General features: G+C 43.2%; 3 protein-coding genes across 5 annotated transcripts; 1 reads left to right on the top strand and 2 right to left on the bottom strand.

Annotated features, from left to right (window-relative positions):
- The first annotated feature begins 5279 nt into the window (after window positions 1–5279).
- On the top strand, window positions 5280–43719 carry atxn7l3a (ataxin 7 like 3a). Of its 3 annotated transcripts, XM_078223880.1 has the most exons (14): window positions 5282–5686; window positions 8570–8679; window positions 10565–10763; window positions 12573–12705; window positions 14528–14699; window positions 20581–20678; window positions 20937–20959; window positions 21076–21121; window positions 25570–25601; window positions 33685–33753; window positions 34004–34047; window positions 37732–37803; window positions 38679–38812; window positions 43539–43719. In XM_078223880.1, exons 3-14 carry the CDS (start codon window positions 10623–10625, stop codon window positions 43682–43684), a joined length of 1110 nt encoding a protein of 369 aa, XP_078080006.1. In that variant the 5' UTR covers window positions 5282–5686; window positions 8570–8679; window positions 10565–10622; the 3' UTR covers window positions 43685–43719. The 3 variants fall into 3 exon arrangements, with proteins under 3 accessions (XP_078080008.1, XP_078080006.1, XP_078080007.1); XM_078223882.1 differs by lacking the exon at window positions 10565–10763 and having other exon boundaries at window positions 5280–5686; XM_078223881.1 differs by lacking the exons at window positions 5282–5686; window positions 8570–8679 and adding an exon at window positions 10235–10361.
- Window positions 43720–52169: 8450 nt separating this feature from the next.
- Window positions 52170–69766, bottom strand: tmub2 (transmembrane and ubiquitin-like domain containing 2). The gene is made up of 4 exons (XM_078223883.1): window positions 69546–69766; window positions 64074–64694; window positions 54289–54586; window positions 52170–52310 (listed from the first exon to the last, which is right to left on the bottom strand). Exons 2-4 carry the CDS (start codon window positions 64670–64672, stop codon window positions 52200–52202), a joined length of 1008 nt encoding a protein of 335 aa, XP_078080009.1. The 5' UTR covers window positions 64673–64694; window positions 69546–69766; the 3' UTR covers window positions 52170–52199.
- Window positions 69767–71596: 1830 nt separating this feature from the next.
- asb16 (ankyrin repeat and SOCS box containing 16) lies at window positions 71597–88564 on the bottom strand. Its single transcript, XM_078223865.1, has 5 exons — window positions 88033–88564; window positions 81290–81557; window positions 77848–78340; window positions 75845–75958; window positions 71597–74474 (listed from the first exon to the last, which is right to left on the bottom strand). The coding sequence occupies exons 1-5, from the start codon at window positions 88331–88333 to the stop codon at window positions 74289–74291; spliced, it is 1362 nt and encodes a 453-aa protein (XP_078079991.1). The 5' UTR covers window positions 88334–88564; the 3' UTR covers window positions 71597–74288.
- Window positions 88565–112422: the final 23858 nt, after the last annotated feature.

The following is a 112422-nucleotide window of genomic DNA, read 5'->3' on the forward strand; positions in this document are numbered from 1 at the left end:
TTTAAGTTGTCCGTCCAAGAGAGCAATTGAGACCTCAACATCTCATTTGAAAGACGAATGTCAGTACAGCCTAAATAATCCAACGTCAAGTGGAACTTCAATCCTGACCTCTGACTCTGAGATGAGAATGCTACTTAAGTGCCGGGGCTGACATCTGGTCGTTCATTATAAATTAAAGTGCTATCCACTGTGCTGCTGCTGTTTAAATTAGAATATGCTGACCTCTTTACAACCTGCTGTGAGAAAGCAGGGACTCCTATCCTTATTAATAATTCAGACAGCAAAGAAAGAACATCAAGGATCTAAGTATGTCAAACCCGTTTTTCTCCCGGAAAGAAATCTATATCAATGCCGGTTGCACTGCAGAGTCAATGGATTAGCGATTGGAATTCAAGTCACGATGAATCTAATTACCGTTGGAGGAGAGACATGGAGGGAGAGAATGAAACCTGGTCATAGAAGAGCATGATAGGTGTACAGTCTATTTACACACTAAAAGAATTGAGAAATAGAATCCCTACAGTGAGAAAGGCCATTTGGCCCATCGGGCCTGCACTGAAATTCCAAACAGCATCTTACCCAGGCCCACAATCCTGTGCATTCACTATAGCTAATCCTAACCTACACATTTTTGGACGTGAAGGGGCAATTAAGCATGGTCAATCCACCAACATGCACATCTTTGGACTGGGAGGAAACCGGAGCACCCGGATGAAACCCATGCAGACAGTGGGGAGAACGTGAGAACTACACAGTCACCCAAGGCCAGAATCAAACCTGGGTCCCTGGCACTGTGAGGCAGCAGTGCTAACCACTGTGCCACCCTAAAGGACAGCATAGGAAATTCCCCCCCCCCCCCCCCCCCCCCAATTCAGAAAGCTGGAAATAAGCAGTCTTGAGCTGTATTCTCAATTTAGAAGCTTCAACATGTGCTTTGGCCTCCTTTTGGATCTGGTTGCTGAATCAGTTTGTGTCACCACAAGCAATTTAGAAAATCAGGCAATTATCTTAATATTTTGTGCATAGCAATGTGAAGAATGACTAATAAGTGAAACAGTTATCAACATCAAACTGATGCCCTAGCACAACATAATTTGATGTAAAGCAAATTTATCTTGCCCCAACTTCAGAAGAGCATTATTACTGCGCTGTAATAGTTTATTGGACTATTTCCTGCAGCCTCCCTATTCCATAGAATCCCTACAGTGCAGAAGGCGACCATTCGGCCCATTGAGTCTGCACCAACTCTCCAAAAGAGCATCTTAGCTAGATGCTAATCATTGTGCCACCCCAATTGCTTTTCTGATTGTAATTTGATTGCTGTGCATAGATTTGCAGCACCTATGTGGGTTTCCTTGTCATGAAACCACCTGTCTTTATTGTATCTAGCAGATTTGTGTTCTGGATTATTGTGAGCAGAGCATTAGCTTGTTTTTCAACTTCCCACTGGGATGACTTGGCTAGACATGATGGAGGTTTGTCACCATTTAAACCCCATCACGCTCATCAGATGCAAGTAAGTACCCTTTTTCCTGTCACCCCAGTATTTGGAGATCAGAGTACACAATGCTCAGAGGCTTTTGCAGTGGGTTGCAAACCCATAACAACTCGAGGTGGAAATATTACTCCAATTTGGATTTATCTACCAAGCTGTATGTCGTCATACGCGTTTGGAATCTGATTGAAGCAATAAAGAGTTGAGCTTTCACTATCAGGGTTTAACAATTGGATCACATCAGTAATATTCCATACGTTTGACTGCAGCTTGGAGGAGGTTATTATTCTGTTTAAATGTTCATTACCACAATGGGCCAGAGGGTTAAGATGAGGATGTATTGATAAACCTGGCTTGTCACCTTGAGTATAAGATCATTTAAAGGGGTGATGTAATTTGCACTAGTTGAAAGAGAAACTTTGCTCTGGAAGGGAGAATCAAAAATGAGGGGATCATAAAGCCATGGTATTTAGAAGGGAAATCACAAGTAGGCTTACATACATAAAGGATAGTAGAAACCCCCCCTTCCCAAAAATAAGCTTGAGGATGTTCCAACAATTAGAGCTTTCAAAACTGAGAGACTTTAGTTGGATAAACTGGAGATGTATTATCCACTATTTAATTGAATGGTGGAGTAAGTTAGTATTGCTCCAGTTCCTTTAACTAGATTGTACTTATTGAGGGAGGCAGTGATGGATGTTTTCTGCAACTTGCCAAGTAGGCCACAATATTAGACCAGTGGACAATAAAGCAACATATTAAAACAGTCAGTAAACTCAACACAAACTCAACTGTTTTTGAGACATTTGAATAACCGAATGCAATGTGAATACAATTATTTTTCCTTTTTAAAATTATGTTGCTAAATGCAAAGAGCTTCCCACTTTTCCAGCCACATTCCCTTGTAGTGTAATCCGGGTCCAAGCAATGAGCTTTCTGTATATGATAGTCATGCCTTAACATTGTTTTTGATTTGGCTTTCTTTAGACCTGAGATAATCAGGCAACATCTTTCAGTTGAGATGACCATCCTATGCAGGGCAATGACATCAAAAAGAAAAATCTAACAATGATGTGCATTAAAACTGTTATTGAAGAGAAAATATTTTTAGGAAATGACGCACAAGGTATGAATCCAGTCTCAATTTAATGTGCATGTAAATAGTCTTGTGATTTAAGCAATGGGATCCTCTAAATTTGACTTCAATGGTTTGTATCTTGTTCAAGTTGCAAGTCAGCAAATGAACGGATAGTTTGGCACAGTGGTTAGCACTGCTACCTCAGTCAATTCCTTGGGTGACTGCATGGAGTTTGCACATTCTTCCCTTGTCGGTGTGGGATTCCTCTGGGTGCTCCGGTTTTCTCCCACCATCCAAAAACGTGCAGATTATGTGGATTATGGTAAATGTACAGTTTACAGCGATAGGGTGAGGGGAGTGGGCCTGGGTGAAATGCTCTCAAGATTTGGTGCAGAGTTGGTGGCACATTGGTTAACACTGATGCCTCATGGTTCAATTCCAGGCTTGGGTCACTGTCTGTGTGGAGTTTGTACATTCTCTCTGTGTCTGCATGGGTTTCCTCCAAGTGCTCTGGTTTCCTCCCACAGTCCAAAGATGTGCAGGTTAGGTGAATTGGCCATGATAAATTGCCCCTTAGTGTCCCGGGTTGCGTAGGTTAGAGGGATTAGCAAGGTAACTGTGGGATTATGGGGATGGGGCCTGGGTGGGACTGTTGTCGGTGCAGACTCGATGAGCCGAATCGCCGCCTCCTGCATATAGGTTTTCTTGAAGACTCGATGGTGAATGAGTAACTCCGTACGCCAGGATACAATAAAAATGTTGCATTTGTGACATCTAGAACCCCACTAGATTTTTTGCTCTATAATCGTACTGGAGTAGAATCATAACCACTGTGCAGCCCATAAAATATGGCATATTGAGTCATCCCGTGATGTTTCTCAGCTTTTAGTGAAGGATCATCTGAATAAACTTCCCTTAGCACCAATTCACAGGATCTTGGATTTTTCAACAGGTGGCCAGTTACAAACTTTGCTCTCAGTATCTTTCTGCAAGCTCCTCTGTTGGACTTTAACCTGGTGTTGTGAAACTTCTTACTGTGCTTACCCCAGTCTAACGCTGGCACCCCCACATCATGCTCACTTTCTACTCATCTCAACACAGAATGTGCCCTATTTCATACACAACACACACACAAAATGCTGACCAAGGGTCAGCCTGACTCGAAATGTTGGTTCTAATCTCTCTCCACAGATGCTGTCAGACCTGTTGAGATTTTCCATCAGTTTCTGTTATTTCAGATTCCAGCACTCGCAGTAATTTGCTTTTATTTTGGTCTGTTTCACTGTGTTTCCATATAGCAAGAGCCAGTTGCAGATAACTGGTGAAATCTCCCTTAAAAGATCGGGCGTGATATTTGATTTTTTTTTTCAGATGTGCAGGGATTTCCTTCTTTGTATCCAACAGTCCTGCGCAGTAATCACTCTTCTTGCCGTTTTTCTAATTTCTCTGCTAAATTTAACTAAAGGATTATTTGTGCTGTACTTTCTGGCATTCCTTCAGCAAGAAATTCAGCTTCAGATTACAGGTTTATTTGACATACTTGTGTACAATCTTACATTTAGGACATTTGAATAAAATGTTTTGTATGATCACCTTTTTTGGATTAAAAAACGCATTTTACTTGCACCAGTAAGTTTAAATGCAAAGAGCGAAGTTACGTTGTACAGCAGTCACTATCATAAATGCCAAGAGTTGCATATTGAATCGCACGACCAGAATATTTCACTTCCCTTTCGGCACTGATGGTTCGGTTCTGTTCTGTTCTCTTGCCCTGTGTTCAGATGTTAATTAAACTTAGTAAGACCTCTTTCCCTTCTGTCCCTGTCTGGCCAGCGAGGTCACTGTGCACCAAAGGAGAGGTTTGAGTGAGATGCTATTTAGCTGAAACAATTCAGCGATCAGGATTGTGCAGTGAGTCTAACTCTGGGATTTGGATGCTAATCCAATTTTGTAGCTCAAAAGAATTAAGTTAGCGAAGTGAGGATTAATGGAGCCATGATGGAGCCCAAGGAATGCTTAGATTCAGACCTCTTAAAATTTTTTAAAAATGCAGTGGGAATTTCTTCTATTACCCTGGGGGAAACAGTTGGATTTGCTCCTCATTCTCCCGGGGGGGGGGGGGGGGGCAATTGGATTTGCTCCTCATTTCCCTGGTGGAGGCAGTGGGATTTACCCCCATTCCCCTTCCTGGGAGAAGCAGTGGGATTTGCCCCCATTCCCCTGTTTGGGGGGGGGGGGGGGGCAGTGGGGTTTGCCCCCATTCCCCTAGGGGGGCAGTGGGATTTTCCCCTATTCCCCGGGGGGGCAGTGGGGTTTGCCCCCATTCCCCTAGGGGGGCCAGTGGGGTTTGCCCCCATTTCCCTGGGGGGGGGGGCAGTGGGGTTTGCCCCCATTTCCCTGGGGGGGGGGCAGTGGGGTTTGCCCCCATTTCCCTGGGGGGGGACAGTGGGGTTTGCCCCCATTTCCCTGAGGGGGTGGCAGTGGGGTTTGCCCCCATTTCCCTGACCTGGGGGAGGTTTCCCAGCCTGGCGCTCTGCATCCAAACTTGAACTGAGCTCTCTCTCAGGTCTGCACCGGGTGCACCGCCCCCCTCTCCAGCTGATTGGCTGACCGAACAGGGAGGCGGCCTGCTATTGGTAGATGCCGCTGTCAATCGGAAACTGCGGGGGCGGGGATAGTGACGCGCTTCCGCTTTCACGTTTGGCTGCACGCGGCCTGGGGCCGAGCGAGAGAAGCGGCGGCGGCGGCGGGGAGAGAGACAGAGCGCGCGCGGCCCCTGGCTAGGCTCGGCCCGGGGCAGGAGGGAGAGAGCGAGAGGGACGGCGAACCAGAACCCGAGCGGCTGCCGCCATCGCGACGCCTCCAGCACCGTCAGGGCTCGGTGTGGGGGAAGGGGAGCCGCCGCCGCCGCTCTGCAAAATGGCAGCCGGGTTCTGAGGTGCCATTGCGGCCGGAGGGAGTGAGAGTGAAGGAGCCGCGCCGGCAGCGACTCAGTGCGGGCACGGAGCGAGATGCAGCACGGCCCTGGGCTCGGGGGCGCTGCCGGCCTGCAGAGCTGCACCCTCCACGGGTGAGCGCTCCGGAAGGAGCGGCGCTAGAGAGGCCATCCGCAGGTAAGAGTCCCGAGGGGAGGCCTGGCACCCGGGGGGGGAGGGGGGGTTTGGACCAAAGAGAGAGGAGCAGAGGGACCCCTCCTGACTGAGCCAGGGAGCGAGGAGGGGATTTCCAGACACAACCTGGAATGGGGGAGGGGAGGGGAGAACCCTCCGGACACAGCCCCTGGGTAAGGGGGAGGGGGGAACCCTCCAGACACAGCCCTTGGTTAAGGGGGAGGGGGGAACCCTCCAGACACAGCCCCTGGGTAAGGGGGGGGGGGGAACCTTCCAGACACAGCCCCTGGGGAAGGGGGGGGGAACCTTCCAGACACAGCCCCTGGGTAAGGGGGAGGGGGGAACCCTCCAGACACAGCCCCTGGGTAAGGGGGAGGGGGGAACCCTCCAGACACAGCCCCTGGGTAAGGGGGAGGGGGGGAACCCTCCAGACACAGCCCCTGGGGGGGGGGGGGGGGAACCTTCCAGACACAGCCCCTGGGTAAGGGGGGGGGGGGGGGGAACCTTCCAGACACAGCCCCTGGGTAAGGGGGGGGGAACCTTCCAGACACAGCCCCTGGGGAAGGGGGGGGGAACCTTCCAGACACAGCCCCTGGGTAAGGGGGAGGGGGGAACCCTCCAGACACAGCCCCTGGGTAAGGGGGAGGGGGGAACCCTCCAGACACAGCCCCTGGGTAAGGGGGAGGGGGGGAACCCTCCAGACACAGCCCCTGGGGGGGGGGGGGGAACCTTCCAGACACAGCCCCTGGGTAAGGGGGGGGGGGGGGGACCTTCCAGACACAGCCCCTGGGTAAGGGGGGGGGAACCTTCCAGACACAGCCCCTGGGTAAGGGGGGGGGGAACCTTCCAGACACAGCCCCTGGGTAAGGGGGAGGGGGGAACCCTCCAGACACAGCCCCTGGGTAAGGGGGAGGGGGGAACCCTCCAGACACAGCCCCTGGGGGAGGGGGGGAACCCTCCAGACACAGCCCCTGGGTAAGGGGGAGGGGGGAACCCTCCAGACACAGCCCCTGGGTAAGGGGGGGGGGAACCTTCCAGACACAGCCCCTGGGTAAGCGGTGGGGGAACCTTCCAGACACAGCCCCTGGGTAAGGGGGGGGGGAACCTTCCAGACACAGCCCCTGGGTAAGGGGGGGGGGAACCTTCCAGACACAGCCCCTGGGTAGGGGGGAGGGGGGAATCCTCCAGACACAGCCCCTGCATAAGGGGGAGGGGGGAACCCTCCAGACACAGCCCCTGGGTAAGGGGGAGGGGGGGAAATCCTCCAGACACAGCCCCTGGGTAAGGGGGAGGGGGGAACCCTCCAGACACAGCCCCTGGGTAAGGGGGGGGGGAACCTTCCAGACACAGCCCCTGGGTAAGGGGGGGGGAACCTTCCAGACACAGCCCCTGGGTAAGGGGGGAGCACCCTCCAGACACAGCCCCTGGGTAAGAGGGGAGCACCCTCCAGACACAGCCCCTGGGTAAGGGGGGGGGGGGGGGGGCGGAATCCTCCAGACACAGCCCCTGGGTAAGGGGGGGGAACCTTCCAGACACAGCCCCTGGGTAAGAGGGGAGCACCCTCCAGACACAGCCCCTGGGTAAGGGGGGAGCACCCTCCAGACACAGCCCCTGGGTAAGGGGGGGAACCTTCCAGACACAGCCCCTGGGTAAGGGGGTGCGGGGGGAACCCTCCAGACACAGCCCCTGGGTAAGGGGGGGGGGGGGACCCTCCAGACACAGCCCCTGGGTAAGGGGGGGAGCACCCTCCAGACACAGCCCCTGGGTAAGGGGGGGAGCACCCTCCAGACACAGCCCCTGGGTAAGAGGGGAGCACCCTCCAGACACAGCCCCTGGGTAAGGGGGGGAACTTTCCAGACACAGCCCCTGGGTAAGGGGGGAAGCACCCTCCAGACACAGCCTGTGGGGGGGGGGGGGGGGGAGGGGAGGGAGAGAAACGTTCAGACGGAGACCGGGGTGGAATGACTGCCAGGCAGAGCCCGGGCGAACAGAACCACTGGTACAGTCCGAGTCTGATGCAGGAGAGTATCTGGAGGTCTACTGTTTGAGTAGACATCTTTGAATGTACATGGTCCGAGGAGGGCTGTGTCTGGAATCTGGGAAAGCAGGACAAGTTTGGAAAATGAATCTGCTTGTCCTGCTTGAAGCAAGGAGGCTGCAGATTGAGGAATAGATTCTGCCTGGGAAAGAGGATGTTGCAGTTATTGCGTGAGAGGAGAAACCATTAATCCTGAACGAAAATCTCTGAATCAATGAAAAGGCATCTCCGCCTAATCACAGTAAGCAGGGCACGCCGGATCTTTCTTAAATAATTTTTTTATGAATGGTACAATATAAATGAGGGGAGGAATGTCCTGGACAGGACATTCTTTACATTGTAAACAAATGGCCTGATTGTTTTCCAGATTTGCAACAGAGGTTTGTCATGATTTTATTCCACAAAGCAATATTGCTAGACATCATGCTTAATTGTGATTCAATTCTCTTGTGATCAATGTGTCATCACAAGCACATCTTGCAGATCAATGCAACATACAAAACACTAATCTAATGGAAAGTCTGCCAAGTTAAGCCTTACAGATATCCCAGATTGGCCCAGTCCTGATTTGTTCCTTTATAGATTGCAGATGTTTCAATATATTTAGAGACAAATTTTGTCAGCCTCGGTTACGTTGTGAACTCTGCAACAATGTATTGTGTAGATATAAGTAATAGTAATGGAGGGCCAATGAGGTTAATAGGGCAGCGAGTATTTTAACTTTCTGTGTTTGTTATTTTACTGTGTACACTATGTAGAGTGGAACATAAACTCCACCCCAAGTGGTTTTAGTGTAGCTTTCAAGTCTCTTTGTTCGTTTTTAACAGATTATCTTTCCGTTTTCTCAGTATTCTCCGTGACCACCCTGTTACTATGTAGAAAGAAAATAGTAGAGTACCAAGTGCCAATGAAAATGGAGGAAATGTCGATATCTGGTCCGGAGAACAGCAAATCTGAGGTAAGGAGCAGAAGACTTGGGAGTTGGCCTTATCTCAGTGAATATGTTACATTATGATTGTGCATGCTTGCTTTAATGGGTGCATGGACGTTTATATGCAGTGAATGATGACGCCTGTGTTGAATGGAAGGAATTTGCACTTGCTCGGGTTGGATGCTATGAAAGGATGCACAAATGTGCTCCATGAGGGGAAAGATGTGATGTGTGTTTGTGTATGGTCAAACAGAGTACTAAATTCAAAACACTGAATGTGTGAGTTACTTCAGGATTCCTTAAGCCGTAACCATGGGTTTGCATCACCTATGGAATTGAGTTTCATAGTTTACCAGTTTCCATGTGTGTGTGGGTGTGTTTTATTCCTGTTGTGGTTTGGGGTGTGTTTCAAGCTTTTCTTATGACTGTAAACTTCTCTCAACTTCTTGTCGTTGATGACCTCTTCAATATCCCTTAGTTTCATTACAGTCTGAACACACTTCCAGCCATCTCTTCTCTTCCCGTCTGTCTATATTTTTCTCGGTGTGAGTCGGTCTGCCACTCTGACCCCATTTTTTCCCTGTGCTTGTCCTGCACTCATAGATGACCTTCCTTTACTTGGACCACGTTTCTTTAAGGATTTGTTTAAGGTACTGGTTTTGTGGCTGAGGCAATAGATAAAATTGTATAGGCAGATGTAGCTGAACTATCTGCTGGGAAGCTGAGCTTCACCAGGGCACCAATTTTACAGGTTCCGCTGGCACCTATAAACTTGGTGTTCCTGCTGTTGGCCAACTTCTATAGTGAAATAACCATTTTCTCCTACTACAGAATCAATTTTATTCCCTGAATATGTTAACGCTGTAATTCTGGTACCTGACGTGGAACATACAGCGGGAATGCACTTCGCTCATATTCATCCTCATGACAGACCAGCTCTTGGATATTCCTCTTGAGTTTCTTCTTATTCCCCAATCTTGACACTAGCTTCTTCATGTGGGAGATCCTTTATTTGCTGTGGTCTTTGCCTGTTGCTTTTCACTTCTGACCCATACTGCCAAAAGTAAGACTTGCATTGATACTGTGACTGCCATGATGTGGAGTAGAAGCCAGCACGGTGTCCACTTACCTCGTTTAAGGAGCCCTTTTTACTCATCTTTTAAGCTTTGGTATTCTGAGATACAGGCAAGGATACCGGTTTGGATTTGGTCTGCGAGATGCAATGCGAATTCATCTTTCCGATTGATTAGTAACATTCTATGCATGAAAACTCAACCACAGATTTGACCAAAGATTTAATCGTGCAACGATGCCATTTTCTGCAATTAATTGAGGGGATACATTGAACTCCCTTACCTGGCCAGTCATCTTTGTTCAGTCCCAGGCATTTGGTATTCTGCTGTGAAGCTCGTTCACAGATGTCTGCTGTTATCTGTAACTGAGTGTACAGATTCTTGATCTGCGAGTTGCATATGGTCTCCAATGATGATGGATAATTTCAAAGTCAGCTTGTCACTCTGACAATCCCCTGGCGGATGATCAATGGGACAGCGCCTTCTTTTTACATTTTAGAGCATTCTGGGGTCAGAGGAAAGAGAACTTTGAGCAAATCTTGAACTTTGAAGGAGATTTTTCTTTGGCCACAAAGATCCGGAGACCTGACTGCTCCTCAGATATGGAAAATGAATAGAGTGGCTCCAGATTGGCTGGTGAGTACGCTAACTGATTACATCTCTTACTTTTACTTTTAGTCAGTCTTTCTAAAGTGCGTGCCAGTCACCGGGTGTGTGCCAGTCACTGGGAATTGAATCTGCCCAGGTCGACCACCCGCACTGACTAAGCTTGGAATAATTTTGCTCAGCTTCTTGGCATAATTTAGATTGGCCTAAATTTCTGTTCTCTAACCTAACAGAACAGATGACGTGAGAAGTCAGTTCTTAAGAAGGTCCTTGTGTGCGAACTCTGCAGCCATGCCCAAGCTGAAGCGGGTATCTTCGGAGAAGAAGCAGAAATACTGGCGGCAGCTGAAACGAGATCAGAGGCAGATGAGCAGAGAGCACAGTGACCAGGCCATGGAGTTTGACGCTACCCCTGAAAGTTCTGCAGAGCAGGCCAGTACCACAACACCCTCTTCTGTTCTCTATCCCTGCATTTCATTGCTCATTGTTCCAGCGTTGAATTCTTTTGATGTTTATCTCACGCTTCTTTATGTTGAGGATGCACTTTTGGTTCATTGAATGAATAAAGGTTCTGTCTTCAACATTTGGATATCTGTGTATTCTGTTGCTTCATCTTTTGCAGTTTTATTTTAAACAATTCCTGCTTATTCACTGAGAGACTGCCACAAGACAAGGCTCGTCCCCTTAAAGAGGCATGGCCACCATTGTGACTGGGGGACATAGTCTCAGGTTAAGGGGTCGACCTTTTAGGACTGAAATAGGGTGAAATTTCTTCACTTAGCTGGTTGCGAATCTTTTGAATTCTCTACTCCAGATATCTGTGGATCCTCAGTCATTGAGTCTATTCCAGACTGAGATCGATAGCTTCTAGGGCATTAAGGGAATCAAGGGATATGGGGATATGTCAAGAAAGTGGACTTGATGTAGCAGTTCAGCCATGATTTTGTCAAGGTGGTGCAGGCTCGAGGGACCGTTTCGCCCTCTCCTATTTCGTATGTTCTTCCTTCTCAGTTGTGGCTACCAGCTTCCAGATGTTGTGAACTTGAGACTCATCATGTGTCCTGCCCGGGCATTGCCTGTGTGTTTATTGTGCATTGCCTCTGCTTGTGGCATTTCCATGTGGTCTCAAAATTGTTCTGCTGAATAATGAGAAATAAACCACAGTTTGTTTCACAGAAAATTACTCTGTTCTGTTTCCCCATTTACTTGACTTTATTGTTGAAATGGGAAAGGTGGTGGGTAAGAAGTGGCTGATGTCACCCAGGCATTTTAAAAGCATGAGCTGGAGTGTTGAGATGTTATTGACAGGACTTCAAAATGGTGTAATCATGATCTATAGAGTTTAAATAGAAGGATGACTGGCTGGCAGATTGTTTGAGCCTTTTGGTCGTGCAAGCAAGTCGCCTGACTGCCATCCATTGTTATGCTGATACAGTAGCAACTTCAATAGAAAAACGGTAAACCTGTATTTCCTGTGTGCCGTCAACTTTCAGCTCATTGTGTACGCTTGTGTGACATTATGGCATTATTTCTGTGTCCAGCTTGTGGTTTCCTGCTCTTTTCTGCAGAAAACTCATTGGAACATGCTGCAACTTGGTGCTGGGTCCAGTAGAAGATGTGGAGATGCCGGCGTTGGACTGGGGTAAACACAGTAAGAAGTTTAACAACACCAGATTAAAGTCCAACAGGTTTATTTGGTAGCAAAAGCCACAAGCTTTCTTCACCTGAGGAAGGGGCTTAAGGCTCTGAAAGCTTGTGGCTTTTGCTACCAAATAAACCTGTTGGACTTTAACCTGGTGTTGTTAAACTTCTTACTCCAGTAGAAGATGCCAGTAGTGTGACGGTTGGACCAATTTATTTTGGGATTAAGAGCGAAGCACAATGTGCAAGTGGTTAAATGTCCAGGCGAACCCCACTAAAGGCTGTTGGTGTGGTGCATTCTACTGGTAGCAAATCAGCATTCCAGTGCTTCACTGGAGACCATTACACAAGGACTAAAAACTAGGAATTCTTTTGATTTAAACAGCTTGTTATGTTTCTGAAAGTTGCTTCTCGTTTTGTGATGACTGTTGATAAAAATTTAGGAACTGATTAGGAACCAGCTTCCTCAGTAAGGAAGCATATGTGAAGAGAGGCTGGTAGGGCTTCCTTTGGCCTGTCTGAGGCAGCATCTGTTAGCCTCCCTAATAAGTGTTTTCCTTGTGAATCTCTTTCCATTTACCTGTGAGCTTTGTGTTTCAGGCCGTAGCTCATGAGATCTATTCTGATCTCGTAGATGATGCGTGTCTGGGACTTTGTTTTGAGGTGCACCGAGCTGTAAAGTGTGGTTATTTCTTTTTGGATGAAACGGACCCAGACAGCATGAAGGATTTTGGTAAGTGTGTTTGGTATGACTGGATGGATGCTTGCCTTGAATAATTAATGAGGAATTATTTTGTGTTCACGGTTCTATGGCAAGAATTGGGAACAGGGGTGTAGAACAGTTTATAGATGGGTTTAGTGAACAAAGAAACTACACCATTGTGGTGCTGAGCAATTCCGATAAGGAGCATCCCAGGTTCAAGTCTTGCTCAATGCTGAGTTCGTTCATCTTGCTCTAGGTGGCAGATGGGATAGCATAATTGACTGCAGAGCTCTGAGAGCAGGAGGAAGGAAAATGAACGAAGGTTCCCACATGCCAAAAGAAATTGTTTAGGTGTTGAGCTAAAATCCAATGGCAGGCTCGCACTCGTTAACCAAACCTACACATAAAGGGTGGCTGAGAGCTCGCTAGTGGTTACTTTCAGAAGAAGGGAGTAAACTTGGTAGGTGGAATTGTTCAAAGCATTTCAGAGAATCATTGAGCAAAGACTACATTCTGCTCATCTTGTTCTGTGGTTCCTTATAATATCTGCCGTTTTAACTGAGCAATAACTGGTGTTTAAATCCAGCATTCAGTACAGGTATTATCTTACAATTTTTCTCAATAGCTGCAGTATCTTAAATCAAGATAATTTTATGTCCTTCATTCAATTATTCTCCTTGTACAATGTTAATCATGTATTATCAATAAGGAGAGATTTGCAAGAACTCTGGCCCTATCAAGTGTGCCTGCCCCTCCTTGCACTGTATATTTCATCATCATAGTTTCATTCGGAAAAATTACAATGTTAACTTTGTTTAGGGCCCTATGAAAGGGTTGGTGGTCTGTCTCTGCATCCAACCAAAATCGTAATCTAAGGTGCAGCCTCTGATCTGCAATGCTGCAAAAACTTGCCCACTAATCCAAAGATATAACGGTTTTGTCAGAAAATCCTTGCTTCCTCTGAGCACTGTACTTCATAAGTTTTATGTTTTTCTTACACATTGCATACAGAATGAAATCCTCTTGCTGGAATTGTCACCGATTCTGCCTTGATGAGGATCTCATAGTTGAGTGCCCCTGGAACTATGAGCATGATTTGGTGTTTTCAGAAGAGTAGGTGAAAATTAGTGGGAGGAACCTTTATGGAGTTTCAAGGCTTCCTTGAACGAAGAATGCATTCCATTCACAGGTTATCTGGCACTGTGATACAGCCTTTCAGTAAATTCCAAATGAATTCTAGGTATGTCAGGGATAGCTCAGAAACCCAAGAGATTTACCCTAGGCTTCCTTTTTGAGCCAGAGGTGTTCCAGCATATCATTTCATAAGAGGAGAAAACATATCTATGTGCTTGACAATTCTTGGACCAAATCCAAGATTCATTTTGTCTATCCCAGGAGAGACCATTTTAATCCACCCACCATTTCTTTGATAGTGGATTGTATAGATTTTTAAATCTTTTTGTTGCTATAGAAACGCTTAAGAAATCAAGCAGTCAATGCATCACATAGGGGGAATGTGAAACTTACCTGAAAAGGAAATGGCACAGATCTCCTTTGGTCTCAATTAGTGTCTGGAGACTTAGACTGGGTAGGATGGTTAGAAATAGTCTTTGAGGGTAAAGAAACCAAACGTTTCCAAGGATTTGAAGGTAGGGATTGGGAGAGCGAGAGAGAGCTCTTGCGTGTTGGGACTTAGACTGCTGTTGGGATTGCAGCTGAAGATTTACTGTTGACACAAGAATACAACACTGGTTTTGAGCTTGTTGCAAACTGCAGTAGAGAGAGGGAAGGATAATCACATTGGCAGTGTCTTTCAATCCACTAGTTGGTGATGTTTGCTTATGTGTTTCAGAAATTGTGGACCAGCCGGGTGTGGACATTTTTGGTCAAGTCTACAACCAGTGGAAGAACAAGGAATGTGAATGTCCAAATTGTAGTCGCAGTATTGCTGCCTCCCGCTTTGCTCCTCACCTGGAAAAGTGTTTGGGAATGGGTCGCAATAGCAGTCGGATTGCAAACAGGAGGTTAGCTAACTGCTTGAACTAAGATTATCTTGGGTTTGAGCGGTGAATCTAAAAGACAACTGCAATCTAAAATGTAAACTTGCTAAGCTTATAAATTTATTTATTAGTGTCACAAGTAGGCTTACATTAACACTGCAATTAAGTTACTGTGAAAATCCCCTAGTCACCACACTCCGGCGCCTGTTCGAGGGAGAATTTAGCATGGCCAATGCACCTAACCAGCACGTCTTTCGGACTGTGGGAAGAAACCGGAACACCCACAGGAAACCCACACAGACATGGGGAGAACATGCAGACTCCATACAAAGTGACAGAAACCGGAATCGAACCCGGGTCCCTAGCACTGTGTGGCAGCAGTGCCTGACACCGTGCCGCTCTCAGAACAATGTATTTTCTGTTCTGGTTCTTAACTTATCCTCATGCTTTGCAAGACGCCGACTAATTCCAGTCTCGAAGTTCATTGTCTGACCTAGTTCCAGGGTTTAGTTCAGCTTTTCAAATCATGTTTAATTTGATCTGTGGTGAAGCCTACCGTCCGATGTGGTTCTGGCCTGCGTGATTAAGGTGTACAATGCGAAATTGAAGAAGTTTGTACATTTATGTGGGCTAATTTCTTCGGTCGTCTTGATTTGTCACATCTTGGCTAACTTGCTTAATCCACTTTCAGAGTGATACAAAATAGAAATGGGCCATTTTAAACCACTGGCTCATGCTCGTGTTTTCCATCATGATACATATAACCTAGTCAATAAGAATAAGGCACAGGGTCAATAATATTAAGGAGGTAAATGCGTGGCTCAAAGATTGGTGTGGGAGGAATGGGTTTGAATTCATGGGACATTGGCACCAGTATTGGGGAAGAGGGGACCTCTTCCGATGGGATGGTATTCATCTGAATTGTGCTGGGACCAGAGTCCTGGCGAATCGTATAACTAGGGCTGTAGATAGGGCTTTAAACTAAATAGTGGGGGGGAGGGTTCAGTTGTATGGAGAATTAGAAAATCAAAGGTAAAGAGAGGGTAGGCGTGCAGGTTAATGATGAGGACTTTCAACTAGTTAAAGGAGCCGAGGGTTCAGGAGAGGTTAGTAAAGTTTCCAGACCACGTAATAGAACAGAGAGTATAGAAGGTGGCAGGAATCTAACCTCAGGCAGAGTAAAAAAGGTGACAAGCATGAGAAGGGAGGTGGTCTGGGGAAGAATAACCAGTCTGTGACAGGAAGGGACAGAGCATGCAAACAAAGGAATGCACTGACAAATCGTGTCCAGGTAAGAAAGACTAACATAAAGACACTTTACCTGAATGCATGTAGCATTTGAAACAAAGTGAATGAGTTGACGGTACAAATGGGTATGATCTAGTGGCCATTACAGAAACGTGGTTGCAGGGTGACCAGGACTGGGAACGAAATATCCAGGGGTATCAGACAATTCGGAAGGATAGATGGGAAGGAAAAAGAGGTGGGGTAACACCAGGGTAACATGAGAGATGATATAGGCTCCAAGGAGCAAAATGTGGAATCAATGTGGTTGGAGATAAGGAATAGTAAGGGGAAACGGTCACTGGTGGGCGCAGTCTATAGGCTCCCAAATAACTTCAAGGTGGGGCGGGCTATAAACAAACAAATAACAGATGCATGTAAAAATGGAACAGCAATAACCATGGGGGATTTTAACCTCCATATTGATTGATCAACTCAAGTCGGACGTGGTGGACTTGAGGAAGAGTTCTTAGAATGCTGTCGCGATAGTTTCCTCGAACAGTATGTTACAGAACCTACGAGGGAGCGAGCTATCTTGGATCAGGTCCTGTGTAATGAGACAGGTAAAATTAATGATCTCCTTGTGAGGGATCCTCTTTGAATGAGTGATCACAATATGGTTGAATTTCTAACACAGATGGAGGGTGGGAAAGTAGGGTCCCAAACCAGTGTCCTCTGCTTGAACAAGGGGGATTACAATAGAATGAGGGCAGGGCTGGCTAATGTAGACTGGGAACACAGACTAATTGGTGGGACAGTTGAGGAACAGTAGAGGATTTTTAAGGAGATTTTTCTCAGTTCTCAGCAAAAATATATTCCAGTGAAAAAGAAGGTATGTAAGAAAAGGGATAACCAGCCATGGATAACTAAGGAAATAAAGGAGAGTATCAAATTAAAAACCAATGCATACAGAGTGGCCAAAATTAGTAGGCAACTAGAAGATTGGGAAGGCTTTAAAAAACAACAAAGAACTACTAAGAAAGCAATAAAGAAAGGAAAGATAGATTATGAAAGTAAACTAGCACAAAATATAAAAACTGATAAGAATGTTTACAAATATATAAAACGGAAAAGAGTGGCTAAAGTAAATGTTGGTCCCTTAGAAGATGAGAAGGGGGATTTAATAATAGGAAACGAGGAAATGGCCGAGGCCGTAAACAAGTTTTTTGTGTCGGTCTTCACAGTGGAGGACACAAATAGCATACCAATAATTGACGGTCATGGGACTGTAGGGGGTGAGGACCTTAAAACGATCACTATTACTAAAGAGGTAGTGCTGGGTAGGCTAATGGGACTAAAGGTAGACAAGTCCCCTGGTCCTGATGGAATGCATCCCAGGGTACTGAAAGAAACGGCAGAAGTAATAGCAAATACATTAGTTGTAATTTATCAAAATTCACTGGACTCTGGGGAGGTGCCAGCTGATTGGAAAACAGCTAATGTAAAGCCTTTTAAAAAAGGAGGTAGACAAAAGGCAGGCCGGTTAGCTTAACACCCGTAGTTGGGAAAATCCTGGAATCTATCATTAAGGAAGAAATAGCAGGACACCTGGAAAAGAATGGTTCAATCAAGCAGACACAGCATGGATTCATGAAGGGAAAGTCATGTTTGACTAATTTACTGGAATTTTTTGAGGATGACAGAGGGGAACCGGTGGATGTGGTGTATTTAGATTTCCAGAAGGCATTCGATAAAGTGCCTCACAAAAGGTTGCTGCATAAGATAAAGGTACACGGAGTTGGGGGTAAAGTGTTAGCGTGGATTGAGGATTGGCTATCTAACAGAAAGCAGAGAGTCGGAATAAATGGGTGCTTTTCCGGTTGGCAATCAGTGACTAGTGGCGTGCCGCAGGGATCGGTGCTGGGGCCTCAACTATTTACCATATACATAGACGATCTGGAGGAGGGGACCGAGTGTAGGGTAACAAAGTTTGCGGATGACACAAAGATGAGTGGGAAAGCAAATTGCGTGGAGGACACAGAGAGTCTGCAGAGAGATTTGGATAGGCTAAGTGAGTGGGCAAGGATCTGGCAGATGGAGTATAACGTTGGTAAGTGTGAGGTTATCCACTTTGGAAGGAATAATAGTAAAATGGACTATTATTTAAACGGTGAAAAATTACAACATGCCACTGTGCAGAGGGACCTGGGGGTCCTTGTGCATGAATCACAAAAACTCAGTTTGCAGGTGCAGCAGGTAATCAAGAAGGCAAATGGAATGTTGGCCTTTATCGCGAGCAGGATGGAGTATAAAAGCAGGGAGGTCATGCTGCAACTGTACAGGGTACTGGTGAGGCCGCACCTAGAGTACTGTGTACAATTTTGGTCCCCTTATTTAAGAAAGGATATATTAGCTTTGGAGGGGGTACAGAGAAGGTTCACCAGGTTGATTCCAGAGATGAGGGGGTTAGCTTATGAGGAGAGATTGAGTAGACTGGGCCTGTACTCATTGGAGTTTAGAAGGTTGAGGGGCGATCTTACAGAGACATATAAGACAATGAAGGGGCTAGACAGGGTAGAAGCAGCGAGGTTACTTCCACTTGCAATGGAAACAAGAACTAGGGGGCATAGCCTCAAAATACGGGGGAGTCAATTTAGAACAGAGTTGAGGAGGAACAACTTCTCCCAGAGGTAGTGAATCTTTGGAATTCTCTGCCCAATGAAGTAGATGAGGCTACCTCGTTAAATGTGTTTAAGTCTCAGATTTTTAACCATTAAGGGAATTAAGGGTTATGGGGAGCGGGCGGGAAAGTGGAACTGAACCCACGATCAGATCAGCCATGATCTTATTGAATGGCGGAGCAGGCTTGAGGGGCTAGATGTCCTACCCTCCTATTTCTTAGTCCCACTTTCTGGTTTATTTTCCATACCCCATACTATTTCTCTTTTTCAATCAGTTATTTGATTTTCTTTTAAAAATACGATGGGCATTGCTTTAACAAATATTTGTAGTGGGGTTTTTGGAAAAATACTATTTTTTTCTAACATGTAATGTTTTTGTTACTTTAAATTTGGATCTTGTTATCATCACTTTAGTGTAGATGGTGATAAAGTATTTTCCACTGCTATAAAACACCCATCTGGTCACACTGTAAGCTGCTTGGTGACTTCTCAAGCTATGGTTGGAATAAGTGATATTAAGGGTCTGACTTACAAAGGGTACATCTGAATACTACAATAGATTGGGGTTGGTGATGTCGGAATATGATCATTTCCAGTTGCCTGATTTACTAAACAACAAGGCATCTTTGGATTTCCGCTCATGCTGAACCACCTCAGAAGTATGCGATACAGGATACTTGCAAGTATTTGGACTTCCAGACTTTTCTTTAACCTTTTCAGTGATCTCTGTTCTACTCCATATAGCTAGTTGGTGCAGGATAGAATGCGAGCCTAACCTCTAAACACTTGAAAGCTTTTACTTACAGGGACATGGGTTACAAGCGTGCAGCTCCAAACCCAACAACCACTGTTGCAGTCTCCTCATATATTAGGAACATCAGTGAATCACCAGTTAATGTCGGCACTTGAATATAATTAACAGTTTCAATGGAATCCAATACATGGAAGCATTTAGTAAATGCTTCCTCAAACCATTGTGTCTCCTGCCAATGTAAAATAGCTGTGCAGGCTGATCAATAATACCCATTTCCACAGAAACCCAATGACATCACTCTACTACGCCCAGCCTGCCAAAGCTACAACCATTTGTGCTAAAATGTGAATGCTTGGGTAATGTGAATTAAGCAATGTAAATTGGAGCCAGCATTTTGAATTGTTGTTAGCTTGAGTTAAGTGACTTTGAGCTAGGACGCAGCAGCTGAAGTAATGGGTGTCTCTCTGTAAATGATTGGCTTACAAACTGCATTCTGTTTATCCAACAATGACTTTCCCTTTTACCTTTTAGCCAGATTAATCCGGCTTGGAGTTTTTTCTTTTTCTGAAGGCTGCAGAATGTTACATGTTGTGGGACAGGTGATGTGGTCTGCACTGATATTATCGGATAAAAATCCATTTTCCTTTGCCGGGGATTAGGATTGGGGCTGAGCAGGGACTACTCCAAGTCTTGTACTAAACCATAATTAACATTATTAATAATGTTACTGTACTTTTTCTCCCTGTCTTCTGACGGGGCTGAATTCTAAAGCAGTTTCATCACCAAATAGAATGGGTTAGACATTTTATGAGGATGATTCGAGCCCTTTAGGTTATAATTGTGTGGTTACAAAGAAAGTGATAATGAATGTTGCGAAAGTAAAGACGAAATGCAGGGAGTTGTCCATGCACTACAATAATTTCTGGATTAGTGTACACTAAACAGATGTTGACTTTCCTACTCTGTTGCTCGCAGTGACGTTAAAGCACTAGAACTGCATGCGTATGCAAGGCTCTGGCAACAAATGCAGCAATCTCAAATTTTCTGATTACATTATCTTTGGTAATGGTTGCTAAGTGCCATTGCTCCAAGAAATGTTTTGAATTGTTTGTTTAGCAATTTCTTCTGTAAATTTATCATTTTATTAGATATTAAACAAAACTTGTTAATAGACATAATGATGCAACAGCCTTCGACATTAATGTAATAATGCCTTTGGTGATTTGAATTTTGTTTTACATTGTAGAATAGCCAGTAGCAACAACCTCAGCAAATCTGAAAGCGACCAAGAGGATAATGATGACATCAATGATAACGACTGGTCATATGGATCTGAGAAAAAAGGTATATTTGTTGCTACTTATTAACCTTGGGCTTTAGTTCCAAATATGTCATGTAATATATGCTGTCTGTTGCTTTAAGTTTCCTGGTTGGTCTTTTTCAGTTTATATCTACTAGTTTGTGTGTTATCGCTAATATCTCACTCAGTGTACCTAGAAGTAGTCCTTAGTTGTCAAAAGCATGATCATTCATGCTCTCTTCGGAACATTACATTTGAGATCTGCGTCAGCTAACATTTTCTTTTTCTTTTGCTTCATCCAGCAAAGAAAAGAAAATCTGATAAGGTACGTACCTGCCTCGAGTTATTTGCATTTCAGGAGAGAGAAGGCTCCTATTTGTGGCCCCGGTGGTCCGAACAACCACTGCTGCTGCTGCTTAAAGAGCTGCTTCTGTCTTTCAGAATCCCAATTCGCCGCGGAGATCCAAATCTCTCAAACATAAAAATGGTGAGCTTGTTTTACAGAACTGTTTCTGTTATTTTAACAAATACACAATTGCAAACCTGGTACCTTTATTTTGCACTTTACAGCCCTTGGTTAGATGTAATTCTCCCAGTGAATCAGCAGCTTAAGACAGTGTGCACCAAGCATGTATGGGTTGGGAATATTCCTGGTTTTACTTCTAATTTCTGTTTTGTGTCAAGTAGTTGGATGAGAGAGTTTCCCTCTTTAAAAAGAAAAGAAATTAAGGTTACTTCATATTTATTTATTGTCTAAATAATGAAACACTAGAGTCAGGAACAATAGAGCACGAGGCCTCATCCACATACATCAGCAGAAAAATGCAAACCATTCATCAAAGCACTCTTTTCCTCCTGTGCAAACTTTGTGAAGAACACACTTTCAGGTGAGCATTGTTCAAACATCCATCTTATAAACCATGTTTCTCCTTGAACTTTTGTCATTTTAGATTTAACTAATGCAAGTGATAACTGGACATGCTTTCAATTTTTGTCGCAGGATGCAACAGTTGAAATAGTATACCACTTCTCAGGGCAGCCAATCCTACTTGCTGAGCTCAAAGTTTAACAATGAACACACATTTTAGAAACTCTAGTCAGCAGAAGCAGTTAAACGCTATCAAACATGATGTGTCAAGGCTGCAGCATGTAGAAGCTCCTGGATAACATTGTGATCTAGGACACAGACAGCTGCCATAAGTGTTTACGGCTTTAGGAACTTCAGCTTAGAGTCATTGAGCTGTGGACACCGCGGCATATCAGGGACGGAGTATTACCGGGACACTTTGTTTCAGGAGGTGGTAACATCCCTTAGGATAGGATCTCTGGATTATTAATCGCTGGATTAATACCGGAGCCATGTGCAAATTGGCATAAGATAAATACGTGGTTCAAAGACTGATGTGGAATAAGTAGGTTTCGGTTTGTGGGACACTGGTATCTGTATTGGGAAAAGTAGTGGCTGTGCCATTGGGACGGCTTATATCTGAACCGTGTTGCGACTAGTGTTCTTGTAAACTGCATAAATAGGGAAGTAGAAGCAGAAGGCTGTGGAGGCCAGGTCATTGAGTGTCTTTAAGACAGAGATAGGTTCTTGATTAATAAGGGAATCAGGGGTTATGGGGAAAGGGTAGGAGAATGGGGATGAGAAAAATATCACCCATGATTGAATGCAGATTTGATGGGCCGAGTGGCCTAATTCTGCTCCTGTGTCTTATGGTCTAGAGATGGCTTCAAACTAAATTGGGGGGGGGGGGTTCAGGAGAGGGGATCATTAGGCTTACAAAGCAAAAGCATATGGCAGCATTTCAAGGCAGCTAGTCTGGTGATGATACCCAGAATATGGCAGGAAGAGACAGTACAAACATTTTTTTAAAAAAGCAGCAAGTAAGATCAATGGGGGAAGAATTGGTAAAAGGGCAAAATTAATGTTTTTTTTACTTAAATGCACAGAATATGTAGCATGAAATAATTGAATTAATGGCACAAATTGAGGTAAATGGGTATCACCTTAGAGGCGCGGTTGCAAGGAGATCGAGGCTGGGGACTAAATATTCAAGGGCATGCGACTTTGGAAGGACAGACAGGAGGAAAGGGTGATGGGGTAACTTTGTCAGTAAAAGATGGAAAAAGTTTGATAGCAATATCAAGGAAGAAATAACAAGGGAAGACACTGGTGGGAGTAGACTATAGGCCCCCGAATAGTTGCTATACTTTAGAATGGAAAATAAGTCAGGAGATAATGGGAGCATGTAAAAAAGGCACTTTATCATCATGTAGATTGGGAAAATCAAATTGGCAGAGGTAGCCATGAGGAAGAATTCATGGAGTGTATTCAGGACAGCTACCTAGAGCAATATGTTGTGGATCCGATCAGGCTTTTTGGATCTGATAACGTGTAATTCGGCAGGTTTAATAAACAATCCGAGTAAAAGAATACCTCAGGAGGTGACCATAGCATAGAATTTAACATTTATTCTGAGAATGAAGAACTTGGGTCAGAAAGAACTCTGCTGAACTTAAATAAAGTTAATCACAAAGGAATGAGGGCAGAGTTGATTGGAGTGGGAAAGGAGTTATTTAACAGAAAAGAAAGTTGATCAGCAACGACAGACTTTTATGAAAATAGTTCATGACTCAACAGATATATCCTAGTGTGGAAGAGGGTTCTAGGAAGGGGATAAAGGAACCATGGTTACCCAAGGAAGTTAAGGATAGTGTTAAACTTAAAAGAAAAAACGTATAATGTGATGAATTAAAGATAAGCCAGAGGATTGGGAAAGTTCTAAAAAAACAGCAGAAAGATCATTATTTGATTTATTATTGTCACATGTATTAACATACAGTGAAAAGTATTGTTTCTTGCGCGCTATACAAACAAAACATACTGTTCACAGAGAAGGAAACGAGAGAGTGCAGAATGTAGTGTTAGACATAGCTAGGATGTAGAGAAAGATCAACGTAATGCAAGGTTAGTCCATTCAAAAGTCTGGCAGCAGCAGGGAAGAAGCTGTTCTTGAGTCGATTGGTACGTGACCTCAGACTTCTGTATCTTTTTCCCGAAGGAAGAAGGTGGAAGAGAGAATGTCTGGGGTGTGTGGGGTCCTTAATTATGCAGGCTGCTTTGCCGAGGCAACAGGAAGTGTAGACCGAGTCAATGGATGGGAGGCCGGTTCGTGTGATGGATTGGGCTACATTCACGACCTTTTATACTTCCTTGCGGTCTTGGTCAGAGCAGGAGCCATACCAAGCTGTGATACAACCAGAAAGAATGCTTTCTATGGTGCATCTGTAAAAGTTGGTGAGAGTCGTAGCTGACATGCCAAATTTCCTTAGTCTTCTGAGAAAGTAGAGGAGTTGGTGGGCTTTCTTAACTATAGCGTCGGCATGGGGGAACAAGGGAACTGAATGTACGATTGTCAAGTTTGGAAATGGTAGCAGAATAGTTGGGAAGGCAAGTGGTGAGGACAGCATAATGAGTCTGCAGAGGGATAAAGACAGGTTAAGTGAGTAGACAAAAACTTGGCAGATGGAATATAATGTAAGAAGTTGTGCACTTTGAGGAAGAATAAAGAAGCTAAATAATATTTAAATGGAAAAAGTATGCAGAAAGCTGCGGCACAGAGGGATTTGAAGGTCCTCGTGCATAAATCTTAAAAAGCTAGCTTGCAAGTTCAACAGATAATCAGGAAGCCAAATGGAATCGATATAAAAATAGGGAAGTCTTGCTAAAACTATTGAAGGCCACATGTGGAATACTGTGAACAGTTTGGCCTACTTATCTAAGGAAAGATATCCTGTCATTGGAGGCAGTCCAGAGAAGACTGGGCAAGATCTGGGCATGAGGAGAGGTTGACTATGTTGGGTCTGTTCTCATTGCAGCTTAGAAGAATGAGAGGTGATCTTATTGAGACATATAGGATTCTCTGAGGGTTGTTTCACCTTGTGGGAATGTCTTGGACCAGACGGAATAATCTCAGAGTAAATGGTCACCCATTTAAGACAGATGAGGAGGAATTTCTTCTCTGAGAGTAGTGAATCTGTGACATTCTTTACCGTAGAGGCTGGGTTAAGTATGTTCAAGGTTGAGGTAGCCAGATTTTTAATCGGTAAAGGAATCAAGGGTTACGCGAATTTACCGGAGTATGGCATGGAGTCATAGGCTTTATGTTTGATATTGACTTGCTTGATCTCAATGGAGTGGCTGGTGGGGGTTACGTGCCAGTGGGCTAGATGGCAAAACTTAGCCATGACCTCTGTTCCTGAATACCATTTTGTGACTCTCCCTGCTGGATGTGCTTGTGTATGGATATTGGGGATGATAGCAAGATCTATTTATGCCACACTTGTATAGATGGTCGCATTCGCCCTGTAGGTTCATCCATGATGAATGGCCGCAGAGGAAATGCACCGGACAGCTCCTAACGCTTGTAGACATCATGAGGGAGAGGAGAAAGATGTGAAAGCCTCTTGTTTTTAAACGTCGTGTGAAACTTTTAAAATTCATTTGGAGGACATGGGTGTTGCAGGCTGACGAGCATTTATTGCCCATCCCTAGTTGCCGGAGGACAGTTGAGTGTCAACCACATTGCTGTGGCTCTGGAGTCACGTGTAGGTCGGTCAGACTAAGTAAGGACGGCAGACTTCCTTCCCTAAAGGACATTAGTGAACCAAAAGGGTTTTTCTGACAATCAACAATGGTTTCATGGTCATCAGTAGATTCTTAATTCCAGATATTTTTGAATTCAAATTCCAGCATCTGCCGTGGCGGGATTCGAATCTGGATCCCCAGAACATGAGCTGATTTATAGTCTAGCGATAATACCGCTAGGCCATCATGTTCCAATCAGAGAATGAAACACTCCTTGATCTTTTAAGTAAGACCTTGAAGTAGATGAATGAGCTTTTATCAAATTATTTGTCATCTTTTTGCAGGTGAACTCAGTGGAAACTCTGATCCATATAAGGTAATAATTCTCACTTCTGCTTTGCTTATTTGGATATGACCCGCATTTCAGTGTGATTATTTGATTGAAAAATGATGCATTATTCTGGGAAATGTCCCATTAGCTAACCTAACAGAGAAATGCTGCCTTCCTTTCTGGTTTAGAATTTGTCACTGCATTTCAGTTTCTGTATCATCAAAATATTTATGCACTCCTTCATTTTAGTTTGTATAAAACTTTTAACAGCGTTTGAGCTGTTCTTCTAATTCTGGCCTCTTGAAACACCCGATTTTTGCCTCCCTACACCTCTCCGCTTCACTATCTCACTTTCTTCTTTCATGATGCTCCTTAAAAACCTACTTCCTTAACCAAGCTTTTGGTCATCTGACCTAATATCTCCTGTGTGGCTCAGTGTCACACTTTGGTTTTATAATTCTCTTATGAGGTGCTTCGTAGTGATTTTATTATGTTTAAAGGTGCTAGTTAAATATAAGTTGTTGCTGAAGGATCGCTGTTTAACAGTGATATTGGTTATCTTTGGTAAGACTCCATTTATCAATATTATTGGCAAGTCTGTTTAAGTAACAAATCCTTGAGTTGCTAGACCAGTTCCAATTTGTGTGTACCTTTTGTGCCTATTAAGAGCCATCTGTTTTTGAAGTCTCTTTCTCCATGGCTTCATGGAAGTGACTTTGAAGGAACTGGAATTTGATCCTGAATGGGAACTTTTCCGTAATCACCTACGGCTAAGAAGACAAGCAGCAAGTGCGGAGTTTGCCATGCGGAAAGAAATTCTTTAAAAGCCTGCATGATACAGGATGCTACCAAGACTGTTTAAAATATTTTTTTCTAAATGTTTTCTTTCATCATAGTCCACATCAAGGTGGTAATTAGAAATCCATGGAACTTTTGATATGCTTACTCAATCCAAAATTGTTTTAATTCAGAAAGAATTTTGCAACTTAGCTCATGAAATGGATGTGTTTGTGGAGGCTCGTTCTCAAGGCCTGACAATCAGCCAAATCTCCATTGTCCAAAATGAAGCTGGGAAATTCTGTTTGCAGTTTATAAAACATTATTTTCTTCATAGCTCAGCTGTAGCTATGCACTGGCACTTGCCACAGTGTTAGCTTGTACCAGAAATGAGATCATGATCTTTTGCAGTGACACATTTTTGTCCAACTTAAGATGGGTATGTATGTATATATATATTAAGATGTCCTCAGTAACTGAGGGTATGGCATATTAAGAGTTGGAAAGTCCAAGAATGCGATTGAAGTATTGAATTCGACAGCAGGGAGGAATTCAATAGTAGTAGGAGGCCATTCATCCTATTGTGCCTGGGCTAGCTCGTTGCAAGAGCTTTCAGATGTATGATTGCTATCTAGATCTGTTCCGAGGAGACTTATGTTGCAAACCACTGTTTCTATGTTCTACTGAGGCGAGGAATTGGAATTTTCTAGATCAGTTTTAATTCTGTTGGGCTCCAAACTCCTTTTTCTAACTTTCTACCTTTTGAGCTACAAACACCTTTTTCTAGGTGAGGCTAATCCAGAATGTTCGCAACCTCAGTGTCAAATTCAACTTCAGGATGAGCTTCTGACTGTGTTTGAACTATCACAAAGAGCAGCCTTTTAAACCTGCATTTTTGTACCTTCATGATATTGCCCAATTCTGCTTCTGCCTCAGCTCATCTGCTTGTTCGTGCTTTTGTGACGTCTAGATTTGACTATTCCAGCACATTTTTGACTGACCATGGTAAACTTCAGGCCATTGCAAACACTGCAGCCTGTCTTTTTACTCATGTTAAGTCCTGTTACCCCAACCAGTCCCCTTCCGACTGACTTGCATTGGCTCGAACATACGAATTGGGAGCATGGTTAAACCTCTCCACCCCTCAAGTCTGCTCTGGCATTTAATAAGATAATGCTGATCTGGCTGTGATGTCAACTCCATATTCCTGCCTATCCTAGTTAACCTTTCACCCTCTTGCTTATCAAGAATCTATCTACGTCTGCCTCAAAAATATTCAGACTCTGCTTCCACTGCCTTTTGAGAAATCATAAAGGTTTCAATCAAGTTGCCTCTTACTCTTCTCAACTCCCATGGTTATAAGCCTAGGCTGTCCAACCTTCCTCGTAAGACTGTTCTATGTCTATGTCTAAACCCGCCCATTCCAGCTATCAGTCTAGTAAACCTTTTCTGAACTGCTTCCAATGCATTTACATTCTTCCTTGAATACAGTACTCCAGATGCAGCCTTACCAGTGTCCTGTATAACGGAGGCATAACCTGCCTACTTTTATATTCAATTCCCTTCACAGTAAACAATAACATTTTATTAACTTTCCTAATTAATTGCTGTACCTGCATATTGACCTTTTGCAATTCATGCGCAAGGACAACCAGATCCATCTGCATCTCAGAGCTCTGCAAGCTCTGCAATTTCTATAAAACGATATAAACGATCTGGAAGGTGTAACTGGGGTGATCAGTAAGTTTGCAGACGACACGAAATTGGCTGGACTTGCAGATAGTGAGGAACATTGTCAGAGGCTACAGATGGGTATAGATAGGCTGGAAATTTGGGCAAAGAAATGGCAGATGGAGTTCAATCCAGATAAATGCGAAGTGATGCATTTTGGTAGAGCTAATGTAGGGGGGAGCTATACGATAAATGGCAGAACCATAAAGGGTGTAGATACGCAGAGGGACCTGGGTGTGCAAGTCCACAGATCCTTTAAGGTGACGTCACAGGTGGAGAAGGTGGTGAAGAAGGCATATGGCATGCTTGCCTTTATAGGACGGGGCATAGAGTATAAAAGTTGGGGTCTGATGTTGCAGATGTATAGAACGTTGGTTTGGCCGCATTTGGAATACTGCGTCCAGTTCTGGTCGCCACACTACCAGAAGGACGTGGAGGCTTTGGAGAGAGTGCAGAGGCGGTTTACCAGGATGTTGCCTGGTATGGAGGGACTTAGTTATGAGGAGAGATTGGGTAAACTGGGGTTGTTCTCACTGGAAAGATGGAGGATGATGGGAGACCTAATAGAGGTGCATAAAATTATGAAAGGCATAGATAGGGTGAATGGTGGGAAGCTTTTTCCCAGGTCGATGGTGACGTTCACGAGGGGTCATAGGTTCAAGGTGAGGGGTGGGGGGGGTGTTTAACACGGATATCAGAAGGATGTATTTTACACAGAAGGTGGTGGGGGCCTGGAATGTGCTGCCGGGCAAGGTGGTGGAGGCAGGCACACTGGGAACGTTTAAGACTTATCTAGATAGCCACATGAACGGAGTGGGAATGGAGGGATACAAAAGAATGGACTAGTTTGGACCAGGGAGCGGCGCGGGCTTGGAGGGCCGAAGGGCCTGTTCCTGTGCTGTATTGTTCTTTGTTCTCACAATTTAGATAAAACGCTGCTTTTTATTCCTCCTGCCAAAATAGACAATTTCACATTTTTCCACGTTATACTCCATTCGTCAGATTTTGCCCACTCATTTAACACATCAATATCCCTTTGTAGCCTCCTTATATCCTCTTCACAACTTACTTTCCTATCTATCTTTGTGTCATCAGCAAATTTAGCGAACACTCCTTCAGTCTTTTCATCCAACATAATAAGGCAGGGTTAGCATGATTTTATGAAAGTGAAATCATGTTTAACCAATCTGTAGGGAGTTCTTTGAGGAAGTAACATGTGCTGTGGATAAAGGGAAAACAGTGGATGTCCTGTACTTACATTTCCAGAAGACATGATATATAAATTTGTAAAATGTTGATGCCCCAGCACTGATCCCTAAGGCACACCATTTGTTACATCGTGCCAAACAGAAAGCAAACCATTTATGCCTACTCATGTTTCCTGTTGTCGAACCGATCTTCGATCCATGCCAATATGTTGCCCCCTAAATATGAGTTTTTATATTCCGCAATAACCTTTTGATGTGGCACCTTATCAAATGTCTATATGGCATCCACTGTTTTCCCTTTATTCGTAGCACATGTTACTTCCTCAAAGAACCCCCAATAGATTGGTTAGGGTTTGATTCCTGGTTTGGGTCACTGTCTGTGCAAAGTCTGCATGTTCTCTCTGTGTCCGCGTGGGTTTCCTCCAGGTGCTCGGGTTTCCCCCAGGTGCTCCGGTTTCATAGAACAGTACAGCACAGTACAGGCCCTTCGACCCTCGATGTTGTGCCGAGCTTTTTTATGTGCGAAACCAAGATCAAGCTATCCCACTCCCTATCATTATGGTGTGCTCCATGTGCCTATCCAATAACCGCTTGAAAGTTCCTAAAGTGTCCGACTCCACTATCACAGCAGGCAGTCCATTCCACACCCCAACCGCTCTCTGAGTAAAGAACCTATCTCGGACATCCCTCCTGTTTCTCCCTCCATGAACTTTATAGTTATGCCCCCTAGTAACAGCTACATCCTCCCACAATCCGAAAGACTTGCTGGTTAGGTGCATTAGCCATGCTAAATTCTCACTTTCACAAAATCATGTTAGCTCTGCTTGATTACTTTGAATTTTTTTGTGTCCTGCCATGACATCTTGAATAATGGCTTCTAACATTTTCTCTACGACAGGTGTTAAGCTAACTGGCCTATAATTTCCTGCCGCCTTTCTCCCTTACATTTGCTAATGGAACCTTTGCTGAACCTAGGGAACTTTGGAAAATTAAAACCAATGCATCAACTATCTGATTTGCCACTTTTTTTAAGACCCGAGGATGAAGTCCATCAGAACCTGGGGACTTGTCATCCTGCAGTTCCAACAATTTTCTCAGCATCAATTCCCTAGTGATGGTAGTTTTCTTGAGTTCCTCCCCGCCCTTCCATTTCCTGATTTACAGCTATTTCTGGGATGTTACTTGTATCCTCTGTATTAATGAAGATTCTTGCAAAATATCCATTGAATTCATCTGCCATTTCCTTATTTTCCATTATTAATTCCCCAGACTTACTCTCTCTAGGACCAAGACTCAATTTGCTAACTCTTTTAAAAAAAAATACTGTAGAAGCTCTGACTACCTGTCTTTATATTTCTAATTAGCTTTTACCCATACTCTAATTTTTCCCTCCCTATTAATTTTTTTGTAATTCTTCGCAGTTCTATATATTTGTCCTACCACCCATCTTGTGCAATTATATGGTTTTTCTTTAAGTTTGACAATAAATTTAAAATTTTTAGTTAACCATAGATGGTGGGTCTTCTCCTTTGTATTTTACTTTGGAAGGACTGAGGCTCCTGTGCTCCCAGCTTCCCGATCCCCTTACCTGCCTGTTTCACAGTCACATCCTGCTGTTCCAGACCACTGACCTAATCAAATGAGGCCACCCTAAGGCTTGTGACTGCCTTCTGGAACAGAATGTCCAGGTAACTTGCCCTCTCCTTGATTTGCAATGTCTGCAGCTTAGCCTCCAGTTCTTTAGCTCCGAGTCGAAGCTGCTCAAACCGCAGACACTGGAGACATGGTTGCCATGGATTGCAGTGGCATTCAGAGCGCTCATGCTCCAGCCAAGACGCATCATCCATGCCACCATTGTGTTAACTTTTTTTTTTATATCTTAACTAATTATAGTTCCCTTCTTCCCCAAACTCCCTCACTCACCAAACTCCTAGCTTGATACTCAAAGCAACAGCGAAGAACCCCTTTTTATATTTTCTGAAAAACACGAGTCAGTTCAAGCAAGCTACCTAATTAACAAGCTGCAGCTTCTACCAGTGAGCTTGCATACTCCTGTCTAATGCTGGAATAAACTTCTCAGAGTAATCTTTAGTCAATTGCTAAATTAAAGGACAAAATAGAATTTAGAGACTGTTAATTATGTTAAGTTACATAAATAGAAATTGTTGTTGAAGTGACTGCTTCAAGCACTCTTGGTGAAAAATTCATTAGGGGACATGAGTGGCGCTCAGTGACCTGGGTTTCTCTGGTTGTCCAGTAAGAACAAAATTATTTGGTTATTGTTACCAGTGACCAAACCTACAAATTTGGATCAATGTATGAGTAGATTTAGAAGAGGGTATCTGTTTGGTGGGGGTTGTGTGATGATAGTCTGCTATTAATATATTCTATGTAAAAGGGGAGACTACTTTCAGAGGCAGTGTTTTGCCACAAGCAATCGGTTTGCCTGGTGGGAATGCAGCAGATGCTGAGAAAGCAGGATAATTACTCTATTTAACTATGTAAGTGTTTATTTAGCAGAAAGCTTAATGGAGTGTTTTTTGATTAAAGTAATAAGGTGAGTTAGGTGTATACAGGGACAGAGTCATGTGATATTAGAAATGGGAGGAATTCGGCTTACAGCAGAAAAGAAGTTTTGTTTTCATTTTTAAAAAAGAGCAGTTTCTGCCTGGAGCTGGTTTAAAACAAAAAGGCTCTCTGTCTCTCTCTAGAAGCTTTCTGACAGCTCCAGAGCTGTTACCCAAGTCAGAGCAAGTATATCTGTGTTGGCTAACTATTTTTGAAAGTGGGGTTCAAGTCTACAAGAAAAATATTGCTAATTGGAACTGAATTGTAATAAGTTAAAAATTAAGAGTTTGTTTCTTTTTATGTTTAAAGATTGTTCAACGGTTAAGAGTTAAACTGTTTCATTTTGTTTGAATAAAGCTTGGTTTGATAAAAGAAAGATACCTAATTTGTCTGTGGAATCACTCCTGAAGCGAAGCATCCTTTTCTCACATTTATGTCAAAACAAAAACATTGTTGCAGTCTAATCTGGCTTCATGAAGTACCTCGGGGTTTCTGATCTGGCACCCTAACAGTAGGGTGGTGATTGAATGTACAGTGTGTACACGAACCCCTTTGCTTTAGGAAAAGATGCTGACTGGGACAGAGGAGGGTAATTACTTGCCCACCTTTTAATACTGAAAATTTCAAACGAATTATACCTGTAAAGACTTATTTATGTAACTGTGGTAGTTACATAACTGCAGTGGGTAGAGAAAGCACAAGCAAAAAAAAACCCTTTACCAAAACAAAACTTGCCTCTCACTATCTCTAAGACTCTTACAAGTTATTTTCCAGGTTCTGTCATTGGAGATGTGTACCCACTTTTCTGTGCAACAACGTTATCTCTGGCTGTGAGAAACACCTGAAGAAAACAGAAAATTGTTGCATTCAGCTCCTGCCAGTCAAAATGTCACCTTTCAAAACTGGCGCAGAGCAACCTTTTAAAAAATCATTAGACAACTGCGGTCTGCCCTCAGCAGTTCTGTTCTTGAGCAAACTGTGGCTACATATATAGAACAGTGACTTCAAAGGGATAGACAGGCGAATAGCTAAGGTCCCGACCCCAGATGCAATGCCACAGATGATCTATTATTGGGAATGATTTACTGTTTCCAAATTTACTTGGAAATCAGTAAAATCTGAATCTGAAGAAGTTTTTACTGTAGAACACAAAATATCTGGTCACAGCGAATTGTTGTCCAGAATGTCAGGCTCCCGACTAGCATCACTGTTTTCCTGTCTTTGCACCACTGTGTCACCTACCCCTGTCCCTGGACGCTAATCGGTGAGACTTAGAAAGTGTGCTCCACCTGACCTGCAAAAAGTGTAGAATTGAAATGAAACTATTGTCACAGGTCTGAGAAACCTGCAGCAATGATAATGGCCACGGGCTATGAGGTTTTCTTTTGCTGCAGCTTCACAAAGTCAGCCTCTACTGCTGATCCCTGGCCTGTGACCATGGGATAGGGATTTGACTTTTTTTGGTCTTCTGGTCTTTCCAATCCTGTACAGAGGGCCTTCACTGGACCCCTTTCTAAGGCCAGCTTCTAGAGATCCTCTCAAAATGAATACCCTTTTGGTTTTGGGGGTGGACAATGAGGCAGAAGGACCAGTGATGTCTTTTACCACTTCTCTTGCCTGCCTGCCCTTGGCTTGCAACAGCAACAAATGCAAACGATCCTCTCTTCTCCTTCCACCAGCCCCCAGCAGAAATCCATGGACAATATGATGGGACACAGACCCAGCTGAGGAGCAGAGCATTTCCTAGATGCATTGGACAGTAAAATTGGTAATTAGTACAGGGAAAGGCTGAAATACATTTTGGACTCGATAGTAATATTTGTTTATGTTCTTCTCTGATGCAGTACAATAATAATTCTGGCATCAACTATGAAAGCCTGGGTCCTGAAGAGTTGCGTTCATTGCTTACAACGGTGAGTGCTAACCCCGATTGTGATAGGCGCGAATGATCTTGGAAAACTGGATAGCTTTGAAGTACAGTGAAGATAATTTCAATGTCCGCACTTACCTTGTGAATTGTTGCATCCATTCACTTGTGTAAATGCTCCTTAAATTGGTTCTCATCATTCCTCACCACCAGTTTCCCCCATGCTCTGTGTTTAGTTTTATGTGAAGCCCAGATTCCATGGGATGTTCTCAATAAATCTGCCTCCTCTTTTTCAGCAATGTGGAGTCATCTCGGAACACACCAAGAAAATGTGCACAAGGTAAGGACCTAACAAATACCTGAGCCGAGAGACAAGGCAGTCCAGGGGAGTTTCTACAGTGATACAGTAACCACTGCCTATAATATATTTTAACCTGTCTCTTGAGAAAACCCCTTAAGAAAGGTTGTTAAATTCATGGGTGTAAGTTGAGAGAGGTGGATACTCAGTAAGACCTTGGTGCCCTCGTGCATCAGTCGCAGAAAGTAAGCGCGCAGGTACAGCAGGCAGTAAAGAAGGCAAATGGTACGTTGGCCTTCATGGCGAGAGGATTTGAGTATAGGAATGTTTTGCTGCAGTTGTATAGGGCGTTGGTGAGGTCACACCTGGGTTATTGTGTGCAGTTTTGTGTCCTTATCTGAGGAAGGATGTCCTTGCTATAGAGGGAATACAACAAAAGTTTACCAGTCACTCATTTGAAGAGAGACTAAGTCGGTTAGGATTATATTCACTGGAGTTTAGAAGAGTGAGAAGAGATCACATAGAAACTTATAACATTCTAACAGGGTTAGACAGGGTAGATTCAGAAAGAATGTTCCCAATGGTGGGGGAGTCCAGAACTAGGGGTCATAGTTTGAGGATAAAGGGTAAACCTTTTAGAACTGAGGTGAGGAGAAATTTATTCACCCAGAGGGTGGTGAATGTGTGGAATTCGCTACCACAGAATGTCGTTGAGGCCAAAACGTTGTCTGATTTCAAGAACAAATTAGCTCTTGCTAATTTGCTCTTGGGGCTAAAGGGATCAAAGAATATGGAGAGGAAGGGGTATCAGGAAATTGAATTCGGTGATCAGCCATGGTCAAAATGAATGGCGGAGCAGGCTCAAAGGGCCGAATGTCCTACTCCTTCTACTTTCTATAAAACTTGAATCAGCGACAATGTATTGAATTGGGATGGGCCACTTTGTCCAGAGAACCAGAAACAAGGTGCACAAAGGATATGAGAGAAAATAGCAAAGGATGATTCAGAAATAGAAGGGATTATGCAGGGGCATGTGTGAAACAGAATTAAATGGATTTTGGAGTGCATGTAGCTAAATGCACGGAGCATGGTGCATAAGATTAGTGAGCTGCAGTACAAGTTGCTACATTGAGATTATGGTACAGTGGCAATAGCAGAGACCTGGTTTAAAGAAAGAGATTCAAAACTTAATATTCCTGGCTGCATGTTATTCAGGAAAGATAGGGAAGGTCAAGATAAGGGAGGGACAGTATTGATCAAATAAACTACAATAGCACTGAAAAGAGATTATGTAAGATGATAAAAGCTGTATAGACCATTCATTCGCTCCTTCAAACCTTTCATTGAGTATGATCATAGGGTAGTATAAATCTGGAGGAGGCTATTCAAGCCATTGAGTCTGTGATGGCTTTTATGAGAAGCAATCCAGTTAGTCCCACTTCCCTGCTCTTTCCCCATTTTTTTTGCGATTTGGTCCCATCATTTATTTATCCAATTTCCTTCAGTCGGGTACCATTGAAAGTGTATTCATGACCTAGGTGGTGATTCATTCCAAATTTGAACCACTCGCTGTGTAAAAATAATGGGTTACATTTTGTGCAGGTGGCGGAAGTACCCATGCTAGAGCCAAAGTAGGAGGTGACCCCCCCCGCGCTCCCCCTTCTGCTGGCAGCAGTACCCGGGGAGGCTTATTGCTGGTGGTGGCCAGTGAGGTGGCTGCTATTCAACCATGACTGAGGCTATGTCACCAGGGGGAGGGCACCTCTGGAGAGTGGGTAAGTTGGCTGTGGGATAGCAGGACCAGGCAGACAGGATCTTTGGGGATGGGCAGAGCATTTGAAGATCAATGGTCATAATATCGAATTAAGAGTAGTTACAGCAACAAGGAACAATCAAGTGTAAGAATACCTAACCTTGGTGAGTATAAAAGGGATCTGGCCCAGGTGGATTAAGATTAAAAGTTGGTTGGCGAAATGGTAAGTAGACAAAGAGAGTTCTTCAAAGAAGAAATGGTGTGGGTACAGAGTAGACACTTTCATAAGAGGGAGGAAAGAGGAAGCTAGCGTTTGATGACTTGGATTTTGGGAGAGAAAGTTAGATTGAGCAGTGCTATGCAGACTTCCTGGGGACAGTCACCTGTGTGGCCCGTTATGTGTTCTTCATATCACTAAGTTAACTCTATGTGAATGAAAGTGTTCCCCTTGGAACCAAAATGAAATAGGAAAAGAGGCTTGTGACAGATTTTAATGCGATAGAGAGCCAAGCTGAATACCGAAAGTACAGGGGAAGTCTTTAAAAAAAGGGGCAAAGAGAGTATGTGAATTAATTAGCATCTAACATAAAATGGAACCCAAAATCTTATATAAACAAACAAATAGCAGAAGGACGAGTCAATGCAAAGGTGAAGTCGATTTAGAGCCAGAATTGGAAGCAGACGCTAGAGCTGAGTTAGACTATTCTTTGCAACTATTTTCATTAGAAAAGGAAGCTTCCACTGTCACAGCAAAGAAGGAGGTAGTAGTGATATTACATAAGACAAAGAGAAGGCACTTAAAAAGTTGGCATTATTTAAAAGTAGATAAGTCACCTAGTCCGAATGTAATGCATCCAAAATTACTGAAGGAAGTAAGGGTAGAAAATGTTGAACCTCTGGCCGCAGCCTTCCTTGGATATTGAGGATGTACCCAAGGACTCGAGGGTTGCAAATGCTACATCCCTTTTAAAAAGGAGAGAGGAATAAACCTGGTAATTATATGCCAGTCAGCCTAATATTGATAGTAGAGAAACTTGGAGAATAATCCAGTAGAAAATTAATTGACACTTGGAAAAGTGTGGGCTTATAAATGAAAGTCTGCACAAATTTGTTGAAAGCAAATCATGTTTAACTAATTTGATTGAGTTCTTTGATGAAGTAACGGAGAGTGTTAATGTGATTTGACCAGTTGATGTGCATTTGGATTTATGAGAAATGGAAAAAATTAGTAATGAGTTGTTGTGATCAGGAATGCTCTACCTCAAAGGATGGTTGAAGCAGATTCATTAGTAAGTTTCCAAAGGGAAATGGATAAATGCAGGGAAAAGATATTACAGGGATATCGGGAAAGATGTCGGGCGGTGGGGGAAAGAATATGCATAATGCACCAAATGCTGTATCATTCTGTGGGTTTTTTTCATTAGTGGAACTATTGTGAGACCCCCAAGAAATCACCACTTGCACCCACCTCAGGGCAGGTGCAATACTGTAAATATGAGTGTTGTGTAGCGTAGTCAGTCCGATTATGTATTTGGAAATATTTGAGTCTGAGGGGAGGAAAAAAGTCTTATTTGAAACTTTGCGTAATAAACAACAGCTGGTGGGGCAAGGCTAACACATTAAATAATGGTGATTTTATGAAAATTATTCCTGGCACAATGTTAATAGCCACACATGTAGGAAAACCCAAGAGGGTATTTTAAAAGCCACAGGAAGATTATAAGAGTATCCCAATGCTTGTAGCTCAATTACAACAGAACTTGTTTGTGTGGAGCATAAACAGCAGCATGGGCATGTTGGGTTGGATGACCTGTTTCTGTACTGTATACTATGATTGGAAAAAGGGGTGGTACCAGCCAAGGCAGCTGTTATATACAGTACTAACTCTCATTCTAATTGCAGGCAAACTCTACACTGTATGTTGCACTAGGTGGTATGTTTCTGTTTAACCACAACTTGTTATTGGCTTTCAGATCATTGCGGTGCCCTCAACACACAGATGATCAGCGGCGATCTGTACGCATCTATCTCCTGGGATCTTCAGTGTAAGTTCCATTAAGTGAGGAAGTTAATTTGATCCAGCAAGTTTGCAAAGGGGCTCTTTCTTTGAATGTGTAGAATCACATGCAGAGGTATTTTAATGGCTAGAATTAAAACTGTGCATTTTCAGCACAAGTGTTGTTGTCCTACTCTGAACTGTTTAATGTGCATCAAACCTAACAACCACTTGCTCCTCAGATCTATCATTACAGTGTCCTAAATTAGCACATAATATCATCTTTCTTCTCCCACCCACACATGAAACTAATGAAAAGGAAATTAAAGTTGGTTGTTTGTACACACGGACAATTTATAAAAATTGTCCTGTAACACTAAGTCGTTTTCTCTTTCCGTCTGAACCATGTCCTTTGAAGTGAAAAAGAGCACTGGAATTCAAAACAGTAAATCAGCATAATGGATTTGCGAAATATGTTGCTATTCAAATTGAAAAGCCATTGAGGCAGACGATAAAAATGACTTTGAAAGACGTATTTATTCCGGGAGAGCGAGAGGAGATTGAGGGATTTGATGAGGAATTATTTAATTGGAATGCATGTATTAAAAGGACAGACTCATTGGCCCTGGTGGGTTTTTTTATTCATGAGCATATTTGTTTGCCATGGCTCCCAGCCTTGCCCCAGGTCAAAAAGTTAAAATGCCCTGACCTCAAAACATCAGCACGGAAGGAAGCAAAGCAAGTTAATCCCATCAACCCTGCAGTTCAAAGAAAATTAAATTCATTGCAGCCATCTGTCTCATCCCTTTCTGCTTTAATCTCTTCTCCATCGCTACTTATGAATTAACCTAAGGGGTAGGATAATGATTGCGATATGATTACAAAATGCTGAGGTTGCTCAGGCTGCCTTTTGATTCATTTCAGATCCCTTCCGGAATCTGAAGTAAGTGTGGAAAATGAGAGTTATGATCCCTCAGAGAGCCAGGGTTTTATGAGCCGACTGCAATGGGATGGCACATCAGACATTTCGCCTTCTGACTCAGCATCTTCCAAAGCAAGTGAGTGCCTTTTTGTCTTAATGGTTGATGCTTCTGGACTAATTTTATTTTTAAAAAATCTTCATGGGTGGTGCTGGCTGGGCCATCATTTTTACTGCCCGTCCCTAATTGCCTTGTGAAGACAGTCATGAGCCATTTTGAACCGCTGAAGTCCATGTGGTGTAGGTACACCCACTGTGCTGTTAGGGATGGGGGAGTTCCAGGGTTTTGACCCAACAACCATGAAGGAATGGTGGTATAGTTCTAAGTTGGGATGATATGTGGCTTGGAGGGAATCTCTTGCAGCGGTGGTGTTTCCATGTATCTGTTACCCTTGTCCTTCTAGGTAGTACAGGTCGCGGGTTTGAGAAGTTTTGTCAAAGGAGGTTTGGTGAGTTGCTGCAGTGCATCTTGTAGATGGCACATACTGTTGCCATTGTGCGTTGGTGGAGATGGGAGTGTATGTTAAAGGTGGTGGGTGTATCACATTCTGTCTGTGTGGGTTTCCTCTGAGTGCTCCAGTTTCCTCCCACAGTCCAAAGATGAGCTGGATTCGGTGTATTGGCCATGATCAGTGCGCGGGGTTAGTGCAGGGGATTGGGTCTAGGTAGAGTGCTCTTTCGGAGAATGGGTGCACACATGATGGGCCGAATGGCCTATTCTGCACTGTAGGGATTCTATGTTGTGCCAGTAAAGTGGGCTGCTTTGTTCTGGATGATGTAGCCACAGTATTTATGTGGCTAGTCCAGTTTGGTTTCTGGTCAATAGTAAGTGGGTTTAGCGGTAGTAATGCCATTGAATGTCATGGGATTGGATTCTCTCTTGTTGGAGATGGCCATTGCCTGGCACTTGTGTAACAAATATTACTTGCCACTTATCAGCCCAAGCCTGAATGTTGTCCAGATATGGTGCAGACCATTGTTCAGTCATCAGTGAACATCCCCACTTCTGACCTTATGATGGAGGGAAGGTCATTAATGCAACAGCTGAAGATGTTTGGGCCTCGGACACAACCTTGAGGAACTCTTGCAGCAATGTCCTAGGAGTGAGATGATTGACCTCCAGCAATCACAATACTCTTCCTTTCTGCTAGGTATGATTTCAACCTGAGAGAGAGATTTCCCCCTGATTCCCATTGACTCCAGTTTTGCAAAGGTTCATTCTCCTCTCACCTTTGATGTAGAGCTCTTTTGTCCATGTTTAGACTAAGGCTGTAATGAGTTTTGCAGCTGATTGGCCCCAGTGAACCCAACTTGAAAATCAGTGAGCAGGTTATTTCTGACTTAAGTGCCACTCAACAGCACTGCTGTCGGCCCCTTCAATCTTGCTGATGATCAAGAACAGACTGACGGGGTGGGTTGGATTTGTTTTTCTCGTGTCCAGGACATACCTGGGTGATTTTTCACATTGCCTGGTAAATATCACTGTTGTAGCTGTACTGGAACGACTTGGATAAGGGCTTAGCTCGTCCTGGAGCATGTCTTCAGTACTATTGCTGGAATATTGTCAGGCTCCACAGCCTTTGCAGTATCTAGTGGCTTTAGTCCTTTCTTGATATCACGTGGAATGAATCAAATTGTCAGAAGACTGGTTTCTGTGATGCTGAGGATCTCAGGAGGAGGCCGATATGGATCGTCCACTTGGCCCTTCTGGCTGAAGATTATTGCAAATACTTGAGCGTTGTCTTTTGCATTGATCCGCTCCCCCACTGAGGATTGGGATATTTGTGGAGCCTTCTCTTCCTGTTAGTTTAATTATCCACCATCATTCAGGACTGAATGCGTGAGGACTGCAGATCTTGGACCTGATCCTTTGTTTGTGGTATCGCTTAGCTTTTATCTGTCGCATGCTGCTTTCGCTGTTTGGCATGCAAGTACCCATGTGTTGTAGCTTCACCAAGTTGACACCCAATTTTTTAGTTATGGCTGGTGCTGCTCCTGACATGCCTTCTTGCACTTTTCAATGAACCAGGGTTGAACCCCCTGGTTTGTTGGTAATGGTAGAGTGGGGATAAGCTGGGCCATGCGGTTATAGATTGTGGTTAAGTACAATTCTGTGGCTACTGATGGCCCATAGCGGTGCCCCTTTTTGAGTTGCTAGATCTGTATCTAGCATCAGATTAGTCTGCAACAGGTAGATTGGTGAGGTCATGGTCAAGTAGATTTTTGCCCCTTGTTGGTTCCCTCACCACCTGCTGTATACTTGGTCTTGCAGCTATGTCCTTCAGGACTTGGCCAGTTCAGGCCATAGGGGGTGCTGCCAAGCCACTCTTGGTGAAAGTGATTGAAGTCCCGTACCCAGAGTACATCCTATGCCCTTGCCACCCTCATGGTGTTCAACATGGAGTATTACTGGCATAGTAGTTAGCACTGCTGCCTCACGGCGCCAGAGGCCCTGGTTCAATTCCAGCCTTGGGTAACAGTGTGGAGTTTGCATGTTCTCCTAGTGTCTGCGTGGGTTTTCCCGGGTGCTCCGGTTTCCTCCCACAGTCCATAGATGTGAAGCGTTGGTGGATTGTTCGTGCTAAATTGCCTCTTAGTGTTCCAAGATGTGCAGGTTAGAGGGATTAGGGGGGTAAATGCATGCGATGGTCTAGTTTGGACCAGGAAGCGGCGTGGGCTTGGAGGGCCGAAGGGCCTGTTCCTGTGCTGTATTGTTCTTTGTAATCTTTGATTTTAAGGAAATGTGGCAGGGGTGGGCCTGGGAAAGATGCTCTGTCGAGAGTCAGTGCAGACTCAATGGGCTGAATGGCTTCGTTCAGCATTTTAGGGATTCTATGATTCTATTTAAAAATTCACTTACAGGATTCGGGCATCACTGGCTAGGCCTGAATTTATTGCCCATCCCTAATTGCCCTTGAGAAGTTGCTGCAGTTCCTGAGGTTAGATACAACTACAGTGCTGTTAGGGAGGGAATTTTGTGATTTTGACCCAGTGACAGTAAAGGAACAGCAACATTTCCAAGTCAAGATGTTGAGGGAGACCTTTAGGTATCTGCTGCCTTTGTCCTTGTAGATGGTAGCAGTCATGGGTTTGGAAGTAGCTGTCTAAGCAACCTTGATGAATTCTTGCAATGAATCTTGGTTCACATGACTACCAATGCTGATTGATAGTGGAGGGATTGACTGTTTGTGGAAGGGTAGCAACCAAACGGGCTGCTTTCGTCCTGGATGTTGTCGAGTTTCCTGAGCGAACCCATTGTCTTTGCAGTATCCAGTGCCTTCAGCTGTTTCTTGATGTGGACTGAATCGGATTGTCTGAAGACTGGCATCTGTGATGCTGGAGACCTTTGGAAGAGGATCATCCACTTGGCACTTCTGGATGAAGAGAGTTGCAAATGCTTCAACGATTCATCAGCGAAGGCAGGGGAAGGGTTAGTGGGTGGGGGAGAGAGGAGATGGCAGGGTGGTAGGGATGTGGGGTGGGCGGTGACATGCTAATCACCAGGAGGTTTCCTTATCCCCTTTGGCCTGATGCCATGAGTTTTTGTCAGGTCCAGAGTTGATGTTGAGAGCTCCCAAGCCAACTCCCTCCTGAATGTGTACCACTGTGACAACTCCTCTGCGAATGGTGATGGTGCTGTTTGGGATACTGTCTGGAAGGTATGACCATACCAGGCCGTAGTTTAACCAGCTGTCTGTGGGACAGCTCTCCCACTTTTGGCACAAGCTCCCAGGCCTCCACTAAGGAGGACTTTTCAGGGCTGACAGTGCTGTGTTTGCCATTGTTGTTTCTGGTGCCTAGGGCAATGCTGGTGATCTGCTGTAACGGAGTGATACAACACAGTGGCATGTGAATGGGTCAGGAGTCATGTGTAGACCAGATTACCATCCATTGCCTCCCCTAAATGAAACAAGAGCCAGCCAGACTGGGAAGCACAGTTATACTTCCATTTCAGCTTTACTGAAGGATGCTTTATTGGTGTTTGCTTTAGTATAGTGGACATTAGCACTGCCACTTTGATTTGTAGTCCTGCTGCTTTGGGGGAAGATAAATTAACATTTTTTCCCTGTTTTCTCCCATTATGTTAGGATTCTGATCCATGCTGTTGGATATGAGTTCATAGGTGCTGACTGCCCCTCTGGTATCTTGCTTAAATGTTCATTTTTGACCCGAGAACCTAAACAGTGAGTGTTGGTAGCATATCTTGACATTTGAGCCTTATCCTGCCCACACTTGCATTTCAAGCTTTGAAAGAATGCTTCCATTGAAAGTGCATGCTTGTCTTCTGCTGTACCTCTTATCTTGGCAGCGGAACAGTATTCCCCCACTTCCCCCAAGCTGCACAGCAACCCAGAACTTCCTGATTGGGTGCGCACAAGTTGGCCCCTTTAAGTTACCATATGTGCCCGACCGTGCAAAAAAAATTGAAAGGGCTTGCGCATTACCAAAAAATTAGCAAGTACTACAGAAGTTTGACACTTCTAATGACAAGTGATGGACTTTTCATGCAATCTGGCATCACTATTGAAAACCAGTGGATAGTTCCATAGTTTGATTAGAATGCCTGGATCATTTGTGTGATCCTGGCTAGCTAGCAACTAAAGTCAGCAAGAAAGTATTTCTAGTGGCGAACTCTTAGGGTGGTTGGCATTAGGTTTCCTTTGCCTGCTGTCGCAGTTGATGCCCAACTGACTATACCCTGAAGGGCAGAAAATGGTTTGCATGTTTGATCTCTGGAAATGTGCAAAATGTACTTTGGTGTGGTGGAACCTGTTGTTAACAGAGTTTTTTTGTTCCATGTGAAGGTACCAACAATTCTGATTCAAAGAAGAGCAAAAAGAAGAAGCCTCACCTCGGCCTCCCCAGTGCTCCTGGCATGAGCTCCAGTAAAAAGAAGAAACTGAAAGCACCAGCTCCGCCCACCCCCAGCCTATACGATGACATCAACTGAAAGAAGTGGTGCTACTTTTCTTTTTTCGCTCCTGTTCTGTCTCAACAAGTTTCACATTGGCGGTTACTGTGAAGAGATGGACGTTGAACCACCCACTTGCTACGAAGAGTGGATTGGCTTCGAGACTGTACCCTGACCCTCGGATGCCTGTTGTGCTGAAGGCTTCATTCCATGATGGTTGACATTGTCTTTTCCTATTTATTATTCAAAGAACGAGGGATTTTGCTGGGTGTACAAAGCTGATGAAATGTTGCTATTGGATTGCATTAATTGCATCTGGGTCTCCATGATGAATACTCATGCCTGAAGCTGCCACTCATTTCAGACTTTCGTTCAGATCAACCCGTATCCCTTGTTTGCCAAATCTGGCCATAAGTTTACAACAACTTTATTTTTCATTGTGCAGAGTGCAACATCTTGTGATGCCTCACAGTGCTGGTATTAATATTTGTTGTACCAAGTGTGGGAGCTTTGCCTTTTCAGCAGGGACAGGTATTCACTGTTTAACTTTGTGGAGTTACTGTGTATTTATCGGAGGTTAGGGTTTTTGATTGTAATGTTCTTCATAAAAGCTATGGAGAGCAGGGCAGCAGTCAGGATAAGTGCAGCACATAGAATTCAGAAGTTGAGTAAGTTTTGAAAAAAAAAATCACTTTCTCACAGATGGGTTTGATCTGATCATTCCAGTAAATGATGTCAGCATCGGAAGCAGGAACCTTTTGCTGGTTTATCTGGACTGTATTTCGGAAATATCTCAGTTTGTCCAATGCACCTTTATTTTTCTTCAAAGCTCCAGCCTACTCCAAACTTTCCACAAGATTAATTGAAATGTGCGTGTAAATACTGCAGGGTATTTCTGATCTTGCAACAACTCCCAGGAAGTCTATTGTTCATGATTTGCAAGGATTGACCACTCTGAGCCGTGGCCCAGCATTTCACTATGTGAATAATGGCAGATGAGCAAATGTAATAATGATGTGGACCTGAAGGACAGAGATTGATTTCTTAATGAAGCCCAACGTCTCGGAGGCCTTTGTACTGATTGTGATCAGTTGTGGGTTTGAAATGCTGTCTGGCAGCACCAGTGTCAGTTTCTTTCAGCAGCCGTCAGTTGGAATTGAGGTCTGTGGGCTGCCATCTTTTGTCAGTTTGGAGTAAAGCTGCAAAGCAGATGGATGGACAGCAGCAAACCTTGAAGTCCCTTTTGCTTAACACCAGATACTTCCAAGTGGTCATGACAGCAACTCATTGCAGCCTGTTTGTTAATGTAGTGATCACCATGACAGAGTCTGACACCATGGTCTGGAATATATTTGCTAATGGATGGATTATGTTCACTGCACATGGGTGCCCCTCACACTGGAAAGCCTTTGTCAGCAAATTCTCGTGAAACTGCCTTTCTCTCCATTCGTAAAGATATCACGACAATGTTCGTCCCAAGATGGGTAGCCAGGTTTTGAATGAGGGGTACTTGGCGCAAGAGACATTGTCACCACTTTTCAAAACAGCATGTCTTTTTGTGTGTGGGACCAAATTGGAGTAGACGTTTCATTGTGTTTACATCTGAGAAGCTGGAAATTTAGTTTTTTTTTCCAAAGTATATATATTAGCAAACCTAAGATGGGTGGGTCTCGATTGCTTCTTGACATTATAATCGTTGGGAGAAGTGGTCTGTGTTGCTTCCTGCCAGGCAGCTTGATGTTGCCCAACACTAAAAAAAAAACCATTGCACTTTACGTCTGATTGTGTGTGTGCTGGATTCAGAAGGTTCTTCTGGACTTGATATGGCCCTTTCTCAGGGCCCTGAAAAAAAAAAGAACCAACACAACTGTTGTGAAATGCTTTACAGATGAAACTGAATGATCTGTCACAAGATTTCGAAGAACAGAAAACAAAAAAAAAGAAAATCATGAATGAATTTAGCAAATGCCTTGCATTTGTATTTTATGTTGTAGCCAGCTGACCTGCGTAACACATTGAGCATGTCCTTTTTGAATTATTATGTAACATGAACTAAAACTTGTGCTTCCAGTTTTGTTGCATCTTGACTATAAACTATATAAATCAAGGAATAATGGCAATGGAATGAATCCTTGCTAAGCAGAGATGCTGCAGTCTATTTTTGGTAGACAAATATAATCCATTCTGGGCCCTTGCAGAGCATGGAAAAAAAAATGGCCTATGATCAGGCTTTAGTGACCACAAAATATATTGGCCATATTGTTTTGCTTCTTTAAAATTGTGTGCTGTGTGAATAAGACAAGAAGTATGTTCAGTAATACTGTAGCCACCAAATATGAGAGCTGTGGTTACTGCTTTTCATATTAGCAACTTTTGTTTTAAAGCAGAAATTTTAAATGTATTTCAATTAACCGGATAATGTTTGATGCTTTTATTACTGAATCCGTATATTTTTCCCTTTGATTCCTGCTGCAATTTGCAACTCCCTTGTATCCCCTTCTCAGGCTTGGGAAATCAGGGCACTCAGAACCAGTCAGAAGGGTGGGTTTAGGGTGCAAGAAATAACTCTTTAGTTCTTGGGTAACCTGGCCTTCCTATGGGAAGCGAATGCTCGTCAGACTGGGATTAAGATCCCTTTTAGTTCTATAAGTGATAATTTGCCTTTTCTGTGTATTTGTATTGTGAGTTAGGGCTGGAGTACCACCTGCTGGTCAGAGAGGTCAGTAGCCACCCATTGTATTGTCAATTGGGGTTATAGCTGTATACCTTGTGTGTGCTAGTTCATAACAAAAATATTTGCTCCTGTTTTCCACTTATCAGTTCAATAGTTTATGCACCAGGTGATTGTTGTGCCTTTCTAGTGCAATAATTAGACATTGATCAGAAGTGTTATGTGTTGCAGTGGCGGGTCTGTTGCCAGTGAGCCTGATCGATTTCCAGGTAGAAATTGAAATGATAGAGTGCTCAGCCTTGAATGCAAGCTATTGTATCTTCAGAGGAAAAAGCAGGCTTTAAGCATCAGGATGGAGTCTGTGGACCAAGCCAATTTTCTGCCTGCACAGAGGGGCTGGATGGATAGCCAGTCAGGGTAGATAATGGGTTGCTGTGTGTGATGTGCAGCATGTAATGTTATTAAACATCTTGGATGGAAATGGTTATTCTCAGAATCCTCTTAATGAGGGTACTACTACAACATTTACAACAGTTGGTTGTTTTAAATATTTTTACTAACAGACTTGTGTCTTGATGTCGGAGTCTATACTTACTTCTGAATGGAGTCATATGGCTGATGCAGTTCATAGGGTTGTATATATCCACACCTGTAAACATACTGTGCTTGAAAATGGAAGTGTTACCTCAACATAAAATGTTCTCCTTTTAATGATATTTGATAACTCGTCAGGCTCCTTATTTTTGATGTTAGAAAAGCTATACTGTGCCTAGATAAGTAAAAACATTCATGCATCTTTGTGATGGACAGTAAGTTTAAAATATCATTTGTTTTTAAATGTTATATAGTGACCCCCTCTGTCACCATGCTGAGGTGGGAACCTCATGCAAATCTTCCACTTGAACACAAGCTCACTTTTATATGGAAAAGTGCAGACATTTGGCACTAGAGTAGTATTCATTATGCCAGCAACCCTATTCTTGCAGCATGTTTTAGTTGCAGTGATAAAGTTCCTATTGGTACTAAAGGCTTACTAATGGAGCTGGTGATGTTGGAATGCTCAATCAATATTTTAAGATATTGGCACTGGCTTTACTGTATTTTTGGTACTGTTGAATATAGTGACACTGCCAGGCATGTCTAATTTCCTGTAACAGCACTGGTATGTCTACATTTGCATTAAATTGGTAGATATGTTTATACTGGGCACTGACAGACATACCCGTTACTCGTTTATTTTTTTTTAGTGAATATTGTGTGAATTTGGCAAGTTTCATTATTAAAGTCAACCGTGCTTCTGTTAATAGTGGACTGAAAACCGAATTCTTGTATTATATGTGTGGGCAGGAGGGAGTGACCCTACAGACCCAATGAGTGAGAGCTTAGAGGCACAGAGTAATCCTGTAAACTTGCTATTTATAGGTGAGGATTACAGTTAGCTATGCATACTTTGCTGTGTGGGATACAGAGAATCTAAACAAGACTTACTGAATGTGAACAGGTACATCCGTGATTTCCACAGCTAAAAATCCCCTCTGTGTTCAATGCAACTTTAAAATTCCTTTGTGAAAATAAGCACCCTTAATATCAGCATTACATTGGAAGCAGAGATCGCTCTGGTCGACTGTATAGCACTGAAAGCCTCATGACGCCAATCGGTTATTTTTGTCTTTGGCTGTGAAACTGGAAACGCAAGTTTTATTTATTTGGATGCAGGTTTGAGCAAGATAATGTGTATAATCACGAGTTTTCGGGATGGGGGGGGGGCGGGGGGTGTTGAAGAGAGAAACAAGCTGTGTATATAACATTTGGCTCAGTTTTTTTGTGACTTGTGCAGTGACACTGAAATATGCATGCAGTTATATCTGTTAATAAATTTAGGGTCCTGTAAGTTTTAATTTGTCATACATATCCCCAAACAGAATGCTGGTTCACTGTATATTTCTGTAACCCATAGTGACTACATGCTGCTTCAGTGTAAATAAAGGTGTACAGTTGAACTCTGAATATTTTGATTTGCTGTCTATCTGGTTCTCAATAGTGGTTAGTATATGACCTGCCAAATGAATTTCAATTTATTCTCATCACTATTCAGCATATAATTATAGAATGTTTACCACACAGGAGGCTGCCATTAGATCTGTTGTATGGCTCTGCAAGAGCCAACTCACCTAGTCCTCCTGCAAATTTTTTTCTGTTCAAATAATTGTCCCGTGTTCAATACCGGCCTCGGATGACTGTGTGGAGTTTGCAGGTTCTCCTTATGTCTGTGTGGGGTTTCTCCCGGGCTCCAGTTTCCTTCCACAGTCCAAAGATGTGCAAATGGGAGTTTTCCATATTTTGGGTCTGGGAGGGTTGGGGTGTGGGATAAGAAAAACTTAAAAGCTGGGCTGATTTCTTTGCCCAAGCTGAACCCAGCCAGGGTGGGACGTAGGTCAGGCTCGCTTCTGTGCAGTTAATCCTGATGTGTTGATAAGGTGAATTGGCCATGGTATATGCATGGGGACTCCTTTGGAGAGTTGGTGCAGGCTTGATGGACCAAATGGCTATCTCCTGCACTGTAGGGATTCTATACTTCTAATTATCCAGTTCTGTTTCGAAGATCTTAATTGAATCTTTCTCCATCTCACACACAGGCAGTGCATTCCAGATCATAACCACTCACTTATTTTGCCAATCTTCAATTGATGTGTTTGGTTTGTGAACAGTTTTTCCCTATCTACTGAATATTCTATCAAATCTCATCTCCAATTGAGAGCTCCAATTTCCCCAGTCTATCAATGTCACTGCAGCTCCTCAATTTTAGAACCATTCTGAAGAACCTTTTCTGCAACCCCCTATTAACTTTGTATCATCTAAAGTGTGGTGTGCAGAACTGAATACTACAATCCAGTGGTGCCAAAACAGTGTTGTAGACAGGTTTATCAATGTTCTGTGTTATATGCCTGTATTTATAAAGCCCAGAATCTTGCATAACAACTGCTCTCTCAACTTGCCCTGTCACAATGATATGTGCACCTATACCTCCAGCCCCCTTTGAAAACTGTACCCCTTACACTGCCTATCAGTCACATTACTGGTTCTGGACAGGCAACCGGTTTGTCATTGGGAAGTAAGGGACAATATCTTTAAAGTAAGATTCTGCTGCTCTGGAATGGTCACTTGTCACATCACCTTTCTAAAGAAAAACCTCCCATTCTCGAAGGGGTATCCAGTAGCAATGGGGTAACAGCTAACCTAAGAAATTATTTGGGGCAGGCAGTAAACTTAAGTAGCCACTGTGCATATTGAAGATTTATACTTCCAATAAGATGCAGAGCAAATTCAGTGGCAGTAGTGTTGCACTTTGAATATGCTGCTGAATTTGATTACAATCTGCCTGATAACATCCATATTGGCAGAGCCCGGTGGTACATGTATATCCACACACAGGCTATGAGTTAAGAGCATGTTGCACCAAATTCAGTCCAGCAGGTCACTGCTATTGGAATGTTAATTATTTCTAACAATGTCTGGTGCAAAGTTGATAAGAACATAAGAACCTGTATCAAATAAGAGTTCCATCTTGCTCATTACCATGGGACCAATAATATAATGCATTATAGTAATATATCCAACTAATAAGTCTTAAACGATGTCAGCGTGCCTGCCTCCACCACCCTACTTGGCAGCGCATTCCAGGCCCCCACCACCCTCTGATATCTGAGTTATACTTTGCCCCTCTCACCTTGAGCCCATGACCCCTCGTGATCGTCACCTCCAACCTGGGAAAAAGCTTCCCATTGTTCACCCTATCTATACCCTTCATAACCTTGTACACCTCTATTAGATCTCCCCTCATTCTCCGTCTTTCCAGGGAGAACAACCCCAATTTACCCAATCTCTCCTCATAGCTAAGACCCTCCATACCAGGCAACATCCTGGTAAATCTTCTCTGCACTCTCTCTAACGCCTCCACGTCCTTCTGGTAGTGCGGCGACCAGAACTGGACGCAGTACTCCAAATGTGGCCTAACCAGCGTTCTATACAGCTGCATCATCAGACTCCAGCTTTTATACTCTATACCCCGTCCTATAAAGGCAAGCATACCATATGCCTTCTTCACCACCTTCTCCACCTATCAAAAGAAATACCATATGCCTTCTTCACCGCCTTCTCCACCTGTGTTGCCACCTTCAAGGATTTGTGGACTTGCACACCTAGGTCCCTCTGTGTTTCTATACTCCTGATGACTCTGCCATTTATTGTATAACTCCTCCCTACATTATTTCTTCCAAAATGCATCACTTCGCATTTATCCGGATTAAACTCCATCCAATTTTCCAGCCTATCTATATCCTGCTGTATTGCCCGACAATGCTCTTCGCTCTCCGCAAGTCCAGCCATCTTCGTGTCATCCGCAAACTTGCTGATTACACCAGTTACACCTTCTTCCAAATCATTTATATATATCACAAATAGCAGAGGCCCCAGTACAGAGCCCTGCGGAACACCACTGGTCACAGACCTCCAGCCGGAAAAAGACCCTTCGACCACTACCCTCTGTCTCCTATGGCCAAGCCAGTTCTCCACCCATCTAGCCACTTCTCCTTGTATCCCATGAGCCTTAACCTTCTTAACCAACCTGCCATGTGGGACCTAAATGCCTTACTGAAATCCATATAGACGACATCCACGGCCCTTCCTTCATCAACCGTTTTTGTCACTTCCTCAAAAAACTCCTCCAAATTTGTAAGGCACGACCTCCCTCTTACAAAACCATGCTATCTGTCACTAATTCAGGAGAAACCTCTTTCCTTGGAATGGTTAGACTATGGAACTCTCCTAACACTAGTAGTTGAGACAATTAGATGAACAAATTACAGAGAATGAATAAGAGTTGGATCAGGCTTGTTCAACTTTTTTTGCAGGAGCTACATTTATATTTTTCTTCACTTGAGGGAGAGCCAATGAGTGAATTTCAGAAAGAAAAGGTTTGGCATAATCAAAATGAATTTCAAAAAAACGCAGCAAAAAAAATGAGCAAAACATTATTTGTTACTCTTCTGTTTAAATTAAGACACCCACTGACCTACCCAGACTCCCATCATCCACCAAGTAGAAAGAATGGCTCTAAATTGTAACACATCAAATCACTAAAAATATGCAACTTTTGTACATCCTTTCAAGGAAATTGTATTCAAGAATTGTTCAAAAAAGAATCAAACTATAGAAATATGATCAAGCTGTTTAATTGCAAAAAAAGCAAACTGATGTAAAAATGTTTTTAAATATATAAGTTGTAGAAATGGGTAAAATAGCCAAAGCTTCAAAAAAGACTTATTTAGCGACAGGGTTAGAGATAGGAATTCCCTCCTCACTCAGTGAAATTAGCAGTGTCAATAAGCTCCTTTAAAATGTTGATAAATACAGCCATAGATTAACAAATACTTAATGGAACTACAAGTTAAATATTCTAGGCACTATTAGAGTTTAGAAGAGAGGTGATCTTATTGAAACATACGAGCGGGGTCTTGAAAGGAGAATGACCACAGTTTAAGATGGAGAATGTTTTTCTGAGGGCTGTCACTGTGGAATTCTCTTCTCCAGAAGCAGTGTAGGCTGGGTCATTAAATACATTCAAGGCCGAGTTGGAAAGATTTTTGGTTGACAAATGGTGCAGACAGGAAAGTGGAGTTGAGACCATAATCAGATCAGCTATGATCTTACAGAATGATGCAGCGGGCTTGATAGGCCTAATATTCAACTTATGTTCTCATATGTGCACCATCACTGACAAAGCACAGACATACTTGTACTCAATCAGTACCAGTTTCCATATCATATATGTAAATAAATAAATGAACCACCATAAACTCAGAACTAGTATGTGTTTAATTACATTCAATGAGCTGTTATTGCGAAACATAGGGAGAACATTTCAGAAATGTTACAGATTTTAACCCCAATATCCCAATGCCCTCTTTCAGCACAACACAGGTCTGTTCTACAGATCTGAAAAATAAACAGCAATGTTTTAAAATCGCAAAGGCACAAACTATTTTTAAAAAGTTATAAAAGCAGCAGAGATATTAACAATCCCTTTGGGCACCAACTACACGGAGTCTCTCTTTATGTAGCCAATGTGCTCCCTCACCCTCTGATCACAACCTCCCCTTCCCCCTTGGGTTCACTAAACTCCCACCCACTCTTTCTAGGCACCAGCTCACACCAAGGTCTCCTGACCTTACAGGGTGCATTCCTCTTCCTTCAGGCGCTGTTTCCCTTTCACCTCAGGGTATACCATGGTACTTTTCCTTTTCCAAGCACTCATTAAGATTACTTTTTCCACCTGTGCTTTGGGATTATACCAATTATTTTTCTTTTGAAAGTAACTTCAAATTAAGCAGCTTTCTCTTCATAAAGTTGTTTGAAAATAGTGAGGTCAGAGAAGTACTAACTTAAACACATCACTTGAGCCAATCTTTGCTGCAAGTCCTGTGGAATTTTAGACTCAGTGAAAGGGGCTACTAAGCACATATAACCCACCTTTCAGACAACACATTTAGGTGAAATACACCTTTACAACACTGAACCTTGGGTTTAAAATAGGTGATAGACATTCCAGTGGAATCTCTGCTGCTTTGTATTCTCCTTAAAGCAATATGCCACATTTCTCAGTTCGTAACTGGTTTTGTAAAACTCCCTTTCTGATTATGAAACAATTTCTTCCATCTTCCACTGGTCCACTTTTTAAATATTTGCTGCCTTTTCTGGTTGTAGAACTTCCCTTCTCTATAAAGCTGTCTAATTTGTACATTGGCTAGCTTTGCTGTCCTCTCTCTCTCAAACTCTGATCTTTAACTGCAAGTAGTACTATGTAATCTTGGGATAACATGATACGATATCAGGAAAGCCGTTGTGGAACAAACCAGAGATTGGACACATCTTAATACAGTTATGCAAATACAATGGTTGCTGCACCGTAACATGATCAAGCAATTATAAAAAAAAAATCATGTAAATATTACATAGCCTGACATTCAAAATAAATCAGGGGGTAAAACTCGTAGAATTGATCATCTGTTGAGCTCCTTTGCTAACGGCCGTGAATAAAGGCATTGAGCGGTTATGGACAGTGAAGGGTATATCTTTTAATATAGTCTCCATCTCCCTGGCTTTCGGAGACCTCTGTAACATCATAACACAACACCTTCTTTGTCCACCGAACAAGGCTTTGTCTCTTGGTGCAATGACGGATAGCTTTTATATATCATGCTTTAAAGTAATACGGAAACACTTGTCTCCTAAAATCAACCTTTAGGGCTTACAAGCTGACTACTGTAAAGATAGTGGAGCTCGGAGAAATGCATGCCTCACGCATGGTAAATTTCCATTCACTGGCACTATAGAAAATCCAATCACACACACCTTCGATGCCACAAGGGCGAGGATGTTTCTGATAGTCAAGGGCAATAATCAGTGAGTTTAAAACTTGAATTTTTATATAGGCCATTAAATCTTCATCGAAAACAAGACCTGAACTTCTATATTCACGGTTCCTTAAAGTCTTTTTTGGGGGGGGGGGGGGGGGGGGGTGATTTGCTTTGCATTCATCAGGATTTGACTGTGAAACATTATCTGGCTCAATGTAATCTTACCCTTTTATAAATCAACAGTAAAAGTCCCCATTCCAGACTCTGCTTAATTGAAAATGATCATTTTCCTAGCTAGGCTTTTAAAAATTTTATATCATTAAATGCTAGTAAGTTGCCAACAGCGTGGTACTCAAAAATAAGTGCCAAGCTGGATTCCCCATTTTATGTTTTAAATACACTGGTTCCACATCACATCTTATTTCAACATTGACCAGTAACACCACATTCAGTTGGGGTGGATAAGCAATGATCAAGATGAATGAGAAAACATCACTGTGCCTTTATCGACCATAAATGCCGAACACAAGAAAACTAAAGAAAACGGTAACACCAACCAGGGAAACGGTGGCTGGTGCAGTGAAGAACTGGCGGTAATTGATGCGATAGTACCAGACTACAGCAAGCATAATGACAAAAACTGGGATCATCAGATTGCCAACGTTAAGGGCAGCTTGGTTCTGTTCCACCACGGAGGAAACAGCAGGACCAGGGGAGGATGAAGTCTGCGAAATGTGACAGTGGATGACACAGTTATCTGTGATGTTGAGGGAGCCAAGGGTGCGGGACTGGTCCTGCAGAAGCTGGCCCTGGTAAATGAACTTCATTTGCTGCTCTTGCCCTGGGAAGTATTTGCTGGGAAGAGGGAGAAAGGGGACACAGAAACAGGGAGAGAAAATGGGAAGAGGCGAGTCAGAAAATTAGAACAATTTTCATAAACTCTAAATATAGAAATAATGCTGAGGTCAGACAATATATTAACATTAACAGTGACAAAAAGAAAGTCTACACCTGATTATACAAGATGTTCCATGATTCTGTTCTGTCAATTTTCTCCGCTTCACCTGAAGTTTCTGACTTCTTGCTAGGGTATGGTTCCACAGCTATCAGACACTCTTTTGCACTTTGTCAAAATGCCCAGTATGTGTGTTAGGAGCACGTGTAGTAAGCAACACATCTGGCATTTGCAGCAGGGGTTGCTTATGGCAACCAGTGAGAAACACTCCTTAGCTCAGTGCAGAAGACAACCGCAGCTTGGGGCGGCACAGTGGTTAGCACTGCTGTCTCACAGCACCAGGGGCCCAGGTTCGATTCCCGGCTTGGGTCACTGTGTGGAGTCTGCATGTTCTCCCCACGTCTACGTGGGTTTCCTCTGGGTGCTCCGGTTTCCTCCCACAGTCCGAAAGACGTGCTGGTTAGGTGGTGCATTGGCTATGCTAAATTCTCCCTCAGGGTACCTAAACAGGCGCCGGAGTGTGGTGACTAGCGGATTTTCACAGTAACTTCCTTGCAGTAAGCCTATTTGTGACTAATAAAATAAACTTTATCCCAGTTGTGATCAATTAGCTCAGCATAACTGGAGATCAATCTTGGCACCTTCCTGATCTCTATGGTTTAGTTACAAGATATGGCAGCAGACTCAGAATTGATATAACTCTTGCTCTTAAATGAACAGCTGAGGAGCAGGTTTCAGATATACTGTATCATTAGACCCCACAACTCAGAATGAGCTATCTTCATTTATGATTTTAAGATTTCAGGTATTGAAAGAACTACACAGAGTAGGTTGAGAAGAATTTAAACTGGAAAGTTTTGTAGCCACATGTTTTAACTTCTCCCGTCACATTTTTTGTTGTACTGCCACTTTTCACCTTCACTGAACCTCAAGTCCCATACTAACTGGTCCGGATGAAGTTATAATCCTCGTCTGTCCTTCATTCAGGAATCTGTAAACGTAGCAATCTATTTCCAGAATACTTGAAATAACGTTTGTCACAGCTTTCAATATTTCAGTTAAAAACTCCTGTATTTCTTAAAATGTCCAACAAGTTGATATGCTGACCTGGCCCATGTTATCCATTTGGATAGATCACTCATTACAATCGCAGCAGAAGTCACTTGTTTATGGTGATTACTGGGTCAAAAAATTCACAACTTCTCTTTTTCAGTGTTCTGATGTTGTTAATAATGAAAATTGTTGCTAGCAAAATGGCAAGTGTTGTTTGGAGTAAACATTTTAAGCTAGAAATTACTGACAATGTTACTGCATTTTTGTCTGTCTTTGTAAAGATAACATTAACCTACTGTAATGTACATACACCAATGGATGAAGTGTTTCATCAATAACAAGTGATTGAATGGAACAGCATTAATTGCCTTTAGGCTTTTCAAATGATAAAAATACAATATATATTTTTACAAAATTCCACAAAGTGAAGCTACTGGCCAAAACACTGGCAATGAGTAATTACTTCAAACAAACAATAGTTATGATGTTCCCCCCTCCCTCATTCTCCGTAGATTCTTCCATTGATCAGTATATGATTTACAGCTAACCTTCACTGTTCCCTATCCATCACTACAAATGTGAAATCTTTTCTCAGATGATTGTTTGTCTGTGGAATTCTCTTCCCCAGAGAGCACTGGAGACTGGGTCACCGGATATATTCAGGGCCAAATTAGCCAGACTTTTGATCAACAAGTGAGTCAAGGGTTACGGGGAGGGTGCAGACAGGAAAGTGGAGTTGAGGTCACAATCAGATCAATCATAATCTTATCAAATGCGGAGTAGGCTCAAGGGCCCAAATGGCCTACTCCTGCTCCTAATTATTGTGTTCTTGTGTGTTTGGGCGGCACGGTGGCACAGTGGTTAGCACTGCTGCCTCACAGCTCCAGGGCTCTCGGTTCAATTCCCGGCTTGCGTCACTGTGTGGAGTTTGCAAGTTTTCCCCATGTCTGCATGGGTTTCCTCCAGATGCTCCCGTTTCCTCCCACAGCCCAAAGATGTGCAGGTTAGGTTGATTGGCCATGCTAAATTGCCCCTTAGTGTCCCGGGATGCGTAGGCTAGAGGGATTAGCGAGATAAATATGTGGGGTTACGGGGATAGGGCCTTTTGGGATTGTTGTCGGTACAGACCCGATGAGCCGAATGGCCTCCTTCTGAACTGTAGGGTTTCTATATAAATGTACTGTAATCAAGGATATGATTGATGAAAAAATAAGGAGGGCAGAGAGACCATTGACTAGCTCTGAGCAACAAGGGACCATTGGGTATCAGTTCACCAAGATGAGAATGTAAAATAGAAGAGTAGGTCATGAAAGTTTTAGATACCAGGAAAAGGCACCAATGGAATGCATCTATGCAAAATATCCTAATGTACTGGGAGACAAATTTTGATTTTCAAATTTGAATAAAAAGTTTCATGTTATACAGGAAGGAATAAGCAACTGTTTTATGCAGTCCTTTATGCAGTCCCTATGATGATCTATATACAGGCTCGGTAGAACAGAACACTTCACATATTCCTTTCCCCCTTCAATTCTGCATCCCTACAAATGTGTCCTTTCCACTCCTGAAGATGATGACTTTTATCAGTGAGATGCCACCACTGGCAACTCTTCAGCTTCACCCAAATCACGACAGGTATTCTTTACACACAAATCAAGACAACCAATGCTGGCAAGCTATTATCCATGGGAGAGCCTGACCGTATCTTCATCCAATGCCTATATACACAAGTTACCCAGCAAGAATTAGGGAATAGCTTCAAGAGCGGGATTCTTGGCAGATGTTCCCTTTCCTACCCCCGGCACAAATTTAAATATTCAATTAAAGTCAATACAACAAAATATTCCAACAAACAAAAAATCTCAAGAAACAAACAAGCAGCATGGAAAAATTTTAGTTGTATAGAGAATTAAAATTGTTCATTTGATCTGGAAGGACAAAATATTGAGAGTTGCTAAAGATAAAAAACTTTTCCCAAGAGGTAATGTAGACAATATCCAGCAGGGACTCCAGGTCACAGAGTTTAACTAAGAGAATTACATATTATTTGGGTTCCTAACCGAGTAAGCAACAATAATGTAGAACACATTAACTATCACTTTGTCAGTCTCTTTCAGAATAGGAACATACACACCCCATAACATACCAAGGTCTGCATATACTAGCAGAAAGGGCCATTCCATCTAAATCCAAACTGAAACCCTTCTACAATTCACATATTACATTTTTTGCTCTATGATCTGTACAGAGACAGCTGAAATGTAGGGATCTTAGATTAACAAGTGGCAGCTTGATTCAGTTGGCAGTTATCTTGACTTAAAAAGTTTATTTTATTAGTGTCACAAGTAGACTTACATTAACACTGCAATGAAGTTACTGTGAAAATCCCCTAGTCGCCACACTCAGTGCCTGTTCAGATGCCGGCGTTGGACTGGGGTGAACACAGTAAGAAGTCTCTCAACACCAGGTTAAAGTCCAACAGGTTTATTTGGTAGCAAATACCATAAGCTTTTGGAGCGCTGTGCTCCGAAAGCTCATGGTATTTGCTACCAAATATACCTGTTGGACTTTAACCTGGTGTTGTGAGACTTCTTACCCTGTTCAGGTACACAGAGAGAACTTAGCATAGCCAATGCACCTAACCAGCACACTTTTCGGATTGTGGGAGGAAACCGGAGCACCTGGAGGAAACCCACGCAGACTCAGGGAGAATGTGCAAACTCCACACAGACAGTGACCCGAGGCCGGAATTAAACCCGGGTCCCTGGCACTGTGAGGCAGCAGTGCTAACCATTGTGCCACCGTGTTGCCCAAAGAGGGATTTCCACCCTTACTCAAGGATGTGAATGCATAGTCCAAACTGACACTTCAGAGCAATAGAGTCCCGACAGTGCAGAAGAGACCATTCAGTCCATTGAGTCTGCACCTCCTTTGACAGAGTATTTTACTTAGGCCCTCTCCCCGTAACCCCACACATTTCCCACAGTTATTCCATCTAACCTACACATCTTGGGACACAATGGGGCAATTTAGCATGGCCAAACCACCTAACCTGCACATCTTTGGACTGTGGGAAGAAACCGAAGCATCCGGAGAAAACCTACGCAGGCAGGGGGAGAACGTGCAAACTCCACATGGACAGTCACCCAAGGCCGGAATTGAACCCGGGTCCCTGGAGCGGTGAGGCACCAGTGCTAACCACTGTGTTTCCCATAATCAGAGAGCACTGCATTGCCGGACATGCAATCTTTGGATGAGATGCTAAAAGCTCCATCTGCTTTACTGGTGGTTCAAGTGGAAACTAACACCATTAAAACCAAATCAACTGGTCATTTATTGTATTGCTGTTTGAGAGGCGAATGTTCATATGTTTTACACAAAATGGCTCTGTGATTCACCTCCATAGCAATATATTATACATGCAGCAACTTCAGATGATTGAGAGATGTGATAAGCTACATTATAAAAGCCAATTCTTGCTTTGTAAAGTACCTGTATGCCTTGGACCTCAGCCTGTTCATATAATGTTTGAATCCACACCATGCAAAGGTTTTGACTCCAGCTGCCCTATAATCATCACGAGTGCTGCTAGATAAGCTGAATACTGATAGTTGGTCCTAGAGCTAAGGTGCCAAGAAAAAAAGTTTCAAACTGGTGAATGACAACAAGAGCACTGGGCAAGGCTTAGGCTCAGGAACCTTGCATTTAGCATTAAAAATCTTCCAGACCGGCCGATCTGTAAGTTGTATTTTGAAAACAGCTGCAGTCCTTGGTGTGAGGGAGATACTATGCTCTGAAATATTTTGGGGTGGAAGAATTTCTGGAGTTGTTCAAAAAAGACAAAAAGATCTTGAATTAGTATCTTTAATTAGGATCCAAAAGGAATCGTTTTTAGTTGGCAATTTTCACCTTTGCAGGCTTCTAATAAAAGTGATCCAAACAAGCCAATGATGTAAATAAGGATGGGTGTGTGTCGCGGCTGTGCCTGGGCTGCAACAATATAACTGCCTTTCATAAACACTAGGGTAGATTTACGGCTCAGTGGGACAGCTGGTAACTACTGTCTAGGGAATGAAACCTTTAACTGTGCCACAATTGAACAACCACATTAAAAGGAAGCATTTTCGCAGTCCAGTGCAGTCAGTGAATCTCCTGAACTAACTATCTGAAGCCATTCAGGATCTATCCTCAGAAAGAACGAACAGACTTGCATTTATGTCGCTGCACTCATGCCCTCAGCTAACACATTAATTTTTGAGGGCAATCATTGCAACCAATTAGCACACGGATACATTTTCAGATATTAATGGGCACAGGACCCTAATTATTTGCAAAGCTCACAAACACTGCAACTTTATTACCCCATCCCCATCAAATCTCTTACCCATGGCCTATTGAAGCACACGATTCATGTCAGCTGCTAGAATGCTTCCAGGTTCAAACACAAGTACCGAATATACTCATGTAAAAATCCAGCGCCTTTAAAATTTGACCCCATAAATTTTGACCTAATAAAAGTTCCTTTTTAAGTACATACCTCATGTAAAAGTTGACCTTATCCTTTCTGCAATCAAAGCCCCAAAATTTCAGTACGAAAGTACAATCTCTACAATCACATCAAAAACCTTAATTAATTAAAAAAAGTTAAATTTTCCTCCAGTTCCTACTTTGCTATTAAGGCAGGAAGAGTGTAGATCTGTTTGGACTTTTTTGTAGGGAGAGGAATTGGTAGATCTGAGAATCAGCTTGTTAAAGCACAGGAGGCGGCCACTGGGCCCATCGTGTCTACACCCGAATGAGCAGTTGACTAAGTGCCATTCTCCCACCTTGTCCCTGTAACCGTGCACATTCTTCCTTTTCAGATAACAGTCTAATTCCCTTTTGAATGCTTCGATTGAATCTGCCTCCACCACAGTCTCAGGCAGTGCATTCCATGCCTTAACCAATCGCTGCATGTGATGTTATTTTCTCATGTGCCTTTTGCCTCTTGTGCAATTACTTTAACTCTATACTCTTTTGTTCTCAATCCTTTCATGAGTGGGAATAGTATCTCCCGATCTATTCTGTCCGGACACTTCAAAATTTTTAATACCTCTATTCAATCTCCTCTCGGTTTTTTTTCTCCAAGGGAAACAGTCCCACCTTCTCCAATCTATATCCCTAGAGCCATCCTCATGAATCTTTTCTGCGCTCTCTCCAATGCCTTCGAATATTTCCCAAGTACAGCGCCCAGAACTGGAAGCAATACTCCAGGTTGAACTAGGTTCCTATACAAGTTCAACTTAACCTCCTTGCTCTTGTACACTATGCCCCTATTAATAAGGCTTATTAAAATAATAAACTTGGAAACAGGATTTGAGAGAGAACTTCCAGAGCGAGCTTTAAATAAATGACCAGGTCTTGTGTCCTCAATGTTCCTGAGGGGGGGGAGAGGAGGCTCAAGCCTTGCCAATCAGGCCCTTAAAAATTCCAAGTCAGTGCAAATCCCTGCACCAAGGTCTAGGTGCTGTCAGCATGACATTTTCCAACTGCATGGCCCTTCCCTTCCCTAGCCCCAAAACAGCATGGAAACCGCAAGCCCAGTTGATGCCTCCATTTCCTCTTAACGAGTAGTGGTGATTAGGGAGGTTCCTTAATAGAGAGAGAGAGAGAGAGAGTGTTCCCCCATTACCTTAAAGATCCCTTTGAGACTCATGTTATCCATGCTAGGTGTGCTGGTCAGGAGTGTTTTAGTTGAAAGTGAGCCCCGCATTATCAATGTAAAAGTCAACCCTTTTAACATTTTGCCCAGAACATTGGTCTCAAAAATTCAACTTTAAACAAGCATATACCGCAATTCTGATTCCCAAATGTAGGGATTAGCTCAGCTCTTTGTTCATTTGATTTAAGCATTTGCAACAATGTACCTCCGCTGGGAAATGATAGGCAACAAAGAGATTTCTCAAGCTGGGTTTCCAGAGGTTGACCAACAAAATCACCCACTGGGTGGTTAGGGACAGAGGAACTAGGAGGCTTGGGCTTCTTGTGTACATCCTGCTGGTGTGCTGGGACAAAAGCTTATAAACAACCCTTCAAGAACTCCAGATTACAGTGCAGTGGCACCTACCTTGGCATATGAGTGTCAGATTTGCCAGAGATCGATCCTGGGCATCACATTAAGGTCTTGATGGCAGCACCTTTTGTTTATTTGTTCACAGGATGTGAGCATCACCAGTTGGGCCAGCATTATTACCCACCCCTAATACCCCTGAGAAGGTGGTGGTGCTGGGGAGCCACATTCTTGAATCGTTGCAAACCATGGGGCAAGTACCACACCCACAATGCTGTTGGAAAGGGTGTCCCAGGTCTTTTGACCCAGCGATGCTGAAGTAGTGGCGATATAATTCCAAGTCAAGATGTGTGGCTTGGATGTGAATTTGCAGGTGGTGGCATTCTCCTCATCTTGCAGAGGACAGGCAGGTGGTAGAAGTCAGATTTGAAAAGGTGCTGTTGAAGGAGCCTTGGTGAGTTGCTGCAGTGCATCTTGAAGATGGTGCACACTGCTGCCACTGTGCATTGCTGTTGGACAGAGCGAATGTTTAAGGTTGTAGATTGGGTACCAATCAGGCGGGTTGCTTCTATCTTTTTCAGTTCTGTAGAAGGGTCATATGGGCTCGAAACGTTAACTCTGTTCCTCTCTCCACAGATGCTGCCAGACCTGTCAAGTTTGTCCACCATTTTCTGTTTTTGCTATACAAGTGGGTTGCTTTGCCTGGATGGTGTCAAAATTCTTGAGTGTTGATGGAACTGCATTCATCCAGACAAGTGGAGAGCATTCCATCACACTCCTGACTTGTGGCTGGTAGATGTTGGACAGGATTTAGGGGGTGAGGAGGCGAATTCCCAGCCCTGATCTGCTTTTTTAGCCACAGTAGTTATATGTCTGGTCCAGTTATGTCTCTAGTCAATGGTCCCGTTTTCCCCTGTCACCCCACAAGGATGTTGATGGTGGGGCATTCGGCAATGATAATACTCTTGAACATAAAGATGACAACAGTTAGATTGTCTCTTGTTGCAGATGGTCATTAGCTACCACTTGAGTGCCATAAATGCTACCTAACACTCATCAGCATAGGCCTGAATGTTACTCACGGGAACAGACGGCTTCAGTATCTGTGGAGCTGTGAATTGTACTGAACATTGTGCATTCATCAGCAAACATCATCACTCTGACCACATGAAGGAAGGAAAGTAATTGATTAAGCAGTTGATGATTGGGCCGAGGACACTACCCTGAGGAATTCCTGCTGCAATGTCCTATGGCTGAGATGGCTGACCTCCAGCAACCACAATCATCTTCCAACCAGAGGAAACTGTCCCCCTGCTGATTTTCATTGACTTCAACTTTACCTAATTTGCTATTTGTTTAATAAAAACATTAACCTGGTCAAAGTCATCTTCAAAGTCTTAATAGGTTTACAAGACAACCCCAAATCCTCTGCTCATGATAACTGGAGTTAGCAGGTCACTGGAGTTGGCTCTAAAAAGGAACTGACAACCCCGCAAGTCCAGCTGCTTGAATTCCTTGCCTGAGGAAATAGAGTTCTTGCCTTGAGGAATTTGAGCATGAATCTGACAGATTACAACAGTCACCTGCAGGTGAAGTGCAGAAGAATTATGACCTGGTTGAACGCATCTAGAGAATGTGGCTGTTAAAGGCAGCTGATGGACTATGTTCCACCAAACACCTCGTGGCATTTTCCACAAGACGGGGAAGGGCAGATTTTATTAAAGATAAAAAGATTGGCCTTTCTGAAGGGGAGACATAAATCCTTGGAAGAACTCTGAAAACTTATCTATCTTATTAGTGGCTCACAGGAGAATGCAGAGCCCTCCAACAGGTAATTTGGAGTCACCAAGTTCGTGCATTGACATTGAGATCTCATCAGTGTCTCAGCAGGAATGCTTTGAAAGGCTTTAAAAACAAGTGTGGTGAGATGTAGTCATTCATCAAAAGATTCCTCTGGCAGGTCATACCTGCTCAGCTTGCAGCCAGCAGCAACCAAACTCCTGGGTCTTTGTCAACCCAGATATTGTTTGCACATTTACATTCTTTCAGCTGTTACGACAGTCAACAGATTATGCTATAAAAGCTAGTAATGTTTTGCACATAGGATTTGTTTTTTTCCAAATATTAGAAATTAAAGTTTTGAAAATATATGTTCACAACTGACATTTTATTAGCATCTTAAAAATAATTTTAATTTGCCATTCCAGAGAGTCTGACAGCAAAACACGCCGCGATAAAAGGTGAGTTTAAATCTTCTGAATAATCTTAACTTACAAATATCTTACCTCTTCAGAAACCCAATGGTATCATCTGGTTTCACTCGTGCAACCTCTTCAGTGTCATTTAAAAACTTCAGCCGTACTTTAATTTGCCCTTCGCCCTCTTCACCACTATCCACTGTGTGAGGGTGAATGTTACAGTTCTCAGGCAGTGTCCGGTCCAGTCCCTCTCTGGTGCTAATCGCACTGGTTGATGCTCTCTTGCGTAAACCCTGTATGTTCAAAAGGGGATCGAGGCTCGGATCGGTTAAATTGGAAGCTCCTTCAATTGGCACCTGCTCACTTGTGGGTCCATTGTTTCCAGGTGATGCTCCCGTCCCAGAATCGCCTTCTTCCTCTGGTTTCTGCTCAACAGGTGCAGTGGCTGACTGTGCTTCATCTGCTTCAGGCGTTGCTGCATTCGCCACATACCTCTCTACACTGCTTAGACCTACTAATGATGAGTTCCCGGTCGTAACAATGGTCCCAAATATTTGATCACTACGATCAGCAACATGCGTGGAGAGCCAGGCAAGAACAAGTGCCAGTACCAGGAGAACGATTCCACACAGAACTGTAACTTCATCACCAACTCCTTCGATAAATGACATGGCGGTGGTGTCCATTTATAGAAAATTCTCAAAAGTACTAAGAGAAAATAAAAACACTGTTAGAACAGATTCCGACACATTACTGACAATGTTTTGCCATCCTCAACACAAACACAGTAGCACAGTGGTTAGCACTGCTGCTTCACAGCTCCAGGGACCTGGGTTCGAATCCCGGCTTGGGTCGCTGTCTGTGTGGAGTTTGCACATTCTCCCCGTGTCTGCGTGGGTTTCCTCCGGGTGCTCCGGTTTCCTCCCACAGTCCAAAGATGTGCGGGCTAGGTTGATTGGCCATTCTAAATTGCCCCTTAGTGTCCTGGGATGCATAGGTTAGAGGGGTTAGTGGGTGAAATATGTAGGGATATGTGGACAGGGTCTGGGTGGGATTGTGGTCGGTGCAGCCTCGATGGGCCGAATGGCCTCCTTCTGCACTGTAGGATTCTCTGATTCTATTCAAATAGGTTTTGCTGTTCAACTTACTGATGACAATTAGGTGCAATTATGCATTAAAAATTCTGAGCCTGCACTAATTTTTCACCAATATAAGCAAAATAGCAAAGTGGGAATTAAAAAAGGTTGGACTATCGAATGATTTGAGTTAAAAAGACAATTCAGAAAAGTTTGCGACAATGTGTGAAAGCCCAATTAAAACATGACCAGAATAAGACCCCGACACTGTCACACATTAATTTGCCCCAGCCAGTTCTCCCAATTCAAAGGGCAGCACTCGGACAAAACTACTCAAAAAATCAGACAGAAAACTAAAGAAGCTAATTATCACACCATGTCATTTGCTTCTTCTTTAAAACGGGCCATGGTGGAAGGATTCAATGCTTGCAAAATATTTTACTTTTCAATTACAGAGCTGTTGCGACATGCTGCAAAAAACCTAAACAAAGAAAAATGATATCAAAAGGCGAGAGGTCAAGGTCACACTCGATGCGGCAGAATAGCAATAGTGCAATAACAAACTTAATTAAAAGACTTCAACAGCCAAACACCTGAGGCAAGACTGAGCAAATCAACAGTGGTATGGAATGATGTTACAAATAAGGCACAAGGTATCACGTGGCTGGTGATCTTGATAAGGACTAAGCCAAGGAGAACCATTTACCCTAATAATGGTAGAGATAGTTGGGGCTGGGTGAATTTGCACTGTAAAAGGTCTTATGAATGACTTCTAGCCACAGTTCAATTAATATCTGCAGTCATGCAGATATTAATGTAGAATGATAAAAAAAATCAAGAGAAAAATGGATGAACAGTACAGTGAGGAGAAAGACAAGTGGCTTTGCTTTCTTTCTCCAGGAAATTGTAGACAATAACATTGCGAACAGCACAAGCAACTGTCCCATTCCTTTAGAAATTAGATAAAATGCTGTCTATATTGTACTGCAACTTGCAATAGGCTTAACCCCTTACAGTGTAATTTCAGATTGATGGACTACAATGAAGATACAGGATTTTTGGGAGTGGAGATCATCTCCTCAACTTAATCTCAGTTACCCAACAGTGGGCACACCGGCATCTGGTAGGTACCATGAAGAATTTTCAGAGTGGAAACAAATATCAAATAATCTCCTTCAGGATTCCCTTATTTTATCGTGCCACTGCAACCACCTTGGGCAATCTGAAATATAACCGCACACACCCATCAACCATCTCAGTTCTGAGATTTTCAGTTGACGCAGTCTCAATAGTTTTCTTTGAGGGAGCGTACTCCAGATTTCCACAACTGTTTGTGAGGATGTGCTTTCTGACATCACCCCTGAACTGCTTAGCTCTAATTTTAAAGTTCTGCCAGCTTATTCTGGACTCTGTCACCAGTGAAAATACGCCTTCTCTATTCATCCTACCAAATTATTTAATCATCCTGAACACTTCAATCAGACCACCCCATAACCTTCTATATTTTCAAGGGAATACAAATCCAGTTTATGTGACATATTACAATTTAACACTTTTAGTCAAAATACTGCAGATGCTGGAATCTGAAACCAAAACAGAAAATGCTGGCGAAACCCAGCAGGTCTGACAGCATCTGTGGAGAGAGAATAGAGCCAACGTTTTGAGTCTGGATGACCCTTTACCAGGGCCCTGACACAGGGTCATCCAGACTCAAAATATTGTCTCTACTCTCAACAGATGATGTCAGACCTGCTGAGTTTCTCCAGCATTTTCAGTTTTTGTGAACACTTTTAGGCCCTGTATTATTCTGGTGAATCAGCAATGCACCCTCTCCAAAGCCAATTCTCCAATTCTATATTGCTCTATGAAGTATCCCAGATAGACTCTAACCAGAGCACTGTATAGCTGTAGCACAACTTCCATCCCTTTCTACTCCAGTCCTCTTGAGACAACAGTCAACATTCCAGTAACCTCAGTAGGTACAATAGAAAGGGCTTTCTTTAGCTCCTAATTCATGCTATGCTGAACTTGGAAGTGTTCAATGTTGATACTGTCTGCAAAACTGGCAAAAAGTATTCTACTCCCAAGATCAATATCTCTTACCTCATTACTGTTCAATCTGTGGCTCTAAGACAGCATCTTCTACCAACACCCCCATACCAATCCATGGTAATCCAAGCTCTCGAAGCCTATACCTATTTATTAATCTCCATGCTTTTAAAGCCTTCACGTCTAAGTATAAAAAGCTTACTGGTTTCTTCATCTTAGATTGTTACCAATTGTTCAGTTGCCTTCGTCTCTTCCCCCTCCCCATAACAGCTTATTCCAAGCCTTAACAAAGTACACAGCCAATTCCACTTGACCCAATGCTTCCACACTCTCGCTGCAATCTTATCTCGCCCATCTTTAAGAGGCCTGTCTTCATCATGTTCTTAAACACCCTTTGTCCTTCTGTCCTCTTTAGTTACTGCCTTTTTTTAAAGGCACCTCTTCCCTCTCTAAAGACCTTGAATTTGTTATTACAACCCATTTCTGTGTGTTCCTCCCATCATTCTCTCCTCTAATCTGTTAAATTCAGTTTCTGCCCTGACATTAGTGTTCCCTGCTAAAAATCACCAATGACATCCTTCGTAAATTTGGCCACAGTGAGTTAGTTATCTTTAATCACATTTAAACTTTCATCCTGACAGTTGAGGCTAATTTAGTCTAGGAATTACTGTTGGTATTAACACATTTGTTTGACATTGCTCTGAATACTATTTTAATGAAGCAATACCACTTTTAAAATAAAACAGTTAAGGGCCTCTGTTAAAATACTGGGCAGAAGGCGGCCATACAAATGTGTCAACTGTTTATTAACTAATATCACCAACAATCAACATTCCATCTATCTTCCACCCCAAAGTGCACCACAGAACATATCTATCCTTAATCGGAAGACTCTTCAGCAGTGCACTGCTGTGGTCCACATTCTTAAAGTGAAGCTAACAGTACCATTCCTAATTGCCTCTATTAATAATAATGAAAGCAGCAGCATTTCTACACTGAAATTGGAGATGAGCTGTTTAAAACACTTGTACTTTATTTCTATTTCAACAAAACTTTAAAATCTTCATAGTAACAATGATAATCTGAAGAAATATAATAACTTGCCTTTTCTTAATTGCATTTCTCGAGTCAAAACAATTAAAACAATACATGTTTAAGTCCTTGCCTCACAGTGACACAAACTAAGGACAGGCTCCAAAATGTATGTTTTCTTTGAAACAAATAAATCCATGCAGTATTGCTGAAGCATCAACCAGTAAGTCATCTTTCTGCTTAATATTTCCTTCAGAGCTCTGAGGTTTATCATATGGGAGCAAGGATAATTGCATTCCCTTCTCGACTTAGTAAGAGATGGATGAATGTGGAAAATACATGATGAGGAGCGGAGAGATGCAATTCATTTCCTAGATGTAGACTCAACCAATAACCATGACCGAGAATAAGTTATGCTCAGTACCACAAGTGGGATGTGGATTACATTCCATAGTTCAATACTTATTCTGTTAGCTAAGTAGTTAAAATACAAATTCAATACTGGTTTTACACAGTAGCTGAACTAATGAAAGACCTGCCGACTTACTTGGTACTGTGAAATACTTTTATTCTAACCTAGTCATAATTGTACATTGTCATAGAAATCAGAAAGTATACCATAAAAGTCAGACCATTTAAAATAACCTTTGCATGAACAGGCAGGAGATAACTTGAGACATAGCAAAGGGATTTTGATGCCTGGTAGGTCAAGTGCCAGGTACAACACACAGTGGTTATAGCTAACCAACCCGATTTAGATTTTATGGGTTCTTTGCAGTAGGAAATAAACTCTTCCACATTTCTGAGTGGACTGATTTCAACAGCCCAGAATTTTAAGATCACCCCCATTAGATATCGCAATACCTAAACTTGAACCATCTCAGTTGATTTCTGTAACAATTCTAGAATTCTTGCTGCACACTATTTCCACAGCATTTTTCCACAATTGTTTATTTCAGAGTTTGGTGATTCTGTGATTCGGCACCACTCGAATTTAAGACGTTGGGTTCCCGGGTGGGTTTCATGCCCACAGTGGCCTCCAGAATGACCATGGCTTTGCCCACAAGAGTATTCCCCTGGGCAAGCTGCAAACCCCACTACTGATGGCTCTGTCAAATTAAACTCCGCTGCCTTTCCTCCCGCCATCTGAGGGGCTGGGCCGGGACCGGCATCTCCAGTTCACAACTTTACCCAAAGGGGAGGCGATGCATGGCTGAGGACTGGACGGGCTGCCCCCCCGTATCCCTGTCTTTTGGCAGAGGAAGGCTCGGCCTCAGTACTGCCCAGCCCTGAGTGAAGCTGTCACACTGGCCCGGCCCAGTTACTCGAGTAACTGCACTCATAGAATATATATCACTCTCGCTCACTCACTCGCCCGTCTGCCGCGGCCTCGCCACCTCACCTGTCCCCTAACACCATTTTACCGGGCCGCTGGGAGTCGAGTCCCTGCGAAATGTCGGCTCAGCAGATTCCTCCCAACATCCACCACCACCGCCACCATCAACACACACACACACACACAGCGCGACGTCACCGCATCCTGCGCTCCTCTCGCCCAGCCGTGCGTCGTGACGTCACCGCAACCTGCGCTCCTCTCGCCCAGCCGTGCGCCGCGACGTCACCGAAACCCGGCGGCTTGCGCCGCGACGTCACCGCACCCTGCGCTCCTCTCGCCCAGCCGTGCGTCGCGACGTCACCGAAACCCGGCGGCTGGCGCCGTGACGTCACCGCGTCCAGCGCTCTCCTGGTCTCGCCGTGCGCCACCCGCAAATTGCGCTTGTCTCGTCCCGCCGCACGTCATGGCTAACCGCGCTCCTCACGCCGCGCCGTGACGTCACCACAACCTGCGCTTCTCACTCCGCCCCGGCCAGGCTGCGTAGTGACGTCACCGGTATCTGCCGAGACGAGCCGCGACGTCACCGCAACTTGCTATCGATACCTGGGGGGGAAGGTTGTAGCCCAGGGTGGTGGTGGTGTGGGTGCAGCTCCTGGACGGACATTCGCCCCAGGCAGCGACACCACCCAGTTAAATCAAACAGAGACCTTTAGTGAATCCCAGCAAGTTTGCTTTCAGGTTGTAGCTGACACCGATTCATCAGCCCCAGGTGTTTTACCATATAGAGGAGGCTTGTGTAACTACATTGTTCATGTATTTAATTAACCCAACTACTCAGCTCTCTGCCTTATAATATTGTGCTCTTTCTGTAGGACTCTTGTTATTCTGCATTGAAGTTAAGTTTATTTATTAGTGTCACAAGTAGGCTTTCATTAACACTGCAATGAAGTTACTGTGAAAATCCCCCGGTCACCACACTCCGGCGCCTGTTCAGGTACACTAAGGGAGAATTTAGCATGGTCAATGCACCTAACCAGCACGTCTTTCAGACTGTAGGAGGAAACCGGAGCACCCAGAGGAAACCCAGGCAGACACGGGGAGAACGTGCAGACTCCACCCAGTGTAACCAATATAAACACAATGTTTGAAATACACAATTCAGCCAATATCTGTAAATAGAAAATACAGGCTAATGTCTCATAGACATAGAATCCCTACAGTGCAAAAGGGGGCCATTTGGCCCATCAAGTCTGCACCAACCACAATCCCACCCAGCCCCTATTCCCATGGCCCCACATGTTTACCCTACTAATCCCCCTGACACGAGGGTCAATTTAGCATGGCCAATCAACATAACCCGCACATCCTTGGACTGTAGGAGGAAACTGGAGCACCCGGAGGAAACTGGAGCACCCAGAGGAAACCTACGCAGACACACAGACAGTGATCCAAGGCCGGAATTGAACCCAGGTCCTTGGTGCTGTGAGGCAGCAGTGCAAACCACTGTGCCACCCCATTATTTATTTGTACAACTGTTAACCTGTTTAATAAGGCTTCCTAACTTGTTCTATTTACACTTGGGAGTATTAAATTCGCGATTCTCTGTTTATTTTACTTGATTCAACATAAGTCAATGTTATCTATTTTTGTATGCCTTTATTCTAACTGTCCATGTCACTTTGGTTTCTTTGTCTTAGTTACTGTTCTGCATCTACTATTCTGTATTTTTATAGTATTTAACTAACATCGCACAATTCAATATATCACAGCTCCTTTATTAAAAATGGTTACAAATAACGGAAGTCCATAAATTGATTTACATATCAATGTTACAGCTCTAAAAGGGATCTTAAAACTGAGACAATAGCCTGTATTTTCTTTTTATAGATATTGGCTGAATTGTGTATTTCAAGCAGTGTTTTTATTCCATATTATGCTCAAGTTCTGAAACACAATCCAATATTACATTGCTGGGTGGTAGAGTTTCCTGGAATATTTAATTATGGCAGTTTTGATTGTATGCTTTATATGAATCTTTAATTTCATGTCATTTAGAGTAATTTTTTGATCTTTATGCTTCTCCGTACAGGAAATAATTCCACAAAATCACACAGTAGCATCGAACACATTCTATTTTATTGAAAATATTGTTGACCTTGCTAGTCAGTTATTAACCATTTATTGACAATTCCCCATAGAAAAAATGAATCTAGGAGTGAGATAGAGTCTAAAATATGAAGGCATCAGGAGATTAGAAAAACATTTGTAGAACTATTACTGCAAGGTTTCTTGAACAATAAAGCCAATGTTTCCAAATCCAGCAATGGGAAGAGCTAATCGCATTAAAACTTCTCAAGACAAGTGTTAGGAAAGACTCCCTGCAGAAGTAAAACACAGGAACCAGACTGGATGGCTGCACATCGAAAAACAGAATCATAGAATCACTACCCTGCAGGAGGCCATTTGGCCCATCGAGTCTGCACCGCCAACAAACCCCCCTTGGTCCTTTCCCTGTAACCCCACGTATTTACCCTGCTAATCCCCCAACACTAAGCGGCAATTTAGCATAGCCAATCAACCTAACCTGCACATTTTAGGACTGTGGGAGGAAACCGGAGCACCCGGAGGAAACCCATGCAGACATGGGGAGAACGTGTAAACTCCACACAGACAGTCACCCAAGGCTGGAATTGAGCCCTGGACCCTGTCGCTGTGAGGCAGCAGTGCTACCAACTGTGTCACCGTGCCATCAACAGTTCTGAAAGCCAGTAACCCAGAAAAGCAAACAAAAACAACCATCAGCCTAATTTGTTCTTGCAACTAAAGATGTTGTGCCCTCTTGAGTTGGTACTCCTCATTCAAATCATACCATGCTATGGGAAGGTCTAATAAGATTTCCATTATCCTGTAACTGAGTTGTTAGAACTTTAAAAAGTCATGGCAAAAGGAAATCTTAAACAATAAACAACAAAAATCACTGACCAAAGAAAATCTTCCATAAAGTCTTTAAAGTTTATTAGTGTCACACTGCAATGAAGTTACTGTGAAAATCCCCTAGTCGGCACACTCCGGCGCCTGTTTGGGGACACACAGAATTTAGCATGGCCAATGCCCCTAACCAGCACATCGTTTGGACTGTGGGAGGAAACCGGAGCACCCGGAGGAAACTCACGCAAACACGGGGAGAATGTGCAAACTCCACACACACACACACACAACGACCTTAGCCAGGAATTAAACCCGTGTCCCTGGCGCTGTGAGGCAGCAGTGCTAACCACTGTGCCACCGTGCCATCCACATTGAATCAAACAAGCTATACATAAAAACAGAAAATAGTGGCAATATACAGTGGGTCTGGCAGCATCCACGGAGTGAGAAACAGGGTCAACATTTCAGGTCCACAAACTTTCTTCAGAACAGCAGTCTAGCCTCAGGGAGCACTGAAGCAGGCCATATCCCTGTCTTGTGGCCAATTTTAAATGGGCCAACAGCAATTTGGAAGTAGATCCTCACCCTAACGTGTGAAATTCAGTGTGGAACCTAACGTGCGTAATGAGTGTAGGGTCGTGTGGGCCATCCCTTCTGCTGCAAATTATCTTCATTCTTACAAGTTGTGAATTGAGCATGCAAAGGTTGGGGATCGAATGTTGAAACCCTCACCCAATCCCTGCGAAGTTTCTAATCATGGCTAAGACGTCCAATTTGTCATAAATTCTATTTCTGCGAGAGATACAAAAATTCAAACAAGGTAAATTGTGTACTATTACAATCAATACAGCTCACTATCTCTTTTCAAATGTAGTTGTTAGAACTCTTTTTTTTTTGTTTTCTGGCCTAATATCACATGGATGCCAGTGGGGAATGGCAACAATGGGTTTTGTTACTGGACTAATGACCTGGAGACAGAAGTTCAAATCCCAACATGAAAGCTTGGGAATTTAAATCCAATTAAATAAATCTGGGAATAATAAAGCTAATATCAGTAATGGTGACCAGGAAACTACGAGATTGTTGTTAAAAAAAAAAAATCCAGTTCATTCATGTCCAATGGGGAAGGAAATCTGGCGTCCTTATCCAGTCTGGCCTACATGTGACTTCAGACCCATAGCAACGTGGTTACTAGCACTGCCCTCCAAAATGGCCTAGAAAGCCATTTGTTGTATCAAACAGCACTAGAAAAGTCTAGTCAGCCAGGTGCATGGAAACACACCATCTGACAGTCCCACTCCAAGTCATAAATCATCCCGGCTTAGAAATATATTGTTTTTCCTTACTGTCACTGGCTCAAACATCATGGAACTCTCTCACTAACAGCCCTGTAGGTGCATTTATAGCAGCGGTTGAAGGGCCACGCCAGTACCTTCTCAAAGGCATTTGGAGAGGGGCAATATATGCTGGCCTTGCCAATGACACCCACATCACATGAATGACTAAAAAATTGTAAGTGAGGTAGCAGATGATGACTGGCACACATGATACGGAAACCCAGCAAGGGGAACGGCCAATGCCTTCAGCAGAGGAGAAATATTAGCTGGCTACTTATTTTTAAAACTATAAATAGGAAGCAGCTGCCATTCTTACATGGCATGCCAAGGGAAAGAGGGTAGGTATTACGGGCTCTTGCCAGACAGTTGACTAATGTGTTTTCCCCATGTTGGTTAAATGGTCTATTAAACAGGCATAATAAATTCACAGATTGTGAAATGTAATGCAAAGTAAATCACTGCAACTCATTTAGTTGCTGCATTTAACCTAGAGTACTCTTATCAAACTTTATTGAGAAAACGTAACTAAGGATTCTAAGCTCTTTCACTTGACGTAGCCTTCAAATTTCAACAGTAAAAACTCCGTAAAACTATTTGGAAGTTGTAGCTGTGGTATGACTGAATGGCACCTAGTTCCAAAATAGTTCCTTAAGGTACAGCGTGCAAGATGCTGAAGTGAACGAGGTTTGTTGGTCAAATGTATAATGGAGTCAAAGAAAATTTGATGTTCCTGCAAATAATCAAAAAAGATCTCATATAAAGCTGATTCTGTGAACATTGAGAGTATCACAAAGCAACTAATTAGGAAATATTAGAAACATTACAAAATCGTAAAATTTACAGGACAGTGGGAGACCATTTGGCCCATTGTTCTATGCTGTGCTAGTTGTTATGGTCTATACTGCCCAAATCCCAAACAGAAACTTGAAACAAACGGCCACAACGGTTTGCAATTTGTGAATTATGAGGAGGTATCTGAAACTAACTCTCAGACTACTTCTGATGATTTTAAATATTAAATTTAAATATTTATTAAAATAAAGAGAAAAAGTATGGAACAGTTAAAGACATATGAACAACCTTACATAGATAACAGTATATTGACAAACATTTCCTGAAAGACATTGGCTTAAATAAACTCAGAACTAAAACCCCCTCTTGATGGCAACACTCCTCAGAATTTTAATCTCCAAAAACATTACAGCATTATTACCACACAATGCCCTGCTATGCTAGGGGAAATCTGACATGGACTGTGCCTCTCTGAGGGTGGCGGCAAACTGCCATTCACAGGTCTGGTTTCTCGGTCTTATTCAAGATCACTCAGCCATAGCCAATAGCCTTCAATCCCATTTTAAATATTTTTTCCCTTTGATCTTCCACTCAACAATTCTTTAGAAGTTACTCTTTCCAGAATTGATCAACCTATTTTCAATTACTTTGCTGCTATTGTGATGATACTGTGCCTTTAAGAAATATATTTGGGTCATGTTTCTTGTGCAGGATCGACTTTAGCAGTTCGTCTTATTATCAGTGCTGTTTTGTCTGCATCCAGCCTCTTCTGACTGCATCAGCATAATTGATCTTAATTGCTACAACGTCTATTTTAATCTGGATTAATGCAGTGTTGTTATTTTAGGGTTTTCCCCCACAGTGGGGCTCAATTAGGTTGATTGACAGTAAAATCAGATGATTACATTGAGCTAGGCTTACACAGAGAAATCAAGCTCAGCTTGCTGCTTGGGATCTTTCGAGAGCAGTCGCTTTCCCTTTTATTCTCTGGATTTTGAGACAGGATTGCAATAGTTACTGCCACGCAGACTTTTTACCCTTAATTAATTGTGTTTTTAATATTCAATTTGTGTTCTGCTGTCTTTAGATTTAAAGTTTGCATATGTTGTAGCAACAGGAAACTGAATTGGTATAGGACAAACTGCAAGTACTAGTCTTCCAGTTAGTCTTTTACAAGTTTATCATTCATATTATTAGTTATATTTAGTGATTGAGTCTGAATTAAAAATAAGTTTCTTTAGCCACTCTCCAGTATAACTGTAGTATATATAGGGATTGTTAAATGATGTCTTATTTGACTGTACATACCTGCCACACATCCAGGGGAACTGCTTCAATCCAAGAATCACAAAGTGGAATGCTCTCATAGGTATTTAACAGAGCCTCCATTGTCCGGGGAGACATTGCACATTGTTTAAATATCTGAAAGATAAACAAACTCTGCATCATTACACTGGTCCTGATCTGTCGAGCATTCACAACAAACTTTGTTGGTTAGCATCTAGACATTAGATTCAATGGAATAAGACAATTGCTGGAGTTGCGAGCATTATGATATTAGGGCAAACTGTATATTTATGTGGTCAATGAGTTCTTCAGTTTCATTTTGTATACTATGATGGCTTGATTCAAAAGATAAAGATCTCCTGATAGTTAAGTAAAGAGCTGAGCCATTCAGACCCAAGAGCTACCAGGATCTGCACGCAGCCAGGGAGCTAGCAAGGGTGTAACAATTAATCCTTCAGTGTCCTGGGTAGAGGGGGAAACATATCCGCCTGAGTTCTACCCAAACACTTACTAGAAATATAAATGTACAACCCCAGGTGAGGACTGGACTGGATCACAAAATGTTATTATGTAGATACAGAAAGTGATTTGGAAGACAAATGGAATGTTGTTTATTGCAAGGGGAATGGAATACAAAAGTAGGGAAGTTTTGCTACAGTTGTCCAAGGCATTGGTGAGACCACGGGTGGAATCTTTCAGTTGTGCGTGCCCCAAGATGAGAAAATCCCACCCGAGACCAACCGACCTTTAGATGGTCCACTGAATTTTCTGTCCTGCCCGCTACGATTCCCGTGGCGGACGGGACTGGAAAACTTTCCTCCATGTCTCGAGTACTGAGTACAGATTTTGTCTCCTTAATTAAGAAAGGATAGCATTTGTATTGAAAGTCGCGCAGAGAGGTTTGTGTGGAGTTTGCACATTCTCCCAGTGTCTGCGTGTGTTTCCTCTGGATGCTCGGGTTTCCTCCCACAGTGCAAAGATGTACGGGTTTGGCCGTGCTGAATTGACCCTTAGGTGTCAGGGGGACTAGCTAGGGTAAATGCATGGGGTTATGGGGATAGAGCCTGGGTGGGATTGTGGTCAGTGCAGACTCAATGGGCCAAATGGCCTCCTTCTGTCCGCAGGATTCTATGATAAGGTCCAGTCCACTGATTCCTGGATGAAGAGGTTGTCTTATGAGAAGGAGTTAGCAGGTATCCATTGCAGTTCAGAAGAATGAGAGGTGATTCTATTGAAACGTACAGAATCGACGCTGAAGGAATTTTTCCCCTAGTATGAGAGACTAGAACTAGCGGCTCAATTTAAAAATAAGGATTCTCCCATTTAAGTCGGAGATGAGAAGAAATGTTTTTGAGAGTCATTACTTTTGTGGAATTCTGTTCCCCAGAGAGCAGTGGAGGCAGTGTCATTGAATATTTTTAAAGCTGATTTAGATAGCTTCTTGATGGACAAAGGGTATGGGGTGGCAGGAGGGGTGGGGAAGAGAGACAGCAAAGTAGAGGCCAGAATCAGGTTAGCCATGGTCTTATCAAATGGCAGAGCAGGCTCAAGGGGCAAAATAGCCTCCTAGTTTGCATGTTCATCTGCTCGTGACTTGGTTGGGAGGTCTTATGTAATTTAACATCCTGTCAGCACTTATGAGGTTTAGACATGGGATAAGAAGAATGTTGAGATGATGCAGAAGTGCAATTAGTCCACATGTAACAAGAGCTAGCAAGGACCCTTTGGGAAAACAGGGGAAGGAAAAAAATATCTTAAAAGGAAAAACTGCATTTTAATACACGACTTACAATCACATCGTTACTTCAGCACTAGTCAGACTCCATGGGGCTAATTATAAAACGTAACTTACAAGACACAAAACCTATAGGATTGGGAATAATGCCAGTCTTGTTGGTTTGATGAGGATAAGTTAAAATCCATACCACGCCCCCTAGGCTTGTTTCTCAGCCGAATGGTTTGTTTAACAGCTCCCTGACCCATGTCAGTATTCACATCACATATTCATTGAAAAGTCTGAATACCTTGGGGTCAACTGGAGCTGCTCCATGGTTCAGTAGAGCTATGACAATTTGCTCTGGATGATGTTCCAAATGATCTTCAACAGCCTGTAAAATGCAGTCCATCGGGGTGTAGCCAGCACAGTTCTTGACATTTACACAGGCACCATGCAGCAGCAAAAGATCCACAATCCCAGGGTGCCCGTTCCCACATGCATTATGGAGCGGTGTGTGATTTTTTTTCCCAGCGGTTTTCACATCAGCTCCACAATCGACCAGCATTTTGCAGACTCTGTAATACCTGCCGAAATCCTCGGGTTTCTCCGCGTACGAGCAGGCAGCATTGAGTGCAGTTTCTCCTTCTCGGTTCTTCTTGTGACTGTAGGCGCAATAGCTCAGATAAAGCTCCACATGCTCATCTAAACCATGTTTTGCTGCAATGTGAAGTGGAGTATTCTCTCGGTCTTTGGTCTGCATATTAACTCTGGCACCATGTTCCAACAGGAGCTTAGCACACCTGCAACAAATGAGAATTCGATGATCCTCTATCATCTCCTTAATTTCTGCCATGTTCTAGAAACATAGAAACCCTACAGTGCAGAAGGAGGCCATTTGGCCCATCGAGTCTGCACCGACCACAATCCCACCCAGGCCTTACCCCCACATATTTACCCACTAATCCCTCTAACCTACGCATCTTAGGATTCTAAGGAGCAATTTTTAACCTGGCCAATCAACCTAACCCGCACATCTTTGGACTGTGGGAGGAAACCGGAGCACCCAGAGGAAACCCACGCAGACACGAGGAGAATGTGCAAACTCCACACAGACAGTGACCCGAGCCGGGAATCGAACCCGGGACCCTGGAGCTGTGAAGCAGCAGTGCTAACCACTGCGCTACCGTGCCGCCCATGTTCTCTTACTGATATTGATATTACATGTTGAGTTTATGTAAATGACATGAGGACAGTTTAAAAAAAAAATCTCCTGGCCATGTTACTTTTGGTATTTGCAGTATTTTTGTACCCATTCACAAGATGCAGGAGTCACATTTATTGCCCAACCTCGACTCCCCCTTTATACAACTGGATGGCTTGGTAGGCCATGTCAGAGGGCAGTTAAGAGTGAGCCTCTTTCTATCTGAAGTCAGAGACCAGGTAGAGACAGAGGCTTCCTTTTCTAAAGGGCATCAGTGAAATAGTTAGAATTAATCTCATGGTCACCATTACTAATACTGGAAGTGATTTAATCAACTGAATTAAAATTCCTCTGCTGTGGTGATGGGATTTGAACTCATGTTTCTGGATCATTAGTTCAGGCCTCTACATTACTAGCCCTGTTATAATGCCACTATGTTACCACACCCATGCGAATAGTATGCATGTGTCATTTTATACAGTGTGAAAATGTGGTGTTCTTATCTGAGGAAGGATAATCATAGATAATCATAGAAACCCTACAGTACAGAAAGATGTCCTTGCTATAGGGGGAGGACAGTGAAGGTTTATCAGGCTGATTCCTGGGATGGCAGGTCTGTCATGTAAGGGGAGACTAAATCTGTTAGGATTATATTCACTGGAGTTTAGAAGAGTGAGAGGGGATCTCATTGAAACTTATAAAATTAGACAAGGTAGATTCAGAAAGAATGTTCCCAATGGTGGGGAGTCCAGAACTAGGGGTCATATTTTGAAGATCAGGGGTAAACCTTTTAGAACTGAGGTGAGGAGAAATTTCTTCACCCAGAGAGTGATGCATGTGTGGAATTCATTACCACAGAAAAGTTGTCTGCTTTCAAGAAGAAGTTAGATACAGCTCTTGGGGCTAAAGGGATCAAGGGATATGGGGTGGGGGGGGGGGGGGGGTGGAATCAGGATATTGAATTCAATGATCAGCCATGATCAAAATGAATGGTGGAGCAGGCTTGAAGAGCCGAATGGCCGACTCCTGCTTCTACTTTCTATGTGTCTATTCTATTACTATCAACTTAAATAAAGGCCAATCTAAAATCAAAACGTTTGACAAAGACAACTTAACTGAAAATGTAAGTTTAGTTGTTATCTAAGCTTGAAATGGGGCACATTATAGTTCATTAAGTCAGGATTATACAAGAAGCAGTGATTAGGGACCGAGAGAGACATAGTATGAAGCATTACAGGACTGGATCATTTCACTTGTGGCAGTCGTATCACTCATTGGTCACACTTGGTTTCTGATTTATTTTGCACATGTTCTTACCTCCATGAACCAGTCATGGTGAGAGATGAAAGATGGGCAGTTAAGGGATGCTCATGTCAACTTTACTCAGTGATAGTAGCATCCTTGCTTCTGTGGTGCAGGTCTTGAACACATACTCTAGGTTAGCACTTCAGTTAAGCACTGAAGGAGCACTTCATTGCCACAGGTGCCACCTACTGAAGAGAGTCAGGCTATTCTGATTACGTAAAGATTCCTCTAGCAATCTTCAATGAAGGGAAATTCCTCTAGTGACACAGCAAACATTTTTGCCTCAATCACCAGAATAGACTGATTGGTTATTCATCTCAGCATAGAATCCCTACAGTGCAGGAGGCGGCCATTCGGCCCATCGAATCTGCACTGACCACAATCCCACCCAGGCCCTATTCCCGTAACTCCACATTTTTACCCTGCTAATCCCCTGACACTAGGGTCAATTTAACATGGCCAATCAACCTAACCCGCACATCTTTGGACTGTGGGAGGAAACCGGAGCACCCGGAGGAAACCCACGCAGACACAGGGAGAATGTGCAAACTCCACACAGACAGTGACCCAAGGCCAGAATTGAACCTGGGTTCCCGGCGCTGTGAGGCAGCAATGCTAACCACTGTGCCACCATACCACCCATTCGCAAGACCTTGATCAATGATAATTGGCTCCATATTTGGCCACTTGACAACAATGACTATACTTCAAAAATAATTAATTAGCTGTGAACCACGTTGAGACATCCTGACAATATGAGGTAATCTTACAAGAGTGAGTTGTTGTTCGTGCTACTTGTCTGACTTTTAACCCAGAAACAAAATAATGTTCAGTAGCAGCCCAGGTGACTTGCATCCCCTTCCTTAACTTTCTAAGGAATCACGTCATCCCATTTTGCCTTGTACGCAAGCTGCTTTGGTTGAGCTTGGGAAACTGCGCATGAGGAAGCATTGGGAAATGCACACGTAACTGCTCGATGGGGCAGCTTTCTATATTTATTTTACTCATAAAACCTTGGACCTACGTTTATATTGTCAAAGCACCAATAAGAATATAGCAAATAAAGGGTTAATATAATCTCCTTTGCTTGCTTTCTCAACATTGGGATACATTTGTGTACAAACATAATACACTGTGCATTTCCCCAGTGTCTTGAGTCCTAAATCTAAGCACTCAGGAAAAGAACTCACTGTGCTCGGGATCAGCTGCAACATAACCATGTATAACCAAAAAATAAACTTACTGGAGGGTCTGGGGACTGGTGCACAGGTGCAAAGGAGCATACCCTTCTTCAGAGATTGCATTGGGATTAGCACCAATACGAAGCAGAAGCTGGGCACATTCAACGTGTCCATTGGCGCAGGCAGCATGCAAGGCAGTTGCTCCTCCAGGGGCAACATTTACATCAGCACCATGTCCCAGCAGGTGTTCCACACAAGCTGTGTGCCCTCGCTGTGCAGTGATATGGAGTGCAGACGTCTGCTTCGGTTTGGAGATTAGTGACCAAAGACCTGCAACACAAAAATAGATCGTATATCCATTAAGGTGCATTGCGCAGCATTTCTTATGCAGCCTCAGACAACCACATAACACTGCAATTCTATCTAATTGCCCACAATAAAACACAATCTCTTGTACGTGTTTGACTAAAAAGCCTCCTGAATGTACCGATCAAATTCAAGCCTATGCCAATCAGTAAAACTTCACCTTGAAAAGGCACTCTAGTGATATGAGGTTTTAAAAAGTGCTGTTAATGTAATTACAGTAACACGCAGCAAGGTCACTGCATCAGAACGTTTCAGAAACTCAACAGCAATGTTCTCAGAAGTGTAAATATAATGGAAATCATACAATCTGTTGACTCATTCTCTTGTCTCAGAAGGTGTCAGTCAACAAGCCTAAATTCCTGCTCCCCATTGTTCTTTTTCATTTTAATAATAAACTGGCGCTCCATCTGCACTTCGTAAGAGTAGCTTTCTGAGGAAAGCAATGTAAAATCACCCACTTACTTACCAGCAAACTAATCTGTGAGAAATGTGAGAATGTGAGAAATTTTGGGCCCTGTATCTAAGGAAGGATGTGTTGGCCTTGGAGAGGAGGTTCACGACAATGATCCCAGGAATGAAAAGCTTGACGTATGAGGAGCGTTTGAGGACACTGGGTCTGTGCTCGATGGAGTTCAGAAGGATGAGGGGGGGGGGATCTCATTGAAACTTACAGAATATTGAAAGGTCTGGATAGAGTTGACATGGGGAAGATGTTTCCATTAGTAGGCGAGAATGACTTTTTAGAACCGAGACGAGGAGGAACTCCTTCAGCCAGAGGGTTGTGAATCTATGGAATTCGTTGCCACAGAGGACTGCGGAAGCCAGTCCATTGAGTGTATTTAAGACAGAGATACATAGGTTCCCGATTGGAATGGGGATCAAAGATTACTGGGAAAGGGCGGGAGAATGGGTGTGATTAGCTTATCAGCCATGATTGAATGGCGGAGCAGACTCGATGGGCCGAATAGCCTAATTCTGCTCCTATATCTTGTGGTCTTAAAAAATAACTTGGGGACGATTCTCCCATTCCTACCCGCTAACTTTTTGGTGGGCCAGGCTGGAAGATTCGCGTGTGTGCAGATTCGCGGGATTCATGCATGTGTTCCCGCATCTCCCAGCGATGGAAATCCAGCATGGTTGGGACCACGCAGGAAACTGGCAGGAATAGCCGCTAAGTAATTTTAATCTTACTTTAATGTCATTTAAATGTGATTATCGGGCCCGGGACTGAATTCTCCAGGCCCGATAGCATCTCCCACCCCTCCAGTACAATTTCACTCCAGCAGGGTTTAGAGTAGCTCCCCACTTTCAGGGAACTAGCGGGAAACCCTGCTGGAATGAAAGGGTGGCAATCGATGGCCCCCGGGGATCGGGCAGCAGGGGTGGTGCCCCCTGGGCATGGGCATCCTGGCTGTGCCAACTGTCCCCCCAGCACTGCCCAAATGACAAAGTGTCCATGTCCAGGGGGCACCTTGGCACTGTCCACCGGGCATGGGGCAGTGCCGCAAGGGGGCGATCAGTGGGGTGGGGGGTGTCCCGCTGCCACCCCTGCAGACAGGATCGGTTGGGACTGAAGGGAGGTCAGCAATTGGACCGGGCACTCTGGGACTGGAGAGGGGTCGGGACTGGCACAGGAATGGTCGTGGGGGGCCGTGATCAGGCCGTTGGGGGAGCTGGGGGGGGGAGGGAAAGAGGTGGAGGGGCAGCACTGTCGGGGCCCTAGGCTGGCCAGTGATTGAGCTGGTCAGCAAAGTGCGGGGTGACAGTCGGGGCCACTGCACATGCGCAAAGGTCTGGAACTGTCAGACTCTGGCATGAATGGACCCTGCCCCGAGCTTCTAATGATATTCACGATTGTGACCTCTGCAATGCACAGACTATGGGAGATTTGAGTCTGAACTCCCAAAAAACAATCATGATTTACACCAGTTTTGCCGCAAATTCAGCACTTAGAACTTTTTTGGGAGAATCGCATCCCCCACCCCCCGCCCCCCTTGTGTTTATAACACATCAGTTGTAACCATTGAAGGATGTTTGAATTTTTAAAAAAATCTCTGGTTGGACATGAATTCATTGCCCATTCCTGATGGAGGGACTGAATATTTAAGGTGTTGGATGGGGCGCCAATCAAGCTGGCTACTTTGCCTTGGATGGTTTTGAGATTCTCAAGCTTTTTTTTAAGCAATAACCAGGATATCGATAAAAGTTTTGTAAATACAGTGTGAGGACTTAAGTCATAAATTGCTAAACCTTCACAAATGGTATTATATTGATTTATTTCGCTTTTCAAAAATAGCAATGCATTAGGGATTGAGCTACATTAACAAAGGGCTAAGTAATACAAATAATTACTTCCATGAAATGAAAATCAGTAAGAATGAATAGTTATGCCCACTATGAAAGTAATTAACTCTTAAAAAGGAGCAATCACTTGCAAGCGTTTCTGAGGTCAGGGTACTGGGCTATCTTAGTGTTAAACTGAAGTTCAACAGATGAAAGTTTCATCTTGTGGATTCCTTACAAAATCAAATAGCTTTAAAAGATATGTGTTTGTAAATAAAGCTATTTATTTATTTGGGGAGGTGATGGCCTAGTGTATTATCGCTAGATTATTAACCAGAAACTCAGCTAATATTCTGGGACCCAGCTTCAAATCTGCCACGGCAGATGGTGGAATTTGAATTCAATAAAATTATCTGGAATTAAGAATCTAAGAACCAACCTGGTTCACTAATGTCCTTTAGGGAAGGAAATCTGCCGTCCTTACCTTGTCTGGCCTACATGTGACTCCAGAACCTCAGCAATGTGGTTGACTCTCAACTGACCTCTGAACAAGGGCAACTCGGGATGGCAATAAATGCTGACCAGCCAGCGGCGCCCATGTCCCACAAATGAATAAAGAAAAGTCACCTTTATCACAAAATACATCCATTAATTGCAAATATAAGAGAAAGATGCTTCCTGGAGTTTTGGAAGGTGAGATGGGAGATACTGGTAATGAGAAAATAGGTCAGAAGGTTCCAGATTTGTTTCCAGCTCTGTATTGTTCGTTGATCTTTTCAAGGACAGCAACTATAATTGGCTTCAGTACCTCTGGGATGGAGGTAGGGAGAAATCAGTTAAGATTCCTCCTTTGTGTTGTTATTTCCTCCTGTAAAGTATGTCACTGAGTAAGAACAGGATCAGGCTCAGCTGTGACACACTTCATAGTTAAATAACTTGCAACATTGAACAATGATGACCTTGGGGGAGATACTGGAGGTTAGTAACGGCTGTGAAACTAGACCCAGAAAAAGTCAAATCTATTAGCATAGTGGGAGAGACAAACAATAAAATTGACTTTTTTTAAAAATGGGATGTGGGATTCACTGGTGAGGCCAGCATTTATTGTTCATCCCTACTTGCCCTCAAGGTGGTGGTAAGCTGCTTCCTTGAACTGCTATAGTCCCTTTGGTGCAGGTACACCCACAGTGCTGTTAGGGAGGGAGTTGCAGGATTCTGACCCAGTGAAAGAACGGCAATATATTTCCAAGTCAGGACGGTGAGCGACTTGGTGGGGAAATTCTAGTTGGTGGTATTCCCATATGTCTGCTACCCTTCTCCTTCTGGATGGTAATGGTTGAGATTTGGAAGCTGCTGTCCAAGGAGCCTTGGTAAGTTCCTGCAGTGTATCTTGGAAATGGTACACACTGCTGGCACTGTTTGTCGGTGGTGGAGAGAGTGAACGTTTGTGAGAAGTAGTACCAATAAAATGGGCTGCTTTGTCCTGGATGGTGTCAAACTTCTTGAGTTTTGCTGAAGCTGCACCCATCTAGGCAACTGGAGGGTATTCCATCTGCTGACTTGTGCCTTGTAGATGGCGGCAAGCTTTGGGGAGTCAGGAGGCAAGTTACTCACTGGAGGATTCCTAGCCTCTGACCTGCTCTTATAGCTGCTGCATTTATATGGCTATGTCCAGTTCAATGTCTGGTCAATGGTAATCCCAGGATATTGATAGTGGAGGATTCAATAATGTTAATGCCATTGAATGTCATGGGGCAGTGGTTAGATTTTGTCTTGTTGGAGGTGGTCATTGTCTGACACTTGTTTAGCATGACTGCTATTTACCACTTGTCAGCCAAAGCTTGGATATTGTCCAGGTCCTGTTGCATTTGGACATGGACTGCTTCTCAGTATCTGAGTCACCAATGGTGCTGAATATTGTGCAGTTAACAGTGAATATCCTCATCATAAGACATAGGAGCAGAATTAGGCCACTCGGCCCATCGAGTCTTCTCCGCCATTCAATCATGGCTGATATTTTTCTCATCCCCATTCTCTTGCCTTTTCCCCATAACCCCTGATCGCCTTATTAATCAAGAACCTATCTATCTCTATCTTAAACATAAAAACATAGAAAAACTACAGCACAAACAGGCCCTTCGGCCCCACAAGTTGTGCCGAACATATCCCTACCTTTTAGGCCTATCTATAACCCTCCATCCCATTAAGTCCCATGTACTCATCCAGGAGTCTCTTAAAAGACCCTATTGAGTTTGCCTCCACCACCGACGGCAGCCGATTCCACTCGCCCACCACCCTCTGTGTGAAAAGCTTCCCCCTAACATTTCCCCTGTACCTACCCCCCAGCACCTTAAACCTGTGACCTCTCGTAGCAGCCATTTCCACCCTGGGAAAAAGCCTCTGAGAATCCACCCGATCTATGCCTCTCAACATCTTATATACCTCTATTAGGGCTCCTCTCATCCTACGTCTCTCCAAGGAGAAAAGACCGAGCTCCCTCAGCCTATCCTCATAAGGCATGCCACTCAATCCAGGCAACATCCTTGTAAATCTCCCCTGCACCCTTTCAATCACTCAAAGACACTCAATGACCTGGCCTCCACAGCCTTCTGTGACAAAGAGTTCCACAGATTCACCACTCTCACTTCTGACCTGAGGCACTCCTGCAATGATACCCTGGAACTGAGACAATTGACCCCCAAAGGGAGGTGGTTAGTTTCTCTCTTGTTGGAGAGAGATGATTAGATTGATTCACGTTGAATAGATTTGTAATGGAGGGAAACACAGCAGCAAAACTGCTCCCAGCAAGTTCCTGCAATGAAATCAACAACCAGATAATCCGTCCTTGGTGTTATTGGTTGCTGAATACTTGTTACAGAACATTACAGCATAGAAGGAGTCATTTTAGTCCATTGAGTCTTTGGCAGCTCTTTCAAAAGTGCAATCCAGTTAGTCCTATTCCCCCACTCTTCCCAGATATCTCTTCAATTTTGTCTCTTTCAAGTATTTAATTGGTGATACAAGTGGGAAATCTTCCATTCCTTTTTTCACGTATTGCCAGGGGATCGGTTACATCTAGCAGAGAGGGCAGCCAGAGCCCAAAAGGCAGAATCCCTGCTTCATTGCACTGAAGTATCAGTCTGGATTATTTGTTCACATCCTTCCCTGTTATCCAGAGGGCCAAAGATACCAATTAACATTCAATCATCACAGACAGTGAATTCAAATTCAGTCAGTTTGGGACAATGGCTTATACATTCAAAGAATTATAGAATCCCTCCAGTGTAGGAGGCCATTCAGCCCATCGAACCTGCACCAACAATCCTACCCAGGCCCTATCCCTGCAACCATACGTATTTACTCTGCTAATGCCCCAACATTAAGAGGCAATTGAGCATGGCCAATCCACCTAACCTGCACATCTCTGGAGTGTGGGAGTAAACCGGAGCACCCGGAGGAAACCCACGCAGGCACGGGGAAAACGTGCAAACTCCACACAGACAGTGACCGAGGCCAGAATTGAGCCCGGGTCCCTGACGCTGTGATGCAGCAGTGCTAACCACTGTGCCACCTACATTGGGATGGCTAGAAAAAAAGGCGTTATCTGACGAATCAAGAGGGAAGGGGGAGCAAGGAAAGAGAGTGGGAAATGCAAACAAAACAAGATTCTGAAGCAACAAGAAGCACTGGGCACATACATGAAGAGAAAAGGTGGAGGGCACACTGGCCCGATGAATGGCAGCATGGTGGCACAATGGTTAGCACTGCTACCTCATAACGCCAGGGTCACTGTCTGTGCGGAGTCTGCACATTCTCCCTGTGTCTGCATGGGTTTCCTCCAGGTGCTCCGGTTTCCTCCCACAGTACAAAGGTGTGCAGGTTAGGTGCATTGACCATGCTAAATTCTCCCTTAGTGTACCCAAACAGGCGCCAGAGTGTGGCGACTAGGGGATTTTCACAGTAACTTCATTGCAGTGTTAATGTAAGCCTACTTGTGACTAATAAATAAACTTTAACATACTGTAAACTAGCCCTTTATTCCACTTAACTCTGGCATAACCATTAGAGAGAAAAGATACAATACAAACTTTGCCACAGCGACAGAAGTTACCTTACGCTGGGAATTTTAGTTTAGAGTATGGAGAAGTAGTCATACCTAGCTCTGCGGACCAGCTTAGTTCATGACTGACCGTCTCTATGACCACGTTGACCGAGTCCTTGCTTTTGAAGATGCTTCTGATCTTGTCCAAATCTCCGCTGCACAGAGCGTCCTGGACAGCAGCATCGTTGGAGAGCAGCGGCCGTGTCCTCGACTCCCTGAATGCCGTTTGACTGACAGCGGGAGTTTGGCTGTTTCTGGGAAACCTGTACAAAGCTCTCCTTTCATCCTCCGGGTCTCTTTGTGGCCTCAACGACCGGAGTGTGGAAGGGGTGAAAGTGTACGTGTCCCTGAACATGGTGGAAACGGAGTTGCTGTTTTAAAAACAAAGTTCTCAAAACCTGTCTGTTCAGCTGCTCCGTGTCCTCCGGATGGGCTGAAGCCAATATTGAGTCATGAGAACAAATGATCACAAGATCCGAAGGGCCACTGAGCTGATAAATTTGGGAGTGCGTGTAAGTGGGATATAAACAGATCTAGCAGCGTCGCTGGAAACGCTGGTGTCACATCATATATTCAGCATGGTACAACAGTCGAATTGAGTGAGGCGAAAGTAAGTGCTCCTAAAGGAATTCCCGTGAAACCCAAAACATTCACACTGCCAGCTTGAAACATTACTTACTCTGGGTTTGAATAATTAAAAGTTTACTTGAAACTGGGAAATTATCTTTTATTCACGTCATAGCAATTCTAGTCTGAACCAAACGCTAAAGGAAATGCTGGTTTCTAGCCGTGTGTGAATCAATAACAGAAAAATAATACAAAAGTACCAATGAATGTCCTGTATACATCCCCTTGCCCCTTTTCTGTGCCTTAAATGGCAGCAATGCTCGCTTATGTACTGACTTGAACATAATTTACTGTTAAGTTGTTAAATCTTCTTACTTAATGTATTTGCGTTGTTTTGGGAAGTTTGTGGAAAGTGCAAGAAGGCATTATAAAAATCCAAATTCATTCTTCGACACAGGAAGGAGGTCATTCGCAGCATGGTGTCTATATGACTGATAGCTGATCAGTTCTAATACACAGAGATACAAAAAATCTATATAAACTTTCATAAATAATATATTATATATATATTTAATTCTGTCCAAGTGCATAACCCTGTAAAAGTCAGTTCTCTTACTTTCTACTTCTGTGAAGAATAGCTCTATTTTTAAAGCAGGCAACCAGTGCTGTCCTAAGTGGCAAGTAAGCTTTGCCACACAAGTGCCATGCAATGACCATCTCCAACTAAAGAGCATCTAACCATCTCCCATTGACATTCAATGGTATTGCTGAATCTCTCACTATCAATTGGGGGTTACCATTCACCAAAAACTGAACTGGACCTGCCTTATAAATAATTTGGCTACAAGTGTAAGTCCGAGACTGCGGACACCAACTCACCTTCTGACTTCCCAAGCTTTCCAACACCGCTCCAAAAGTTTGACACCACTCAAGGCAAAGCAGTCTGTTTGACTGGCACCCCATTCACCACCTTCACCATTCACTCCCTCCGCCACTGACACACACTGCATACCATCCCTAAGATGCACCGTAGCAACTCACCAACAGCACTTGCCAAATCTACAACCTCTACCACCCAGAAGGACAAGGGCAGCAGATGCATGGGAACATCACCACCAACTTCCCATCAGTTAGTGGTAGGGTGTTGGGGAAAGTTACAGAACAAAGAGATCTAGGGGTACATGTTCACAGCTCCTTGAAAGTGGAATCACAGATGGACAGAGTAGTGAAGAAGGCATTCAGCATGCTTGGTTTCATTGGTCAGAACATTGAAGACAGGTGTTGGGACGACTTGTTGAAGTTGTACAAGACATTGATAAGGCCACACTCGGAATACTGTGTACAGTTCTGGTCACCCTAATATAGAAAGGATATCATTAAACTAGAAAGAGTGCAGAAAAGATTTACTAGGATGCTACCGGGACTTGATGGTTTGAGTTATAAGGAGAGGCTGGATAGACTGGGACTTTTTTCTCTGGAGCGTAGAGGGGTGATCTTACAGACGTCTATAAAATAATGAGGGGCAAAGATCAGCTAGATAGTCAATATCTTTTCCCAAAGATAGGGGAGTCTAAAACTAAAGGGCATAGGTTTAAGGTGAGAGGGGAGAGATACAAAAGTGTGCAGAGGAGCAATTTTTTCACACAGAGGGTGGTGAGTGTCTGGAACAAGCTGCCAGAGGTAGTAGTAGAGGCGGGTACAATTTTGTCTTTTAGAAAGCATTTACATGGGTAAGATGGGTTTACAGGAATATGGGCCAAATGCGGGCAATTGGGACTAGCTTCGGAGTTTTAAAAAAAGGGCAGCATGGACAAGTTGGGCCGAAGGACCTGTTTCCATGCTGTAAATCTCTATGACTCTATGACCTTTAAGTCCCCTTCCAAGCCTCACACCACGCTGATGTGAAACTATATACCGTTCCTTCACTGTCAATGGGTCAAAACACTGGAATCCCCTCCCTGACAGCATTGTGAGAGGGCCTGCACAACACGAACTGCTGCGGTTCCAGAAGCCCGTTCATCACCATGTTCTCAAGGGCAATTAGACTTTGGCTAAGCCAGCAATTTGTTGCCCAAGATGCGCATGCCCCATGAAAGAATAATGAAACATGTTTACAAGAGTCTTGCCTTTTACTAGACAAGAAAGGCTGAAATATCTTGGGGTCAAGCATTCTTTTAAAAGCCTGCTATGAACAAGAGGGGGTTAATTCAAACTGCACTAATTTCTCCTTACACCACCTGTCCATAAAAAGGTTAATGGAACTAACCATTGCAGAGTTGCTCACTATCAACATGGTGGAGTCACCAGAAACTTCACTGGACTAGCCATATTAACGCTACGGTTACAGCAACAGGGCAAACACTGGGGAGGCTGCATTCAGTGGTAACTCACATCACCCCTCAAAGCCTCTCCACTAGTTACAAGGCTCTTTAGGAGTATGAACTACTCATTAATCATCTGGATTGCTCCGACTGCAAAAATACTCAAGAAGTTCACCATCGCCCACGACAGATCAGCTCATATGAAGTAGGAGCTGGAATAGGGCAATAATGTCCATCATGCCAGTCATTCAATATGATCATGGCTGATCACTTACTTAAATGCCCTTTTCCCCCCCACACTATCCCTATATGGGCAGCACGGTTAGCACTGCTGCCTCACAGCACCCGGGTTCAATTCCTGCTTGGGTCACTGTCTGTGCGGTGTCTGCACGTTCTCTCCTTGTCTGCGTGGGTTTCCTCCGGGTGCTCTGGTTTCCTCCCACAGTCATAGAATCCCTACGGTGCAGAAGGAGGCCATTCAGCCCATTGAGCCTGTGCCGACAACAATCCCACCCATGCCCTATCCCTGTAACCTCACGTATTTACCCTGCAATCCCCTGACACCTGTAAGTTTCAGGGCAATCCTCCATATTTTAAAGGGACTCAGGAGAAACCTGACAGTTTAAAAGTGGCCAACTCTGGCTGCTGGCTGATAAAACCTCCCAGAAGGCTCGGCAGGACAAATATAACCTGCCTGTGGACTGTGCTAAGGAAAGGTGCGAGTCCCCTGAATATGCAAGTGGCCAGGTGTGGCAGAAAGGCAGACACACCAGTGGTCTAATCATCAGAAGGACAAAGGGAGATGGAGACCACCAGACGAACAGTAAACAGACCAGCAGGGAGACAATGGCCACGGAAATCGGCCCATCCACAGAAGACAAGACGACCCATCCCACTAATGGGATACCGTTCAGGAAGCTCTGGAGGAGCATTAAAAAATACATTAAAATAACGACCGACGGGGGTCAAGGCAGTTCCAGCCTTTTGTGTTTGGACTTGACTCAATTAAACCGAGACTGCCGGTGATCGAAAGCCTATTGTCTTTGAAATCAGGTCCGGGGGCAGGGAAGTTGGTTGTCAAATTGGGCTTAAGTTAAGGTCAAAGGGGCAGACAAGCCAAACCGAGCTCTCTTCCAGAATCGCAAGCTCATGTGCAGAGGTGAAGACCAACAGCAGCCCAGTTTCGACCCTGCACTAAGAAGTTCGAGCCCACCACAAAGGAACCCCTTTTAGAATTGTGAGCATCCCAGCCAACCGTGTGAAGCTCCCGAGGACAGGATAGAGGTTGAGGCAAGGAGAGGGGTGGTGTATTGTAATTTTAAAGTTCAGTAATCTTGTTTTGAACTGTGTAAAGTAAGATTTTACGTTGTACCCGTTAGCACTTCTCCCATAGTGATAGTATAAAGTATAAGTTTTATTCATGTGTGGTATTGGAGAGGTTGATTCTGTTAAGTAAATCACTAAGTTTTGAAACTCGTTTGGAGTCCGTCTTGCCTCTTGTTCTCTCATCAGCGCACTCTGACGAGGTCACAGTTTCAATATCCCTTAACACAAATCCGGAGTCTAGAACCGAGGGTGATCTGAGCGATTCGAACCCGCTCACTCATGGGAGACTGCTGGTCAGGAGATAAAGAACAGAGTCTCTCTGTTCTCTCTTGGAGACCTACTCGAGTGGAGTGGGTGCAGGGTGGCCGTTGTCCCAGCGACAAGGGAGAGAATCACTCAGGCCTTGGTGGCGGTTTTGGGATGGCTGTGTGATATAAGTATCAGGTTACCGGTCAGGTATAAACGGTGAGCCTGGTTCAGCGCTCTCTCCTGCGGAGTTGCCCCAGTGCAGCATTCCCGGGCCTTTGAAATTTCAAGGCCTGTAAGAGAGAGACACTCGCAGCTATCAGCAGAACCCCAAATACCGGCCTGTAAGTGGAGTAAAGAGAAAGATCCCCCCGCTACACACTAAGGGGCAATTTATCATGGCTAATTCACTTAACACGTACGTCCCTGGAATGTGAGAATGTCCAAAAGATGTGCTGGTTAGGTGCATTGAGGGAGAATTTAGCATGGCCAATGTACCTAAAAAGGCACCGGAGTGTGATGAGGGGATTTTCACAGCAACTTCATTGCAATGTTAATGTAAGCCTACTTGTGACACTAATAAATAAATACTATTCCTTCATGTCATTGGTATTTAGAAATCTGTCAATCTCTGCTTTAAACATTCTCAGTGACTGAGCTTCGACAGGGTTAGAGAATTCCAAAGATTCACAACCCTGAGTCAAAATATTTCTCCTCAACACTCTCCTAAATGACAAGATTACGAAGGGAATAGAGAAGATAGAAGCAGGGAAGTTGTTTCCATTGGTGGGTGAAACTAGAACGAGGGGGCATGGCCTCAAAATAAGGGGGAGCAGATTTAGGACTGAGTTGAGGAGGAACTTCTTCACCCAAAGGGTTGTGAATCTGTGGAATTCCCTGCCCAGTGAAGCAGTTGAGGCTACCTCATTGAATGTTTTTAAGGCAAGGAGAGATAGATTTTTGAACAGTAAAGGAATTAAAGGTTATGGTGAGCGGGCGGGTAAGTAGAGCTCAGTCCACAAAAAGATCAGCCATGATCTTATTGAATGGCAGAGCCTTTATTTTGAAATTGTGTCTCTGGTTCTAGACTCCGCAACCAGGGCAAACATTTTACTTACATCTTTAAGTATTTTGTAGGTTTCATTGAGATAAGAACATAAGAACTAGGAGCAGGAGTAGGCCATCTGGCCCCTCGAGCCTGCTCTGCCATTCAATAAGATGCCCCCTAGTTCTAGTTTCACCCGCCAGTGGAAACAACTTCCCTGCTTCTATCTCATCTATTCCCTTCATAATCTTATATGTTTCTATAAGATCTCCCCTCATTCTTCTGAATTCCAATGAGTATAGCTCCAGTTTACTCAGTCTCTCCTCATAAGCCAACCCTCTCAACTCCAGAATCAACAAGCGAATCTCCTCTGCACCCCCTCCAGTGCCAGTATATGCTTTCTCAAGGAAGGAGACCAAAACTGTACACAGTACTCCGGGTGTGGCCTCACCAGCACCTTATACAGCTGCAACATAACCTCGCTGTTTTTAAATTCCATTCCTCCAGCAATGAAGGACAAAATTCCAATTCTTAATTACCTGCTGCACCTGCAAACCAACTCCTTGAGATTCCTGCACAAAATCACCTCTCATTCTTTGAAACTCTAAAACAGAGATGTCCAAAACGCCAATTGAGGTCAACTGGTTGATTGGGAGCCAGCTTCCAGTCGACCATGCACTTTTTGCGCGCTGCGCAGATCAGGCACATGCATAGTGTGCACTCTATCTGTAGAAAAGGCAAGAAACTTTAAATGATACAAGATAAACTAAATTATTTATTTACTGTTGTGCAAATCCTGATGAGGTGTTTGTCATGTATTGAAAGCAGAATGCAGTTAACAGATATTTAGAATACTTTCACCTGTTAATTGGGTTGGCAGCGGGTTAGACTTTAGTCTTGCAGCATTGAACTCAGATTTTGCCCAAGCTGATGAAATGTAACTCCCACCGACACCTGTTGACTGCAAAAGCCTTATGCAATACAAGTAGGCTTTACTGCATTATTGTAAGATTTTATCCTTGGGTCTTAACCCAATCCCTAATGGGCAAGAATCTACAGCACAAAACTGCCCTCATTTGTTTGCACTAATGTTAAAAATAAAAGATATCCTAGACCCTTAGAATAAGGGCCAACTGAATATTACACAACATTAAACCTTTGCTACTTAGGGTAAAGCAGCAAGTTATATGAACAAACAAAATAACAGAAGACCATTTGGTCCCTTGAGCCTGCTCTGCCATTCAATAAGATTATGGTTGATCTGTTTGTGTTGAGTTCCACATTCCCCAACTACTCCCGATAACCTTTGATTTCCTTGCCTAATAAGAATCCATCTACCTCTTCCTTAAGAAATTTAGTGACCCCTGTTGGGGAAATTCATAGTAGGCTAGAAAAATTTCAAATAATCAGGGATTAAAATCACTAATCAAATACTAGCAAAAAGTGAAATGACCTCAGATCAGACTCTGTCTAACAGGGGAACTGTCTACGTGAAAACAGTGTGAACACAGTAAGAGATTTAACTAAGTATGAGATTTGAACAAATATTTCTGATTTACACACGTATTTTGGTATTTTAATAGATATTAGCTGTATTTTTAAAAGTAACTACACTTTAGCCAAAGGCTAAATGGGATGAAACCTTAGAATCATAGAATCCTCCAGTGCAGAGAGGGGCCATTCGGCCCATCGAGTCTGCACCAACCACAATCCCACCCAGGCCCTATCCACATATCCCTACATATTTACCCACTAACCCCTCTAACCTATGCATCCCGGGACACTAAGGGACAATTTAGAATGGCCAATCAACCTAGCCCGCACATCTTTGGACTGTGGGAGGAAACCGAGCATCCGGAGGAAACCCACACAGACACGGGGAGAATGTGCAAACTCTACACAGACAGCAACCCAAGCCGGAATTCGAACCCAGGTCCCTGGAGCTGTGAAGCAGCAGTGCTAACCACTGTGCTATCGTGCCGCCCTTAGCAGACAGAACACATTCTTTGGAACAATGAAACCACAGAATGTGCATATGACAGGTATTAACAATGATTGATTTGTACTGAAAATGATTGGTTCATAATGAACGGAAGGCGGGAAAAAGTAAACTTGAGAAATGTATAATTGATCTGTCCGAAGCAATGCAACCTCAGAGCGATATTGGAAACTTCAAGGCCTTCTTTTCTAGAGGCATCGGACTGTTCAATGCTCATTCTCCCATCGATCGTTGCACAAATAAAGATACGTCTTTAACCGGGAGGCTGGCTTTCATGAATCTTTGTATCGACTGAAGTCTTTGGCTATACCCAGCCTCCAGAGAACCCCACGACAACTTCCCTTTCCACTACCTTTCTGAAGCAGAGAGTTTCAAAGTTGCACATCCCTCAGAAAAAAATTCTCTTCATCTCTATCCTATCAGGGAGACCTCTATTTTAAAACAGTGCCCTCGGGCTCTTTCAACATCCACTTGTCAATACCATTCAGGATCTTGTATAAGCCCAGCTTTTTCAACCTATCCTCATGAGATAACCCATTCATTCTAGGTATCAATCCAATAAAGCTCCTCTGAACTGTATTGTAATGCTTTTACATCCTTCGATAAATAAGAGACCAATACTGTACACAGTATTCAAGATGTGGTCTCACCACTGCCCTGTGTAGCTGAAACATAACATCCTTACTTTTATGTTACTCTTGTAATAAAGGATAACATTCCATCAGTTGCTTGATTATATGCTGCACTTGCACATTAACTTTTGTGACGCATGCACGAGGAAACTGAGATCCCCCAGCACCTCAGCATTCTGCAGTAGTTCTCCATTTAGGTAATACTCTGCTTTCTTATTCTTCTTGCCAAGTGAACAACTTCACACATTATACTCCACATGCCAGATTTTTGCCCATTCACTCAACCTATCTTTATCCATCTGCAAATTCCTTATTTCTTCTTCACAACATACTTTCCTGCCCATCTTTGTGTTGTCTGCAACTTTAGCTACCGTGCCTTTGCTGCTCTCATCCATGTCTTTGATTTAAATTGTAAAAGTTGAGGCCCCAGCACAGACCCCACTCATCACATCCTGCCAACCAGACAAAGACTTATTTATGCATACTCTGTTTTCTGCTAACCAGCCAATCTTCAATCCAGGCTAATGTTACCTCTATACCATGAGATTTTACTTTTCACAATAACCTTTGATGTGGCAGCTTATTAAATGCTTTCTGGAAACCCAAGAACAATATGCCTATTGACTCCCCTCTATCCACAGTGCATGTTACTCCCTTTTCATAAAACCATCGTAACTCTTCCCAAGTGCCTTCAGCTTGTCAAGTACCCAGCTATAACTTCTTTAATGATCGATTCTAACATCATCCCCACGACAGATATTAAGCGAACTGGTCTATAATTTCCTGTTTATTGCCTCCATCCCTTCTTGAATGGGGGGCGGGGGGGAAAGAGGGGTTATATTTGCTACTTTCCAAAAAACTTTGGAAAATTAACACCAATACATCACAGAAACCCTACAGTGCAGAAAGAGGCCATTTGGCCCATCGAGTCTGCACCGACCACAATCCCACCCAGGCCCTACCACCATATCCCTACATATTTACCCGCTAATCCCTCTATCCTACACATCTCAGGACACTAAGGGGCAATTTTAGCATGGCCAATCAACTTAACCCGCACATCTTTGGACTGTGGGAGGAAACTGGAGCATCCGGAGGAAACCCACGCAGACACGAGGAGAATGTGCAAACTCCACACAGACAGTGACCCAAGCCGGGAATCGAACCCAGGTCCCTGAAGCTGTGAAGCAGCAGTGCTAACCACTGTGCTACTGGGCCGCCCCTTATCTCATTAGCCACTCTCAAGACCCTGTGTCACAGGATTCGTAAACCAGAGGCCTGGCTTAATGATCTGGAGGACAATAGTTTAAATTCCATCACGCAGTTGGAAAATTTAAATTCTGGAACTGGTGACCACAAAGTGCTAGATTGTTGTAAAAACCCATCTTCTTTAGTAATGCCCTTTAGGGGAGAAAATCGTTGCATTTCTGATGCATTTATCTTATTTTTATCAATAGATAGGCGGTATAAGGCCCATCTTGTGCAACACGTTAGGCTCCCCTTGTGGGGGAGAGTGGGAAGACCACACTGGTAGATCATGTTAGGATGACTGTCAAAAGGTAGATCTCAAGTCACTAAAGTCTGGGCACTCCTGTTCTGTAAGAAGTTTAACAACACCAGGTTAAAGTCCAACCTGGTGTTGTTAAACTTCTTACTGTGTTTACCCCAGTCCAACGCCGGCATCTCCACATCACTCCTGTTCTAGCAAATATAGGCCCAGTTTCCCCAATCTCTCTTCATAGGATAGTTCCACCACCCTGGGAAGAACCCGAGTGAACCTTTGTTGCACCCCCTCTATTGTAATTATATTCTTCCTAAGATATGATAAAAATTGCACAAAGTACTCCAGGTCTATCCAAGGTTCTATATAATTGATACAAGACTTCGCCACTCCTGTACTCCAATCCTCTTGCATAAAGACTAACATACCATTAACTTTCGTAATTACTTGTTGTACCTACATGTTAGATTTCAGTGACTTTTTAAACAAGGACACCTGGGATCCTTTGTACATTCTAATCTGTCAACACTTAGAAACACACTGAACATCTGTTTTTCCTACCAATGTGGAAACCTCGCATTTTTCCACATTATCATTCCATCTGCCATGTTCTTGCCCATTCATTGAGCCATCTTCCTTACAACATAAATTCCCACTTAGCTTTGCGTCATCTGTAAATTTGGAAATTGCACCCCACTTGTCACAGCCTGCCAACGCGCGAATAACACATTTATTCATAGCCTCGGTTTTCTGCTCATCAACCAATTGATACAATCCCAGCAAGGTTACTACGAGACAATAAGGTCCCCGAACTGAATTCTGGCTCAATAGACTGTCACTTTATTTCTTTGTTTAGAGATGTGGATGAATGAGTCACAGATCTGCCAATTAACACAATAAAGCATTTATTAAACATGAAACAATTAACTATTATACAATACTTCTTCACCCCACCTGTATCTTCACAGATGTACACAAATTTTTAAGGATAACACAAGTTACAGAATATATCTTATACTATAAAGTTCACAGTAAGTACACGATCCATGCAACCCAAAAGACTAATTGTGGTCAGACACATTACCTTCTGAACCCAAGTTACAGATGTCACCCAATATAACCTCAATGGATTTCTCATGAAATCCCCCCCAGGTTCTTGTCACATGAAACCCATTCATCTCTTGATGATTCGCAGACAAGTGTTTCCAAAGTCCACTCTCTAAAGAGCATGCCTTGAAATTTTCTCCCAAACGATGCTTTCTCTCAGATGTGCTCACCAAGGATCCACTTCCAGGATTTCAATCTCTCCTTTTAGTATTCCTGTGTCTTTTTTTCCCACACACTCAGGTAACTAGCCATGCCAACAGGACACAACTGCTTTGCAGGCTCTATTAAGATGTCACCAAACTTTTCATTTAGCTCTGTTGTTTGGCCTCTTACCAAGCTGACTTAAAACCTGGTTCTTGAGCTGTTTCTTTAACTCAGAGCACTTTTGTTGCCTTTTACTTGGCTTTGCCTGAATAGGACCTTGTTCAACTTCTCGATCTTTGTTCCTTTAACTTAACTATCTTCCCGTGACATACTTCTTGTCCCAACTCCCTGGTTTCTGGACTGTGTGTTCTTTTGGGATGCCTGCTTTTTTAAACTCCCTGGCCCTGTCCAGCTGCTTTGAGTCCATCTTAAAACTAAATTCAAAAGTTCTGTCTCCTAGGTGGCCCCCAGTTGTTAAACAACAGCTTAGTCTTTCTTTAAACCCTTTCTTGTCAACCATTTAATTATAATACAGGCACTGTTTGAAATGAAACCAAAACCCACAGACATGCAGCACCTTTGTTTCACATGAGCTAACTGAAGTTTTGATCCTTTCTTACACAGAAATAAACTCATTTGAAGCTAAACCTTGTCTCTAATACCCACAAATACAATTATACATCACTTATAACTACCTCTTGTTTCTTAATTACATCTTTAATCCATGCCAGTATATTGCCTCCTATACCATATGCTTTAATTTTGCTAACCAACCTCCTGTGGTGGACTTTGTCAAAGCCTTCTGAAAATCTAAATAGATTATTTCCAATAACTCTCCTTTAATTCTGTCAGGAACATTCTAAAAAAACTGCAACAAGTTTGTCAAACATGATTTTCCATTCATTAATCCATGTTGACTGTGCCAATGAGGTCATTATTATCCATTTGTCGCATCCTATATAACAGATCCTAGCATTTTCCTACTACTAATGTTAAGCTAACATGTCTGTAATTGTCCATTTTCTCTCTCTCTTCCTTCTTAAATAGTAGAGTGACATTTGCGATCTTTCAATCTGCAGCAACTTCCCCAGAATCTGTGGAATTTTGGAAGATAATCACCAATGCATCCACTAGCTCCTTAGCCAACTTTTTGAACACTCTGGGATGTAGAAATTCAGATGCCAGGGCCTTATCAACCTTCAGTCCCATCAATTTCTTGAATGCAACCTTTTTACCAATGTTAATTGCCTTCAATTCTTCATTATCCCTAGTCCCTTGGATCTCTACTTCTGGGAGATTTTTTGTATCTTCTTCAGTGAAGACAGCTACAAAGTAATCATTTAGCTTCTCTGCTATTTCTCAATTTGTCATTATAAATTCTCCTCATTCTGCTTGTAATGGACCCACATTTCCCCAGAAGCTTTTCCAGTCCATTTTAATGTATGTTTGCTAGTTTACATTCATATTCCATTCTGTCTTCCCTTTATAAGTTTCTCAGTTCTTTGTGGTGTTCTGAAATGCTCCCAATTCTCAGGTTTACTATGTAGAATAGAATCTCAACACTGTAGGAGGCCATTCGGCCCATCGAGCTTGCATTGACTACAATCCCACCTAGACCTATTCCCGTAACCCCACATATTTACCCTGCTAATCTCCTGACACTCAATCAACCTAACCCGCACATCTTTGGACTGGCAACTTTCTAGGCCTTTTCTTTTAATGTTATATAATCATTAACTTCATTTGTTGGTCATAGATGACTAACTTTTTTGGGGGGGTTCTTGTGCCTTGTAGGAATGTATAATTGCTATAAACGATGTAATCATTATTTGAAGACGATCCATTCACACATTCCATTCCCCACTTGATTACATTCGCAGCACCAGCATCACAAGGACTAAATTGGTTAAACAGAGAAGATAATGTAAGGTGCTTGTTGTAAATAGAAAATAATCACACAATAAAATTTAAATTACCCTTTAAAATGGACTGGAAAAGCTTCTGGGCAAACGTGGGTCCATTGCAGGCAGAATGAGGAGAATTTATAATGACAAATTGAGAAATAATAGAGAAACTAAATGATTACTTTGTAGCTGTCTTCACTGAGGAAGACACAAGAAATCTCTAATGGCCAGTTGTTCTCTGCGTGATGCAAGAAAAACCATACAAAGAAATGATCTGCCTACATCTGAAATAGAACAAATATGGCAGCTCTAAACCAAATGCCAGCCTTCACAAACTAGTCAATCTAAATTGTATTTTCGCTCTTAAAAATAAGTTATTGTTTGATTTGGGTATGATTATAAGAAAACTTTGTTGCAGTACAAAGTCTTCAGAAGGAAAGACTACACTTAGATGTGTCAAATCATAAAATGGAAGTCAAATTGAACTTGCTTTTACTGGAGGAAGGAATGAAAAAATTTAATCGTGAGGCACTTCAAAAAAGATCAGAACAGACTTATATTACAGCTTTCACGAGACACCCCAAAGTGCTATAAAGCTGAGATACTAGTGTAAAGTCAGAAATGCAAGAGTCAATTTGTATACAACATGGATCTCACAAGCAATATTTTTGATTGATGAGCAGACAATCTAGCTTAGTGATGAATATTAACCAAAACACTGGGGAAAGTCCCTTCTTCAAATAGTTACATAGCTTTTTCACATCAAGCTGAGAAGGCAGATGCAGCCTCAGTTTAATGCCGAAGGCAGCACATCCATCAGTGCCGTACCACCTCAGCATTCGCTTAGATTAATTGCTCAAATCTCGAGTGGATTTGGATCCCATAGGTTTCTTATTCAAGAGAAAGTGCTATCACTGAGCCAGGGCTGACATTTCAAGAATTGTCGTCTTCTTCTGCTTAGACATGTAGGTTGACTCGCTTCCATTCAGTTAGATGGGTTCTGAGATAACTGATAAGTCACTGTGTAAGCTGCTGACTCCGGCATATGCAGGGCAAAAGGTGCTTGAAGGATTGGGTAGTCGAGTTGTTTGGTGGCAAGTGCGCTCTCTCGAATGTCTCACCTTCAAAGCTGCATGTTCCCAACAAAGTATCTTGATGCACTTGGTATCTTCCCAAATAAGCCTCCGCCATTTTGGCCAGTCACAAACCTGATTCTCTTGAGACAGAGGGGATGTTTGGCCCAACGTACAAATTAAGATTAGGTTATTTAGCCCCTCAAACCTGTTCCACTATTCAATAATAATTGGGTCAATTTGATTGTGGTCTCAATTCCACTTTCCTTCCTACCCCCATACCCTTAGATTGTTGATTGACAAATGAGCCAATTTTTAATTCAGATTTTAAAATACTCAATGAATCTGCCTTCATTGCTCTTTGTAGAAGGCAGTTCCATTGACTGACAGCCCTCTGAGAAAATATTTCCATCTCCATCTTAAATGGGCGACCCCTTAATTTTAAACTGCACCCTCTAGCTCAAATCTCTCTCATTAGGGAAAACATCTGTTCAGCATCCACCCTGCAAAGTCCCTTCAGGATCATGTGTTTCAATAAGATCTCCCCACATTCTTCTAAACTCCAATAGATACAGGCCCAATCTTCGCTCATAAGATAACACCTTTGTACCTGGAATCAGTTGAGTGAACCTTCTCTGAACTGCTCTAAAGTAATTATGTCCTTTCCTAAATAAGATGATCAAAACTGCATGCGGTGCTCTAAATGTGGTCTCACCACATCCTGTACAACTATAATGAAACACTCCTACCTTTATATTCTATTTCCCTTGTAAGAAACAACATTCTATTTGCCTTCTGAATCACTGCTGTACAAGCAGACTAACTTTGTGATTCAACGAAACATAGAAAATAGGAGTAGGCCATTTGGCTCTTCAAGCCTGCTCCGCCATTCATTATCATGGCTAATCATCCGTCTCAATAGCCTAATCCTGCCTTCCCCCCTATATACTTTGATCCCTTTTGCCCAAGAGCTATATCTAACCCCTTCTTGAAAATAATGTTTTGGCCTCAGCTGCTTTCTGTGGTAGCAAATTCCACAGGCTTACCTCACTCAGGGTGAAGAAATTTCTACTCATATCAGTCGTAAAAGACTCACCCCGTATCCTTAAACGATGACCCCCTCATTCTGGACTCCACGATCGGAAACATCCTTCCTGCACCTAACCCATCTAGTCCACGAGATCCGCCCCCCCCCCCACTCTTCTGAACTCCAGTGAATATAATCCTAACTGCACTCCCTCTATAGCAATAACATTTTTCCTCAGATAAGGAGACCAAAACTGCACACAATATTCCAGGTGTGACATCACCAAGGCTCTCTTTAATTGGAGCAAGACATCCCTGCTCCTGTACTCAAATCCTCTGGCTATGAAGGTCAACAAAACAATTGGCTTTCTTTACTCTCCGTTGCACCTGCAAGCTTACCTTCAGTGACTGGTGTACAAGGGCATCCAGGTCTCGTTGCACTTCCCCCCTCCCAATTTATTGCCATTCAGAAAATAATCTGCCTTCCCGTTTCTGCTACCAATGTGGATAACCTCACATTTGTCCACATTATACTGCATCTGCCATGCATTTGCCCACTCACTCAGCTTGTCCAAATCACACTGAAGCATTTTTGCATCTTCCTCACAGCTCACTCTCCTGCCCTGCTTTGTCTCACCTGCAAATTTAGAGATATTGCATTTAGTTCCCTCAGATAAATGATATATTGTAAATGGCTGGGGTCCTAGCACTGATCCCTGCAGTACCCCACTAATTCACTGTTGATCCTCTTATGCTAGGGCCTCAACTTACATGATGGGCAAAAGACAGATACTCAAACTAAAGTCTAATACAATTTATTCTTTATTAGTAATCCTAATATCTTTAATAAGCACTCAATTAACACAATACTCTAACATGGTTTCCATTACATCGTAACCTCATGACTAGAATCTAGATACTACCCGCATGTGATGAACTGGCCAGGTGCACTCGGACAAGTGGGAGTCTTCTCAGAGTTCCAAACTCAGGGTCTTCTCTTTGCGATGGTGGGTCTCAAGTCTTCACTGCTGATGTCTTCAATGTCCTATGATTTCTCCAACATTCCAGGATCTTTTTTGCACAAAAGGCAGCTACCTTTACAGCACTGTTTGTGGGCCAGGAGTAGCTCCTCTCAGCCCATAATACTTGCCTTCCCTATCCACCACAGGACTCCAAACCTCCAAATCTCAAGTGATCAGATTCTCTGGAATTGGTAATTGGAATTCTGACCCTGGCATTGCTGACCTAAGCAATTAATGCATTTAAGCATTAGAGCATTCTGTCACTCAGATTAGCTGACAGGCAGGGCACCTGCTGGAACAAGAATACCCATGCCGTGAACTTCTGGGCTTCCCGAACGAGAATCTTCCCTGCTCGCAGAACCCATCCCAGTCAATATCTGGTTCATTGTAATTTACAAAGCTAGAATCAAGAACAATTGGCAATTACCTGGCTGGGTGGTTTTACTTTGTAATAAAATTGCAGGAAAATCATCACTTAACGTTTTCATGAATGTACTTAAAAATATTTTTAATTGGCCAGGAACCAACAGCAAGTGTAGATCTCATTCTAATTGTGCCATAACTATATCGAGGGCAAAGCATCATGTGTTTCTCTAAACAGTATTTGCAGATGCATGTTCTGAGTAATTCTATACTTATGTGACAGCCAAAATAGCAGAAACATGGACACCGATATATTCTGGGCTGATACTGTTACGCTGCAGCAGGGTGGCACAGTGGGGTTGGCACTGCTGGCTTAGCGGCGCCGGGGACCCGGGTTCAGTTCCCGGCTTGGGTCACTGTCTGTGTGCAGTTTGCACGTTCTCGTGTCTGCGTGGGTTTCCTCCGGGTGCTCCGGTTTCCTCCCAGTCTGAGGGACGTGCTGGTCGGGTGCATTCACCCGAACAGGCGCTGAAGTGTGGCGACTAGGGGAGTTTCACAGTGGCTTCATTGCAGTGTTAATGTAAACTTTATTTGTGACTAATAAATAAACTTTAAAAACTTTAAAGATGTTAGATGATGTATCCTGTGTTCAAGATCCTCACAATTCTGAGCTCATTTGTCCAAGAGCAATGTAAGCAGGAGACATCTGTTCCCATTGTTATCAGTTTTATTTTATGACCGCTGCAGCTACCAAGGTAACCAAGGTTGAGTGATCTTTTTACTTCTTCCTTTCACAGCAAACTGTCCTGGTGTGTGTTTTTTTTGTGAAGTTAGCATAATCTCCCATCATGCTCATCAAGCTTCTACTGTCAGCCATGGGGCCACAGTTACTAACAAGACCACATCACTGCCTACCACTTGGAAAAAGATCTGTTTATTCCTACTCTTTGTTTCCTGTCTGTCATCAAATTTTCTAACCATCCCAATACACTCCCCCAATCCCATGCACTTTAATTTTACACGCAATCTCCTATTCAGGATTTTGCCAAAAGCCTTCTGGAAGTCCAAATAAATTACATCCAATGGCCCCCCTTCATCAAATCTACTAATTACATCATCAAAGAATTCCAGTAGATTTGTCAAGCATAATTTCCCTTTTGTAAATCCATGTTGACTCTGTCCGATTCTACCGCTGTTTTCCAAGTGCTCTATTATAAAATCCTTGTTAATGGACTCTAGAATTTCCCCCACTAATGACATCAGTCTGACTGGTCTATAATTCCCTGTTTTCTCTCTACCTCCTTTTTTAAATAATGGGGTTAAATTAGTTATCCTCCAACCTGTAGGAATGGTTCCAGAGTCTATTGAATCTTGGAAGATGACCAACAATGCATCCACTATTTCTCGGGCCACTTCCTTAAGTAGTCTGGGATGTAGATTATCAAGTTCTGGAGATTTATCAGCCTTCAATTCCATCAGTTTCCTCAACACCATTTCTCTACTAATACTGATTTCCCCCAGTTCCTCCATCTTACTAAACTCTGTGTTCCCCAACATTTCTGGTACGTTATGTCCTCCTTTGTGAAGACAGAACCAAAGTATGTATTTGGTTGGTCAGCCATTTTTTTGTTCCCCATTATAAATTCCCGTTTCTGACCGTAAGGGATCTACACTTGTTTTCACCAATCTTTTTCTCTTTGCATACCTGTAGAAAATTTTAGTCAGTTTTTATGTTTCCCACAAGTTTACCCTCATACTCTATTTTCCCCTTGTTAATCAATCCCCGTCCTCCTTTGCTGAATGCTAAACTGCTCACATTCCTCAGGTTTGTTACTTTTTTGGCCAATTTGAATGTCTTTTCTTTGGATCTAATACTACCTCTAATTTCTCTTGTAAACCATGGTTTGGTCACCTTTCCCATTTTACTTTTGTGTCAGACAGAAATAAACAATTGTTGCAGTTCACCTTTGCACTCTGAATGTTTGCCATTGCCTATCCACCATTATCCCTTTAAGTAATGTTCCCCAATCCATCAGAACCATTCATGTACCAGGACACTTGGATCCCTCTGTACCTCAAGAGTTCTGAAATATCTTCTCATTTAAATAACATGCTGTTTTTAATTCTTCTTGTCAAATTGGACAAGTTCACAGTTCACATTTGCCCACATTATATTCCACCTGTCAAACTTTTGCCTGCTCACTTAACCTTTCCATATCCCTATGCAGACTTGTGTTTGCTTGATAACTTCATTTCCTGCCTATCTTTGTGTCATCAGAAAATTTGGCAACCAGTCAATTCAGTCATCCAAAATGATTAATATAGATAATAAATAGTTGAGGCCCCAGCACTGATCCTTGTGCCAGCTTGTTGAATCTTCCCAAGCACAAAATGACCCATTAGGTCTACCCTGTTTCCTGTTAGCTAACCAGTTCTCTATCTAAGATAATATGTTATTCCCTACCCAATGAACTCTTAAAAGTTTCTGCTGTCTCCAGCTGAGATGGAGTTCTGGGCAGAGGATTTAGTCGGGAGTCTGGTGTGGGGCATATAAAATATCATGTCTCATCCTGTAGAACTAGTTAAAATGATTAGCACCTCAATGTTGAGCAATTTGGTTTGGAAGGCAATGTTGCTGTTGCATCGCCTTTCTAGCCACCAGATTTGGAGGAACTTGGCTGTATCTCTCCAATGGCTGTTGTGGGTTGCCCAAGTCTCCGAAATGTACAGGGGTGCAGGGATCACTGCTGCCCAGTAATCATGACCATAGTCACAGGTTTGAGATCCTGGTCCTCAAATACTTTTGCATCAGTCAGCTGGAAAGCTGAGCTGGCACATTGGAGACAATGGCGAATTTCATTGTTCAAGTCTGCCTTTGTTGAAAGGAGGCTCCCCCAATGTAGAAAATAGTCCATATATTCCAGGATTTGGGTGTTGATCTTAAATCAGCAAGGATGGGAGGAGTTGCAGGTGTTGTGCTGCACAATTTGGTTGGAAGAGAACCTTTGCTTTCTGTGTGTTTAGGATAGGACCATTTTCCCATATGCTTTGCAGGGGCAATTGACATGACTTGGTGCTCAGTTGTTGAGTGAACGTGCAAACAAGTGACATCTGCATACTGAACATCTATGACTGAGGTTAGAATGGTTTTGCATTGAAGGTGGCATCGGTTGAATATTTCCTGTCTATTCTGCAGATTATCTCCACATCAGTGGATAATTTGTTGGAAGAAATTGCAGAGAGAAAAAGAGAGAGAGTTGGTGCAGTGACACAACATTGTTTGACCCCAGACTCCACTGAGATAAGTGTGGACAGTAAGAAGGTAAACAGAACCAGTAAATGGACCAGAAACAAGAATACAGATTACTTCTGCCCATAGAGCAGAAGATACGTGGTATACCTCAATCCACACCTCCACCCTCACCCAAAAAGTTAATAGCACAAAAAATATCTGTTTATCAAGCTGGTTGAAGGTTAAGAATGCACACAGATGATCAAAAATTGCATTTTAGAATGTAATTCTTCCTATCCTGTTTCAATTATGGATAACACTTTTGTGGAATGTATTTGGAACCGAACAGTGTCAATTTTAATATTTGAGAGTTTGGCTGAATTATATTTAGGAGATAGCACATAAATTTCCAAAGAACATGTTTCTCCTGGAATCTTTTTTGTAGTTTGCCATTTCCATCAAGATATTGATTGGATTAGAGTAAATCTGCAAGTTGCTCAAGAAAATAATGGCGGGAGAGATTCTCACAATCCATGCTTTCATCCATTGAAAAATTTCATTAAAAAGCAAAAACGTAGGTTGCCTCTGCAGCTTGGAGGCAGAGAAACAGAAAATTGAAAAACGTAATAATTTTGCATGATGCCTATCTTAGATATCAGAGGCAGGCATCCAAGGAGTTCCAGAGAGAATATCTGTTTGATTAAGCCTCAAACATCAACAGGAACCAATATTAGATAGTAATCAACGGACACACCACAGCTAAAACCGATCACCTTAAATAGCATTGCAAATTCCAGGAATAAAATCCAATTGCACATTAATCTATTATTTTGTAAAAGGCGAGCGAAAACATTGACTGACATGTTTCAGCTCCCTAGGGTGTGACTGTATGTTGATTGCCTAAATGAATGCTGACCCCTGCCATTTCACCACCATGGATTGGGTTACCTCTGCTGACGTTATTCATAAATCCAGGCCAAAGAATCCTAAAATAGATTAGACACTTCACTCCTAAAACAACTTAGAGGCCTGCATTCAATATACAATAATCTAGGGATGGGGTGAACTCAATTTTTTTAGTCTATGTTATCAGTACTTTCTTTACGTTTGATCAACATCCCAACCTCAAACTGATCCGAAACTACATAAAAGATTGTGGATAAATATTACTGTATTAAAATCAGACAAGTTAGAACAAAAAGATCTTGAAATACCAAGGATCAGCAACCAGTTAGGACAAGGGAAGAAAAACAGAAAATGCAGGAAAATCTCAGCAGGTCTGATAGCATTTGTGGAGGGAGAACAAAGCTAATGTTTCAAGTCTGGATGACTCTTCACCATCCAAACTTGAAACGTTAATTCTCTCCACCGATGCTGTCAGACCTGCTGAGATTTTCCATTCTCTGCTTTTGTTTCAGATTCCAGCATCTGGTGGAATTTGTTCTCATTATGGTTAGGGAGAGGGGCTTCCTCTGCAATATAAACACCGTAAAATCAGTCTTGTTTTGAAACCACCATGACACCTTGTTACAGAGAGTTTCTGTCCACTGTGTTAATGAGAGTTGAAACATTGAATGGTCTATTCTTTAAGAGGAGAGATTTGCATTTGACTCTGCCTACACTTCCCGCTGCTTCGGAAAAGCAGCCAGCATAATCAAGGACCCCAGACATACTTTCTCCCACCTCCTTCCGTCGGGAAAAAGATACAAAACTCTGAGATCACACACCAACCAATTCAAGAATTTCCTTGCTGCGATCAAACTTTTGAATGGACCTACATTATACTAAGTTGATCTTTCTCTACACCCGAGCTATGACTGTAACACTATATTCTGAATCTTCTCTTCTCCCGCTTCCCCATGTACTCTATGAACAGTATGCCTTATGTGTATAGTGCACAAGAAACAATACTTTTCACTGTATACTAATACATGTGGCAATAATAAATCAAATCTTGCATGCCTAAAGGATGCCTGAAAGCATTATACAGATAATTAAGCATCTTTCAACTTTAACATAAGAAATATGGATGGCAAACTTCTCTGAACAGCAATGCAGCCAGAAAACCTGTTTGGTAAGTGATGTTAACTGAGAGTTAAATATTTGCCACTCCTGAACTTTTTCGAAATAGTACCATGAAATAGTTTACACTCACCTGAGTAGGCTTACAGGGCCTCCATTTAAACATTTCATTCAAAAGACAGCACCTCTGATGGTGCAACATTTCCTCCATAGCACTGGAATGACAACCTTGGTTTCAGTACTGAAGTCTCTGGTTTGAATCCATATTGCTGTGACTCAGAGGCTAGAGTGTTACCGACTATGCCACAGCTGACACACAACATTTATCAAAAAAGGTATTTACGCTTCAGAAATGAATCAGCCAGGACTATTACCTGAAGCAAACTTTGTTCGGATCAATTACTTCCCCCATCAAAGAGAGAAGGCACAATTCTCTCTAGGGCTTGTGAAAATAACAAGCAGCTCGGTTGTAGTTGAAAGCTTTATATGGAGAGAGGAAAGCAAACAGTCCTCACCCCTCAAAGCAGGTGCAGAGGGTTAGATCAACTAAGTTGCTGTACATAAACTGACATAAATCAGTTGGTACGTTTGTGTCCTGTAATTGATTTATCTGTGTCTATGCAGTGAACTCGATAGGTGAGGCTATCAACATGGTTTTGTTTTGGAAGAATCCTGGCCTAAGTGTCCAATGGAAGGGAAAACAGGAGTATTTCCCGCCTGTTTTTTTGGGCGCACTTACCAGAACGAATCTCCGACACTGAGCGTTGCAGAGTGCTGCAGCGTGATTTCCTCTGGTAATTGGGTGCGGGGTCTCGTCCAGCCCGAGGGGCCAGCAGCATAGTGTTGAGCGGCCACTGCGCAAGCTCTGATCCGTCAGTGCGGAGATCAAGCAAGCGCACTTGTCTCCTATCACCGCCCTCCTTCAAATCTCCAAGGGAATCTTGCACAACTAGACTGCTGGCCTGCCCCACAGCCCCCCTGGGCCAGCCCCGAGCGCCTCACCCTGTTGGCCAACACCGACGTGCGCCTCCCCCTCAACCCCCCCCCCCCCCAATGGCCAGTCCCAATCGCTGTCCTCCCCCACCGATCCTGCTTGCAGAGTGGCAGTGGGTGTCACCTCCCCTCCCCCCACCACCCCCCACCCCTCTGTCCAGTATGCCCTGCCCGCCTCTGGCCCACCCCCTTGGTACTGCCCAAGGGGAGTGGGGGGATGCTAGCAGGAAATGGAGATTTCCATATGATAATCAGTTTCGCGCTGATCTTCGGCGCTTGGGAGACTCGTGGCCAGCGCTACTCCAGTCGCCAACCTCACCAAGGCCCCCTACTGGTTTCTCCTGGCTTGCTGTGCTGTTCGAGACAGGAACTACAGCCTCCAACAGTGATTTAGCTATTCTTTTTGAGTGTCCAGTGTGCTTTGACTATGTGCTGCCACCAATTCTTCAGTGCCAGAGTGGCCATCTTGTTTGCAGCAACTGCCGTCCTAAACTTACACGGTGTCCTACTTGCCGGGGCCCTTTGGGTTCCATTCGCAGCCTGGCTATGGAAAAGTGGCCACTCTGTACTGCTCTCTTGTAAATATGCCTCTTCAGGTTGTGAGATAACACTGCCACATACACAGAAAGCAGACCATGAGGAACTCGAGCAGCGCAGCGAGTCAAGAGAATCCTGGCCACAATCTTTTTAAAAACAGCCATGATCAAAATGAATGGCGGAGCAGGCTCAATGGGCCAAATGGCCGACTCCTGCTTCTAGTTTCTATGTTTTTAATAGAATGTTATCATTTATTATGAGGGGAATGGAATACAGAAGTAGGGAAGTTATGCTTCAGTTGTAGAGGGCACTGGTGAGACAACGTCTGAAGGACTGTGTACAGTAGGCCAACACGGTGGTTAGCACTTGATGCCTCATAGCGCCAGGGGCCTGGGTTCGATTCTCAGCTTGGTCACTGTCTGTGCGGAGGCTACATGTTCTTTCCAGGTCCACGTGGGTTTCCTCCCACAGTCCAAAAGACGCGCTGGTTAGGTGCATTGGCCATGGTAAATTCTCCCTCAGTGTACTCGAACAGGCGCACGAGTATGGTGTCTAGGTGATTTTCACAGTGAATTCATTGCTGTGTTAATGTAAGCCTACTTGTGACACTAATAAATAAACCTAAACTTAGTTGTGGTTCCCTTATTTAAATAAGGATATAAATGCATTAGCAGTTCAAAGAAAGTTTACCAGACTAATACCAGGAAGGGGCAGGTTATGATGTCATATGAGGAGAGGCCAGAAATGGAGACTTGTTTTCCTCAAAGGGTAGTGTGTCTCTGGAACTCTCTCCACAAAAAGTGGTGGAAGTTGAATTTTTAAATATCTTTAAGACACAGGCAGATAGATTCTTGATAAGAAAGGGGTGAAATGTTATCAGTTGTTGGCAGGAGGTTACAATTAGATTAGCCATGATCTTATTGAATGGCAGAGCAGGCTTGAGGCCTGTAGATGGAAGATGTTATACATGCTTCAGTCTCGTCTTGTGCATTGACGTGCTGGACTCCCTCATTGTTGAGGATGTTTGTAGATCCCCCTCTTGTGGTTAGTTAACTTCCCACCACTAATCATGACTGGCTGTGATAGAACTTATCTTTGACCTCACAGGAGTGGCCTGGTTGGCCCTGGGTGCAAGGGCATGTAGACTTCGCCAGGCCCTTGGTTGATGCACACCTCCAAATTGGAGATACACCGCATAGTATCCACTTCCCATGCCACCACTGAGAAACTACAACAAATTTTCTGCAAACACGGGATACCTAATGTCTCTTACAATGGCATGGCCTTGACTAGCACCGATTTTCAGACCTTTGTGCTTTCCAATGGAATCGAATGCATTAGGACAGCGCCCCATCACCCGTCATCGAATGGGTTGTCAGAACGA

Source organism: Mustelus asterias, chromosome 11 (genome assembly GCF_964213995.1).
Source record: "Mustelus asterias chromosome 11, sMusAst1.hap1.1, whole genome shotgun sequence".
Classification (NCBI taxonomy): Eukaryota; Metazoa; Chordata; class Chondrichthyes; order Carcharhiniformes; family Triakidae; genus Mustelus; species Mustelus asterias.

Bases quoted from the DNA above. Each gene is read 5' to 3' on its own strand.
- atxn7l3a (XM_078223880.1), top strand. From the start codon at position 10,623: ATGCCCAAGCTGAAGCGGGTATCTTCGGAGAAGAAGCAGAAATACTGG. The intron at 10,764-12,572 runs GCCAGTACCACA...TTTGTGTTTCAG, and splicing joins CTGAAAGTTCTGCAGAGCAG to GCCGTAGCTCATGAGATCTA. The intron at 21,122-25,569 runs GTGAGCTTGTTT...ATCTTTTTGCAG, and splicing joins ATCTCTCAAACATAAAAATG to GTGAACTCAGTGGAAACTCT.
- tmub2 (XM_078223883.1), bottom strand. From the start codon at position 64,672: ATGGACACCACCGCCATGTCATTTATCGAAGGAGTTGGTGATGAAGTT. The intron at 54,587-64,073 runs GTAAGATATTTG...CCCTCTTCCCAG, and splicing joins ACCATTGGGTTTCTGAAGAG to CAAATACTTCCCAGGGCAAG. The intron at 52,311-54,288 runs GTTGGTGTTACC...TTTATTTTTCAG, and splicing joins CACCAGCCACCGTTTCCCTG to ATCTGTAGAACAGACCTGTG.
- asb16 (XM_078223865.1), bottom strand. From the start codon at position 88,333: ATGTTCAGGGACACGTACACTTTCACCCCTTCCACACTCCGGTCGTTG. The intron at 81,558-88,032 runs GTATGACTACTT...TTTGTGTTGCAG, and splicing joins AAGCTGGTCCGCAGAGCTAG to GTCTTTGGTCACTAATCTCC. The intron at 78,341-81,289 runs GTAAGTTTATTT...CATTTGTTGCAG, and splicing joins ACCAGTCCCCAGACCCTCCA to GTGTGCTAAGCTCCTGTTGG.